Raw genomic sequence first — 144,179 nt, 5'->3', positions numbered from 1 at the left:
TTGAAATTATTAAGTGAGATTGAAATTGATTAAGGTGATTTTAAATGACACCTAAAAGTATGCGCGCCGGAAGAAGTTTAGCCTGTTTTGGAAAAGTATCACCAAAGATAACTTTTACCTTGAACGAATCAGATTTTGCAGAGATCAGGTTCGGCAGACGAACTTGAAGTTTCGATCACAGCCCCTGAACAAAAACAACTTGTGGGTGTTGGTAACGCGGGATAGCATTCGTACTTCTTCCTTCCCGTCCGTCCTGCCTCTTTTCTTGGGCTGTGCCCTCTACTGCACGTGGCGGTATAGTTTTCTGAAAAATAAATAATGTGAGAGGCACAGCCAAGGGCAGAGGCACAGCCAACCATGAAACAAAGCCACCTATATTGGCAGAACGTTAGGTACCATATATAGGAAAAGGGCTAAGTGGAAAGTGGTGTTCCGCATCTTGATGATTGACACGTTGTTGCGCCGGTTCCCACCATGGGTACAAGTGATCGTCTTCGCAGGAAGGTGAAAGCGTGCAATGTATCGTTTTCCCCAAATGATCTGACGTATAATAATCAAGCCATAGAGTTTTATTCAGTGGGTTGCGAGTTCACGGTACGAATATGTATGAACATTGTTTTGAAGTAACTATTCATCATGTGCCGGCCGTCTTCACTTTAGCGATGGGTTGCCTTTCGTAACTGGCTGGCACTTGGTTTTAATTTCGGAAAGAAAAGCAAGCACTGTTGGTGGGCCATCATCAGCATCATCGTCATCGTAAATTTATATCAGTGTATTGCATGGACACAGGCATCTCCCTGCGATCTTCAATTACCCCTGTATTGGCTGGGCAAGGTGATCCGAACTTGCACCTGAAAAAGTCCTAATTTGATCACCCAAGCTAATTTTCGGCCGTCATCGAATGCGCTTTCCTTCCCATGACACCAATTGCCTAACTGAAATGGTTACATATGCGACTCGTGTAAAAAGCGGACTCTCAAAGATGAGCACTACACGCCCGCAACCAAGACAAGAATAGTCAAACGCTGCCTAATTAAGCTAAGAAAAGCAAAAGGCAATGGTTACTCATCGACGATTAGCGCATGCGAAAAATGCTCTGCGCCGGGGCTTCGCGGGAGTTATAATTTTGTTAATGTGACTGAGAAGCGCCCAGGCCGGTCTCAACACCTTACAGCTTGCTCACCAGCTCTTGTGTGTCGCCGTTAATAAGCGAAGCGCATTTACTTCTCTTTGTGTTTCGCTGTAATTACAGAACAGGTGATTCCCCCAAGAGCGAGTCTGCTTCGCAAGTCTGCTGCAGACAGCAGTTCTATGCTGTCGCTTGCAAGCTGCGCAATTGTAAAGATTGCGGGACAACCTCTTAGTGCATATTCGAGTGTCTCTAAAATTTTGTAAATGTTTTTGACGTGTACCCGAGTGTTCCTTTAAAGGTCACGGGTAGTGTTTAAACGTATATTGTTGTCAACGGCTCATAGCTGCCGTTTAAGCGATCGAGTTGAAGAAATAGAGCAATGCATGTAGCATGGGAATAAGTTTTAATCAGCAGTAGGGAGACAGCGAAAAAATAAAGCAAACGTAGTGAGATCAACGAGCCGGACATCTGGTCTGGTACCCTGTGCAGAGTGAAGGGTGCTAAAGCATGAAAAGAAAAAGAAAGGACAACTGCTGAAGTTACCAACTTAACGAGAAGTTTCACGTCAGAATAACAGTCGCTTGCTGAGGTATGTCGAATTAAGAATTTACACTATTGCACGCCCTGGGCTCCTCTCTGACACGACTATGGCCTAAGTACGTCAATCCGCCGGAATTATTCAGCTTACGGGTTTTCTGCCATGATGTGGAGCAGAAGACGCTGGTAATTATAGCGCGGACAGATGCAGTGTAGATGGTTGATAGGCTCTACATATTCCCAACAGTCCCCAAGAGTGTGTGGTACGACTCACTGAGGAATGAATTGGCCTTCGAGATTAGCATGCCTACCTACAAGCGGTGCAATAACGTTGCATTGCAGCGTTGGCGGGGCCATCATGGAATGGTCAAGAATTCCCCATGTCTAAGTGCAATGACGTAAGAAATTTCGGATCATGCCTGTTACAGTCGCACTAGCAACTCCCACATTACTCGGAGTGTCGCTGGTGAATTTTCAGAAATAACTTAGTACATAAGATGTTGGTTAGGGTGTGTGGTTTTTGACAAGACTCGCACTCTGACATAGCATTAACTCCGTGTACGAGTTCATGAGGAGGTGCAGCTTCAAAGACGGAAAATTTCAACGAATGACTAATTATAACGACCACTTCATATGTGGCTGGCGAGTTTCATACGTGTTTTATCCATGCTGATAATCGCAAGTACGATTCGTCATGTTTGCCACACCAGCAGCCCTCTCAGTAGACAATCAGTGGAGTTTAGAATCTTATGTCGTTGTAATAGATCCCATAGGCGGTGGCGCATTCTGCCTTTAGATTATAGATGACCATTTCTGCCACAGACAACGAAGCCTTGCCTACTAACCTTTAAGAATCTTGTTTGTTTGTTGGTATCCAATTAAAGGCCGAAACAGACGGATAAGGAAAATCATACGTTACTACACAATACGTTAAGAATATTAAAGATTGATCCTTGAGGAGCCCCACGTAATATATTGAAAACACGCGTTGGATTCGTAAGTGGACTTAAATGTTTCTCACAAATCTTGAAAACTTGCTAATTATGTGTGCTAAACCTCACACACCTTATTACAGCCGTTTACCAAACAATGCATGGTCTTCAACTGAATCAAACGCCTTTCTGAAATACAGGAAATACTCAGCGTACAAGTATATTTCTTACTATTTAGGATTATCTGATCTTTCCCTCAACATAGGTGCCTGCTCAGATGACTAGTGATCTCGGAAACGAAATTCATCTAGTACTACGGTGTTTGTTACAGTTAAATGTTAAAGCAGTCTTTTAATCATTATTCCCTCATCAATTTCCTAAATACAGAAAGGACCAACTATGTACCATAACATTTCAAGCTGTCTGCAGAGCGACTTTGCCTGCGATTGAAATATTTGCAAGTATCATAAGATCAGGAAATTCAGTTGTCAAAAGAATACGAAAGCAGCTAGAAAATCACTTGGAATTCACGCTTTAAAAGCTTAAATTCTATTCCGTTTGGTCCATAACCACCTGTATTTTTCTAAATTTAGTTTTTTTTAGATTTTTATTCGCGACCATTAGTTCCAGGTGTCTCAGCTTCAAAAACTACCCAAATAATAGTTTCTTTTGTCAATTGCTTTATGTAAGTTATATCTTCTCCACCTTTGCCGAAAATTATGTGTGCGTTTTTCATTGATTACGGGGCAACATTCCTTGTATAACTCCTTCAACCAATTTAGAAAAAATACTGCATACAACGTTTTCAGGTTCTCATTTTTCTATGAAGCGCCAACTAGTACTAGACACAACACCATGGTACGTTCAGATAACTGAATTGCTTCTCTGCTTGGACATCTGGGTTTTATATTTACCTTTCTTCTAAGTTTGTGCACATGGTTACTCGGACCCAAGTATAAAATACAAGAGCCTAATGATTCAGGACTGTTATTTATGATATGTTCAAACAAAGACGTCGTCTCAAGTGTACTTCTAGATGAAGATTCTAAACAATTTTTATAACTGTAAGCTTCGAATATAACCTTAAGGTCAGCACTAAGTTGACTGTCTGCCGTAAACTAACGTTGAAGTCACCAATAAAATTATGACCATTGGAACGCATAAAAATAAATCCACTTTTAAAACGTTAGCAGTATCTGCAGAAAATTGCTTCAATACTACACAATGGCAAGCTGCCGAAACAAGGAATCAGCAATATATCACACTGCAACGTCAGCAAGTTGCGGTCAACAGCGACCTTGATATTCCTTTTGACACTACATTCTTGAGGTGCGTGTTAGCACCACAATCTATGCGATTGGAGCGCGAAAAAACAGACATTTATAACTATGAAACTGAGCTACAACACAGCCTTGTTTAAGCCACGTTTCTGTAAATGCAAATAATATAATTGTAAATTATAAAGAGTCGACGGAGTTATTCTGTTTGTACCGTTATATTCATTCATTCATTCATTCATTCATTCATTCATTCATTCATTCATTCATTCAATAATTCATTCATTAATACTACAAATCAGGGTCGCTCACACAATCAGGAGCGGCAAAATAAACGAAGTTATTTATCACGCTCCATATTACGCAAACAAAAATAAAACAAATTATTCAAAAACTAGCAGACATAAGCCAGATATTTAATAAATACATGTCTTTGGTGCTAGAACACATTGCATATATCTACATTTGCTAGGTTTTTCCGGACATTTCATGTGGTGAGTCAACAAAAATGTTACAGAGGGTGTATCGCCTGTTTCTGCAGTTGTAATGACTAGGTTGACCTCTTGTACAAACCAGACTGGTGTTTGATATGGCAGCATTAGTCGAAAGGAAAATAGGGAACAGACTAGACAAATGATCAGCATCAAATTGCTAAACGCCAGGCGTAGTACAACTACAAACTTGTGCTTGAGCCGTCATCGTAGTCGCACCTGGTAGCTTCTCTATTCGTTTAAGATAATAAATCCGTTAAATATATCGATGCGACAACCCTGTATTTGGAATCATTTTGGACCAATACGCGTCTTCCATCTGTGTGCGCACCAAGTATAGCTATCCGATATGTAAATTTCAAAACCCCTCCTGCTCCGTTGGTACACATGACCGCCCCACATTACACATTTGTTAGTTTTTCATCCTCAACTTCACTTTTATTGTAATCTTAGTTCTATTTACGCACCGGGCGAATTTTTGCCGTCCCTCTCGCCATGATGTCCAGTCTAAGGGACAAGTGTGATATGCATTAATCGCGCACTGCATCCCGTATGCCGTGGTGGCGATTGCAAGCGGGCGAGAGTCCGTCGAAAATTATGCTCGCTCGAAGGTTCGCGTACGCGCTGAATTTAACGGTGATTGATCACGCTCGTCCAGTTAGATCATTTCGTGTTAGCCTGTGTAGGCGTGACAGCCTGTTTACGGTAAATTATTCTCAAGAAAACTACAAACTTTACTGTCTGTTGTTTTCCCTACTTGCTATCGCTAACAATATTTTGCCTTCACAACGAAACGGGGACTCATTTAAGCGTAAGCTGTAAGGGGCTCATTGCAACGGCCGCTTCAGCTGGCGATGTTATCTGCCGCCGCCACCGCTGAAGGTGTACTTATAGCTAGCTCCGAGCTCCTACTCTGTGCTGGGGTGAGGGGACTGTGAAGATACGAAGTTCAGAAAATAATCATCACAAGAAGGTCCACGTACAAGTGAGGCCTCTACGTTGAAGAATACCTAAAGCAGTGTGTCAAGTCCGGTTGCTTGGAAGTTGAGCAATCAGAATAGTAGGAGAAGTAAGTAGAAATTTGTCGTAAGTTCGAACGTAGCTCCTAAAGCGCTCAATAAAAACGTGGTTCCATCAATATTCTACTGCAAAGCCTGGGGAGAAGAGTTGGAAGGTCAAAGACTATGTGCATCTACAAATACTTGTTGTAATTCTGATATTAATATTTGCGTCAAGCTTCCTAAAATCAGTAGAATACAGCGAAATAGTTATAAAAATTAGTAGTGGCGAAAAGAGCATAACGATCTGAATATGTCTTTAACACATCTGGTTTGTCAGAAGTGAATGAAGGGTAAAGTATCACAATGTTTTTGGCTCTTGCACATTACACGTTGGTTCGATCGAGTCTCAGTTCAATTTTCGCAGGGCGCGGCTCTCACATTACGGGCTAAAGATCGTTGTTTGTTATAGTTTTGGGGGTTTAGAATGTCTCGTTGGTGCAGTCTGTAGCCTGCTCTGAGTGTTTATTGTGTGTAGACGAATGTGAACCGTCATTCGTGGTTTTTGTCCAGGAGGCGCGCATGGTGCATCCACGAAGCGGCAAGAAAAATTAAACTATAAATAAAGCCATAGGAGAGGCTACAGTCCCGGCGTTCTCTTTCCCACCGACATTTTCTTTTTCCCGCGGTAACGCGCCTCTTCATGGCGCGACTTACTAGAGATCTGACATGTTGTTTCATCTCGCTCACTGCTCTTTGTGTTGTACTATTTTATGCCTGAGAATGTTGACGTTTTAGCGGAAGAAAAAATAGTCGACCCTTGCAAGTTTGCGCGAAGGATGGCGGTGTGTGCGAACCCTCCCTCACACACACACACTCACCATTCATTCTTTCAGTCTTTGCACTCACTCACCTTCACATTCATCCATTTGAAACGTGTATCTGTGAGTGTGGGTAATTGTACTGATGAGTTAGTGCGCCGACAATAGTTAACACAATTTAAGCGCTCATATGGAAAGCGTATGTGAAGGGTAATTCTGTGAGGCAATAGTTGCAACATCAATGAATTGGATCCGCATATTTATTAGGCTTGCCTATGAAATGTGGCAGTCAGAAATTTTTCAAACATGGGCGTGCTTTATGGAACGTCAAGCTTTATTTATGCACCGAAATCCTTACCATTAAGTCTTCAGTTGAAAACGCACTCGTCAATTTACGTAATTGGGAAGATAATGATTTTTTATGGTAGAATTTTGATTTTTGCGGTTATATAAATGTAAATAAAACCACCGTTCACGCTGGCAAAATCCTTTGAATAAATATTTTTCGCGTAGCCCAACCTGCCTTGTAATGTTTCATGTTTTCCATCTACATCGTGCATGTCAAGGATCTATGCGCTCAACAACGGGCTGTGCACGATACATCCAAGTAGGGAGCCCGCAAGACGGCGAAACTCTGTGGAGAAATGTGTTTGCTCCTCCGAATAGCGCAGGGGGGTGTGGCAAACGTGACCACGATCTGATGTTTTTCTTCGAAGACTAGCGAACCTGGCGGGCAGTGTCTCTGAAACTGAATGTACACCGCCTCCAATGAACGTGCATATTAGCTTTTTCAAAAATACACAGGAATGAAAGGAGGTGGGCGCGTTGTCTACTGTGCCACCAAGGTGAAGCGATGATTCACATTTTTTGTCAATTCTGCGTATACTGCCGGTGGTGTGGCGAGCATGTAAACTATCAATCGATGTCGTTTCAGTGAATATTGGTGAATGACAGTATACGAGCAGGCTTCCGTAATTGTCTTAGAACGCGTTCAAGTGTGCGCTGGAGACGCCACGGGCGCTGTAGATACCCATGACAGGTTTTGTACGAGCAAAATAGTTTCATGAGCAACATATATAAGATATCGCGATGCGTTCCTCAACTTCATAATGGATTGAGAAGCTACGTTTCTGTCTCCGCACCAGCCTCCTAAATCAAGATGGAAGTGAAGATTGATGGAAATAAATATCATCGTTCATTGTTTCAACGTAGCGGCCAATCTTATTTTAATCGGTTTCCTCAGAAAGACCAGGGTAATGGACAGCGCATGAACACGCCAACTCTGAGTCATGGCTGTCAACTATATGTAAGGGTGCACATCATACATGCTTCATCTTCGTACTGAAGTTAAGCCGGGCACTCCTACGAACAAAGCCATCGATCAAAACCATCCCGGTCGTTGCCATATTTGTATCCACTTTCCACGCAAATCAGTACCACTGGATGCATAAAGGGAGGTGTCTCTGCTCGTGATTTGACCAGTCATGCACAATGCACGGCTATACGCGCTTACAGGACTCGATTACATCCGCTTTGTTGATGTGGAAGGATTCAAGCAGACCACCCGTTTCATCAAGCCCAATGCCAATCTTTCGAATTCGTCCCAGACTGCAAGACTCATGACCGTGCATATTACTCATACAACTGTAATTCAAGGCTCGTAAGCCACAATTTTGCACCACGAATAAGAGGCAGCACTTGACTGTTTAATTTCGGCATTCTGCCCTGCATTGCACGATAGACGGGTCGGGGGCGTCGACATAGATGTATCGTTGCTGGTTGACAGCAGACGCAGATCGCTTTTCTGAGTGGATATCGAACCCTTTTGAAGTCACCACAAACGAGCACCCGAAGTTGTTCATTGTTTTTGGCGTAAACTAATGTGAAATATGCGGTGAGTAGTTGCGCGGTGAGAGAGGAGGACATCAAGGCACCCTAGTTAACTGCACTGTCGCACGACAAAATTAAAGTTAGATGTTTTTCCCGAAAGGCGAAGCGTTGATATTGATGCCAAGGTTTACCGCTGCTATCTCTGCCGTAATCACTGGGGTCAACACAAAACAATGTGGTCAGCAGGGGCACCGGCGGTCGTTTGACTCTTTCACAAAAATAAAGTTTCACTTAAAGCAGATCCGAACACGTGTGTTTTATACGCATAACTGCCGGAGAATGTAACTAAACCGTGAGAGCGAATATGCGCAACCCTTGGAGTCGTCACGCTACCTGACGTCAATGGAGCCGCCCTTGTTGCCACTGTTAACATGGATATCCTTAGAAGCCTCCATACTCGCTCTGGGTAGTCCCTAAATTTGGTCTGCATTTCTCAATAGCTCTTTAGGCAAATCTGCACTTTTAAATTTTATAATGCATTCTTTTGAAATTTCTTAATATTTTTTAAATTGCTGTCTGTATGGATAGAATATGTGCGCCTCGATTCGCGGTTAATTTTTAGTAATAATTGATAATCACCTAAGCATATTGTAGTGGCTCGAGGAGCCGTTTAGGACAAGAATTCACCAGGTACATTGATGAGTACGTCCCGTAGTATGAATGAACGAAAAAGGGTTGATTTTACATTTTTTACGCTGCCTCCAGGTACCACAGTCAATAAATGTCTGAGTTGCCACCAGCACACGAATACACAGGCCCCATTGCGCCAAAGGTCTTCACTTTTAAAACAATCGTCTTCCCAAGGAGACTAGAACAGGAAATCTTATTACTGTATCTCGGGCCAATCACATACGGTGAATCGGTCGCAATATCCTTCCCATGACGCCGCACCTATCCACCAGACTCTCTCTGCTAAGTTGCACCCTCGCCCCACCAAGTGGCGCTAGCGTGTAGGAATCTGGGAATCCTAGGTCGACGCTGTTCCCTCGGTTGCCTTTGTCTCTGGCCCCTTTCATCAATTCGGCTTGTCAGGGTCAAGTTTACGCATATTAATATTCGCGGTAGTTGTTCCTTCTACGGAGGGCGACAGTTGTAGCCTGCAAGTGAGCTCCTTTGTTTGCTTATCTCAGTCTATATCGGACCTCGTCTCCGTCTGGGCCCGCGCTGATGAAATCATGGCGGGAATAATGTTCAAGGAATGCTCATAGCCATATTCAGACGCTATAATATGCAAATAGCAAAATGAAAGGAGGACTAGCAATTGTCTCCTCAAAGAAACACCATGCCTACCTACTTGCAAAGGAACAAGAAGAGAATACACAAAAGGAACCGAAAAAGGTAGGACAAAAATGAAGGGAAGGAACAACACAGCCACACGCAAAATTCGTGCATTAGAGACGAGAGTCTAGCCCCATGATTGAAGTAGCTGGAACTTCCTCGGCATCGCAAACATGACTGTGCAAAGCTTGACATTCTAGCAACAAAGGCACAAGTGTTTCGCTGTAGTGTCCACCTGAGAGGCACGAAGGGCTCAGCGCACATTTTTGTTTGTCAAGTCCGTGTTTGACATATTGACATGACATTTGACATGACCCGGTGCGCGGCTTGAGCAGCAGATATCAACTACGGTGTGTTAAAGGCCTGCCAGGGATTTGTGTAGAGCAGGACACATCGATTGCGAAATGTTCATTGGGGTTTGAACGCTCCAGGGGCTAGTGCAAATGTAGTCTAGCGTCGTCGAATTGTTATAAGTTAGCATAGTCAAGATGTCGCACTGATGTTGTCAGCTGACATCACCTGCCTCCTTTTCTGGGTTGCCAATGTGTTATGGTATAGACATTCCGTTTTTTCATACGGTGTGATTCAGTGGGCCATGCAAAGTTCTTCTCGCCAAAGGGGTGAGTGTGGGTTGGCGCTCGACGAGAAGTTAAAGGAAGAGGGCTAGGGTCTAATGTCCCTGTTTTATTATGCAATTCAAGTAGGCGATGGATATGCTAAATTTGGAGCTCTCTCTAGCAGATTAAAATGCTTTTCTTTCGGCGAGAGAGCTGCCATCGGTGGCAGAAAGCACCGTATTATGTATTGCCACGACTGAGTGATATGTGCTGGATCAACAGTGGAAAGTATTCAAAGTTCAGCACGTTTCTAAATCTGAGAAAGAGCAAATCTTTCGTTCAGACTCCACTCTGAAATTCTGGAGGCAACGTCGCAATGTAAGGTGACCGCCCAGATCCTCTGGGGCTACTCCTACTCCTCACAAACTCCTCTCCCATGCACTACTGAACTCACCGCGCACCAGATCACTCAGTAAGTAACGACAGTGGCAAACGTCTTGTTAACGAGCAGCTTTATGTATTCGGCCTCACATCAAGTGCGTATGTTTAGGAATCTACTGCACTGAACGCCTTTCAACGGTTGTTTTTTTCCATCGCACTTCATATTATTGTTTTTTGTTAGTCGTATACGAAAAGAAATGTGATGTTGTCTTCACCGATTATTCGCTTATAAGGGGGCAGAGAGAGGGAGAAGTAACCAAGGACGTTATTCGATGCAGCGAACCTTGTGTTCTACGTGTATATTAAATTTATTGAAGGGAAACAAAATTTTAATGTCAAGCACAAAACAAACTGGAGGTCACGCACCGTTGCCGACTGAACAATAGAGGAGGATTTGTGCTGTGTTTTCTCCACAACGATCTGTTCATTCGTATAGAGCGATCGCGATGAATATTTCTGCGCGTACAAGGGAGCAAAATCTCGTATAGCCTCGCATAATGACAGTGTGCGATATTATTCTCATTGCATACAGCCTGCGGTTCTCGGCGAGAATTCCTGTTTGACTTTTGTGAATATTGAAGCCTACAAGCTCAGTGTGTTCCGTAACCCAACTTCGATATTTTTTGTTATTTTTTCAGAGGATTGCGCCGTTATAGTGCAGGATAAATCTGAGGCGTCACTCCACCTGCTGTGTAATAAGGTAAGTTGTAATCTATGACAAGAACGTGCAAGGTATTGTAATATACCTGTATTCTCATAAACATATCACAATCATATGGAAACAACGATAATATTGTTCGCCGAGATGGGCACCTTTATTTTTCGTTTTTTAATCGGAGGTATGAAATGGATGTTCCTGATGCATAGCTTTACCCATGCACCTTTATGTCTACTTTAAATCGGATGCCTCAACTACTATCTTTTTGCTTTTCGAAAGTTAGTGTTTCTTGCTTTTCAGATAAATATAGCGATGGGGGATTGCAACGTAAAAAGAAAGAGAAACTAGCGAGAGAATTATAAAAATTGCAAAAAAAAAGTTGCTACCTGTTTTATTGTTTGTTTGCCTTGCTCTTCCTTGTGTTTTATTCTTCGCTTACACCTGCTCATTCTCCCCTCGTAGACTGAGTAAGAGTGCAGGTCATTTTTGGCGTCTTATCGACATAATAAACAACATTACATAAAATACCAGCCTAATCAAAAAACGAACTTAAAATAACAGTACCAGCATACATCGACAGCTGGTTGCGGCTGGTGCGAATGAACGAGCTATTTGATGCCAGTGAGAATAATGTCACGCCTCAGTTCATGTATTCGCTATTTACCTCTGTAAGCTATGGCTTACATACTTCTACTTATCTGCAATAAAATATACCTTCGAGGTCTGAAATTGTAGCATTGGGGAAGGAGAGCCATAGACAGAAAATTAATACAAAATGCATAAAATATATGACATCGGTGAAACCGTACCAGTTTACATACTACAACCGTAACTACAACCAAGGTCAAAAAGGATTGCTTAGATTACAATTCACTAGTAAAAACATAATACGAAGAAATGAATCAAACAGAGTATCTTTAATCTTGTCGTGTAATTAACAAGAGCAGGTGTTAAACAACAAGATCAGAGTGTTAAACAGTATTAAAGAGAAAGAAAGTCACCAACCTGACATTCTGACAGAACAGAAAACATAGCGATATAACGGTGCTCTTTTACAAAAATGACTTTAGAGTGTCTATAGAAAGTGTATAGACTTTTTATAGACGACCTTGCCTTTCTATAGAATTGGCGTTTTGTTGATACAAAGTCTATAGACTGTATATAGACGAAAGTCGATAAAGTTTCTATTTCTTTTTGTCTATTCGCAGTCTATAGACCGTCTATAGAAAAAAGTCGACGAGGTCCTCCATAGACTACCTACAGACGAGAGTCGATGAAGTCTCTATTTTTGTCCATTATTGTCCATAGACGAAAGTCGATAAAGTGATTTGTTTCTTTTTTGCCTACTTCTGCTCTATAGACTACCTATACACAAAAGACCTTACAGTCTCTATTTAGTGTTGTTCATTCTACGTCTTCAGACTGTCTGTAGACGTGTACACATGTACACACACACACCCACCCATGGATATATATATATATATATATATATATATATATATATATATATATATATATATATATATATATATAAATTCCTGCGCGACCGGCCGCTCGAGTCACAATGCATGTAATCACGGGCTTCTTCACGCTCGGAACAACACTTCTATGGAGGACGTGTTGAGCAACAGAAAGCTGTATAGGGAGTTTCCGCTGTTGCTCTACCATTTTATCATTGAAAATTTTCATCTAATTAAAATATCTGAGAATTAAATTTACACTAATTATCTAATCAGTGGAATGTAAAAAAAATATTCTGAGCATCATCAAGCGATGACAAACAACATTACCTTGATTCTCTACAGCTGCGTAGCATTTGCATATGTTAAAGTCTGGCTCAAATTAAGTGAAACACCCCGTATACTTCTTTGCAATTCGAATTATTTTCCACGGTTTACTATATCATTGCTGGTGAAGGCGATAGGGTAGCACGTCACCAATGATCATCTTAACTGGTGCGAACAATCCGTATACTGATTGTGGTAAGGCGTGAGATGAAGTATAAAAGAGCCGACACAGTAAAATTCTTATTGCTTCAGGTTTACATGCCGTCCATCGATTGACAATAGACAAACATTGTTAATCTGGGTCCAGCCTGTGTACGATGCAATGAAGCGCAGGTACCAGTGGATACTATGGAGCTGCGTTTGATATAAGCCACTGAAGTTGTATACTGCTGAGATTGCTGTAGAACCTATTTGTAGACTTTAGTGTACACATAGTGTATACGTCCGCATTTCTTTGCCACATGATATGATCTACGTGGTCACTCTCGGCAATCCCAAGACAGTCTTCACTGTTGTCATAGCATGACTTTTGCGGCAGTAGAGTAAAGAAAACAAAACGCAGATCCAATTGTGATAATAGATGTTATTAACGCCAACTTTAGCTACAAGTGGATTCCAAACAGGCATCAAGCTAACAGCCCAGATACTCGTAATGTTTGTAGCTGACAACGTGGACTCTGTGAGTGTGCGATGAACCGATGTCGCGCATGTGGTGTGCGCGTTGTGTGTCGTCCGATTCTCCGATACTTTTCACATTGTCTTGATATCTCGGCTGCATAACTAACATCCGGTGGTTTTTTTATTGATTGATATCCTGCACCATAAACTCATCAAAGTGTCTGATTCACTTAAAATATGTGCCAAATTCTCTGAGCCCACCCAGTATTTCGCAGGTGGTATGCCTGGGCGGCCACGCATATGAGTACCTCGCTGCTGTACTGATTGCTTTGACCTATCATCGGAAAGGAAAATTTGCACTAACATACGTGCGGGCATCACATTTGGCGGTACGCTGGAAGATATGCTACAAATGCGCTGTATTACTCATTCTCGCTGACGATAATGCAAGGGCCTGAAGGGCCCTGTTACGGCTTTTACGAACAGCGCATTCATCAATGCGTGCGTTCCAGTCTCATACGATAGCCCACAGCATTTGTAATACAACCTGCCAGCGCATTTCCTTCGTTGACAAAAAAAGCTTAAAAATTGAAAAGAAAAGCAACCCGACCCGGCGCGCATGGTGCGCAGAGAGAGGGAGAGAAAGAGACAAAAAAAGAAAAGAAAAAGGCACACAGACATCTCGGAGCGCGCGTGCCCTGGCTCGCGGAGCTCCTACGCCTGCGCAATGAGCGCCATCCGTCCTCGTTAATTTGAATTCTCAACGAGTGCGCCAGGCACGTGAATGCTTGTAGCGGTGTGCGGTGTCTGCCTGAACGTTGGTGTCTGTGTATGCGTGCCTTCTTTGTAGCATCACACGTCAACTACACTAAACTGCGCGCTTTAGCAAAGATGTTTTGCGTCAATAGCTCACGATTAGGTAAGATCATATCGTAGCGCGAACCGTCTGCATGTAGCGCAGGCGACTCGGGCATAGTATCGGTTTATCATTTTCATGATTTGATAAGGTGCTCTCGTTTTCACTTTTACTATTCGGAATGTTTTACGGCAAACGATCGCTCACGCTTGTTGATTTTAGCGTCATAGTTGATGTGCGCAACAAAGGAAGTACACCATGTTTTAACTGATACTGAGCTGGCACTCACCGGATTGTGTGTGTTGAGCAGCCTGTGTGGTAGATCTCATTTCGCGGTGCTCGATCCGGCCGCGATGAATGCTGCGTCGCATGTGAAGTGAAATTCTCGTGACACGCTTTACGTATATACATCAAAATTGTGTTGGCATGAAGAATTTTCAAACAGAGACGTATAGTTGAATAACTGCTAGCGTACTCGGACGAAAGGCCATGTTTGCGGAACATGCATCAGCAGTGCGTGCGCTGCCGTTTTCATATAGTTTAAAAGTAGCAGTATTTTTAAGGTTCCTGGCAACCAATCTAAAATTTTGGGAAGTTACCACCAGCAAAACACGAGACTTGAAGAAATATCTAGATTCACCCAATGTAAATATGTGCGGCCACAAACGCTTTTGGAGCATGAAAACTGCGATAACCTCAGTCACTCGCAGCTTCGGAACTTAGCCGAAAAGACTTGAGAACAATAAATTAGTCGCTACGGGAAGCACCTTTCCGCGTTTCAAACTGAAGACATTGCGTTTGACGGTAGTTGGAATATTTCTTTTTGGTTTCGTTTATAAACAGTTTAGCAAGAGGAGTTATCTTTCGGGCTATTTGAAAAGCGTTAAGCACCTTTCGTTGCTTCCGTGTTATGCAGTTTACGTGCTGTTAATCACTAGGCAGCTGCTGGCGCACATTCCCATTGTGCCAATCGGGCATAGTATGAAGCCCTTGTCGTGCGTAATAAGTATTCCGGTTTTCATTACTGTTTCATTTAGTGCCGTCGTCTAGGACAGACTGTATATTCTATGCGCTGTTCAAAAAAAAGAGCCAGATTATCCATTTGGTGGCCTTTTCTTAGCAGATAACGTGCAGATTATTCAAATAATTTAGTGGAAATTACACTTATTCAACGCTTAGCAACACACCTAAGAGATCGTAACATGTTTTAGTTCATAAGTAGCGTTATCGATACGCCCCCCATTCATGTGCATTCTACTGAAAGTGTGGCAAATGTGTTCATCTCGAAGTATGAGAAAAGGGACCTTGCAGACTGTTCTAAGCGGAAATAAATTACAATTCTTAACGCGATTGTTCAAAACTGCAGTCACTATGCTGAGCAAGTTCGTTCAGGGCGGGCATATTGCATTAACACTTGCAAAATTGTCACAGTCCAGCCAGGTATTTGTTTCCATTATTATAGGAATCGTTCGGCATTCTGGCATTTCTTTTATTTTTATAAGTACACTGTGTGTCACATGAGCCTGTCTTGAAACGAAACGTATCGTTGCTGGCACCGGCGACCATTACGGTTGTCTAACTGCTAATCATACTGCAATATTATGAACAATCATAACGGTACTGATTCATATTGCCATGTAGTCTTTAGTCAGAGGTAAACAAAGTTACCCAGAGGCATAAGTGTTGAGAGCAAATTATATAGAAAACTACTATTGAACTCTAAAAATAACCAATTGAATAGTTGTCCCTCAAACTGTTGCATTTGTTTTACGTGTGTGTCTCTGTGGCCTTGTCTTCCGTGCTGCACTCGTGTGGCCATCAATTACGAACTTGCCCAAGCCCTTGTCAGCTTTATTAAACAAGGGATTCAATTCAGTTGAATCCAATACTGCATCTCAAGTGACTGACATGTTCTTCGTTTTATCTAAACATTGTGGACTGGCACAGAAATAAATCAAAATATTTTTTGTTGCACCTAGCATGTGGATGTAATAGATTGCCAGAAAATTTTCATTAAAACAGGAAAAGATCGGTAAATTTTAATTTGACCTCATAGGTATGCTGTCATGTTATATGTCATGAGAAGTTTCCAGAGAATATCTCTGTTAAATATATTGTTAAAACGTCTAACTTCATAAAAATTTGAGGGAAATTGGTGCCATTTATTGAAAAAATAATGAAAGTCAAGCATATTGACATGGCATTTCTTACTCTATTTGTATTTTTTGCGTTAACTAAAAGTCCTGAACCTCGAAACTCTACAAAAATTTTTCATCTTTGAGAGCACCTTAAATAATTTACTGTGATAGCATTCATTCGAACTATAGTATCAGTTTTGTTTCCTAGGAGGTGCGTATCTGTTGTCCCATGACACAAAGTGCTCGCGTGGTATTTCGGGTGCTCATGTGATATACCTAACTTGGAAACCTGTTAGCATGTCCAAGAGGCCTCATTACCTGTAAGAAACTAAATGGCCATATCAATACAATCAATCCATCTGCCTTCAAGTTATGGCCAATGACCATTTAGGAGTATGAGAAAGACATTTAAATGCGTATTAAGCAAAATAAATTACAATATTTCGCATGATACTGTGAATACTCCAGGCAGGTCTTCTGAGCATATCCCTCTGCACGGGCATATTTAACTACCAGCCAAAAATGTAGAGACAGTCCAACTGCGTAACGTTTCAGCAATAAATGTAGAGATAATTTGGGATAAGTACATTAATGCATCATATATGAACCTGTCATAGAAGGGAACACACTGTTGCTGGCACGAGCAGCAGATGTGCTGTTTAATTCTTCACGATACCATAAAGTAAGACATTCTATAAAGGTACTGATTTGTATTGACAAGCAGCCATTAGTCATAGCTAAACCGCATTAAGTATTGACTTAGATAGTTTGAGCTAATATATTAATCTGTCTAATGAACATACAAAGAATACACACTTGATATTTTTGCCTCATATTGCTGCATCTACTTATTTGCAGCATACACCTGCAACACCTTTGGGTCTAACGACACAAAGGTCAAGGCCAGCCTGGCGACCATGCTTGCCAAGGGGAATGTATTCCCCTTGGCAAGCATGTAGCAAGTAATGTATTCCGCCAAGGCGTCAAGGAATGAATTCTAGTTGGACAGGCATGCAATGCAATCAGTAAGAGAATTCCAAATTCTGACAGCACACGAAAGAGCAGACTCCTTGAATGCATGTGCAGAACCGGAAATGCGGGCATAGCTGAAATTATTATAAAGCCATGGGGTGTGGAATGGGGTCGCTTCAAGCGTGCCGAAGTTCTAATGGAGTCAATGAATTTGTGAAACAGTGTTACAAGGGCAATGTTTAGGCGAGTGGTCAAGGACTGTAATGAAAGTTTTATTTGTCCTACACTCAACTGGCAGGTGGAATTGTTGAAGATGAAGGGGATCGCCCTGTTTTCAGTCGGTTGTAGCACTTCAACTATATATTTCTCGTAACGGGCCCAAGTGGGAGACTAGTTGTCGAGCTTGGGACGACCGATAGTTAGATAAGCTAGCTTGCGAACGTTAGAGTGTACATTTCTTAAGTTGCGTCGCAAGTACCGCGAAGATTAGGAGGCGTTACCTGAATTGGACGTGATGTGTTCTGGCCAAAAAAGATTCGATGTGAATTGAACTCCTACATACTCTTATTGTGTAGCCATTACAACAGTTTAATTATTTATATATTAAAAATAAAGTGAGGTTGTCGACTTCCGGGTAAACGACATTACTTTGCATTTTGAAGTATTTGAAGTTATTAGCCATTTAATGCAGCAATTGATAATTGGTTCAAGGTCTTGCTGAAGAACGGGATGATCATCTGATCTTTTAATTTGGCGATAGCTTATGTAGTCGTCGGCGAATGTTCCTATAGTGGAGGACACATTGCATATTAGGTCCACAATAAAAATTAGAAAAAGCAAGAGCCCGAGGACGTAACCCTATGGTACATCAGAAGACGCGTTTGTTACGGAGTAAGAGTAGTTATTTGCAATAGTAAACTGCTGACGATTATACAGAAAGTTACGGATCCATGTCAAGGTAAGACAGTCCAATTTGAGTGGGGAGAGCTTCGATATTGCCCGACAATGTGGGAAACGGTTGAATGCCTTTGAAAAAAATTACCGACGATTACGTTACTTCCTAATGCGAAATTTGAGCGCAGCAAATAAGCTGTTTCACCTTTTCGATAGATTGAGGCAAAGAAATCGAGCAACACATGTATGCGCTATCACAGAATTTTTTTTTATTTTTCACACGTATTCCTTTAACAAAGACTCCACTAGGTAAGCTTCTGCTTCGGCGGCACGCACCTCTGGATTCTGACGGCGACGGCGCTGGGTCTCTGCTCTGGCAGCTCGTTTAGCAGCAGCAGCAGCAGCAGCAGACGGAGGACTTCCATCGGTCGTCTCGCTCATGGCTCAGAAAGAACTGGCAGATAATTTCGCAGTGGCGAACGGCAGCGGCAATTTCGGTTTGGGCGGTGCACATATACAGATCCGCCGCCACCGATCTGGCTCTCTGATTGCCGCCGCACAGGGCGAACGGCAGCGGCAATTTCGGCTCGGGCGGTGCACATATACAGATCCGCCGCCACCGATCTGGCTCTCTGATTGCCACCGCACAGGGGTTGCATTGGAGGAGGAGCGAAGAAAGGAATTAAGTTCGAGCCGGCGCATTGACAACCGGAGACTCGCAGGAAGAGGGGGGAGGGGGGCGGCGTGTACACCCAGCGGCAAACGATGGGGGCAGAAGCGCGCGCAGCAAGCGGACAACACGATAAAGGGAGGAGGGAGAGATAGCAGCGACTGACTGATGCCGCTGACGCCGATAGTGAGTCAACCCCAGCTGCGGAGTTGGTTTCAGGGACAACGCCGCCGATGCCGACACAAACAATATGATACCCTCGCTTCCGCAGCGCTAAGAACCAGGTCTAGCCGTGGGAAGGTGGTCACGTATTCGTCGACGTGCCGGGGCCTACGTGAAATAACCGGCGCGTCGGCAACTGAAGAGCACCCTATCCGCCACACAAGAACAGGGGGGGGGGACCCTTTCCTCCTCTTTCTGCATGGCGGCGACGGTGTTCTATGCAGTCACGTTATCTTGACTCTCTAGCGGCGTCAGCGGCATCCAGCGGTATCAGTCGGTCGCTGCTAGCGCTGGGGGGATGAAAGGGGGGCGGAGCTGGTTACGAGGCCGACGACAACGCCGACGACGACGCGAAACCCAGGAACGGACGCCAAAGAGCTGCGCTCTAAAATGAAGAAGTAATAGATTTGTAAGTTATAATTCAAGTTAGGGTGTAGATATGTTGTTATTGGAAGTAACCGTGTCTCGCACCAGATGCCCTTCCTGAAACCATGCTGATTATGAACACACACTTTGTTAGACTCAAGAGGTCTGTAAATCTGTGATGCGAAAATATGTTCGAGCAACTTCCAGGGAATGTATGTCAAGGAGATGGGACGATGATTGTCGCAGGAGTTACTGCTGCAACTTTTAAATCCCGGTACATCTTTCACCATCTTCCAATCTGTGGCAAGGTGGCCAGTCGCAAGTGATTGTCTGAATATGTGAAGGAGAGTTTTGCTTGAGATTGCTGGCGGTATTCTTTAAAATCTTTCAGTTTATGTCATCTACGTCAGATGAAGAAGACATCTTAAGGTTATTTATGAGAGAAGAAAGGCCCTCCAAAGTGGCTGGAATAGGTTCCATGTATCGGTGGTTTAATTCTGAAAGACGCGGTATATTTTAAGTGCCCTCTTGTAAAAATAAAGAGCTGAAGAAAGAAACAAAAGCTGATGAACATTCGCTGTCTGTAATAGGAGTATTGCTGTTGTTTTATAATGAACCCATGATCGGATTCGTTTTTAGGCTTAAATATTTTCCAGAACTTGTCTAGACATTTCTTAAGTAACTCAGGGAGATCAATAGAAAAATATTTGTCCTTAGCTTCACCTAAAAGAGAGCATTCCGACTTAGGAGAAGTTTCGTAACTCTACCGCGCCGCTGATGTGCGATCTCGCTTTGCAATATTATAGAAGCGTCTTTTCTTATTTCTCATGCGTTGAACTTTTCAGTTAACCGGTAGTTCAACATTTCGTTCGTTATATTAAAGAGTGTAACATGTTTGTCCACTAATGCGCACAGTGTAATATTAAACATTAACCACTTTTCTTCTAGGGATCTATCGCAAAGTGATAGCCACATCATGTTTACGAAGAAAGCTTCAAGTTCTGGGATAATTGTTTTATAATTACCCTTATTGTAATCACGAATTTGTTTTCTCGTCACACCAGTAACCGGTGGCATTGTGTTTATTGTATTTCGAGGAAATGGTGGTCCCTGAAGCAATCCAAGTATTCTATGTGACGTATTGTTTCCGGTGCAATACTAAGAAGCTCAAGAACATAGGCACCACGTGTAGATTTCGTGACAGCATGAAATCTTGAAAGCTAACAATATGTTGATGAATTCGGACAGTATATGATGAGGGGATGATAAATTCGTCCTATCACTTCGCGGGTGATTGAAATCCCTTAGAAAATAACATATATCATCCGGAAAGAGTTCCATAGCTTTGTTGATTGTGTCGCGCAGAGCGTTGACGAATGAACTTTTAAAATTCGATGAATCATAGCACTTACCTAATAGTATCCTAAAAAGATAAGAACGTGAAGGACACCCAAATAATCCTGACATCAAAATTAGGGTTGACTAAAGATGATGTAATTGCTTACTTTGCACGATTCCAGACACTGCCCCCTGTTTCAGAGAGCGGTCACACCCATATATGTCCTCCACGTTTGAAGACAAATAGATTTCGTCAACCTTTATTGCAGAATGCAACCGCGAAAGTGGTAATGTCGGGTTTAATATCTTCCAAGAAGGAACAGATAAGATATTGCTTTGATAGCATGCTTCGTATGTTGGCATACAAAAAGCGATAGCGTGTGTGAAGTCGGGGAGAGCTTTAGTGCTTGGTGACTATCGTCGCATGCTCCTAACCGTACCTATCTATTCGGTAGGACAACTGCGCTTACACAACCATCTTAGATATAAATTCTTGAATGAACACCCAGCTTGTCCACTGAAAGCTAAAAAAGCTTTATTATGGGTTTTCGCAAGTTAAATTAGCTTTTTTATAGCATGTCGACTTTCCGATGAAAAAATCTTCGCCAATGGAATATGACGTTCCTTTCACATTGCAGTATAGTTTTCTGAAAAAATAATAACGTGAGAGGCAGGGCCAACGTTAGCGGCCAGCAACCATGAAACAGTCACCTATTTTGGCATAATCTGAAGTACAATGTATAACAATACGACCAAGTGGAAAGTGGTGTTCCGCATCTGGATGATTCACACGTTGTGGCGTCGATTCCCATCATGGGTCCCATATGCTAATCTTTTTTGCAGGAAGGTGAAAGTGGGCAATGTATCGTCTTTCGCGAAAATTCTGACGTATAATAATCAAACTATAGATTTTTATTAAGTGGTTTGCGAGTTCACGGTACGAATATGTAAAAGCATTGCATTGAAAGCATTGCCATTTGCCCGCGGTCTTCCCTTTAGCGATGGGTTGCCTTTCGCAATTGGCTGGCACTTGTCTTTATAATTCGCAAAAAAGCAAGCATTGTTGGTGCGTCATAATCATCATCATCATTGTCGTCATCATCATCATCATTGTAATTTTATATCGGTGTATTGCAGGACAAAGTCCTCTATCGGCGATCCTCAATTACCCGTGCATTGGCCGGGCAAGGTGATTCCAACTTGCACCTGCATATGTCCTAGTTTGATCACCCTACCTGATTTTGAGCCATCATCCAATGCTGTTCCTTTCCCATGACACCTATTATTTTACTCTAATGCTTACATATGCGGCTCGTGTAAAAAGTAGTCTCTTAAGAATGAGTGCTACACGCCTACAACCAAAAAAAGAAGAGTCAAACACTGCCTAATTAAACTAAGAAAAACAAAAAGCAATGGTTACGCAGGGACGATAAACGATTGTGAAAATTCTCACCGCCGTGGCTGATTACGAGTTATTATAATTTTGTAAATGTGACTTAGAAGCGCGCAGACCGGTCTCCACACTTTGGAGCTTTCGCACCTGGTCTTGTGTGTGGCCGTTAATGAGCCAAGCACATTTACTTCTCTCTGTGTTTCACTAAAATTGCACAACAGATGCTTCCCACAAGAGCGCGTCTGCTTCGCAAGCCAGCTGAAGACAGCAGTTCTGTGCTGTCGCATGCAAGTTGCACGCTCCTTAAGAATGCGAGAGAAGTTAGTACTTCTTCGGGTGTCTATAAAGTTTTGTAAAGGTTTAAATGTTTTTTAAGTGTACCTAAATGTTCTGTTAAAGATCACGGGAACTGTGTAAGCGTATGTTGGTATCAACAGCTGCGGTTTAAGCGATCGAGTTGAAGAAATAAAGCAATCTATGTAGCGTGCAAATCAGTTTTAATTTGACTTCAGACAATTCTGTCCGAACCTGTACTTCTGGCACTCAATTGAGAGCAAGAAGCAATGTTGCCACCTTTGCTGCAGCGGCGTGTATATATGAAATGCAGAAATTACTTTTAAAGTCCGAAGGTGATATGTTCTTCGTAGTAGCATTACACTTCATTAATTATAAAGGTAGTAATCACAGAGGATACCGTTATATGGGTGCACACACTAAGAAATGTGATCACAAACTCATTAGAAACTCTTATTAGAAACACACAAGGCATCAATGTTTCTGTAGAATTGATTAGCTGTGGACGTACAATAACCGTTTATCCTTTATTGATTCAAAGATGCACAAGAATCGATGCAACTGGCAAGCTTCACTGCACAGTTTTGATTTACTTTTCGTTAACGTGTCATTTTCCACCGTTTCCTCTCCACAAGAACAGGCTGTTTCTCTGCTTTTCGCATTGTCAAGCGAGTTTTACATGACGGAGCAGGGAGTGGGTAATACCTGTGCCACTCTAGAAAGCAAATAATTTACTTACTGTAGAGGTAATTACCGTTTAGAGCAAACTGTACAGGTGTTGTAAGGATGCAAGGTCCGCAGCATTTTGAACAACATATTGGCTTCGGTGCAGGAAAAAAAACACTCCATCAGAGACGAGATGCAACTTAACGTGCATCAAATGCTCGAAGAGAAATCCAAACCACGGACTTACTGCTATCGTAGAAAATTCATTATGATAGCCTGCACGTTTACCATATCAAATTTCGTAGGTCAAGTAAGATAACATGTCAAGGTGCATCGAAAAATTCGCGCTTTAAAAGCGACAAGAAAAGAATGCAAGTAAACGGAACCCCATTCAACACAACGTTGAAACTTCGGGTAATTTGCTCTCTTCTCACTTGCCCTTGCCGAGATTGAAATTACTTAAATTTATTCGTACGCATATTTTTTCTATACTACTCCACAAAAAAAAAATTCTCACGACCCCAAAAGGCCATGTCATCTCGTGGGGACCGAACACCGCGTAGTATCGACAGCTCGCAAAAGTGCACGACGCAAACAAGAAAGTGCACTTCATTTGCTGCGTAGCGTGTCAACGAACGCATGGAAATGGGAGTATGGAATCTGCAGTACAAGTTTCTTTATTATCCCTTCGCGTGCGTAACGAATTTGGCAATCCACGTCTGTGCGCTTTACACTTTTTGAGCGAGACGCCATTTCCCAAAACAAACCGCTCAATAGCTCTCGGCGCATTTCGAACGGAAAATCGCAGCGATAGCTGTGACTGTGCGACTGTGCAACCAACTAGTGCAACCGGTGTCCGGTGAAAATTGGATTTATGTCAACCAGGCTTAAGAAAATGTCTACTTCGTCGACGAGCCTACAGCATAAAATAAACGCATGAGTAGAAAGAGCCGTCCCTAGCGTTAGTGCTGAAATAACGTAATAGTAACGAAAGTTGTAATAGCGCAATCGCAGAGGCGGTAACAAGGAAGCGATTTCAAGAGAGGGTTTTTGGATATTCTTTTTTACATGCGCAGAAAGAATGTTCTTTTTTGTGAAAAAGATTGAAAAAGTTAGAACTTCATCTGTTCTTCTATTTTTTCTGCTAAGGTGTACTAGCAACCAGCTCATTGCCCGTGTTCATTTCAGCCTCGTACAGAATGCTTTGGTCCATGTAATGCGTAATGGTCCCGTTTGCTCGAAGGCACGACTTAGGCCCATTAGTGAGCGGGCCCGAGTGAGTCCCGGGACCGCCGAAAAACACTTTGGACGCCAGGGCACGGCCCATAGGCCAGGCCGTGGCCGGGCGTACGGCTTGGCCCGGACCCGTGCAATGCTCTTGTGCTGTCGCTCTTTTGGCGAGCTACCGGTCATCTTAATAAATATGTACAAGCAAACTATAGCTAATGTAGTATACATACTACGTTGATGCTGCAATTTTTATGTTATCACTTTACTCGCCAACTACTGGTGTACTACACGACCTTTTTTTTTTTTAATGGATCCTCAATTAGAATATCGGCTATCGCCATTTGGTCTCCGATACGCACATATTTCGCCGGCACTGATAATTTATCTAACAATTATGCCTAACATTTTCCATGACACTGCTCTGTGCGCGGCCCTTAACTTGCTCTCGGACTTCATTGTTAACGTCCACGTTTCTGCCCGGAGGTTAGCACCGGTAGATTGCAAAGACTGTACTTTCTTTTTCTTTTAGCGACAATGGTAAGTTTCCAGTCAGGATTTAGTACTGCCTGCCCCAATGCAGTCTATCCCATATTTATTCTGTAAATTTCATTGTCAAGATCAAGGTAACCTTAGGCGGAATTGTTCTAGGTAGTCGTGCTCCGGCACATACTCTAGAGGCTGAGCGGCAATCATGAATTTTATTCCCTTGCAAGTTATTGAACATTACCTCGGTCACATGCATAATAAACTTCAACATTATTTTTACGCTTTCTCGCTTAGGGTCCTCAACCCTTCTTTTGCAATTTGACCTCAGTTTTGCTGAACAGGGGAATGTCATCTGCAATCTGAAGGTCATGAGATATTTGGCGTTGATCATCACTCCTAAGCCTCTGCAGTCTCATAGCTTGAATATGTCTTCTAGCATACAGTGAACAGCTTTGAAGAGATTGTGTCTCCTCATCTGGCCCTTTCCTGAAAGGTAATTTTGAACTTGTATGGAAGCAATGTAGCTGTGGAATCTTCGTAGATATTTCCCAGGATATTTACGTATGCATCCTGTACTCTTTGATTACGCAATATCATCATTACTACTGGTATGTGTACTGATTAGAATGATTATTTTCGTAATCTATGAAAGCCATATATAGTTTGAATGTACTGCGCAGATTTCTCAACCAGATGATTGATGGCGTGGACGTGATCCGTTGTAGAATCTGCCTGTCTGGAGCTAGCCCCTTCCCTTAGTTGATTGAAGTCAAGTGTTGCCCTAATGCAATTGGAAAATATCCTGACGAAAATTTTATGCAACGATAAAAACAAGCTAAAGAGCCTATAATTCTTCAATACTTTAATGTCTGCTTTCTTATGCATTAGTATATTGTTGGGATTCTTCCACCTCTCTGGTACACTTGTAGTCGTGAGGCATTGCGCATAAAAGGCCGCGAGCATTTCAATCACAATAGCTCCTCCATCTTTGAATTAAATGAGTGTTATTCCATCTTCTCGTTTAGATTTTCCCCGGGACATTAAACAATAAAATTTTACTCATTAAAGTATGATCAGCAGAATTACAGAGCGAGCGGGGTATAAGTAGGCTTTAACAAAACATTTAACGCATACTTGTACGTTAATAATTCCAACTGCTCTGTGGGAAGGGATAGGAATCGAGGTGCATTGTAACGTAGTAGCGTGAAAGGTGGTGAGGCAAACGCCACATCCTGGGCAAGCGTCGAGGTAGCGCGTGTGGTATGGGATGTGCAGGAAGCGGAGATTCGGAAATGTGTGGGGCTGCAGTTGGCGAAGTGCGATCGCCTGCTCCCGAGTGAAAGACGCCGGTGGAGGTTGGTACAGCCGACGCTGTCGTGGGTAGCGCTGTTGAACAGATACACAGTGACAGCGCTTTCTTTGTGTTTCTGCTTCTTTCTATCTCCTTGTTCAGCCGTGCTTACAGATAGTCTCTTGGATTCAAACCAACTAGCCTGCCAAGGTGTTTTAACTAAATTAAGCAGGGCGGTGTCACGCGCGCGCAGGTAAACATGAACACATGTCACTGTCGAAACCCACTGTCAAAATTGTGGAGTGAAGCATCGCGGCCCGAGCAAGTGAACTAACCTTCATACATCTCTCGCTTCACCGCGAACGAAACGTCGAAAGCGCAGCGCATACGAAGCTACCAGCACTACGTGCGATATGCAAACATCGTGCATCGCTTTGAATATGAGGCCCGCGCGAGCGCTCACTTTGGCCACGTCGCAGATCGCTTTCCAGACACACGAGGGCCGGCTACGCGTCCCTACAGAGCCCACCAAAGGGGTCTGCTATGGCGTCCGCAATTCGTGTGGCCAACGCCGTAGTAGCACCGCGGTTGGAAAATTATTTATAGAGAGGTAGGCGAGGAGGACATCGCGGTACCCCAGCTACTGGCGGAGAAAAATGGCCCTCCTCCCTTGCCGGATCCATTTGCCTCGCACACGACAGTAGAGGGTGAGCATCCGTGCTGCGCTCCTTTCTCTGCAAGTGAGATTGAACCATGCTCGCCGACTCACCCACAAATAATTTTACTCGCACATACAGCATAACGTTAGCGGCGACGGTTTTATCGCCGTTGTACTTTATACGGAACCTCACAGTGACGCCGACGGTGGTGGCATAAATACGCCTGGAGGGTCCTTATAGTTTCTATCGCAATAAAAAAAAGAATCATAATACCAATGTACACAAAGCAACCTCTCAATATGAATAAAGTGAAAGAGGAAAATTTGCTTACGAGAAACCAAAGAACTGTAGCTAGCTCCGACCTTCTACTCTGCGCTGTTGTAACGGGACGGTGAAGAAAGCGAGTTGTGAGGATGGTGATGACAACAATGTCCACGTACCGAGAAGGCCTGTACCTTGCGGCATCTCTAAAGCAGTGTGTCATGTCCGGTGGCTTGTACGTTGAGCAGTCGAAATACTACGAAAGTTAAATAGAAATTTATCGTAAGTTCGAACATGGTACCACAAGTACATAATAAAAACGTGGTGAAATCAGTATTCTAGCGCTGAGCCTTGGAGAAAAGCTGCGATAAAGAAATCGTCAATAAGTCACCAAGACTGTGTGTCTATATATATTTGGTGTAAGGCTCACATTATAACTGGGCGTTAAGTTTATTAAAATCAATAGAATACCGCGAAATAGTTATTAAGTTTAGTTCTTGCGAAAAGAGCATGACAATCTCAATATGACTTTAACACATCTGGTTTGTCAGAATTGAATGAAGGGCTAAGTATCACAAGATTCGTTTGCTCTTGTGTATGACACGTTGGCTCGATCGAGTCTCAGTACGATTTTCACACGGCGAGGCTCTCAAATTATGGGCACATCGTTTGCTATCGTTTTGTGGGTTTAGAACGGCCCCTCGGTGTAGTCAGCAGCCACTTTTTAGCATTTATTGTGTGTAGACGAATGTAACCCTTGTCATTCGTGGTTGTCGTCCAGGAGGCGCCCACGGTGCCTCCACGAAGCGGCAATAAAGCATCAATAATAAATAAATAAAGCCACAGGAGAGACTGTAGTCCCGGCGTTCTCTTTCCGCCAACATTTCCTTTCCTACAGTAACGCGCCTATTCATGGCGCGACTTAATATAGATCTGACCTGTTGTTTCACCTCGCTCACTGTTCTGTGCATTGCACTACTTTATGCTTTAGAATGATGATGTTTTAGCGGAAAGCAAAACAGTCGACCCTTGAAAGTTTGCGCAAAGGTCGGCAGTGGATGCGAACCCTCGCTCCGGCACACTCTCGCCATTACCTCTTTCGGTGTTTGCACTCACTCACGTTCACATTCATCCATTTGAAACGTGTATCTGTGAGCGTGGGTAACTGTACTGATGAGTTAGGGCGCCGACAATAGGTAACACAATTTAAGTGTTCACATGTGAAGCTTTTCGAGTGACTTAGTAACAGTCCATGGGAAGGTAAATTCTGTTAGGCAATCATTGCAGTATCGATGAAATTCGATCCGCAGATCTAATACGCTTGCCTATGAAATGTGGCAGTCGGAGTTTTTGCAAACACGGGCGTGCTTTATGGACCATCAGTCTCTACTTCTGCACCGAAAACCTTAGCGGTAATTGTTCGGTTGAACGCGTATTCGTAAATTTACGTAATCGGTAGGATAATGATTTCTTATAGCAGAATTATGAATTCTGCGGTGATATAAATATAAATAAAGCCACTGTTCGCGCTTGCCAATTCCTTTGTATAATGATGCTTCGCGTAGCATTACACGCCTTGTAATGTTTCCTGTTTTCCAACAACTAACGTGTGCGTCAAGGATCTATGCGCTTAACAACGGGCTGCACACGCGACATCCAAGTAGGGAGCCCTCAAAAGGGCGAAGCTCTGCGCAGAATAAGCTGCTCCGAATACCACGGGGTGGGGGTTGCATACGTGACTACAAGAGAGGAATGCACGATTTCGACGTTTTTCTTCAAAGCTTAGCAGACTTGGTAGGCAGCGTCTCTGAAGCAGGGTGTGCACCACCGCCAATGTGCGGGCATCCAACCTTTTTCAAAAAACAAAAATATACAACGGGATGAAAGGAGGTCGGCGCGTTGTCTACTGTACCACCAAGGTGAAGCGATGATTGACATTTTTGTCAGTTCCGCGTATACTACCGATGGTGTGGAAAGGATGTAAACTATGGATCGATGTCGTTTCAGTGCATATTGGTGTATGACAGTATACCAGCAGGCTTCCGCAATTTTCGTAGCACACTTTCAAGTGTGCGCTGGAGATGCCACGGACATCGGAGATGGCCGTGACCCGTTTTGAACGAACAAAATACTTTCATGAGCAACATATATAAGATATCACGATTTGTTCTTTAACTTCATGATGGCTTGAGAAGCCGCATTTCTGTCTTCGCGGCAGCCTCTGAATTCAATACGGAAATCAAGATAGATGAAAACAAATATCACTGTGCATTGTTTCAATGTAGCGGCCTATATTACATTAATCGGATTTCTAAGAAAGACTATGCATGGCTGTCAACTATGTAAGGGTGCACATCATGAATGCTTTATCTGCGTCCTGAAGTTAAGCCGGGCACTTCTACGAGCAAAGCCATGAATCAAAGCCATCCCAGCCGTTGCCATATTTGTATCCACTTTTCACGCGAATCAGTACCACTCGATGCATAAAGGGAGATTAAATGTTACTGCTAGGAATTTGACCAGTCATGCACAATGGACGACTATACGCGCTTACAGGAGTCCTGCTAAGTTGATGTGGCAAGGATTCAAGCAGACCACCCGTTTTATCATGCGCAATGCCAATCATCCGAATTCATCAGTGACTACAAGACTCATGACCGTCCATATTGCTCATTGAACTGCAATTCAATGCTCGTGAGGCACAAGTTTTGTTACGCGATAAGGAGGCAGCACTTGACTCCTTACTTTCGACATTCTGCCCCACATTTCACGAGAGACGAGTCGCGAGCGTCGGCCTAGATGTATCGTTTCTGGTTGATAACAGACGCAGACAATTTTTCTGCCTGGATATCGAACCCTTGTGAAGTCACCACAAACGAGCGCGCGAAGTTGTTCATTGTTTTTGGAGCAAACTACTGTGAACTATGCTGCGAGTTAACTACCTGCATTGTCGCGCGACAAAATTCAAGGTAGCAGTATAGCCTGAAAGGCGAAGCATTGATATTGATGGCGAGGTTTACCGTTGCTATCTCTGCTGTAATCACTGCTGTCAACGCACAACGATGCGGTCGGCAAAGCCACCCACGCTAAAGTGGCTCTTCCACAAAAATAAAGGATCACTTAACACAGATACGAATACGTCCGTTCTATAAGCATAACTGCCGGAGAATGTAACTAGACCACGGCGGACGTTCCATCTATGGAGCCAGGGTTGTTGCCTCTGCTAACATGGATATTCCTAAAGGTCTCCATAGTTGCTCTGGATTGTCCGAAATGCTAGTCCCGTTTTCTCAAAAGCTCTTTAAACAAATGTGAACTTTTCAATTTGCTAATTTATGCTTTTGAAATTTCTTCATATTCTTTAAACTGCTGTTTGTATGGATAGAAAATATGCGCCTTGATTCGAGGTCAATTTTCATAATTATTGATAATCACCTGAAGCACCTTGCAGCGGCTCGAGGAGGCGTTTAGAACAGCAATTCACCATTACATTGATGAGAACGTCCGGTAGTAGGAATGAACGAAGAAGGTTGATTTCACATTTTTTTACGTTGCCTGCAGATACCACACTCATTAAACGTCTCAATTCACACCAGGAAATGAATGGACACCTCCCCCTGCGCCATGGGTCTCTACTTTTAAAACAGTCGTGTTCCCTTGGAGAATAGGAAATCTTATTACTGTATTTCAGGCCAATCACAAACGTCAAATCGGTCGAAAAAATTGACTGGGGCTTAGCTAAGGTTAAGCCTGGATATTCAAATTCAAATTCTTTATTTTTTTCCATCTCGCAGCGAAAAGGTTCAGTGATGCTTATAGGTTAGCTAATGGTTATGCTTTATGATTTAGCCTATAGTTATGCTTACGGTCTAACTTATGGATATGTTCATGGTTTAACTAATGTATACGCTTACGGTTTAACTTATGGTTATGCTTTATGATTATGTTCTTCACACACATCACATGGGAAGACAAAGGAATTGTTCACAAAGTCTGTCGTGAAGGTTCTGATCGCACATGCACTTTCACCAAGTTTCAACACGTAGTCTGTGTAACAGCGAGCCTTTACCTCCTCTTCCGTCGTTGTGTCGTCACTCTGATGGCTGCTGACACTGGTGGCTAGAAGGCGCTTTTGAGCATCTTGTCGTCGTCGCTTAGCGAGACGCTCATCTCATTGCTCGGGTGTTTCACTAGCTGGTTTGGCTCTGGCTTTTTCATTCTTCCTTCGCAACTGCTCAGCAACTCCCGAACTTTCACCATCTTGGCTACTCTCAGCTGACATGGCTGAATGTCGATGTTTGCTTCCTTTTAACGCCGTTTAGCGACACATGCCCGTCGTACTTCTGGCGTTTCAGACTCGGCTTTGCTGCGTCATTTAGAGACATTCTTCTCGTTTTTCGTGTGTCTCCGACACTCCTTCAGCTTTCAGCCTTCCTTTTCTTCGCTCCTTTTCAGCCAACTCCCGTGCTAGCACTTCTGTATCAGTAGCATCACTCTCTTCTCCTTCCATGTTGAATGCGCATGCCTATTCTCTGGCAAGCGGTTATATTGTCGGCCTCCGCGATAAACACGTGCTTGCGGCAAACGCCACACCATGACGCATAGCGCGCGGCAGTGGCCACCTGCGCCGCGCGTGACGTCACGCGCGGCAGCGGCGAAACGTCAGGCGACGGAGTCGGCGGCGGCCACCTGCGCCGTGCGTGACGTCACTCGTGCTCTGACATACGCCGGCTCGCGCGAACCGCGGTGTTGATTAACGTAGTGAAGCTTTTCGCTTCAATATCCTTCCCATGATGTCGCACCCATCCACCGGACTCGGCCTACTATGTTGCACCTCCGCCCCACCAAGTGGCACAAGCGTGTAGCAATCTGGGAATCCTAGGTCCGCGCAGTTCCCTCGGTAGCCTTTGACGTTGTCCCTTGTCATGAATTCGGCTTGTCATTGTCAAATTCAGGGAGACTAATATTCGCGGTACCCGCCGTGGTTGCTCAGTGGCTATGGTGTTGGGCTGCTGAGCACGAGGTCGCGGGATCGAATCCCGGCCACGGCGGCCGAATTTCGATGGGGGCGAAATGCGAAAACAGCCGTGTGCTTAGATTTAGGTGCACGTTAAAGAACCCCAGGTGGTCAAAATTTCCGGAGTCCTCCACTACGGCGTGCCTCATAAGCAGAAAGTGGTTTTCGCACGTAAAACCCCAAATATTATTATTAATATTCGCGGTAGTTACCCGCAACACGGTGGGTGGCAGCTGTAGCCTGCAAGAGAGCTCTTTTATTTGATTATCACAGCCTACATTGGGCCTCGTCACCGTCAGGACGGGCGCTGATGAAATGATGGCGGGCGGAACGTCCAAGGAATGTTCATCGCCGTATTCAGATGTAATAATATGCAAATACTGAATTAATGGAGCAGTAGCAATTGTTTCCTAAAAGAGACATCATGCCTGCCTACTTGCAAAGGAGCAATAAGAAGATACACAGAAGGAACCGAAAAAGGAGAATGAAAGGAAGGAACAACACAGCCACACGCACAGTGGGTGCATTAAAGACGAGAGTCTAGCCCGGTGATTGAAATAGCTAGAACTTGCTCGGCATCGCAAACATCACTGTCCAGAGCTTCACATTCTAACAGCAAGGGCACAAGTGTTTCACTGAAGTGTTCACCTGAGAGGCGCGAAGGGCTCAGCGCACATTTTTATTTGTAAAGTTGATGTGGAACGTAACACACCCGATGCGCGAATTGAACAGTAGAAACCAACTTCGTCGTCTTAAAGCACTGCCATCGACTGGCGTAGCGCACGACACATTGAGTGCGACACGTTCATTGGGGTTCGAACGCTGCAGGAGCTAGTGCGAAAGCAGTCTTGAGTCCTCGAATTGGTGTAAGTTAACGTAGTCAAGGTGTCGCACTGATGTTGCCAGTTGACGTCAGCTGCCTCGCTTTCTGTTTACCAATGTGTCATGGAATCCACTGTCCGTGTTTTCACGCGGTGTGATTCAGTGGGCCATGCAAAGTTGTTCTCGCCTAAGCCGTGAGTGAGGGTGGGCGCTCCACCAGAAGGTAAAGCAAGAGGGCTAGTGTCTTGCTGTCACTATTTTATTATGCAATTCTAGGAGGCGATGGGAATGATTAGTCTAGAACTCCCTGTAGGTAGACGAAAATGCTTTTCTTTCGACAACAGTTCTGCTATTGGTGGCAGCAAGCGCGGTATTATGTAATACCACGACTCAGACGTACGGGCTGGATCAACAGTGGGAAGTATTCGGAGTTCAGCGGGTTCCTAAATCTCAGAAAGAGCGCATCTTTCGTTCACACTTTCGTTCACTTTCCCATGCACTACTGAACTCGCCGCGCCCCAGATCACCCAGTGGGTAACGACAGTGGCAAACAGTGCTTACGAACGAGTAGCTTTATGTATTCGTCCGCACATCAGTGGCGTACGTGTACTTGAATATCTACGGCACTGAACCCCTTCCAACGGTAACTTTTTTCCATCGCACTTCATTTTAATGTTTTTTTTTGTTAGCCGCATAGGAAAAGAAATCTTATGTTGTCTTCACCGATTATTGGCTGGAAAAGGTGGCAGAGAAAGGGAGGAGTGAGCTAGTACATCATTTGCAGGAGGAAAACCTGTGCTGTACGTGTGTAATAAATTTATTGAAGAGAATCAAAAATTTCATGTCGAGCACGAAGCAAATCGTGTGTCACGCACCGTTGCCGAGTGAGCAAGAGAACAGGATTTGCAATGTGCTTTCTCCACATCGATCTGTTCATTCGTACGCAGCGATCGCGATTAATATTTCTGCGCGTAGAAGGGAACAGCATTTCGTATAGCCTCACAGAATGATAGTGTGCGTTATCGTTCTCATTGCTTACAGCGAGCGATTCTGGGCGAGAATTTCTGTGACACTTGAAAGCCTACAACCTCGGAATGTTCGGCAACCGAGCGTTCATATTTTTTATTTCTTCATAGGAGCGCACCAATATAGTACAGGAGAAATTTGAGGCGTGAGTCCATCTGCTATGTAATAAGGTAAGGTGTAATATATAGAAAGAATGTGCAAGGTAGTCTAATATACCTGTATACTTATAAACATATCACAACCTTGCGGAATAAACGTTAATATTGACGTAGTAGTTCTGCGGAAACCCGCAAGGTGGAGAGAAGTAATGAATAAAGGGAAAATGAGACATCCACCCGTTCGTAGCAATTGCTACAAAGGAAACCCATACGGGTTCCTCGAAAGAAAAGCCTCATAGTTGAAGAAAAATTCGTCCTGGTCCGGGACTCGAACCCGGGACCACCGCCTTTCCGGGGCAGCCGCTCTACCATCTGAGCTAACCAGGCGGCTAGCAGATGGCAGAACGAAGTCGAATTTGTCGACAACACGAAGCAAATGCAAGAGTTTGACGTAGTAGTTCTGCGGAAACCCGCAAGGTGGAGAGAAGTAATGAATAAAGGGAAAATGAGACATCCACCCGTTCGTAGCAATTGCTAGGAACGGGTGGATGTCTCATTTTCCCTAACATTTGCTTCGTGTTGTCGACAAATTCGACTTCGTTCTGCCATCTGCTAGCCGCCTGGTTAGCTCAGATGGTAGAGCGGCTGCCCCGGAAGGCGGTGGTCCCGGGTTCGAGTCCCGGACTAGGACGAATTTTTCTTCAACTATGAGGCTTTTCTTTCGAGGAACTCGTATGGGTTTCCTTTGTAGCAATTGCTAGGAACGGGTGGATGTCTCATTTTCCCTTTATTCAAACGTTAATATTGTTCGTCGACATGTGTACCTGTTTATTTTCAGTTATCTGGCTGGAGTCATGAAATAAACGTTTCTGATGCAAAGGACTACCCGTGCAGCTTTACGTCCAGTTTAAATCTGATGCCTCAACTGCCGTCTTTATTTCTTTTCGAAACTTGTCATTTCTTCTTTTTCAGATAAATACAGCCGAGGGTAATCGGAACGCAAAAAAAGAAGAGAGCAACGAACGAGAGAATGCTACAAATTGCTAAGCGAAAAGAAAAGAACGGTTGCTACCCGCTTTTTTTTTTTTCGGTTTGCCTTGCTCTTCCTTGTGTTTTCCTGTTTGTTTACGCTGGTTCATTCTCCCCACGTAAACAGAGTAGGAGAGTGGCTTATTTTTGGCGTGGCATCTACTTAAAAAAACGATGCATAAAATACCAGCCCATTAAAAAAAAAACCTTAAAACAACAATACAAGGTTAGGTTGACAGCTGGTTGCGGCTGGGGCGAAAGAACGATCTATGTGATGCTATTGGGGAATATGTGGCGCCTGAGTTCATGTATTCGCAATTTACCTCTATAAGTTATGGCTTACATATTATTCCATATGAATATTATCTATTACATTATTTAAAGAACCCCAGGTGGTCGAAATTTACGGGGTCCTCCCCTACCGCGTGCCTCATAATCAAAATGTTGTTTTGGCACGTAAAACCCCATAATTTAATTTTTTTTCATACCATAACTGGTTGTCTGTTTCGACGAAAGAAAAAAAGGAAAAGAAGTACTGGCATAAGGGAAGGTAAACTAAAATTCATCATCATCCTCATCAGCCCTGTTACGCCCACTGCAGGGCAGAGACCTCTCCCATACTTCTCCAACTACCCCGGTCATCTACTAATTGCGGCCATGTTGTCCCTGCAAACTTTTTATTCTAAAATTAAAAACTAAACTAAAATTAAACGACCGCAATTCTTGTGAGTGCGCTGAACTGCGCTCATTTTACTTGCTCTACAGATATTTCAATGTGAGCTGTGTTTACACGTGTTGAGGGGTCGGGATATCACTTTCTTGAAAGTAGCCCTCGTCAGAGCATTGTTGCGGGGTTCTCCAGCTTCGATATTTCAAGGCCAACGATTCGTCGCGTTTGCATCTGTCTTTCTGCCAAATATAAGGGGAAGCCTGGGCTCAACCAAACTGTTAGCCATGTCAGCCAAGGATCGAGTGAAAAAACCACCGGCCATTACGGGCAACCTCATAAATATCTGCTGCTACCAGTTCTTCTTGTACGAGCTTCTGTCTGAACTATCACAGGACCTGTTCTCAATGCTTGTGAATGCAGAACCAGTAAGGGTTACGAGAGGGAGCTACATATTATCGACAATATTAAGAAAGGAGATCAGCCCTCTGACATATCTGGACACTTCTTTCGCGGACGGCTCGAGCAGGAAATGTAAAAACGCATCGAAGGGAAGCAGTACCACAGATAGGGGAAAGAAACTTGTGTGGTACCATACATTCATTGCATTTCACATAATCTCAGAAGAATAGCCGCAAAGTCGGGGGCGGACGTAGTTTTCTCTGCCTCCGAGCGTCTACAGAACATTTGAAAACAGGTTAATTCAGAGAACAACAAAAGGCACGCATGTTCTACTCAACATCGAAAACAATTTGTAATTGGCACCTGCAACGTTGTCTATGCCATTCCGCTTTCGTGAGGAAGAACGTATGTTGGTCAAACTGGCAGGTGCATCAATGAGAGACTAAAAGAGCATCGATGTGACGTCATAGGGCAATCTCGGCTCATTTGGGTATTCACTGCCGAGATTGATCCTGCAAAGCCATGCTTTCAAGTACTTCTGTATAGGGCTCGTAGCAGAATGACAAGGGACATTGTGGAGGACTATAAAACAGCAAAATTACAGGAAAGGTGGGTGAGCAAACCATCAGTGTCGCTATCTGAAAAGGAGATGCAATTCCTTAGTTTAGCATTGTAACCATTGCAGTATATGCTTTCCCCATGCCTGGAACACGAGTACGGTTCATCAACGTGCAGTAGGGAATGTTGTTTTTTTTTCTGTCACGTTTGTTTCGGCTCGTACGGCATATCTTTATCAATGCGTGCGAAAAGAAAATCTATAGCTGAACGTAGCGCTCTATCTGTGTATGTTTCTTTCGACGCCCTCGTTCAGTCACGCTTGCAGACTCTATCATGGATTCAAACCAACTAGCCCGCCAACGTGTTCTAACCAAGTTAAATAATACCACCTACCTACCTTCTTCGCGCCCTGTCTCTGTTGTTCACGCAAATCTCTTCCCCAGTGTGGGGTAGCAGTTTAGAGCCACTTCGCTAAAGCCAGGCTCTCCCCCTTTCTCCTATTAAACTTCCTCTCTGTCTCTCTCTCTCGCTTTTAAAAAATACGTGTCTGGGCCCTAGACTATCGTTTGACCGGCCCATCACGTGCTTTGCCTCTTGCCGCTGTCGTCATCACCACCCATCTTGTTCCTCTTTCATACTCTCTTCCACATCCCCAGTGCAGAATAGCTGGCTAGAAGAATGTGGCCTCGTAGCGACCTCTCTGCTTTTTTTATCATTGAGGTTTTCTGTTTCTAGGGCTACTCAGCGGTGAGCTCGACGCTAGCATTCCGCGATCGCGCCGTGCCCGCTGTGTTGGTGGCCGTGCACCAGTAGAGTCCAGCGTCCTGTTGTCGGCGGCTGTGCTGCGCTCGCAGGAATAAGAGCTGTCCTTCTGGAAGGATCATGAGTGTCGCCGAACCGCTCAAGATTTTCCCGTCGTGGTACCACGTGATGGGCCGAGGAGGGTAGCAGTCCGCGCTACGCCGGAGCGTAACCGGCTCCTGCTTCCTGACCACCACCTGCACCGGCTGCTCCGTGATGCGCGGCGCGCGGCGACGGCCTCCTCCCCCTCCTTCCCCTCTTAGGCTGGACGCGGCATGGAGACACCAGGCATAAACCAAGGGTGAGCAAAGAAAAGTGCAACGCCGATAAGAGGTGCTCTCCTTTTGCGTGCATGCGAAACAGTAGGAAAGCGCGAACAAAAGGAAATGTGGGGAGACCCCCTTGACGAGGGTCCGGTTTGCTATATGCTACGCGGGATAAAAGCTATAGATGGAGAACAAGAGGGAGAGAGAGAACACGTTGTGCACGCAAGAGGACGCACAACGGTGGAACACTTGTGATGGTCGCTCAGGCCGGTGGACGGTGAAGCTTCACTAGCGCATTAACAGCTTCTTGGACGAGCGATGGTCGTGGTCGCAATTTCGTCAGAATTTTCGACAGTGGGAACGTTCTGAAATGCCGTAGGTTTAACCTAATGGACATGATATCGAGGACGGGTGTCCGATTTGCACTCGATAGTTTTGTATAGCATCCACAAAAGTCGAATTCTGATATATCGTCCATTCCAATGCGTAATAATGAGCGTGTATGCAAACACACGACTGCATTTTACGCGGGCACATCGTGTAAGATTCGTGTAAACTGCCTTTAGCACATACAACGGATGATAAGCATGTGCAACGAACAATAAGCTTTGAAAAATTTAAATAAACGATATTTTATATTCAGAGTGAATAGTACGACAATTTAACATCGATTTAAATATTGTTGCTGAAGTGCACTACTTGCTCTCCCACTTTACCTATCGCCAGGGCCAAATGTTCAGTTTCAACCTGCTGTGAGCGCTTACGCGGCTTACCGGGACTGGGGGATGAAAGGACGAATTCTCAAGTGCACTGCCGTGTATACGTGAGAACATAAAATATTTTCCTATCCACAGCATCACTGACAGGCATTGGTAATTACCGCTTGTCGTCAGCGAGAGGCTACAAAGTCTTTCTAGCCCTATAAGTATATATAGAATCTTCTGATAGTGACGTGCTTCCATATATCTGGCCCTCTGAATGTAAGCCTAGGTGTCGATCGCTAGCTTTTCGTACCATTCATCCTGCGCCAAAGACGTTGGGCAAAAAACAAAAGCTGATTGGCAGCTGGTGGCACAATATACACCGGAGGGGCTTACCCGAAAAAAGTCGTAACTTGGAATGTTCTTTTCTTGGCGATTCAATCGCACGGTCGAATCGGTACCTGTACTGGCGCAAATGGGTGCAACCGAGCGCTCTGTTGAAATCGCGAACCTTTATTTGTTTCCGAAGCTCTCGCGGAAATACTCAATCCCGCTTCGTTGTGGCGAGGTTCTCGTAAGCGCAAGGAGCAGTTTCTTTTTACAAAAGTGGTGCCGGCGTCACGCGCCTTAGAGTGAATGTGTTTCCTTTTTTTTATTGATATGATATAAGGAGATGTTGGCGCGCAATCTAAGGCGCCGGCTACTCCTTATCTCTTGGGTGGTTCCGTCACACATCATTCAGGGTTCCCGGTTACATACCAAATAATCTTTTCACACAAGCACCAGGACTTATAAAGCAACGTTTCCACAGGAAGACTATGGCAAATGTCTCCACACCTATGTAGTCGAAAGTCTCAAAAGTACAAGCGATACTGTCGCCGAATAACACATTTTCTAGTGAGCGGGTCAGCGGGTACATACAATATACATGGCAAATGTCTCCACACTTATGTAGTCGAAAGTCTCAAAAGTACAAATGATACTGTCGCCTAATAACACATTTTCTAGTCAGCGGGTGGTATATACATCGTGTAAATATATTAGCACATACAGTCACAACAGAGCAGTTTCCTTGATGGGCGCTTGTAGGTGTTGCTACGAAGAAGCCGGTGAGTATACCTGATGGAGATGGCCGTGATGGGACGGCGCAGTTTTGCGCGCAATATCTGGCGGCCTGAGGCTCGCTCGCGTCTTCGAAGGCTCCGGATGTGTTTAGTCGGCAATATATCGAAAATGGACTGAGAACTTCAGTAGCACTTGCCAATTGGCAACATGACAGCTTCGCTTGCGTTTCTTTATTGTTTTTATTCTTATATTGCATTGGCTGCTCGTTCATCATCATCATCATCATCATCATCATCATCAGCCTGGTTACGCCCACTGCAGGGCAAAGGCCTCTCCCATACTTCTCCAACAACCCCGGTCATGTACTAATTGTGGCCATGCCGTCCCTGCAAACTTCTTAATCTCATCCGCCCACCTAACTTTCTGCCGCCCCCTGCTACGCTTCCCTTCCCTTGGGATCCAGTCCGTAACCCTTAATGACCATCGGTTATCTTCCCTCCTCATTACATGTCCTGCCCATGCCCATTTCTTTTTCTTGATTTCAACTAAGATGTCATTAACTCGCGTTTGTTCCCTCACCCAATCTGCTCTTTTCTTATCCCTTAACGTTACACCTATCATTCTTCTTTCCATAGCTCGTTGTGTCGTCCTCAATTTGAGTAGAACCCTTTTAGTAAGCCTCCAGGTTTCTGCCCCGTAGGTGAGTACTGGTAAGACACAGCTATTATATACTTTTCTCTTGAGGGATAATGGCAACCTGCTGTTCATGATTTGGGAATGCCTGCCAAACGCACCCCAGCCCATTCTTATTCTTCGGATTATTTCCGTCTCATGATCCGGATCCGCCGTCACTACCTGCCCTAAGTAGATGTATTCCCTTACGACTTCCAGTGCCTCGCTGCCTATTGTAAATTGCTGTTCTCTCCCGAGACTGTTAAGCATTACTTTAGTTTTCTGCAGATTAATTTTTAGACCCACTCTTCTGCTTTGCCTCTCCAGGTCAGTGAGCATGCATTGCAATTGGTCCCCTGAGTTACTAAGCAAGGCAATATCATCAGCGAATCGCAAGTTACTAAGGTATTCTCCATTAACTTTTATCCCCAATTCTTCCCAATCCAGGTCTCTGAATACCTCCTGTAAACACGCTGTGAATAGCATTGGAGATATCGTATCTCCCTGCCTGCCGCCTTTCTTTATTGGGATTTTGTTGCTTGCTGCTCGTTCACTTTTCGCTTGTTCCCCCCGTGACTTAAACCCTTCTGCTTCATCCTCGGAACCTCATTGTCATCGACACAGCTCCTCGAGCAAAGAACATTGCGAAGGTAAGACGCTGGAAGTGCTATATCTTCTCCATTGGTAGGAAACACGAGGGACCTGTAGGTTTCAAAGCGATGCTACTGTGCAGATGCGGCAGCAGCAGCAGACTTTGTGCGATTTCTCGAAGCCTTCGTGTTGATATATAGCGGAAAATGGGAAGGGGTCCAGCGTGAGGGCACGTCCATCTAGATAGGGTGGTTCTGCTAATGAAGACGGACTGCAGCGGATGCTGATTCGTAGTGCGCTCTTTTTCCCCTGGGGTGCTATTAACGCGAAACTCCAGTTAAAAGCCGGCTCGCGGTCGGCATGTTGCAAAAAAAGTGTTTTCCATCTGAAGGTTTTGATTAAATATTTCCCACTCGGGTGCATACTGCTTCCCCATGATTCGAAATGCGGCTAAGCGAAAATAAAGTTACACGTGTGATTGCGCATCAGCTCTCGCTGATTTGCATGTCATCGTTGTAAATCGAGATCCGAGACCAATTTATCAGTTCCTAGCATGTTTAAGAAGTGGATAAGCAAAGGTGCCTCGTGTAACTCTCAAGTAACGATGCGCAGAAATATATCATCCAGTTTTCTTCGCACGGAAGCTTACTATATTAATACGAGCCACGCGCAGGAGATAAAGTAAGCGTGGCTGTCAGATACTGCTGAAGCATATGCAATAGGAATAAAAACCGAGAGTAGCGACCGTTCGTGCCTATGGCATGTAATTGAACGCGTACATCTAAACAGGAGAGTCAATTCTGAGTCATGATAAAACGTTAGAGCGGTAAAAACACGAAGGATGTAGAAAAAAAAAACACACACTAAATGTGCTCAAGAGCGCGTGTGGGTGTTATAGCGCTGTAAGTTTTTATTATTGTGCGTTACCAACTCGCCCACCTAGCCATCCTTCTGAGCCATGACCGTGTTTCTTGAGGCCACCTAAGTTTACTACGGCTTTCTCTCGGTGCAGGGAGAACACCCAGCAGTGCAAAACAAGAAAAAAGTGGCAGCAGGGGTGCTGACTAATCCACCACATCCTCTGTCCTCGCTTTTGTGCCAGTGGCATCGAGCACCGTGGTGTGTCTGTAACAAGGAAATGGACAGCTCCGGCGCAACCCTTATACTGAGTGAAACCGATGGAGGAAACTGGGAGGAGGGGATTGAGTCAGCGAGTAGGTCTGATCCGTTGATGTTCATTTGAGGGCTCGCCTTGCCCTCCAGGGCAGCGGCATTCCTCTTGAAAGTAAGCAGAGCGAACAACAGACAGAAAACAGTCGCCCCTCTCCCCGCTATCTCTCTTTCCCTTTCTATTTTTACCCACGAAATGGTGGGAAAACTGGCCCGGGGGTAATGAAAACGTCTGCTTTGTTGATCCGTACACCGTCATGTATAGTACGCTGGGCTCTGTGCGCGATGCTATACGAACGTGGTGATTTCGCTCCCTCTGCGCATCTCGTGAACAGCGAGGCGCAGAGGCACTCTGAACACAAGGAAGACCCGAAGAGCTCGCCAATTAAGCAGGCTTTACGTGCTTTGTGGTAGAGCCTTGTGCTATCTTTGCAATGCGAGCATTGGGGACGCGGGGCGTATAGGGATAGCGCCGAACGTCGGAGAGGCACTCTGTGGACGAACGGAAGTCGAACAAAGCGAAACCGCTGCTTTAGGGAGGCAACTCCATCCCCGCTTGAGATGCGAATGCGAAGTAGAAGCCGGTGCACGGCAGGAACCTCGAGCCCCGAATGCAGATGTAATGAAGGGAGCACATTTGCAAAACGCGTAGTCTACCAGACTTTCGCGATGGTGCTCCTTCGCGTGGATAGTTTCTTGCTTTTCTTTTTCCCGCTTTCAAGTGCGTGCGCTCGTAAGGGAAAACTACGTCTATTAAGCTGCCGGTTTTGCAATGGAATATTGCGGTGGTCGACGCGCTCAGTGGGCGGAAACGTAATATAAGCAGCACGAAACACCGAGTTAGTATGGAACGAAACGCCAAATAAGGACATCGAAACAGAATACGTGTCCGATAGAGAGAGACTCTCTAGCGAATCAGTTGTTTGTAGAAGTAAGGCAATACTATGCAAAGCAGGAGAGATTTACATTGGCGTGAAACTCGATTTCAAGGAAATGACAGTGTAGGTTTCCCAAACAGACACCCGGCATGTACAGCATAGGATGGGTTATCACGTCTGATACCACCCACTGAAATTCCAGCAATTCTACTCTTCATCTTTCCAACGCCAACTTCCTTACCAAGAGTGCGCAAATGCGTGCTACCCGCACACATGCGCAAAGCGACAGCACTTGGCTTAAAGCGAGCAAACGAACGAGCGAATGTAAAAGAAAGCGAGCGAGAGGGAGACCGAGAGATGGAGGCTTTCCTTACCGAGTCCGAGTACCGACCAACGACCAGCTAAAAAAAAATACTCAAAGGAGCCAAAGTAACACATTGTCTTAAAAAAAAGCACACATATACAATCAGGAAAATTTCACCCTTAAGGGTGTTTTCTCTTCTCTATAACTCACCCTTCTACGCGGGTTGTACAATATTTCCTTCTTCTTTCTTTCATCTATTAGTGGAACACACGCGGAGTTTTTATTGTTAGTACGCTGCGATGGTCCGCACTTGGGCAAAAGCAGGGCACATTGCGACAGAATGTACGAGCCCGCTTCCTGAATAGATGCTTTATTGATGCACAAAATTTAACTTTAATAATCTTTTCTCAGCTCCAGCAGCACGAAAGAAGACAAATCATGTATTAAAGAAGACTTAGCGTAAACACCCAGAATAACCACATGAACGTGACATTATCAAATATTCGAAACCACCCTTAAGAGCGTTTCCCCCCAAATATGCCTTCCCCGTAGCTTACAGCAGCCATTAACCAAATAACTTCTCTGCGGTTCTTAGCAGATAACGGTGGCGTATCGAGGGCACAGTGCGAAGATTAATGCGCTGAGATGTTGTGCTCTTATATGTAAGGCGCAGTGCTTTCTGCGGTGGCACACACACCTTGGTAATCTGCAAGAAGAGGATGACATGACTGACTCGCGCCCTAGACAACACACACGAACACACGCTCTCAAAGCTAGATCCAGCGCCCGGCGCATATTTGCGCCCAGAAGGAGAATTTCGTGCGCTGTCATGGGTTCGTTTGAAACATGGGAATCATAGCCGCAAAGCCACAGCTGGTCTCCGTTCACTAGCAGACTTGAGCGTACGCCGGCGACATTACGAAGGCGCACTTACACAATATTTAAGAGGTTTATGGTTTATTGTGGAATGAGCTTAACGCTGTCGGCGCCAACATCTTACATATAGTTGCATACTAAATCAAGAATGCACTCGGTTGATTTTATTTTATTTTTTAGTTTTTGATAATCGTGATCGCAACACATACCGCCTACGCACGGTGCGTACTCTATACACACCGTATCTATAGCAATGTGTATGCACGTGAGCGTGCCGTTTCAACCATTGCGCTGTAGCGGGAGCGAAATATGGAGTTATAGCTCAGCGGAATTACGGGCCAGCGGGGCCAGCGGGCGAACGGAGACGCCACTGCAAATGTGCGTTGCGCTGGGGCGGCCAGCGTTTACGCGGAGCGAGCGGCTCGCTCACTCACTGGTGTCCATTCTCCAGCGTAGCGCGTGCAGCAAACCACTATTATTTTTTTCGAAACAAACATGGCGACCACCTACACTGAGAGCGGCACGTCACCGGCATCGTCTTCAAACGCTGCGCTGGCTCGCCTGCAGGCGATGAAAACCTCGGCCGGTGTTTCACCAATGAAGAGTACCTCTCTACCCCGCGAGAGGTTTCAGCAACGAGGCCACTTGGAGACGATTTGAAGTGGATGACCGCTATCGAGAAACTGAAGCGAGCGTACTGATATCACGCTTGTTCGACAGGAGGCACAGCAAAGCGCTCCGCTCTAACTCCGCTCGACCGAGCGACAGACCGCGAGCTAAATCTCCTTTCGTGCAACGCCTCGCTGACGTCTCCGCTCGCCCGCTTGCCCGTAAACCCGCTGAGGTATAACACCGGTGGCGATCACTGGTCTTTTTTTTTTTCGTTCACCACGATGGCGCGTCTACTCGCTTCGACGCAGCCAGAGAGCGGTAGTAATTAAGAGACCGACTCGTGGCTGCCTTGCGCCATGAGTCGAACAGCGGGACCGCTTTCGGGCAGCGAAACCGCAAAACGCGTACCCATATTCCACCCTGTCCTGCAGAGCACCGATGTAGGCCGCAAAAACGCTGACATAACAAAGTCGGGCCGCCGATACGTACACCGTTATCTGCCGAGCGCGCAAGATGATCGCATTGCACGATTGTGATTTGACCAACGCAGTAACTAAGAGCGAGCAGCATCTGTGTAGCCAACCGAATGCAGCGCAACCGCAAAACCTCTTTTGGCCGGCGCGCAAGGTTGTGACGTCACTGCTTCCCTGCAGCCGCAATTTGTGGCGCTGTGGCACGCGGCGGCAGCACGATAGTGCCCGGCACTTATTGCTTCACTTGCTGTGTGCGTTGGCTTTAAAGGTTGCTACTGTCGCTTCTTTTACGTGTTACGGATGTGTAGCCCTAACGTGCGATGCCGAACAAATGTGTGCTTGCCTGTTCTGCGAGATACAAATGTGGAAGAAGATACTGGCCTTTTCATTCCTGAAAGGCCAAAACACTTGGAAGAAATGCACCCATGGTATTCCTCGGAAAGATATTGCGCCGACGTCGTAGACACAGGTACAGTTCTCTCTGCGGTGTAATATATTTGTGCCCTGCCATCGTTATACATGCTCGTGTTATTACTCTAACCTATCCTGTGTTTAGCGGGGCGCATGTAAGAGCAAGAGTAACATAACGCAGCGGCGATGGTAGTGGTATCAATTGGCGGATAATGATTTAGAAAAGTGGTTCTAAGGCGAGGGTAGGGAGTGTTCTGCAGGTCATTTGATGCTCTTAAACTGTGTGTGTTGATGACTTTGCGATGGCGCTTAAAGAGTGGCGAAGTGTGACAGTACATAACAATATGTTTCGTTGTAGATGAACTTGAGACTGCACCGCACGACGACGCTCACTCACTCTGTAATAACACAGTGAGGTTATCGTGGCCCTAAAAGCTGCTGTCAGAAATTTTGTTTCACATTAGAGCTGCGACTGTTTCCTAAACGCGTGGGGGTAAAGAAAGCTGTGAGGTGTCTGATATGTCTCCAGATTCCACGCTGCTGTATTGACAAACTCCACACGAACACTTTACTTCAGCGCAAATACGCAAGCTTGTGTGTTTTGCGTGAGATGCAAATGAGGAAAGCAGGAACAAGCATACGTGTTGAAAAATAATCCCTGTTGTTCCCATGTTCAACCTCGTGATACGCGGAATTTACGGGATATCTGCAGTACTGCATAATGTTTGCCTTAATACGGCCACGCTTTCATCGGGACACTGAATATATTATACTGAATTAGACGCGGAATATATATATATATATATATATATATATATATATATATATATATATATATATATATATATATATATATATATATATATAAAATCATTATCACAAATATTGATTGTATGTGCTTTGAATTTACGTGTTTGGATTCAGTAGAACGTTACAGCATTACATTGGTCGCCTACACTAGTAAAGGTACAAAATGTGAACATCTGGCTGCGTGATTCATGCTCGGTAAAAATCTTTTTCTCAGATCCCGCCCCTTAAACGTTTGGTGCCTACTGTGTTTGTCTGTACTATCGCGTTCAGTAGGCGTGAAGTGCGCGGCCTAATCGCGCTTTCTATGTCGAGCTTGTCGCGCTGAGGTGCGACACGTTTAAGCAGCGCACATCGGCACATTAATCCCTATGCTTTCGGTCTTCCGTTTTCTTCAGACGCGGGCACCAACATGCGCATACCCTATAGTATATAGTGAAACGATAATAAATCGACCCGCTGAGCAGAAGCTCCTCTCCATGACGAAGCATGCTGCGCTAAACACGGGAAGTCGCTCTTTCTGCGGGGCCTATATTGCATGATCGCTTCATGTTAGAGGCACACCACATCCAAAGAAAGCGTACGATGAAAAAACACGGGGCTTGATGTGCATTGCTTGAATGGTTATGCCCTCCACATTTTTTACGAGAGCATTAGGCTGCATCGCATGTCGGATCGCATCGTCTAAAGCACATCGGATGTTTGCGACACCGCAGAAAGCCCTCCGGCCACGGTTCACGTACGGAAATCATAGTTAAAGCACCACAACGGCGTATTTATTAAATTTCGTTGAATTTTGTTTTGCATTGCGGAAATACGTTTAAATGTTTATTGGTAATAATCTTCCGTATTGCTGCAACCAACTTCTAATTTATGCCAGTAAAATAAGTAACTGCTCACGTGGCTTTTCTGCCGAAAAAAGAAACACCTGGAGCTAAGCGAAGCATATCGGAGGATCTGTCCACGTTACCTCGCCGATAATCGGTTCTAAAAGTCATTGTAACACCATTAACAAAATATCAGAAAGCCGCGCCTGGAAAAGCTTGGAAGCACAAGTGAAAGTCTCTTGGTTGGAGGCGCAACGACGTGACTGATGTCATGTTACATGACCCGCAGGCCTGAAATCTGTTGGCTTCTTATGATATGACTAATAAAAATCGGGCCCCTCGCTTAACCCCCTTTCTTATCGTTTATTACATAACGAGGGTCTCGAATCCGGCTACATTGATGCCTTCAGGTAGCATACGTGGGTTTATTGACCAGTTGCTTTCACCCAAAAAGATCACGTTCTCGTGACGCCTGCGGCAAAAAAGGACGTTCCACGTCCGCCGCCAAGGTCTGTGAGTGGTGGCGCTGGCTAACGCTCCCAGGGTTCTACTAGGACACATAAATACCCAAGAAAGTGGATGGGGAAACAGCGCCTCCGTAGCTCAATTGGTAGAGCATCGCACGCGTAATGCGAAGGTTGTGGGTTCGGTTCCCACCTGCGGCAAGTTGTTTTTTCATCCACTTTAATTCCCATTAATTTATCGTTTCATTATTTCATTTATTAAGCGCAAGTGATTTCCCTTATGTTGTCCTTGGTGTCAGTGTTTATGGGATTCTTATGATATGACTAATAAAAATCGGGCCACTTGGTCAACCCCCTTTCTTCTTGTTTTCTGCAAACCAGGTGACGCAAATGCTGGCGGCATGATAACAAAGCTAAAATTGCCAGAGAAAGCCATATAAAAATGCCGTAATGGAGCTGCACAGTGTAGCTCAGCTAGATATTTACTCTTGCAGCATTCTTGGTCGGAGTGCTGGTTTTGGGGAGGTGTTTATAGTCTCCTCAATTTGTCAATTATAATCTCTCAATTTGATTTATCACGTTTGTGGCGGTATACTAACCACTTAACTCGGCTGTTTCGGCTAAGTATCTAGCTGCATATTGTCGGGGGCTAAAATTCAAGTGTGGCCTAAAGAAAAGCTCTTCATTCCTTTTTATTTAGCTTTATTCTGGCATTTTGTATTTCGTTCTGACGAGAACGACCTTAGCCAGAGCGCAATTCCTGTAATAGCAGAATAAAAGTCGCACAAACCCTCTAACGTTGAAACGCCCAAAGAGTAACAAGTTTCTGTCACTTTGAAGCGAAGTATGCACCCATAAAGTTCAACCCAGTAGGAAGGGTAGGAAAAAAGGAGGGAAAGACAAGAATGTTAGTCAGTGTAAATGCCGCTTCGCTGCCCTGTGTCGGGGGAAGAGATAAAATAACTAAAACATGACAGAAGTAGAGAGAAAGAAAAGAGAGAGACATCGTGTTATTGGCACGGAAAGCAACGTGCTGCAACTCGCCACAACTTTTAGAGCTCAGAAAGAAAGGCAACATGACTGTCGTTTAAGAAACATCGAATTCAGATCAGCCTTCTCATTCTCACCTATTAGGGTAACAAACCCAACCTCCCTCTACTTAACATGTCTCCCTTCCGTTTTGTCGTCTTTTTTTATGTAAATGCCATGAAACGCTAGCCGAATGACAGCTCCAAATGACGCACGCATGCATGCTCGAACGAACACAGCGCGTTTTCCACATGGATAGAGCATTTAGGAAATTTTTTTCTTGCTCCTGCTTTTGTCCTGCTCTCGTCCGGCGCCGCTTCTTGAGCGGATCTTCTGCGACGGACAATTGCAGAAGCGCGTTGCTTTGGCGGAAAGGCAGCGGCAAGGCAAACTCGTTTACGTACACCATGCCGCGTTCTTCGATCCACTTTGTCCCATCTGGCACTGGAACTCTTGCGAACACGCGAACGACCATCCCTTCTTTGATCCCTCACCTGGCTCTGATGCACCCATTTCTCTTGATCTCCCGAGAACTCCTGAGGCATGCTAAAAGGAAGCCAAAAAACTTGAGGCAGAGCAAAGCTTTCATTTCGAGTACCTTAGGCAGTAGCGCACCACCGTTTGTTACTGCCGCCCATTTCCTGTTCCCTCGCTGTACAAAATCTTCTTTGGCTCCTGTTGGAGTAGTGCATCCCTAAGTCAGCTTACACAGCAACGAAAGGGCTTGCTCAGAGCCTCAAATCAACACAGGCAGCCAGTCAAACAATTATAAAGAACGATAGAAAGAAAAAGAGAGAGAGGAATGCGGGCGAAGCCCGAACCGGCAACTCGTGATAGAATGCTACCGCGGCCAGTCGCCTCTCCCCCAGCAAACATTTATCTCGCACCCGTTTCCCGAAAAGCAGCCGCAGCGCACGTAAGCTACAGTGTGAGCTTCTCGGTGAGCATGCGATTTAGGCCACTTGTTCTTCAAACATCTTTCTACTTTGCTGTCCCTGCAATGGCTGTTCGACTGCCGACGGGAGGTCTCTTTTTTCTTTACCTCTTTCTCGCGGATAATAACGATCAGCTTTAGTGCCGTTTTCAGACGTGTTTAAGTCCACGTTAATCTTTATTCTTACCGCGTTTATAAAAATTGGAGGACGCTTAAGCTTCGCCTTCAAGAGTGGAACGCGACAGCGTTCCCATCGACCCGCCAATGGGTGTAAGACAATGCGCTACGGCGCAGGGATCACTTACGAGGCGCCCCGCATCGGACTTTGCGGCCACCTATCACACGGAGAGCGTCGAGCAACGCAGCGTTCGGCGCGGCAACGAAACGTGCGCCCGAGCAAACGGAACGAGCCAAAGAACTCGTATCTCGGAGGGGGAAACGATCTACGCCAGCCAAACGTCGTGATCGGCACGGGCAGAGAGATAGATAGATAGTGATCTAAAGAAAGGAACGGCGCTTCATTCTGCAACCCGCGTGGGAGCACGGCGAAGCGTCGTCAGGGGAGAGGGAGTCGGAGCCGCGACGCGCCTGGCACCGGTCCGCGCACAGCCCCAATGCGCGCATGGCGCGCCACCTGTCGGGGCAGCGCCGTACATTGAGAGGAGGGGGTCTTCTGTGTTTGCCGCAAGATGGCTCTGCGTGTGCGGTAAGCGCAGAAGAAATGTAGCGGAAACTTACTTCGCTACTCGTGTAAATGCGACTTCTGTAAGTTACATGCTCATAATTACCGATATACACCGCAGTATAACTTTGTACGGCACTTTTTTAAGGCAACACCGCGTTCACTAGAAGCGCGTTTGTACCGCTTTCAAGCGTCGAGCTCGTGGCTGAGTGGTAGCGTCTCCGTCTCACACTCCGGAGACCCTGGTTCGATTCCCACCCAGCCCATCTTGGAAGTTGCTTTTTATTTATGAAGTGCCTGCCGTGATTTATCGCTCACGGCCAACGCCGCGGACGCCGACGCCGACACCGACGCCGACGACACCGGCTTTTCTGCGACACGAGCTCCTTAACGCTATCGCGTTAAAACGAAATGCGCGAGAGAGTTCGCGGACTGGGTGCGCCCCTCCTCTCTGCTTCGTTGCCATTCGCCTGTCCCTCACCCGATAGCTGAAGGAAGGACAGAGACGTCGGGTGGCATGAGGCGCTCGTTTGACGGCCATTATATCGCAAAACACGTGGCGGATGGACGGAACGGGGCCCGCCCATGACCCACGGGACACACTTCTCGTTCCTCGTCGCATAAAGGGTGTCCGTGCGACAGAATATCTGAATACGTTGTTTCGGTTCCCGAGGTCTACGCGACCGCGTGATACACTTTGACATGAGTGCGTGCTGCTTTTGATCGTGCTTGTCGCCTTTCTCTTGAAAAGGAAATTCTTTGTCTACCACAGCATGGTTTTGCCTGTCTCTGTCGGTTGGTTGGATTCCCCCCTAGTAGATTCCGGATCACTCTTAGAAAAATAAAGCAATTGCGCCTCTGACTGTCCACCCATGGAGAAGTTGACACGTCGACCCCGAGCGTAGGCAAGCGCTGTAAACACTGATGAAAATTCACCTAATACCTCCCTGATTTGTGCGTTGCCACTGGCAGCCTGGTGTGACTGCCAGAGCCGTACGAACCAGATCGGCTACTCGCTTTTGTATCGCCGATTATCTCAAGAAAGCGTTTACCATTGACGCGTGTTATTAAAATCGCAGCTGCGTCAGTTCTATGACATGTACAGCAAATAGGAGATCACGAAAACACCAAATAAGTAGACGCTGTGTCGACTGTTGTGCATACACATGTAAGGGCGGCTACCAAGAGTTTACGCATTTCTGTGACTATACGGTAAGGCCCAGTGGCGTGAAGTGCCACATACGACATTCAGACCACATTAAACGCGAGGGCCTTGCTCAAAATTATTTTTCTTTAGTCGAGTCGAATCAATATTAAAATGCTTTGAACGCGCTACAGCCGTTTTTAGGACGTTGCCGGGGATCTGCAAACGTAACGATCCTCCTCCATTTCAAGAGCTCTTCACATATCGGGCACGAAAATGGCTTGTGTGTGTCAAGGTGTCGTGTTGTGATCGTTGGTCTTTCACAATTAGGGTTATATTTGTTTAGGAGCTGGTTAGAAGGAAATAATAACTGATTTTACTGGAAAATTAAAAGCTGCAATGCCGGAATTATCCTAGCCCTTGCTCCTTCACTTCAGAACAAGTACTAAAATCATCGCAGAGTTCTGTTCTCCAACACAAGCTACCAACAGAAGACTGGAGACACGAGCGACCGACAAATCGATTGCACTACCGCCGCCGCCATGCTTAAGGAATTCGGCTAGATAAGGCCGGATTCCCAACCATGCTTTCCGACGCTTTTGGGTGTGGCTACCCCCGTGCCTTTATTTCACGTCCTACTCTCCCGCATCTGTCACTTCCACCATCAACGGGTCGATGAAAAATCCCCGGGTGCCGCAGGGCGGGACGTTCGGGAAAGAACGGAAGCGAATTTCCGGCTGCCTCTCTGCCTCCAATTCAACCTGGCGTGATGCAAACGGCCATGAGCCGGCGGCAACCGAGGAACCAGCCAACGAAGCAACTGCCCAAGCAAGTGGCCCGTGTTCAAGTGGCACGCCCCAGATTCCACCTTGATGACAACCGACTGACCATGCGTTCCTCCCGTGTACAGGCGCGCACCCTAAGGAATCTTCCAATGAGTGGTTTCATTGCGCCTCTTTGACTCTGCACACTTGTAATAGCTTAGCGCTCCTGGAAGGACTTCTGCGATGTTACGAGAGGTCGGAACACAATCGTTTTTCCTTCTGCGTAATGCTAGTTTGCAAGCCTTTCCGGTGTTCCCGCTTCAGATCTTTTTACCCTGCGCGTCCTGGCGAGAAGCATGCGAGATTGAGGCATTAGCGTTCCACATTATATGACCGCGTGGATGGCATGACGGCGAGGAGGTAGCAAAACGAAAAGTTAGGGGAGGAAGCAGAATTAAGGAAGCCATTTCCCCGTGAATGCGGTGGGTCAGCGTTGTGGTCATAATGTTGAATCCGAGTTGAGAGGTCTGTCCGCTTCTCCTAATCAGAGAGTTCGCGCAGCAGAACCCGCGTCGCTGTTCGTCGCGAAGTTCGGGTACTGAAGAAAAAATGAAGGGAATAAACGCACAAAACCGAACTCCTTACGCAGCTCTCTTATTCCTCTTTACCCGCTCTACCATACCGCCTGTGTCACAATGGACCAGCTCTCTAGGCGGCGCTAAGGTAAAGACCGGCAAGACGGGCAGTCTTTATGCCTTATCTTGTTTATTTCGTTTCAGTTTAGCTCTTGCGCCGAAGCTTTTATCCCCATCTCCGGTAATTACCCGGGATTGAATTATTGAGAAACCGTTTCACTTCTCCGTTTCCTCTTTTGAGCTCCGTACGTACGAATGTCTCACTTCGGCTTCCGTCTTTAGTGTTTCGTTCCCTGGTTCGTTCTTTCTATTTCTGCTCTGAACCACAGGTGTCTTCAGAGAATTAGTGTCGTGCCCGGCTCATCCGGTAATTGCAGCACTCTCTGCAAATGATCGTTTTGTTCTGCAATTGTGGGGCTACAATTTTTATCCTACTCGTCTTGGGGTTGAGCAGAATAGCAGCGAAGTTGATGTCTCTCTATTTTGTGTGTGGATTCAATTTCTTGAAATCCCGCGGCACACAGATGTTAACACTAACTGAAGGACATGTGGATATGATAGAGCAGAATGGTATTCGCTAGAGCTAGGCTGATCCTGTAAGCTTTCGGACTTTCGATCTCTGTGTTATAACGAGAAGGAACAAGCCGCTGCAGATCAGAATGCTGTAAAGTACTAATTGCACAACATTAGTACATGAGTGGAATGTAGCATTGCGAACGGTGTGCCTACTACGTAAAAGGTGTCAAACTTTCGCCAAACTGTTCGACAAAAATAAAATATTAAATAAACACGGTGCAAGATACAATTACAAGACCTTCGGTATTCAGCGACACCATAGGTCTTAGAATGGTGTCGCGGGCCGGCTTTTTCAATGTTTCCTTTGTCTTTTTCTCATTGAACGATGTGGCTATATGTTTGCCTGAATGAAGCGAACGTAAAATACAGGCTCCCCTATTTACAGCACTCTTGCCCATGGATTCGCCGTTTACAACTAAAACAAAATAACGTCGACACACTTTTAAAATGTTTCCAAAGTGTGATGTTAAAAAAATAATTTATAAGCTAATTGTTTTCCTTCTCGTCGTTCGATGAACGAAAGTGAATGCTGCTTTAATTACCTTATGCCATCCGCAAAATCTGCCGTGTCGTATTAATGAAGTCCTGTCAATCATTAATCATAGCAGTACCCTGCACAGAAAACCACCGTGGTTGTTTAGTAGCTTTGGCGTTGCACTACTAAGAACAAGGTCGCGGGATCAAATGCTGACCGGGGCGGCCGCACTTTAATGGGAGTAAAATGCAAAAATGCTCGTGTATCATGCATCGGGTGCACGTTAAAGAACCTGAATTGGTCAAAATTAATCCAGAGTCCCTCACTACAGCTAGCCTCATAATTAAATAGTGGTTTCGGCACTCAAAACCCTAGAACTGTTTTAACCCTAGAGTGCTTTCAGTTCCCAAACAACCAAGGTTGTTGCCTGTTTGCGCGTATGGAATGTCTCATCGGCGCAAATGTCGTAGTTCTAGTGCTTGGGCTTAAATATGAAATTGTACGCCAAGGCTGATATCTTAAGCTAGTCTGCATGAAATGACAGTAAAAAATAGTGTACCTCTAATTTACAACAAAATATTCGCCTCAGGTTCAGAGAGCTGTATCTACTCAGAGAGAGGCATCCGCTGACACAGAAGCACTGTGCGCATGACACTAAAGCTTGTGAACATCTGTCCTGCTGTCTTCGATACGCCTCATGCTGTGAGACTCTGCGCATGCAGATAATAAAGGCGACCTGCAAAACGTTTACCGAGACGCAAAGATAGAAGCAGAAGCTATTGCGGCATCATTAGCAACCTCCGCACAAACCGAATACCGCTAGAAGGCCCGATATGCGGCACTACTTGCACGTCTGTCACATGTGTGACGAAACACGAACAAATGATGGAGTAAGTGCGAACGAATAATGCAATGCATGCACTCACAGCAACCCAAAACCGTGCCCAGGGCAATATCTTAAACTCCCCGTCGTTATCTTCGCGCATGGCTGAGCGCTGCTTGTTAGCGCAATTGCATCGCGCGAACGAAAATAATTGAACTGACAAAACCTTTGCGTAATCGAGGCATGTCTTCTTTCTTTCTTTCTTCCTTTCTTTCTTTCTTACTCGTGCTCGTTGCGGTGAACATAACAGCGGTACGCGCTCGGAGGTTATCCGGCCCCACTTAGCAGATCGAGCCATGAGTCACCATCACCCCACAGCATTGTGTTTATGCGAAGGTAAAAAAAAGCTGCGCGCAGAATACACGCGGTTGAGGAGGGCGTGGCCGCATATGAAGCGCTGAAGGAAAGTGCTGTATTTATTCGAATGTAAGCCGACCTGGATGAGTTTGCCCTTCTACATCTTGGAAAAGGAAATTGTCTTCTTAGACGAGAACAAACACGATAGACACGCGCGCGAGGTGACGAGAATGCGAGGCAAAAAAAAAAGAAACGAAATAATTTAACAGCAGCGCTCTTTCAGTTCAATGCGTCTTACTTACGTAAATGAAGCTCATTTCGGTTTTTATGAGTATTTAGCCAATAAATGAAGAGCAGGACCTATTACAACGTAATAGCTTGACATCTAACGTTATGACATGTCCGGCGTTGCCAAATAAAAATAGGTGGTGTATAACCGGTCGTCGCTGAAACAAGTCAAAAGCTACCATTAAATAAATAAATAAATAAATAAATAAATAAATAAATAAATAGTGGCAATGTATCAGAAAAGGAAGAAAGCTATCTATGCCACCATATATATAAGGAAAGTCCCTCCTATAGAAGACTGAAAAACGAGAGCGCTTTTTTGCAGTGCGTGGCATCGACAGCTTCCACCCTATTTCAACGGCTCGCCGGCACTAATAGGTAGAGAAATCTTGTTCCCGCAGAAAGCTGGGAAAGTAACGTAATTAGTGTATGAAATCACTTTCGTTCTCGCGATTCTACAACACTGTAAGGCACCTTCATTCCCATACACCTCGAAAAACGGTTAAGCACGGCAGGCGAACCAGAACGAAGGCCTAGGGTTGGGAGGTATAGAGCTGTGAAAGAAGCCAGAAGGTGACGCAACGATCGGAGACTGTGAGCAACGGGATGGAGGGAAACTTGCCGAAAGTGGGCGGTGGTGCGGCCTCTTATTAGTGAAGTACCTGCTAGTGCGGACACCAGACCCCTATTTTTATAACAGGGTAGCATGGGACCCAGCGCAGGCTTGTGTCCCCAGGTTGGCCACTGTACCATCGGTCTGCACACGTGTGGTGCATTCGGCAAGATTCAACACTCATACAGAAAAAGAAGAAAAAAAAACATGCGATAGAATTCGATGAGCAGATAAAGAAAGGTGTAGGTACATCGAAAGACAGAATAGCCTCATCGTGACAATATTTTTATTCCCACCAAGACACCCTGGTGGCCGTTCTGAGCGTTGCTCACAAGGTACTTGCACTTTTTTTTTAACTTCATTTAAACCAGCAGCTGTAACAGACACGTTACAGATATATAACAGAGAACAGGCGCAGCGCATTGAGTGGTAGTGGTGAACGCGTGAGTTAGTGCTTGTCGTGTCTCGAGCACTCCTCATAGAGTTCACGCTCATGCGGTGCGTAGACGAGGTACGGCCTACGCTGAAGGCGTGCTCTTGGTCTCGAGCGTGGGCGCGGCAGCACGTCCGATAAAATCAGCCGCCCTTGTATAAAGTACATACAAACTACATGGAAGCGTAAGTGTGATCTGAAGTAGGCTAAAGGTCCGAGGCTTTTAATGCGTAGGCATTATTCGGCGAGCACCACGGAGAAACGGTGTCTGTCGCGTAACGCCTTGTAACTGGGAAATAAGTACGTAATTGGTCATGTTAAGTGATTTCTTTGTTGTAATATTGTAACTCTAGATGATAGCTTCAAAATGGGTTTAAAAAAAAGACTGGTCACATTGCCGTTGTCTCGACAAAGTCATTTGATGCAATAAAAGAAGTATAAAATGATAAGAATAAGTGACTGGTAGATGTGGCTTGAGGAAAAAAAAACGCATTCTATTAGCGGTCAGGCTCAGTTTCTACGATGGCCTTGAGCGGGTCAGATATGCCGAGACGATGACAATGGCACCAAAGAAACGTAAGCTTGGTGAAACTGAGAAGCGGCCGTTGGAGCGCTGAATGACAACGGGAATCTCGTGGTCGCAGAAGGAACAACGTGAAGAGTGCCAGGAACTAGAAGATAATCAGCAGCAAGAAGAGCGAAAGAGGTGCTCAGAAGCGGATCGCAAACGACGTTATAGTGCCCCCGACGCTCGCTAAAAAAATACGCTACAGAAATTTTGAGAATTGTCTACTAATGCACAAGCATTCTTCGATACAGCAAAAGGCGATGGGTAGACATTCAAAAGGGAAGCAACATGAGTGAGCAAAAGCGAAGTAACAGCCGAGCCGAAGAATGCTTACGCATCAGTAGACAATTCTCAGAATTTTTATTGAATTTTTCGATACTAGCTGGGAATCTCCTTTTGAGGTGATTAAGATGTCCCAGCGTCTGTGGGGTGCAGCCGGGCTTCCCTCCAGATTGCTACGCACGCATAATCGCGGACTGCGTGCCACTATTTTATGTGCATCTTCAACGACAGCGTCGTGCGGGGCACTGTCGTAATCTACGTAGGACCTTTGCGAGTGTTAATAGGCACACAAGAAAGTGCCAAAGGACCCGCGCATTCCGCACATTTTCTTACTACAGTCCGCGAAGAGCGAGTTCCGATGTCAGAATGTCAACAAGCAGCGACAACACGTGTAGACGGCGAGAAAATTTGCGTTCTCGGGGTTCCGTATCCCCCCAAAATTAATCGAACGGTCGCAATAAAAATTATTTGCTGCTGTTACGGAAACTAAAGGAATCGGAAATATGCACCACCTCTGAACATCGGCTAGCACGGGGATATGGGGGAAAATTGGACTGTATATATATATATATATATATATATATATATATATATATATATATATATATACAGAGAGAGAGAGAGAGAGGAACAACGAGCAGCAAGCAGATGAGAAGCAGTTATGGGTTATTTACAAAATTTACACTATACACAATATTTACAAGAGCAGTGGAAACTTCGGCAATCGTGGCACTGGCTGCGACTCGAGCTCACTTGCAGACGGCGAACTAAGGCTGACTTTCCACGCATAAGGCTAACCGAGCAAATACGCGTCTAATGCGACGCACCAGCTGAGCCACTAAAAGGGCAACGCACTCGTCCCCGAATGTGCTTACCACAGCTAGCGGTCGATCACAGCCACGTCATTTTAAATGGTGCATTCAATGTAAAATAACTAAAGAAATGTGAAGAAGAACAGAAAGCGGTGTCTGTCTCGCAGGAGAACAGATCCGAGGAAACAAATACGAGCTTGGTCAAGACGGCGTCAAATAGTGGTAGTGGAACGTTCCGCGTGCAATACCTGTTTGCTTCTTTCTTTTCTCATACCATGCAAATGATTAGGGCCGTTTGCGAAACTGTACAGGAGCGGCCGCAGCACGTCTACCTAGAGTGACTTTCCTGTACGTGGCGATGGTCCGGGAGGCTTAAACATGCAGATTCCGAACGATTCACATGCAAATTTCGCAATGTTGGCGCGTGGTCTGATCAGATTGGGTGTGCTGCCGTGGCCGGCTAGATCCCTTAGAACGTCGAGATTGATTGTGCCTTCTCTGTTCGCTGCTGGGATATAGAGAGTTCCTCTTGTAACCTCCGTATAGAGATGGATGAAGGGGAGGAGCTGCTCGAAGTTGACAAATGAAAACCTGTACAAAACACTTTGCGGGCCTGTCAAAAAAAAAAAAAAGCAGCTGGAAACCGTTTTTTTTTTTCGCTAGAAGGTTTGTCGCGAAAAGAGCTGCTGCAAAAGATTGGTCTGATATACCGTGTGTTTCTGCGAAAACTGAAGGTAATTCCTTAAAAAAATCATGTGTGACAGATAGCACATTTCCCATCTTTGCGCTGTGTGCTAAAACAGGCAGACATTATTTGCACTAGATATAATAATAATAATAATATTTGGGGTTTTACGTGCCAAAACCACTTTCTGATTATGAGGCACGCCGTAGTGGAGGACTCCGGAAATTTGGACCACCTGGGGTTCTTTAACGTGCGCCTAAATCTAAGCACACGGGTGTTTTCGCATTTCGCCCCCATCGAAATGCGGCCGCCGTGGCCGGGATTCGATCCCGCGACCTCGTGCTCAGCAGCCCAACACCATAGCCACTGAGCAACCAGGGCGGGTTTGCACTAGATATCAAAATGCATAATCAACCAATTACCAGAAATTAACTAATTAGGTTTTTAATTTGCCTGAGGACGCATATTGAAAATTTAAAAAAAATTAGCCATAGAGATTGCAAGACATTTACATGGAACGAGTTCTCAAGATGGCACCAAATTCAAGATATATATTCCCTAACTTTGCGAAGAAATACATTGGTGGTCTGGGTACTTTCGGGCTTCACACATAAAGCAGTGTTCAGGTAAAATGAGTGGAACGACCGTGCATGTTTACTGCTAGTTTGATTGTGCATATCTTGAAAACGGCGTCACCTACGGAATGCTTTTCAAGTGTGTATTCCTTGCAGTCTCCCCAGCTCCAATTTGTAAATTGCAATATGTGCCGTAAGGTCTTTAGATTAAAACCTGATTAGTGAATTGTTGATAATCAGTTGATTTTGCATTTCCGTTTCTCGTACATGTAATTCCTGCGTCCTTGAGTGGACCAATTCAAGATTTAGAATTGTGCTATCAGCCACAGTAAATTTTTGCCATATTTATTAAACAATCATCTGCTATCGTTTCCGTGAGCACACCTCTCTGCAAATAGTTTATTATGCTTCTCTACTACACAAGCACATAATGAGGTGCTAGCTTGCCTGTGAAAGAAAAGCGGACTCAAAAATGAGCGGCTTCTGCGACAGAAAGGTACGTGCCGAGTGTAGTGTTTCCGAAAGCTCGTTTCTTTTTAAAAGAACGTGCTCAGTGATTAGAAAATTCCTATATGGTCAACGGGTTATTTTTGTCTTACGCAGTGACTGAAGTTCAGGTGCCTGAATGTATCAATCATTTGTGGACCGTATGAAATTAACTTCTTGGCAGGTATAAATGTAACCTGTATAAGGTACAGCCAGAAATAATCTAATGTTTTATAGTGGATGAGCCTGAGGCTTGTGTGAGTTGTGTCAGCGTATTTCTTGTGATGAACGCCTAATTTTATAAGAATGTTCTAATTCCTGGCTATAAATTTGGTTATTTTAGGAACTACAATAATAAATACAGCAGCACATTCGAAAATGCGCATAGTTCAATTCCAAGCTAATGAAATTTTGTGCATATTTTTGGGACATTTAATACGTTTTCACAGTTACTCGATTGTGTAGACGGAGTAAGGAAGTGCTAAGTATGTGGCAATGCAATCATGTGGCATTGAAATCGTATATTACCACCCTTCGCAACAAAATGATGGCACTATCCTTTATTTTGACGTACAAGGTCTTTTTATAGATGTTTTGGCCTGGACAAAATTCGCCAGTCAGTACATACTGTTCCGGTCGATCGTTGTCGAATCTCGACATGGTTCTCCTCGTAGTTCCACCTTGCTTTATCTTACCGTAAATATTAAGCAAGGTTAAGTGGCTCAATTGTTTTGCAAACCATGGTCGACCATCTAAAATGGTGCTCCTTTTGTGCGTATGTAACCATGAAGGTTGTATTCTTTTCCAAGCGGCCAACACATTCGTGAAGGCTGTCTACAGTACGAAGCCTCTCTCCGGTTACTATAACTATTTCGTTTAGGGCAGGACTTCTTTCTGTGGAGGCTATAAATAATACCGTACTTTTTGTTTCTTGAAATTCGAGCAGGTTTTTCATGCAGCAACCTGAAGGAAAGCCTACAGGCTCCTTCCATTGCAAAAAAAAATCTAAAAGTGGCAAATCAAACTTAATGCCCATGTGCCAATGCCCATTACTTTACTGCCACTTTAATCAGCCTTTGCACTGGCGGATCTTAGAACCTTCTCTCACGAAGTTTTCATTTCCGGGCACAGCCACGGCAGGTAATGTTCACTTGTTAGAAACTCGAAACTTTCGCTTGTCACTTTTGAAGGACTTGCTCTGTAGCACCTGACTCGTGCCTACTCTGCCTAGAAGGCCTGGGATTAACCCAAAGGAAGGCGCAGTATTGCTGTCAGATGTGCTTTTGGACATTGTAGTCCTATCCTGTTTTAACCTAATGATAAATGTCTCCACAAAGGTGCACGGGCTTGTGCACAACTTGTGCTGTTCTAGCTGCCGTTGAAGTTGTTTTGATAGATCAAACTGCGCCTAGGGCTCTCTATTGGCCCTCGAGGCCCGTAAGCTAGCCTGAGGGATGTGAAGGCAGCGAACGTGGGACGCTGTTGCTGGAATTGTTGCAATGTGTTGCTGTCTGTTCTTATTTGACTTGGGGCACGTTTTTTTTGTGTGTGGGTAAGTATGATCCACGTTTTAAAATAATCGGCTGAAGTCATTAGAAGCTCGACCGCAACTTCGGTTTTAAGCATGGCAGATGAGAAATAACGGCAACATCAGCTGTGCTTATGGAATGAAGTACACTCGCTGCAAAACGCGCTGTTTGTGGAAAGGAGTCCTAAGAATGGTTGACCGGGGCAAGCAACAGCTGAAGATAGCGTCAATGCAACAAAAACGCAATATGAGGCAAGCGAAAGTACTTTACTTAAGGCATGGTTTGTGGATACCGACACTGTCGGAGTTAAGAGCATGCAGTTCTACGTGGTCTGATAGACAGAACAGCTGCATTGGCTTAAATGTAGCGGACTTGCGACTGTAATATAAAGACTGCAGTAGGACTGCATTCGGCGGAGGGGTTCTTACGTATCTTTGCGAAGTCTGTGTTACGTTAATCTAAATAAATAGACGGCTTCAATGAAAGTCAGCCACTGAACGAAAAAGCGCCAGTTCGCTCTACGAAACTATATACTTCCTAGAAGAAATGGCCTATACCTTATACTTTTGGTAAATAGCGATATGCTTGGCGACCTTTATTCGGAGTCGGTAAGCTGTAATTCCCCCGTACGCCCATTTTGGAACCCCATCGAGAACGCGTTTGTGAAGTGGGTACGTAATTCTCGCCTAGCACTCGAGTCGTCTTTACTGAACTCGGATCATCGCCTTACAAGCTTACGGAATGGAAGAGAGATAAGTGACGCCGCGCGGCAGGCCTCCATCAGAAGACTCATTTTTCATTCTTATTTTGTCCTCTTCTCAAAGCACCGAGCACTCTATGGGGTGGCACAGTCTACCGCGCCTCAAAGTGACAGCTCCTGTTTCGCGTGCTTAAAATGACTGCCTGCTGCGCCGCGTGCCTCGTGGATCTGAGCACTTACCGTTGACGTGCAGGGCACACGCTGGTATAATGCTTGCCGGTAAAGCCGCCCACGCGTCCAGCCGGCGCCTGTATGCACAGCGTTGAGTTAAGCGGGCCTTGACCTTTTGGGGCACAGGCACCTTTGCGCATCTCTTCGTCATTCCTTCCTCGCACATCAGCGTGTGCCGACTCCCACGATCGCGTCGGCTATAGGTTACCACGACTCTCCAGTATTCTCGGCTGTCAGCGACTACCTGCGTTAGTTTTGTACGTAGGACTTAAAGAAGGGTTTGTGGGAAAGTGGTTCTGGGAACGCCAATGTATTTTCGCCAGACCTATGGGGACAGACGTCTTGAAACTGACGCCAGAGTATCAAGTCAGTCTTGATTACAGACCGGTATCAAATTACTGCAGTATGTTTGTAAATGGTATTAGTTTGGAAGTTAATTACTCCAATGCACCAAATAAAGAGCGTATTAGTGACTATCACAACGATGTTACACGTCTGTAAAAGCTAGTTCTCTATAGAGCCACGGTCATAAGTTTCCGCCTGCTGAAATTATTGTTTTGCCTTAAATTCTCCATATTGATTTGTTGAGAGACTGTAGCCGGTTAAGCACAGCTGTGTATAGTTTCGTGTACGAATGAGACATGAACGGGAGGTTATCAAAGAGATTAATTTTTTCGACCAAATAACAATTCAGAGAGCGTGGTTTCGTACTAATGATATCCAGCCGTCAAAAATCTGTTAGGCAATAAACTAAGCGCACTATAATTATGCCGCCACATCATTAGAAACAGTGACAGCGGAATCTAAATAACGCGCTCTAGTAATCTCTCTTTAAATCTGTCCAGGATAGCATATGCAGGGCATAAAAAGCCTCTACAGTTCCGCAGTCTGCTCGGTATTGGTCGGTTTGCTTCAATGAGGACCAAATGTAGATGTATAGCCTTCATCATGCTAAACGTGAGCACATCTTAATCACCTGTTTTTTTCTTCACTGATGGAACTGGAGATTTCTGCTCGAGGTGCCTCGAAACTGCAAAGCTAAGATGTCTTCAATTCAAGGCTTTCGATATTCATTCCTTAAACACAGCCTGCACTTCTTAGAATTAGGCCGATAAAGATGTGTCGTGGTTGTTCAGGTTAAGGGGAGAGTGTGGCTTTACATCAAGAATAAGATGTGCATGCTAGTCCAGTCTCAGAAGCAAGAATTCATTGGCATTTTATTCTGTACATCATCACGTAGTAGGGGATGGCTGTGTATATTACTGATATACCCATTTCATATCTTTCTTCGTCGGATAATGTTTGTGGTGGTACCATACTTCTATATATGCATTGTAGTACAATGCAAAGTAGTACTCGAATGAGGAAAGAGTTAAGCTGAACACGCAATTATCTGATGCTAGCGCACTTCCGAACGATGTAGTCTTTGTTGACATATTTGACGTACGTTTGCTAACTCTTGTCAAGACATCACGAAGCGACATTATTGAGTCATCATAAGATATGTCGACACTATAGGCTTGAATACTTCAAATTTGTAAATTTAAACTAATTCTTGTGGATTTTTGCCATTGTATCTATGACATGTAAGTAAAAGCCCATGCGCTGCGCTTTACCAATGCACAGAGCGATGAAAGTCATTTTGTTTTTCCTTAACTGAATGCATATTTTAATACTTTGAAAGAATACTTAAAATAGTACCACTTCGCGCAAGTCACAAGGACAGGATGTAGATTTCGAAGCTCAGCTGGGGCAACTTGTGTCGTTGGAAGTACAATAGCTAAATTACTGGAGGACTTTGAGTGCCCTGTTAATATACACGCTGCCCCTTGTCGAGCGCTCTCTATCAATACGAGAGTCCCTCTCTCTTCTCTCATTATTACTCTCCCCTGTCCCTACCCACGTGTGCAGTGTAGGGTAGGCAATGGACGAAATCTAGTCCTGTGCCTCTCCTTAGGCAAGGAACTAGAAAGGATCTGGCCTTTTCCATATTACCTCTCTCCTCTTGGAAAACTTTCTAGGTTCTCAGGCAGAGTACACGCCCTTTCTCAGCTCATTGCACCTTCGGCGATGATTTCATGGAATCGCCATTTTCATGGGCATCTCCAAGACTATTACGACGAAACACTATCGCACCAAGTACCGCGTATATAAGGAGACCGTCATAAGTAAACCGCCGTCACAACTCGGGTCTGAAAATAAGCATTCTAACATGTGCTACGCAGTAGTGCAGCGCGCGGTTGAACCGAAGGGTTGAGCTCAAAAATCGTATAGGACGGCAGCACGGCTCAACTCTGCAGTGCTCATGCTGCAAACGCATCGACGGCGAGTTTCTTCGCCCCGCCGAAGAATTCGCCCTGCTCCACCCCTGCGCTAGGCGGATCTGCTTTCTTTAATTAAAGTCTCGGCTGGCAGACCGTCCACTTGAGCATGAAGCTCAGCGACGATCCCCCACCCCCATGATGAAAGTGACTTCAGGGTTACACTCGCTTAGGAGGGGGCAACACGGTAGATTTCACTTTCCCTCATCCGTCGTGTGCGGCGCGTTTTAGTTATTTGTTAAACTACATTTCTGCAGGGTTACATTTTTGCTAAGTTGCGGCATTCGCGCAAAGCACGAGCCTCGCGCACAGGTGCTCGTGCCGTGGCTTTCGCTCGCGAAGGTGATCCTCTCCCAGCAACACGTCGTTTGTTTTGTTCTGTTTGAATTATCACAGAGCGAGCTTCCGGTAATTTTGCTGGGCGTTTGGCATTCCTGGAGAGACACAGCCTTCCAAGTGCCTTCCTGGGATCGATGTGACCGCCGACAGCAAAAATTGATTTTACCATCGGCGTAAACGTGCACAGAAACGCGGAACGCAGACAGCTACTGACTTCTCGAGCTACACTTAAACCATTCTCCAACATCAACAGTTCCAGCAATTTCCTCTTTAATTACAATTAAAACAAAAAAAACAATTTTTGTTAATCTCGCAGCCTCGTGTGCTATATCGCGGACGCTGATTTTGTCTCGCTCCATGATCGGGCATGGAACTTTGAGCACAGTGGTATTAAATATGTTTCGCCAGTTTCTCCATGTGAGGGTAGGCGGCAACGTAGCTTCTACAAGTTGTTTCAGCGACTACTTTCATTTAAAAGAAAATGCCTGTGGCCAAATAGCACAATTCCAGTCCGTGAGCTGGTCTACTCGAAGTGTGTGGACTGAACCGTTTATGAGATATGTGCCGTCAAACTTGCGGTGAAAAATGCGCTCCACTTACTTTCATAAGAAAACGTCGTTTTATGCATTGAAGCACAAGCGTAAGTGGAACGCCAATGCATTTCTCCGAAAAGTTCGGCAACTACTATCTCTAAACTGCTGTCATCCTGGGTATTCGTTCCGAGTGAATCCGCCTTGAGAACTCCCCGGCTAGAATTTTTAAATTGCAATATGTGCCGTGGGTAATTCACTACTTCACAAAGTAGTGAATTTTTGTCGATTGGTTGGTTATGCATTTAAATTTTTTGTGCGTGTCCGCCTCTTCTAGTAGACCAGGTCATGAACTATATAGAATTGTGTTATCCGCCACAGGCAACTTTCAAAAACGTTTAAAATTGTTCGCTCAAACACTTGCTATAAGCAGTTGAATACGGTCTGCCTTTTATTTTGACGCACCATCTGCCGGACACAGATATGCCAAGCGAGGAAACCACGTTCACAAAAATGCTAGCTGCGTTCAGTTACCTCAATGAATGAGGCCGCTGCTCCGATGCTTACGCCAGCAGAAACACTAGTTCCCTGGAAGGCTGGAAGCAACAAATTATTGACGCTTTTTGCTTGGGGCCAAGAGGAGGAGAGAGAAAAGATAGACAAGAGGCAAGCACATAAACTATAAAAGTGTCTGGTTCGCTAGCCTACACTGGGGGAGGGGAATAGAAATACGAGAAAGATAGAAAGAGAGAGGCGGAAGGACAGGCTCAAAACACGCGATTGGCGCCGCAGCTCGATATGACATGTGCTGCAAGCATGAGCTCACACATGAACAAGTAGGCACCAACTGCACAACGGTGCTGCCATTTGAGGTTCAGCAGCATTTATAAGAGCAGCTTAATTCATGCGTACAGTCAGCCACAAAAATTCACCGGACATGCTTTTCACGGCATGCATGAATTTCTTGCTCCGTTAAGGCATGGTGGTTCTAAATTAAATGGAACATTGCGTAGGCCTAAAAAAACATACTATAAATTGAGGCTTTGAATTGGACAACTAAATACGTGGCCTAGGTTCCGCGGGAGCTAAAGCGTTCTTTTTTTCAATTTTTTTTTCAACCGCCACGCCTTCTGTTAGTTCGTGGGGCGAACTGTCGAATTACATCGTACTAAGGATCCCGCCGTAGAACTATTGCGTGTCTCCCTTTTGTAACCGCAGGAGTAACGGGCATTTTGAGGAGTTTTTTTTTAATCGCATATCAATTTATGCTGACAGGACGCCCGATTTCCTGTATTGTTCAGCGCGCTGATTGCAATCAAGATGACGACGAGAGCCGAGTGCAGAGGGTCATGCCCCGTTCACACTGCGACATTCGGCGTCTGGAGCGGCGCCCAGTTCGGCGGAACCCAGTTCGGCGGCGGCGAGATCCGCCGGAATAGCCCCTTCCGCGCCGATCGCTCCCGTACCGATTTTTGCGGCAGCTGCCGCCGGATTGCCTCGCCGCCGCACGGCGCTGACCAATCGGGGAGCGCGAAACAGAACTTCCAAAGATGGCGGCCGAGTCTCACGTCATGTCGCAGTCGTCGCAGTCATCAAAGTCCGCCGCGACATACACATCCGAAATGCTCATCGAACTGGTGCGCAACCACCAAGTCCTCTACGATAAGCGCCACTTGAAGCACAAAGACAACGTGCTGAAGGACGACTTGTGGCACAAGATCGGTCGCGAGCTTCGGCGAATGCTTCTGCGCGTCATGCATCGCCAGAAAGTTGCTTGACAACAGGCCGAGCGGTACTGCCTCTTCTTGCTCGGGGTTCATCATTGTCTTTCCAAGTAATGGTGCAGACGCGTAACATAAACACACGAACTCGACGCGAGCGGAGACAACTGCGCAATTTCGAGCCGCGCGAACATCCGGGATATACCGCGCTTGATTGGAGGTTAGCACTTTATGGGGCAGATGGCGCTGTATGTCTTTCCGGTGGCGCGGTCCGCAAGCAGTGTGAACTACGCAATTTTTGGCGGCAGGAGAATTCCATTCGCTGTAGACGCCGGATTCCTCAGTGTGAACGTACCATCAGGCCGGCGGAAAAACATCTAAGCGAATGAAGCAAAAGCTTTCACACTCCCTACAATCGCTGGCTGGACTATGAAAACCAACTGAGGTGCAGAGGAGATGTAACAGCAACGCTGTAAGATTTTTTTATCGTGTTTATCTTTTTTCCCTTAGAGAGAGAGAGTCGACACAAGGGGCGAGAAAAGAGCAGAGACTTGCAGGCAGCTAGCAGAAGCCCGATGAAAGGCATTCATCTTTTCGTCTTTTTTTTTTTCTGTCATCCTTCGTTCGCTCACTACGTAAGCAGAAGCGAAGATGTAGACGTTGGGAGCTGACGCATTGAGCGGAAACCTAAACTAACACGCGTATGGGGCGCGGATCCTCAAGTCGTGAGTGCCTCGCTTTTACAGCCTGTTGCGGGCGTCCATAAAACGAATATAAAGAAGTGGATTGGTGACGTTAACGGGGCGACGACATCCGTTATTAAGCATTTTGTATTTCCCTTATACGCCACGGTCACGTTCTCTTGGAAATGCCGGTGTTCACTGGCTTGATAGCGTCAAACCGTAGACTTGGTGGACTCACAAGGCATAGCGAATTCGGAGAAAGCTTTAATGATTAGATGGTGCTAACATTATTACGTTTCACCTTAACTACTTGGCTCCACGGAATGGCATCGCATGATGTTTCAAAGTTTAGCGCTGCCGTACTGATCTCTCAGTATCGAAATTAAGGCTAGACTTTAGCAGAAAGTATTTTAGTTTATTGTATTACGGTAATGTGCTGTATTGTACATGCTACATTCTGAACAAAGGAAAGCTTTTTCGTGGGGCAAATCTGATTTACGCAGCGGTATAATAATAAAGCTCGTACACTCAGTTCACTAATAATCAAAGATGCTACATATGAAACCATGCATGTTAAGTGAGATTTATTTTATAATTCTTAACTATTCAGAAATATCACAAAATTTTGGTACCGGGCGTACCGTACACGGAGAAGCCCCTGGCCACATACAGTAAGCCTTTACGTTCAGCAACACGCAGTAGATCCCGCACTTACCCTACGCAGCTGTTCAATTAAACTACCGCATTGCGTGCAATAAAAGGCAACGTGCCAGTGCTCATGCTCTCTACCGAATTACCGATTTCAAGGCAATAAATGATTACAAGCGTAATCTCAAAACAAACCAGGGATTCCAAGGCAATGTTTCCTTGTAATGGCACGCCTTCTGGCGGGTAACGAACCCACCAGTGAGAGATATAATAAGTTATTTAAATGATGGTTTCAGGTCTATTTGGGGAATTCGGTAAAGGGAAAGGTGCAAAACGTGGCTAACTACAGCAGGTTGGCACGCGAGGCTCCATAGTGAATGGCATGAGTTTGTAGCGGAAGAATAACAAAAACATTGGCAGCGACCGACAGCGCAGAAACAAACAAGACGCTACAGTAACAAATGTTTACTGAGGCACCGCGAAAACAGCGCGCATCTTTCTGTGCATTGCAGATCGTGCTGCTTGTAAGCCATGCTTTTCTGAGGTGAGGATCCTGGACAGGACCATAGATAAAACAGCGCGGGAACTGCTAGATGTATGTCATATTCATTTCTGTGGTCAAGCTTGTGTTAGTCAAACATTTGTTTCGCTAAACAATGCGGAAATGAAATTGCTAAGTACGGCGCATGGAAAATGACTCGTTCGTTTCTCTTTGCCGTTCCATGGTGTCGAGTGTGCGCGGGCGATATACATGTTGCAGGATTTGTGCATACTAAGCAAGCGCTATCTTTCTTACTGCTCTTTCTGTCACGGCTAATCTTTCCTTTCTGGCAGTTTCGCGTTACAATATTGGCATTCAGCAAGCACCAGTTCGACCAAAAAAACGTTATTGTGTTCTGTAGTGAGTTGGATGTCTCTTTGATGTTAGCCCTTGGTCATATCCGGTCCTGAAACGATCACAGGTCCTTAGCCTGGTACATATCCTGGAATAACTAGACTCTGTCCCATTCCTACACTTATAACAAAGTTGCCACACACTCTGTTGCATTGCACACGAAAGTCACGCTCCAAAAGACACTTGAATTATCGTACGCAAATGCCACCCAATTTTATCACTTCACTTCGCCTAACAAACATCCACTTAACGGAAACCATCGCTTGATTTTCGCTTGCAGAGAAAGTGGCTTTTGCCTCTTCAACCACAAGGCGTTATAAGCGTTACCTTCGAAAGACTAAATCTGACGGCGCCTGCGAGATTGAGAAATACTGCATCCGAGCTCTGAATCCCTGTAGCAAGCTGGCAAACAAATTCCGCGTGCATTTATTTCGAATGCAAGCATTGCTTGAAGACGTCTTCATTGCTTGAAGAATGTCTATTCAAAATGACTGCTAGCATGCGACGCTGAAGAAGGGGAAGCTTCTGTGGGAAAGTGCAAAAGCCGAGAAACTGCAGGGTAAAAAAGTACACATATACTTCATGACAAAATAAAGGTTGATAAGATATTTTCCTCTGGGATGATGCATAAAACGTGCGCGTCAATATAAGGAACCAACACTCGCAGGAGCTTGAAACATGACACCATTCACAAGAATGTGACAAGCACTTGCGTATAATCGGCTGAAACGCTCGTAGCGTATTAAACAAAACATAACTTCTTGAGATTTCCCTACTAGAACAAGACCCACACATTTGTGTCATAACTGAGACGCGGCTTCGGAATAAAATAGCTGGCGAGGATGTTTCCCCACACCGTTATCAAGTTTTCCGTGACGATTGGTCTTCCAGGTTAGGTGGCGTGGCAGTCCTTAATAAAGAGCACATAAATGCTGTTCTCATGGAAAACATTCCCGGCATCGAATGTTTATGCATAATGCTCTCGTGCTAGGGCCATAACTTTTTCTTCTGTGCCATTCACAAACCTATTCATGCCGATTCTGAGTATCTAGCCAAGCTGGAAAAGCACATATCTCAATTCCAGAGAAACAAACTGCTACTAATAGGGCACCTTAACCTGTCAGGCGTTAATGGGCAGCGCTTTGAATCACTTCCCCACGACAGCAATCATTTAAACAGTACAATTAAGATATCTATAACGCATTACCTAATCCAAATAGCACAAGGGAATTCCAAAGCTATTCTGGATTTGGTATTTTTGCCGACACTATTACTTGGATAAACTATCCAAGTTGTGGAAGGGATTTCTGACCAATTGCTTGTCAGTGTTTGCATATCCGTTGTTACATTTACCAAACTGAAAAACCTTGTCAAGCATTCTTTCAATGTCTACTCACGCGCATACGATGAATCCATTATATAACATGCGGAAACATGCCTTACTGATTTTACTAACAATGACGTGAACACACTTTGGCGTCGTTTCAAGTGTGTGTCATTACTTTATAAATAAATTTGTGGCAAGCAAACGTAAACTATAGTTCGTAGATAGACGCCTTGAATAACCCGTGAAATAATCCAGCTGATGCGAAAGATAAAAAGGTTAAAAAAACAGCGCATGCATATCGGTCATCTAAAGGAACTAATAGAAAATGTTGTACATGCGGTACAGTCTTCGAAAGAACATTGCTTTACTACAGTGCTGCCGAATTTCATTCTAGGGGAGCTAAAAAGTTTTGGAATGATTTAATCGAAAAAAGAAACCAGTATTACAAATTTCTATTAATGGCTCCATAGTTACCGGTCATGGTGACATTGCGTGTCATTTCAATGACTGCCTTAACGGCGTGTTTATAGCTGTCGTATTTGGCCATTCAGTGACACGGTACTACATTGTTTTGATGTGGATTTTATTTCACACCCTGAGAAGTTTCTATGCTCCTAAATTTATAAACTAAATCATCACTTATTCCTTGGAACCTTCCTGGCGTGTTTCCGAAGCGATGTGATATTATTTTATTATAGTTTCTTGCTATCATATTGGGCAGGCCAGCAGCAATATCGGCAACATGTTCGGCAATCACTTCTGCTTTGCTCTGCAGATTTTGGTGGCCCTTCTGAGGGGACCGCTTTCACTGCGTGGCTGCGACTCAGCGGCAACGTGCATGGTGGACCAGACCTACGAGCTATGCATCACGGAAATCATCGGTGGCCCTGCGGTTGCGCATCAACGAAACTGGACGTGGATGTTTTCAATGAACTGACTGTAGAAACTCTGGCACGTGCCAGATGTCCGGTGATTAATGTGCCCTACGTTCCACAAGTAAGAGCGTATTGCTCTTTCTCGACAACTGTGACGTCACATCACGTGGCTTGCCGAGCTCCTTTAAAAGACCGAGCAACATCGCCTTTCGTCAGTGGGCAGGCCTGCAGCAGTATCGGCAACATGTTCAGCAATCACTTCTGCTTTGCTCTACAGATTTTGGCGGCCCCTCTGAGCGGACCGCTTTCACTGCATGGCTGTGACTCCGCGGCAACGTGCGTGAACCAGACCTACGAGCCTATGCATCACGGGAATCATCAGTGGCCCTGCGACTGCGCATCAACGACAATCAACGTGGATGTTTTCAATGAACTGATTGCAGAAACTCTGGCACGTGCCAGATGTCGGGTTATTAAGGTGCCCTACGTTCCACAAGTAGGAGCGTATTGCTCTTTCTCGACAACTGTGAAGTCAAGTGGCTTGCCAAGCTCCTTTAAAAGACCGAGCAACATCGCCTTTCGTCATTGGGCAGGCCAGCAGCAGTACCGGCAACATGACCAGCAATCACTTCTGCTTTGCTCTACAGGTTAGTAAAAACATTCCTATGTACCGTAGCGATGACCGGTTTTTGTTGCTGCTGCCCTGCCCACAGTGTATCAAATGTATATTGACAAATATGGCCTTACTGCCTACTAACCTATTTCTTTCGGGCGACATTGAGACAAACCCAGGACCTTCTGAAAAGAAGGTGCTATCAGAACTACTTGATGGCCAAAAGAAGGTCAAGGGAACTAGTGAAGGAACTGTGGTTACACAGAATGAAATCAAAGAGCAAGTCTCGACACTAAGCAATAGAATAGATGACGTTGAGCAACAATATCTAGTTTGGACTCACTGCCCAAAAAAGTAACCGAAATAAAAAACAATTAGAGTTTGCCAGTCAATTATCATTTCTCACAAATAAGGTGGATGAATTAGAAAAGCGAAGCCGTCGGAATAACCTTATTGTATATGGATTTGAAGAGTCGGGAAACGAGACATTTGAAGAAGTGAAGAAGATAAAGGACGACCTAATAACAAAGAAGATAGGTATAACGCCTACAGTTATTGAAAGATTTCATAGGCTTGGCCGCAAATCTAATGGGAAATCTAGGCCAGTGTTTATAAAATTTCTTGACTATAGCGACAAGGCGCCCATTTTACTTGCATCCCACAAACTAAAAGGCTCGTCGTTGTCTTTGTCCGAAGACTTTTCAAGGCGCGTTCGTGAGGTGCGTAAACTTTTGTAGGACCGTGCAACGGAAAAAAAAAAGCAAACGGCTCTTAAGTAAAGCTGGTCTTCGATAAAAGCATAGATCCAGATGGTGTTCTGTATGCCTGGGATGCAGAAAAAAGGGAGCGTATCGGATTGACCAAAAGGAAAAATAATTTACAGAAAGAACACGATACTACGTCCTTGGTAGTCCTGTACGTTAACTGCAGAAGTTTAATCAATAAGGCAACAGTGCTTGAGGGGCTTCTTTCTAACGATTCTGACGTTGATCTGCTGACTGAAATTTGGTTACATGATGACATTTTTGACAGCAAATTTATGCCTGCTGGGTACAATGCACTCAGGAAAGACCGCATTGGTAGAGGTGGTGGCGTCTGTATTATCTACAAAATATCATTACGAGTTTTCAGGATGTCTGATGTGTTAAACGTTGAGTGCATTTTTAGTAAAGCATATTGTGGTGGAATCAGGTGCATCATTGGCGTGATGTACAGGCCCCCTTCCTCTTCGCTGTCACTTTTGGATGACTTAAAAATTTACATGCAAACGTATATAAAATCTGGCGATCGGATAATTCTTGCTGGCGATTTCAACCTACCTAATATTGACTGGTCCACAATGTCCCACGTAAAGCATAACAACAAAACAGGTGATGCTATGTTGGATATAGCATTTGCTTTTGATTTAACTCAAGTTGTTGGCGAGCGCACTAGGATGCACGCCAGTTCTAAATCTATACTAGACCTTTTATTCGTGAGCGGATCTATTACTACTAAATCAAAATGCACAATTGTCACGGGAATCTCCGATCACCAGGCCGTACTCCTTACCTTATCTGACTCTGCCATCGACAGAAATCGAAAACACTTTTGTTTTCCTTACTTATCACGTGCAGATGACACATCGATAATCCATGTCTTATCCTCTCATGTTGATAGTTTTTCAATTTCAACAGCAAATGTGGATGATTTATGGATTTCCTTCAAGAATTTCGTATTGATGGGTATCGAACGTTTTGTGCCAAGCATTATCAAAAAAGGTGAAACGTACGAATCCCTGGATTACTTGTACTTCAATACCAAGGCGCAGAAAATTAAAACGATTGAAAAAGAGAACGCAAGTAGTTAACCGTCCTAAGTGTCTGCAAGAAAAAAATTCCTTTCTTTCTGTTCAATGTAAAAGTCAGATAGCACTAGATAAAGACAATTATTTTGGCAACTTGTTGCGTAACTTCATTTCAACTTCACCAGAGAAATTCTGACTCACAATCGCTCCAGTATTCAGAGATTCTCATGCGTTTGAAGTCAACGGAACTCCAACCCATGACGAAAATGAAATATCATCTGCTTTTAATGATTACTTAAAATCTGTGTTCCGTAATGATAATGGCATACTGCCCGCTTTCGAAACATGTTTACCTCCGATGCCAGATCTTGTCATCAGCGAGCAAGGTATTATTAAAATGCTTTTGAATCTCGATACCAAGAAGTCCCCTGGGCGCAATAACATACCAAATGCATTCCTAACTAGGTATGCAGAATGAGTAGCCAAGTACTTGTTTATATTATTTTCAAGATCTCTAAACGAAGGACAGGTTCTGAACGACTGGAGGATGGCCGGAGTTCAACCAGTACATAAATATGGTAAAAAAGAGTGCATCAATAATTATAGACCAATGTCACTAACATCGACAACTTGTAAAATTATGGAGCACATAATATATACCCACATCTCTGATTTTCTTGAAAAACATAATTGTATTACAAATCTTCAGCACGGATTTCGGAAAGGTTATTCCACTTGCGCTCAATTAGACCAACCTGTACATGACATTGCTAACTCTATTAATAATGGGAACCAAACAGATGCCATATTTATTGATTTCGCAAAAGCATTGCATAAAGTTTCTCACAAAAAGCTGCTTTCTAAAATTAATAGCAGAATAAAAAAATAAGATTACTAATTGGATTTCAGCATACTTGTGTAACCGTCTACAGTATGTCACTTTTCGTTATAATTCATCAGTCTCTTTCTGTTGACTCTGGCGTCCCTCAAGGTTTGGTGCTTGGGCTACTTCTATTCATCATTTATATAAACGACATCTTAAAAGACATTCCAGTTCTTATTAAATTATACGCGGTGACTGCGTGCTCTACTCAGAAATTAAAACCATAGCAGATCAAACAACACTGAACGAGGCCTTCCAAAAGATCACTGAATGGTGTGATGCCTGGCAGATGCCGGTAAATAAAAAAAAACGTTTACACGAGAATAACCTGCAAGAAAAATCCCCTCATATTCCAATATTCTTTTGCTAACAATATCCTTTCCGAAGTTGCATAATGCAAATATATAGGATGATGGATTACTAACGACCTTGACTGGACTAAACACATTCATCAGGTTATAAGCAATGCTAACCGTAAACTTTTTTTTCTTAGGCGAGCGCTAAAACTCTCTACACCCAGAGTCCGGCTCCTAGCTTACAAATCGGTCGTCCTTCCAATGTTAGATGATGCGGCGATAATTTGGGATCCATTTACTAAAACTAACATTAATAAAATTTAAACAGTACAAATGAAAGCAGTTCGTTTTGTTTACAATAACTATGGACGCACACCAGTAACTTATCTGTTAAATAGGGCTGGTTTGATATCTGTATCCGAAAGAAATCGCGTTTCCCGACTTAAGTTCCCATACCAATTAATCAAAGGTCATTTTAAGATTAATATTGACGGACTAATATCCTTCTTTTCAGGTTACACTACTAGACAACGTCATAATCTCAAAATCACCCCTTCTCGTCTGCGTAATAACTGCTTTATGTACTCAATTTTTGCATGAACAGTAACGGAATGTAATCGGCTTACTAACAATCAAGTACTACAGCAATCTCTGACGTCATTCACCAGAAGCCTAAGTGTCCATTTACATCTATTTTCTGTTGTATTCATTCCTTGCTGTCCATATAGTTACTAATTTCTTATTTTTATCAACTTTATGCCCCTTCATTTTGTATTACCGTATTACTCAAGATTTTATATGTTCCTGAATAATTGAGATATGCCAAAAACCTTGCTGTGCTGCTATGTCTACTCCGATGTTGCACTGTCATCATTGAACTTTGTCCTCTCAAATGCTGATCCTTCTTGTTTGTTTGTTAATCATTTGCTGCCTTTCTTTTTTTCTGGCTTCTCATTAAATATTTGACCAGTGCTTGTATCTCTACGCCCATCTTGCGAAAATGCCTTCCTGGGATTGCAGTATCACTAAATAAAATATAAAAAAAAATATTCCATTACTTCATGAAAAATTACTGGATGACTGGAAGACAGCCACAGTTGTGCCTGTACACAAGAAAGGTGATCGGGCCCTATTACAAAATTACCGACCTCTATCGCTTACATCATCACGTTGAAAGCTAATCGTACATATTGCCAATCAGATAAATGAATTTTTAAACGAACCCCCAGTACTCTCTAAATAGTAACATAGGTTTAGAAAAGGTGACTGAGCAGTTACACAATTAGTTACTGTAATACATTCGCTAGCTTCATGCCTTGATCAGAATGGTCAGATTGACGCAATATTTCTAGATTTCAGCAAACCTTTTGATAGCGTTCCCCATGACAAACTAATACTTAAACTCAGACACATTGAACTTCCGGCAATTATGATTATATCGATAACGAACTATTTAACCAGTTGCTACCGATTCGCAGCAGTTAATGAGTGCCTGTCAGGCTGTATTTCGGTCGGCTGCGGAGTCCCTCAAGGGAGTGTGCTAGGATCATTGTTTTTACTGTATATTATTGATACAACCACTGTAACTGAACCTAGCGTGCAAAACAGATTGTTTGCAGATGATTTCGTACTTTTTCAAGAAATCACATTAACTAATGATCAGAACCACCTTAACTCCGCTCTTGCTTACATTCTTCGATAGTGGGAAACATGGGGTATGCAGCTTAACACTAACAGGTCCATCTTTCTTCGTCTTTCTTGCCAAAAAGCTCGCTCTCTTTTACGTACAGGCTGGTTTCGTCACCACTGCAGGAAGAGACTCAATGCAAGTACTTAGGTGTTGCACTTACTAATACTATCTCCTGGGATTTACATCTAGATAACATTTGCTCTTCTGCATTATGTAAAGTACATTTTTTAAGGCATAAGCTTAAAAATTGACCCCCGAGTGTAAACCTACTTGCGTATAACACAATAACCAGCTTAAATTTGAACATGGATGCGTTATTCGGCACCCATTTAGTAAACTCTACAATACACGTCGCGAAAAAGTACAGAGGAAAGCTGTAAGGTTCATTTACTCAAACGTTTCTCCGTATTACTCGCTCTCTGAAAAAAAATGCAGGCTAATGGCATTCATTGTCTAGAACAAAGAAGGAAAACTTTACGTTTGCAATTTATTTTCTTGCTTAGAATCGGAACCTATCACCCTATCTATCTACTTGAACATCAAGGCATACTCGCCACCGTTATTGTATTTAGCTGACGCCGTATTTTTCACGAACAGGCTTATTCAAGTTTTCATTTTTTCCTCGTACTGTAACCAATTGAAATGATTCTTTATTGTTTTTCGTAACACTTTGGTACTTATCCACGCACGTTTGCTTATATTTGCTTTATTTTTTACTCACGCTGATTGGGACCTGTAGAAGGCTTGTAGTATTAAATAAATAAATAAATAAATAAATAAATAGGTGGTCATACTGAAGACACACATACACACACAATAATTTTGATCGGCGGCATACGAACACACACCGATTCTTCATCGGCAGCACACGAACACATACATTTTTTTTATTGGCGACACACACATTTAATCAAGATCGGTGGCACACGAACACAAACACACACACACACACATTTTCTTCATCACTGTGCCTTAGTCAGCGGTTTTAGTAGGTGTACTTAGTCGGTGGACTTAATGCTCCGATTTGGTGCCCATCATTTTCTTGTGATGGCGTTGACGATTCCCTTGTAGTCGCTATGGTATGCACTGATCGACTCGGGCACAGCCTTAGAAAGATTCTTTGCCAGAGTGAGATCTATGCACCACCGGTGGAGAGTGGTTGGAGTCGCACGATTTGTGTGGCAGTCCAAGCCAATGTGTTCGAGCACAAATTTTTGAAACAACTTCTTTTCCGGCCTCGATATATTATTGTTTAAGTCGCCTACAACAGTGACGGGCAAGTTGTGCAATGTAGCCGCGTGGCACCTACGTCACTGTGATGCGTTCTCCGCCTCGCGACGTCGGGCGTCTTGCCTGACTGGCCGCATGCGCTTGGTGTTTCTCGCACGCTCTTCATCGGTGGTGTTCGCCGCCCGCCACCGTCGATCACATTGTCGTCTTTGTTGTCGTCGTGGCTCTTCGTAGGTGCACTGCTCCTTGGGAGTGCGCACCATACGCGGCCTCGCCCTTACAACGAGAGCAGAGAAGCGAAATGAAAAATGGAGAACGGCAGCTCGTCATTGTGGTTTGATTTATATAGACGCGCGATGAGAACGGCCACCGGCGCAAAGTAGGCACGGCACGCATGACGGTGCCGCCGCTCCGGAAGATGGGAAGGAAACGAGCTGCACGTGAGCTTAGAACGATGGCAAAGAGAAGGTGCTGTCAGCGTAGGCGTAGCCGACGCGGGTGGGATAACGGTAAATATTTGAGAAACATTATCTGCCTGAGTCTAGTGATCATGAAAACTGCTCTTTGATAACTAATGTAGTCAACATGCATATGCAAGTTATGAGACATATAAGGTTTTGCGTAGAATGAAGTCATCTTACTTCAATTTTGAGACCGGCATTGTTGCTCGCACACATGAAAATTTTACGGAAGGTTATCCGTAAACAGCTTTATTGCAGAACGATTTTAATGACATATATCATGAGGAGACGCTTACTTTGTCCACACACATGAAGGTGTTCGCATCCAACCAGGCCTGTAAATAAAGGAAAAAAAAATGTTCGAGTTCCTTATTAACGATTTGTCAGTAGGAACAAACTTGAAAAGTAATTACGTCCCTTAGCGCTATTCAAGTTTTTTATTACTAATATAGGGGTGGCTAGCAGCAGAAGTTTGGTAGTGTGCGCGCGTCTGTTCGGAATGATTCTGGGGAGATCTAGTATCATGTGTACTCGCAGAAGAAAAAAAAAAACAGGCGTCGCTACGACGCTCCATTCGGATTATTCCGATGTCGATTCACTTACTCTTCCTGGTTTCGCGAAGTGAAGCTGGTTGGGAGAATGTTAAATTAGAATTAATGGTAAAAACGTGTGCGATCTCTCCTCACTTTTTTTTTTTCGTCCGAGTGCGTGCGCGGACTGTGCGTCTACGCATGGTGTGGCAAAGGCGAGGAGTGGCGTGGAGAGCTTCTCCGGGAGCACTACGTCGTCTTACGGTAAGCACGGAGGTCAAAAGAAATAGACGTCCAGCAGGGATTTCGGGCGTCACGGTGACGACCAGTGGGCTGCGTCACGCTCCGTAATAGGGCGGGAAGCTTCAAAAGAAAGCGAGCCTCTGAACGCTCACGATCTCGTCGGCTGCTGCCCTCGTCGCGACCGCGAGGGCGCCGAAATTGCTGCGCACTTGCTAGTGCTGCCAGTGCATGCCCTGCCGCCGTTGATGTACTGCCGCTTAGCTGACCCACTGTGCGGTGTCCCTCTCGCCTAGCTCTTTCTTCCTGGACTGAGCAAGCAGACGCGAGTTTTCGCTCTCAGTTAATGTGCGTTGCGTTGATGGCCATTATGGCGAAAGCCCTCAGCTCCTGCGCACGCTGGAATCGCGTAGCATGCTGCCGTTCTTTCCTGAGTCGTCGAGCTGCTGAGTGTGGCAGAGCCCGCTTTTAAGTGTTTTTCTGCACGTATTTCTGTGAGCGATGACACGGGTGGCGAAGGAGCGTTGAGAGAGCTGTGGCGCGGTGTCACCGAGATGGGTTCGACCTCAATTGGGGTGCCCTGGTTGGGTGCCCCAAGAGAAGCGTTTGCTCTGTATAGTTGCTCATCCTGTTCTCACCGTGCTGAAGGGCTGTTATGGCAGTACAGCTAGTGCGTAACGTTGGCAAAAGGGAGATTAACGCGAATTCGCTAGACAGGTTCTCAAACTCCCATACCCGCTAGCTCTTTGGCACTATAAAATTCAACAGTGTAATGAATGCTGCGTATTTAACGTATATATAACATTGTGTATTCGTTTTCAAAACTGGGCTGTCTCCACGCGCAGGTACAAATAAATTGTTACACATCAATGACGCCTGTAGTTACGTCCGTACCGATGTTCACGCCTATTCTGTGTGTTTTTGAAGTGCTACATTTTAACGGCGATAGCTGCTATGTTACCTTGCTCATATAGCTTGAAAAACAAGAACGATGATTCAGCGTGTGAGCTTCGTCACCTTTGTCATCTTGATGCGCCATATTCTATTGTTAATTATGTTAAAGTGAAGCGAACATCAAAATTTGCCTTCCGCGCCCTGATAGTCCCATGCTTGGCGCTGAAGAATTAGAATATTGAATCATAAGAAAATGGCTGAAAGTAAATTAAAGACAGAAAGCTCATGCTTGTTTTTTTTAAGCTGTAACCGAAGGGCAACAAAGGAACCAACGCAACCACTAAGAACAAAAACTGCATAATCAACACAAAAGCACCAACACAAGAAAAAATTCATAGGTTCTATGTTGAAATCAGGAACTTGTGGTAAGTTGGATGAAAAGTATATTTCGCTAAGTTTAAAGACACGAAAAGTTGTGCGTGTGTGTGTCGGAAAACGAGAGACAACACGGCAAAGATCATCCTCACCTAAGAACAGTTACAAAGAGGTCAGCAAACATTCAGACAGCATTCGGTTTCCTAAAGAGACAGAAAAACTGAGGCTTTACTGTGGTTTATGCACATATATATGAAGGAAATTCGGCGCACGGGCTAAACACAATCTTGGAATACCAAAGTTATTTCTTAAGTTAACAGTAATCTAATCGGTTATTGCGCTCAGCGAAAAGCAGTAGTCCTTAAATTTTTCGCGCGAACTCTTTCTTTTTAGTGGCTCATTGACCGTCTTCACAAGCTCCTTGTTGACCGACAGAAGGTCACGTTACAATGAATGTGCAACACAAGTGAGGAATGAGGCGCTAAGAAAACTTTTCCAGCTTCGGCTATGGTTTCAGGAAGGAGCAATTATACTCCTCAAAGACCATTCACACCACCATGACTTCAGCCCACATAATTGGGTTCCTCCACGCGAAAAACGTTATCTGGCGTTGTATGAATGGCGTCTACGCTCATAACACCACCTGGCGAACCATATTCCCTGCCGAGGTGACAGCGTGCGGCGATTAGAGGATAATCAGCGGCTGCGCAAACCCTCCAGCCATCGCGTGGCAGCAATCACGGGAGCGAGCTTGCGAGGCGGCCAATTACCGAGCCGGCGTAAGGAGTGGCCTCAGGTCGCTCTTAATTGCGTTTCCTTTCAAGCAGCGCGGAGTTCGCGAGGATGCGGTACGATGGTTCTCCGACGAGGCTTGAGACACCGCATGCTCGCATGCTCACGCACGCGGTCGATTCACATCCCACTAGTGCCGAAAGCTTTGTGGCTGCCAAAGCGACCGAATTAACGAAGCCTTTCGTTCGTAAGAACTGTTCTTAATTGGTCGGCTGCGCTGGGTAATAAAATATGTTATGCTGCGATTGGCTGGCAGCTGTCCTGGAGGCCTCTCCCGCACTAAGTGCTTTGTAAATGTTCTTGTCGGCTGATGGAAGTAGCATTCCGATGCTATCTGTGAGCTACAGCGGACACTGACGCGGGTTACCTTATCATGTTGGCCGTCCTATTTAAACCCCATTTCCATTTCGCAGGGCCTGCGGGCTGCTCCTACTAACGAATAAACACCAACACCACTGCCTTGCTGAAAGGCTGCGAATTTGTTTTGACTGCAGCCTTGACACTTGACACTGAAACTAAACTAAAGTAATGTTTAACAGTTTCGGAAGAGAACAGCAGTTTACACTATAGGTAGTGAGGCACTGGAAGTGGTAAGGGAATACATCTACTTAGGACAGGTAGTGACTGCAGATCCGGATCATGAGACTGAAATAATCAGAAGAATAAGAATGGGCTGGGGTGCGTTTGGCAGGCATTCTCAGATCATGAACAGCAGGTTGCCATTATCCCTCAAGAGAAAAGTTTATAACAGCTGTGTCTTACCAGTACTCACGTACCGGGCGGAAACCTGGAGGCTTACGAAAAGGCTTCTACTTAAATTGAGGACGACGCAACGAGCTATGGAAAGAAGAATGATAGGTGTAACGTTAAGGGATAAGAAAAGAGCAGATTGGGTGAGGGAACAAACGCGAGTTAATGATATCTTAGTTGAAATCAAGAAAACGAAATGGGGCATGGGCAGGACACGTAATGAGGAGCGAAGATAACCGATGGTCATTTAGAGTTACGGAATGGATCCCAAGGGAAGGGAAGCATAGCAGAGGGCGGCAGAAAGTTCGGTGGGCGGATGAGATAAAGAAGTTGCAGAGACAACATGGCCACAATTAGTACATGACCGGGGTAGTTGGAGAAGTATGGGAGAGGCCTTTGCCTTGCAGTGAGCATAACCAGGCTGATGATGATGACACTCAACCGTGCTCCGGGGCCTCTGAACGCGTTTGTATTGAGTCCCGTGTGAAATCATTATGAAAATCAATAATGTGGTATGCTTAGCAACATTACATTTGATCATACTTTGCGAGTATTATCACTACATCTCCATCTTCTTCTTTAGTTTTTGTGCGTTACTAAAAACTTCACAGATACGTTTGTTGTGCGTGGTAGGTACAGCAGATAGTGATGTCCATTGAACTGTAAAGATTATCAGCTTGTCAATTAGCTACTGTACTGTCTCACTGTTACCAAGTGCGGCAACGGCCCCAAGAAAAGTCGTCACAAGGAAGCTTCTGTGCATAAACGTTACAGGGAACTTATGGGCTCATGCAACAGTTTCACAAACATTTATTAGCCTCTCCTGAGAGCTTGTGACGTAAAGAAATTCATGTTGGCCATTCCGCGCACCAGCCTTTAACAAGAGTTTTTTTGTGGACGCTAAGTACGTGCGTTGCGTACAATGCTCGCTTTTCTTTGAAAAGAATTGGAGGTCGTGCTAATTTACCTTCAACCATCTTCAAACAGCTTTTCGGCGCATGAAACGGCATAGACGGCAAAAAATAACACTAGAACAGCGCTGACTCTCAACTGAATGTTTGTTACGCAAGACGCGAATGTTAATGGAATGCGCAGATCCATTCCCTGTCTCACAAATGTAATCAATCAGGCACATTTTTCCTGCAGGAGTAGCTTAGAGACCATCCATGGCCTATCTTGCGCTGAAAAAGCTGTTTGGACATTAAGGCTCTTCTTTATTTATCCCTTTACAAAATGTGAAATTGTGCATGCAGCCACACAATCAATCAGGCATTGCTTTAAGTATCTCTGGCGCTTTTACAGTATCATGTCAAGAATGACCTTTTGACCGTAACGTGGAACGTCTAGGAGGTACAACGCCATTAAAGCGCTTCTTCATTTGTTGATATGTACTAGCCTACAGGACGTAACCGCTTGTGGCAGACTGAACGATCAACGCTGCAGCGGGTTTGTACGTTGGGTACTACGTATGTGAACTTCTCTTCTCCCCTTCTCATAATACGTCAGTAAATTCGTCAGCTTCCTTGGTGCAGTGCAGCCATACAGACTCTGTCATGGTTAAGCTCCCTGCCTTTACGTTATCACGTCTCTCCCTCATTCTCTCTCTCCTTTTCTTTCAATTTCGGTGATTTAAGTATATTTCAACTTGTAGGATAACGCATAACTTTACCTTTCAAAGAATACTCATTTTTTTCATTCTGTCTTGCAACAGCTGTGTTATCCCGCTGAATTTAGGCCTGGACCTTTCCTGCAACCACACTGCGCTACATGGCAGCATTGTAATAACGGATAATCGTGGCTGTTCGGAGTAGGGCGCTTTGCGCGGATCACAGCTTCGTCCGGCGGCACCAATTTAGCGTGTGCCATTTGTCCCTGAGGCAGCTTCATGGAATCACCCGCGTGCTGGCTGTTTCTCAATTCACAACTCCGTCCCCAATCATTGACAGTGTGCCTGTGTATACTCGGGCATGCGTTTGAGAGAAAAAATACTGTGACTGCTTAATAAAGCACACACTGGAATCAATGTGGTAAACGCTTTTTATGACATAATCGCCCCCTATCTGGTTATTATATTTGAGAAATCGTTAAATACTTTTTGCTTACCTAAGGAGTGTAAAGTTGCAAACGTGGTACCAATCCATAAAAATGGCCAAAAAAATATTGTCTCCGACTACACTCCAATTTCTATAACGAGTGTGTGTAGGAAAACACTGGAGCACATAGTATACAGGGGCCTTACTAAGACACCTAGAAAACAATGTTTTTTTAGCTTATATCAGCATGGTTCTAGCTCTGGTCGTTCTTGCTCGGCACAGCTCCTAGAATTCAGCCATGATCTTTTTTATTGATTCGATCTCTGTGTACAGACTGATTGTATATTTCTTTTTCTCCTTTTCTTTCTTTTTTTTCTCCCCACCTTCCCACTTTACCGCTGTTGTCCCCTCACCTTGGGAACGAAGCTCACAGACGTCAGGCGACAGCGCTCATTACCTCTGAAGTCTCTCCCTTTAAAACCATCCGCCAGCGACAACACCCGCACGTGACGTCACTGCACTAACCATTTAAAACTAACATGCCGAGGATGACGAGGCCGCCTTTGACAAAGATAGTTCCACCTATCAAAACGTTGGCCAGCCTTTCTGAGGTACCTTATCCCTGTTTACAAACTTCATATCACAGTGCGCTATTCCATCTGTCAGCCCCTTTTTTTTGATTTTAGATTTTAGAAAGGCATTTGATTCGGTTCCCCATATTTTGCTGCGACATAAGCTATCATCCCTAGGTATCTCTCCTTCATTGCTTCATTGGATTAAGTGTTATCTACAAGAACACATGTAACGTGTTGTAATTAACGGCTCACAATCTGATTATATTGTTGTTACTTCAGGAGTTCCCCAGGGATCTGTTTTGGGGTCATTGCTGTTATTGGTCTACATCAATGACATTGCTCAGGTTGTGTCATATAAAGTGCGTATGTATGCAGATGATTGTGTGATTTATCACTGCATTAGGTTTGCCAATGACCACGTGTACATGCAACGCAATTTGGAATGTATAATACGCTGGTGTGTTAGGTGGCAAATGTCTTTGTACCCCAGTAAGTGTCAGTACGTCTCCTTTACACGTCAACAAGATCCATATCCGTTTCATTATACAGTAGACAACGTCCAGCTATCGCCAGTAACTCAGTATAAGAAGTGTCTCGGTGTTTATCTCTCATCGAATTTAACTTGGACTAAGCACGTTGAATATATGTTACAGCGAAAGCCTGTAAAATGCTAAATTTTGTTAAACGCAACTTCCGATTAGCTCCTCCCAAAATTAAAGAACTACTTTACTTTTCGAACGTAAGACTCATATTATAGTATGCCTGTAATGGCCTAGACCCGCAAACCAAAACTCTAATGGGCTCGAGCATGTACAAAACCGCGCCGACCGCTTTGTCTGCAATTATTATGACTTTACTTCTAGTATTATTGAACTTAAGGATAACTTGGGGTGGGAATTATTAAGCACGCGCAGACAAAATATGAGATTAGAAAGGTTCTTTAAAATTTATTTCAGTATCGCTAAAATAGATAAAGAAACTTACCTTTTACCCCCCTCACTTCTTATCTCACAGAAGTGACCCCTCTTTAAGAATAAGAGAGATTATTTGTAGAACAAACGTCTTCAAGCACTCGTTTTTTCCACACACTATTATCACAGTGGAATCGGCTACCGCAGGAAATTGCTGATTGACGCACTGAAGCATCGTTCAGAGCATTTCTGTTGAATTTATAGCGGCGTGAACTTTTCTATTGCTGTGTTATTTTTGGTTGATCAGTTCTGTATTTTATCGAGCTTATGTAACACTGTGTATTCCCCCCTGTAACAATGCCTTCGAGTGCTGCAGGTACTTGAAATAAATAAAAAATAAATAAATCTCTTTGGTTTGACCGTGAGCACTCATGAAGGACGTTCAAACACGCCACCAACTGCAACTGGCGCACAGTTCAATGGTTCCATGATCGATGAAGTGTCTCTTGGAATGATTAAGAGAAACAGAAGAACATGCACACAAAGGGACAGATGGAAACGGCTAATTATTGAATTAGTGCAGTGGGGTAACACATAATTGGATTGCGAATTCCATGACTCGGTGCATTTCCGCGCCAGTCATTAATGTTTCGCCGTGTCCGTTCTTCACACGGACAAGAATGGTGCTCGCATTTTTACTGCGTAGCTGTGTGTGGCTAGATCTCGGGATTTTTTTCACGTACGTTAAGTCGGCAGAAAACCCACTGGACCGATCCCGGCGGCAGTGCAGGGCCAGCTTCAGTTTCACTTGGAAACGCACAACAAGAAAGAGCCGTCAAACCCCATGATTGATAACGAGGCGCGCACACTTGTGAGTTGATCAACGTGTATACGCTTTGCCGCCAATCCCTCACCGGTGGTCGTTGTCGGAAACTTTAGCGTGGACATCTGAAAACCGGAAACAAGGCAGTGTTTCACTTAATTCGTGTAAGACTTTCCAATTCAACCAACTACCGTACACGCATCATGCATCGATGTAACTTTGGTCAAAAACATCTCTCAAATAAGAACGCAGAACAGCTGTGTGTCATATATCGACCACAAAGCAGTCATAGTAGTAACGTTAAAGTAATCAATAAAACAAATGTATCTTCAACTCCATTGAAAGGTGTTTGTGTCATATATAACTTTGAAGAGCAATGTGCATAACAGGCCCACATCAAGGGCCTGTTATGACAGGCTGCCTTGCATTAGGGTGCTTCATATCTACAGCTTCGTTGACCAACCACCTTCGCAGGAGTGAATTGGCGGAGATTTTTTCTTTTCCATTGATTCTCATATATTTACACTAATTCGAGGACAGGATGTAATGTTCCTCTAGCCATCATTCCTTCGACTGAGCAGTAGGATAAGAGAATGCGTGTAATCACGGCGCACAGAAGTATTTTCTCTGTAGATTAGGCGGAGCCAATTCTATGGTACCCTGTGGCTCACAATCGGGCATCCAACAGACAATGAGGCCAAGAAAAGCATCGTGGAAATTGAGTGTGGTTGAAATTGAAATATAGAAAATAACGAAGGAAAGGGAAAGGAAAGTGGACGAAAAGATAACGTTTGCGAGTGGATAAAGCTTTGCGAGTGGAAAGCGATGAAGGAAGTAGCTTGTTTATTCGTCTTACTCTTACGCGAGACCTGCGCGAAGAAGAGTACGTGGAAGCTGGGCCAACTGCTGTAGTGCAAATAAGAGACAAAGAACAGAAGCCAGAGCAGCACGGTGTTGACGAAGTGCTGCAAAATATTAGGCAACTTGTTCAACAACCAGTATCTTTGGCGAGCTCTCCTTCCCCTTCACGCGAAAAGTGTAATGCCTTGTATGTGCACAAATATGAGTAATTCGCAAAGTTAAGACATTTAATCATTGTGATAGTGTAAATGTAGATGATTGGTAGCTTTTAAGGGATAAGGAACAATTTAAAACTAATAAAGTAAGGAAGGATACCCATAGAGATACGTAAGGCTCCTTAGAAAATGCCTAGGGAAAGCTGATCGTACAGGTGGGCCAAATAAATTTTGGGAATGGGTGAACATGAGATTTAGAGGTTGGCCAACATGAAATTTTGGGTGGGTCAACTTATATTTGTGGTAGGCTCAACTGAAATTTGGGAGCTGGCCAACTTAAACTAGGGGGTGGGTCAGCTTGAGATATGAGGGTTGCCCAACATAACTTTGCGAGTGGGCCAACTGAAATTTAGTAGTGGGCTCACTTAAATTTCAGGGTGGGCCTACTTGAAATTTAGGTTGGCTCAAATGAACTGGAGGTTCGGCCAACTTAAAAGTTGGGGGTTTTACCTACTTAAATTTGAGGTGGGCTAACTTAAAATTTGGGTGAGGGCCAACTTTAGATTTTGTAGTGGAATAATCTACAATTGAACGCTGGTGAGCGTCCTTCGAATCATGGACACCTCGCGGGCAAGCGAGCGCGTAGAGACGCTTGGTGTGCTTCCGTTTGGCCTCACCAAGGTGCAGACGGAATGCAGGTGAGGTGGACATAGAACTAGCACAGGCTTGCGACAGCGAGGGTGATTTGAATCGCGGCGATGCGCTCTCCCGTCCCGCAACGCCCCACGCCCTACTGCGGCAGCCGCTGTTCGCTTTCGACCGCTCTGCTCCGTCGAGGCGCGCTCACGCCCGGCGTTCAGTCTCAATTTGTACGATTGCATTCGTACAAATTGCAGGCCGGATGCAGCGAGAAAATCGGACAATTATCTATTAAACCCTAAGAATTATTTTCCACCCGAAAGGCCATGGATAGACGCACACAAGCTAGGAAAATCAAGCAAGCAAAACTAAGCAGGAACGAATTCACAACTGCCCCAAACAATTCTTACGCATTATGAGACAATTCTCAGAAACTCTTTTTTTTTCCCTTTCAGGTGTGCACGAGCTTGCATTTTCACACAGCACGCACCCTCATTATGCTTATAGTTCACACTGACTTTCCAAGCTTTGCGCAACGGGTCTACGTTCGTGCTGTGCGCTCCTTGTGTTGGACTTCGCAAAGTCATCTCGTTACTCTCTTGAAAGCCACTGTCACACTCCCACGACTGGTACGCACCCTGCTATGGCTGGTAACTCCAGCTGAAGTTTCTTCCTCGATCCCCTCATTGCCTTCTCCAAGACGTTTTTGCATAGTATCTGTACACTTACCGCAACATGTATCAGAACAACGCAGTTGTAATACTACAGCCACCTGAATACTCGCTGGTTCAGGAGGTTTAGGAGGTTCGCAGGTTCCGCTTGATGTGGCACACGTCCGGCCGAAGCACGCCAAGTTTCTCTCTTGAGTTCAGTTATAAATTAATATCCAATAACTTTCCTTCCCTACTTCCTGCTGCTCTGTTTCTGTATCTTAAATATCTGTTCTGCATGCTCGTAAACTTTTTCTGCGAAGTTGCGTTCCTTTTTCAACTTTCTGTGCTACAGCTCTCCTTTTGGAAGACCGTGAAGGCTTACGAAGCTCGCACATAAGAAAAGACTGCTCAATACACGCCCTCCCCCTCCCCTCCTCCCCGCCCCCTCTACCAGTTGCAGGAAACAGACTTGCTATCTCACACAAAAGAAGAAAGTTCTTCTCTTGAAGCGGGACATGTCGGCCATAACGAGTCCTGACTTTTGCTTTGCAGGTCAACACTACAGTGCGTCATGGATCTGACCGGGTATCTGATCCGCGAGCCACCTTAAATTTTTGTTTTCGACATTGCTCTCGACCCGCTTTCACCTACTCTGTCTCCGCTGTAACTTCTTCTATGGCTGCCTGTACAGGCGTCGTTGCTTTGCTCGCTCTATGTCCACCGGCGAGAGTTCATGACCCGTTCCTTTAATGAAGACAGTTTCTTTCCACCGTTACATTACTCGAGGCGCCGGGACAACCTCCCGTCTTGACAGCAGCTAGATTGCGACTTCTTGCTGGCGTCTGGAGATCTCGCTACGTCTCAGCGAAACGTCTTACTTTTTGGCGAGGATGTGGTTTGGCGTTATTTATAAAATGTTGTGCGAACCCTATGAAGGTCAGCGACTACTATATCTTATGCAAAATAAATGCACAACTAAATACATACGTCAATCTCCTATTGGACTGCACTTATCGCAGTGCGCAATGACGTTGTCAGGCCTGAGCACAGCAAGGCACAGGATGAAATAAATGCCACACGAATGCATTCGCGCGCATAGAAAGTACATGGAGCAGCAGGAAGCGAGAACTTGTAACAATTCCTTAACCTCCGACTAAACCTAACTGAATATATGTCTTTACAAGTAAAGCTCGGTGACAAATTTTATTATTACTTTCCTCGATGTCATATCCTGATTCGCTTCTCGGTTGGTTCGCGTGTTTATGCTTGTAAAGAACGGCGTGGTGACGGCGGCGGCTGACGTGGAGTGCCGACGTCCTTGCATTTATTAGGGAAGACGAAGCGCGGCGGTGGCGACCAGTTCAGTCGAGAGCGCGTTCTTCGATGCCTGCAGCACGTGACTCAAGCCAAGTGAGATGCAGAAGGGCAGCGGATTGGGCGAGTTCGTGTTGCATGGTAACAATAAAAGTCAAACAGCGCTAAACAACAGGACCAGAATGAGGAGCAGACAAACACGGTTGTAAGTTTAGCGCCGTGTTTGTCTCCTCCTCATTCTGGTCCTGTCGTTTAGCGCTGTTTGAATTTTATTGTTACCAAGTGAGATGCGCGACGCTACGATGTCAAATTATGGATGCGTTGTCATGACCATGACGCTACACGCTCACGCATGCATGCATCCGCATGAGCGTGTAGCGTCATGGTCATGACCACGTTTGCAAGATAGCAGGTGTATGCTGGCGTTTAGACGGTCCCCTATTTCGGGCGAAAGGGAAGTAGAATTCTAGCCATTCGTTTTGAATTGCCTTCATACGCTTCCTGGAGATAGCAGCAATGATAACAGACTGTTTCTTTAGAATAGGGTCTCCGAGGATAAGGGGCCCCAAATCATTAGCGTGTCGCCGCAGCGCGAGCGACGAAACCTACAGATATCTTTGGGCTCGGGTTTTCGTACACTCCTAGCGCTAAATTTCAAAGAAAAGAGTGCGGGTGCCCCAAACGCCCCAAACGTGATTTGCGTCTTTTCGACGAACATCTCAGAAACGCGTCAATGCTTCCCCATTTAAAATAATGATCTCTCAGGTATGCTTTTCATCCTGTAGAATATGAATGATTGCATTATTGCATTCTTTTCTCGAGTATTTTGTTTTAATTTTCCTTGCACGTGCAGGAAGGGCGCTGCAATCGCGGAACGCTAACGGAAGCCGTGAACGCTATTATGCAAAAGCACCTTCCTGGCCGGGCAGTGCGCGAACTCAAATCGGTCGCTTGTGGGGGCACCTTCAGATCCACATTTATATTCTAAACCTCCCTAACAGCAAAAAAAAAAGGCACGATGGATTGGGGTGCGTTCCAATGAAGGTCTCTTTTGTTATTTCTTTCGGGATCTGAAAAACAAAAGGAACAGATCCTCCTCAGAACGCTACTGACGTAGTAGAGGTTTTGCGAGGAAAATGAGCAGTTAAGGTCCGTCCTACCAGCGTAACTGCGCATGCTCTTCGCTTAATATTAATCTTCATTTGTCAGGGCTTGAAAAGTCTTTTACCATGTCAAGAAAAATACCTGTACGAAAATACGTCTGCTGCGTAGTTCATGGAAGTGGTCCTTTCCTACGAATTACGGCGTGTGTAGGTAAAGGGAAGCTGCACTGTGGAATTAGTTTTTCCTTTAAAGGCACGCCGCACCTCCCTTTTAAATACCTCCATTTATAATGTGACAGGCTAAAAAGCAAAAGAAAAACGCCAGGATCGTTCTATTTCGTAATTATGACTGATGCCATGTGTAAGCGTAGCTGTAATATTTGAGTCGAATGAGCAGCAAAATGTGCATCGAACAATAAGTTGTAAGTCCTACAAGTATATAGCGAGGTTGCAGGAGACCGCAAAGTGGCGAAGAAAGCAGCTTCGCGCTAAACGTTTACGTTTCTGCACGTTCTCCGTGCAGGAATAGCCACGTAAAAACGTACATCACTACTCTATTAGGTTTTTTTCTCGTGGGCTAAGAAGCATGCCAGAACTTAACCACTGAGCAACAACTTTATGAGCCGCGCCTATTTCTACCCCGCAAGTGGAACACGAGACCGCAGATAGCAAGCGAGGAGGTGGCCACGAATGCGTGAGAGAGTGTTTCGATGCCAGAAATCGCCGCTGGACAAAATAGAGGAGGCGGGTCAAAGGCAGGAGCCGGGCGCCGATTACTTCTTCGCCGTGACCGCGGTTACCACGGCTGCAGAGCGGCACAACGTCAGCATAATGGCGCTGCGATTTCCTGGTGCAGACAGCGCGAGGATGATCGAACAGCTTAGCGTATGTGCTTGTTTTCACGGAGACATTGACGTCGGCACTATGTTCGAATAACGAAGTTGTGTTGAATACCAGACTATGCCATTAATGTGCTACAGAATGGACCGACTTGGATGTGTGGATGGATGGATGGATGGATGGATGGATGGATGGATGGATGGATGGATGGATGGATGGATGGACGGACGGACGGACGGACGGACGGACGGACGGACGGACGGACGGACGGACGGACGGACGGATGGACGGATGGACGGATGGACGGACGGACGGACGGACGGACGGACGGACGGACGGACGGACGGACGGATGGATGGACGGACGGACGGACGGACGGACGGACGGACGGACGGACGGACGGACGGACGGACGGACGGACGGACGGACGGACGGACGGACGGACGGATGGATGGATGGATGGATGGACGGACGGACGGACGGACGGACGGACGGACGGACGGATGGATGGACGGATGGATGGATGGATGGATGGATGGATGGATGGATTCAGAGGCACCCTCCGCTGTAGCCCAGTGGCTATATCATGGTGTTGGTGATCTCAAGGTCACGTGTGCAGACCCGAGTGTGGCAGCCGCATTCGGATGGATGCTAGGGTGTGAAATGCTCGTATACCACGCACTGTGTGCACGGTACAGAATTCCAGGTGGTGAAAATTAACATGGAGCCCCTGTCTTTGGCGTGCCTTATAATCATATCGTGATTTTGGAACGTAAAACTCCAGAATTTATTTTTAATTATATGTTACAGATCCTAGTAACATTTTCTAGGTGCTTTTCAGGTGCTCAACCTAAGCAACCGAACTAAACTTCAAGCCAAAGTAAACACAGTCAACAAAGCAACTATTGTGAAGATCAAAATATGCTTCTACCAACTTGGTGTGTGTTCTCCTTGTTGTCCATCGTCTATATATATATATATATATATATTGTGGTCTTCACTAGCAACGCTCACGGCGCGCACGCTCCGATTCCGCGCGCGCCGGACGACCACCGCGGGTTCGAGCACTCCGAGCCGCCATGCGTGCAGGGCACCGCGCGTCCGCGCCTGCTCCGGCCCGCTCCGTGTGCCGACGCGCAGCTGCGCGCGTACGCGCCCCGCCGGCCCCACAGCTTAGGGGAAGGCGAGACCGCGCGCGCAGCAAGGGAGACCCTAGGCAAAGCTCTCGAGAAGAAACAAAGAACATTTATTGAGCTGGGAGTCAATACAAACACGCGTTTTAACGTCACGTCCGAATATGAATCTAATTACACAAAACATGGCCGAATGGTCGCCGGTGGCCGCTAATGGCGCACCGCGACAAAGAGAGAATAGAGAAACGAGGAACAAAGAACAAAGAACCCGAGCAGTAAGAATTTGCCTATCCTTCGGTCAGCGCCTGCCATCGTGCACCCCACAGCAGAGAAAAGGGAAATGGAGAGAAACGACAGACGAACAGACGGGGGCACGATCGGCAGACGCTGCCTCAGGACATCGAGACGACGGAAGAGTCCGCGCGCGCCCGCCGAGGCTGGGACCCCGACGAGCCGAAGTAACCATCGGCCGGCGGCGGACAAGGGGGGCCGCCGCCGGCAGAGAGGAACACGTACGCACCCTCCGACGCCCCGATGTGGTCTCCCCGGGCGCCCGTTTTGCGCGCGCTTACCCGGAGTGCACGCAAGCAGGGCCCGAATCCCGCCAAAATGTTAGCCAATGGCGAAAGTCTGTTGACTTTCGCGTGGGCGGGATGACAGCAGAGCGACAGTGTTTTATGACCCGCTGCCACCCCGTCCAGGCAAGGAGGAGAGGGACACGGAGCCCCCGGCAACACAACGCAACGGCTTTACACAACCCCCGCGATAACCGGAAACCCCACAATATATATATATATATATATATATATATACACCCACACTATGTGTGTGTGCGCTCTTGTAGAGTGCGACCGACTGTTAAAAAAAACATTAGTACAGCACAAGTCCGGAGTATTCAATTTGGCAATCGTACTATATTTGAAGGGGCAAAAAACTCGAGTTGGTAGTTGGGGCACCTTTTTACGCACCGGCACAGCGCACTGTCATTGCTTCCGCAGGCACTTCTCGCTAGGGCACGAACCACGTGAAAGCAGCACATTTGAGTGTTTCTTGCAACAATGGACCGTACTGTAAATCCTACCGCGCCGTATGCCTGCAGAAAAAACACTCTAGGATGCTCGAGAATAACATGAAATCCGTGGCATGATACTGCCTTCTTAAGCGACATGGTCTTTAGAGTAAAATTCAACGAGAAAAGGTTGGGCTTTCATTTTTTCCACGCCTATGGTCCACTACTGTGTACCAAAAATAAATGAAGATAGAGCTTTTAAAGGATAATATCCACATCTATAAACTAGTTTTACGTGTCTCATAAATGGCCCTTCGAGAAGAAATGTCAGAAATCAATAACGACATCGGTTCCTATTACCGTCTGTAGGAAAATTATCTTACCATCTCCGCATAAAAATCTATTTTCGAACATGCCCAGTTATTTATGAAGAAAACACCGCTAGACTCTTGCGCGACAACATCAACAACGTAGGTCGGTTGTAAAGCGACCCGTTTCACCTACGTGCGAGGTAAATGTGGCAGGTTGGTTTGTGCGCCTTACTGTAAACGCAAGGAAAACATAGTTAAATGATCGATTCCTGTTGAAGGGCGCGTATCGGCCATAAAGTAGGTTGTCGGCTGTCGCATCTGAAACGTGAGATCTGAGGAAAGTGGTCGCGCAGACAAGTATCGAAACAGACGTACTGATACCATCCTGCTCGATGGGCAAGTTGTTCCTCAAGGAAAAATAATCACACACACACACGTGCGCACGCACACTCACATACATACATACATACATACATACATACATACATACATACATACATACATACATACATACATACATACGTAGATACTTACGTACTTACATACATACATGCATACGTACTTACATACATACATGCGTACGTGCGTACTTACATACATACATACATACGTGCTTACATACATACGTACTTACATACATGCGTACGTACGTACTTACATACATGCGTACGTACTTGCATACATGCGTACGTACTTGCATACATGCGTACGTACGCACTTACATACGTGCGCACTTACATACATGCGTACGTACGTACTTACATACGTAGGTACTTACATACATACGTACGTAGTTACATACATACGTACTTACATACGTACATGCATACATACGTACATGCATACATGCATACATTGAGCTGAAGCGACGGACTACGGTGCCATCCTTTGTGCTTGAATAGTTTCAATATTCAATATATAAGGAGTGAAAGGAAACCCTTGTGTTTCTGTATTTATTTTTGCTGATTAGTCCGCAAATAATCCTGTCCCGGTTTCATTCTCTCACGCTATCTGCGGGATGAAAATAACTGTTCAGCATTAGCGGCTTCCTTATAGTAGTATACGTTACATGAAAAAACTGCGTCTTTCCTACACACTAAACATTTTTACGCCCTTATGGGTGTTAAGAGGGGTGCTTTCTGCATTTACACCCCTGTCCACACCCTTTTAGCACCCTGTTCGGTCAAAACACCCTATCACTAGGGTGTACACTACACATAGGTGCGACTTTGCTAGAAGAAGGGTGTTAAATCGACGACTGAAGGGTGTTGAACGCATTGATGCATAAATCTAAGTAACGTGTACACGTCCACGCATTGAGCAATGTGTGTAGGTATTGCATTTTTAATGATAAAGCATTTTATGGCCTTTCAGGTAGGAAAGATGGCGTTCTCCGCAACAACAATCCATACGGGACCCTGCTCATGTCAATCTTGTCATTTCCCTTGAAAGCATTCAGAAAGCATTCAGAACCGCGCCGCCCATTTATTCTCTCTAATTATTCACGTCATTTTAGCGTCACGTCCATGAAAAGAACACTAGGTCAACCTGACCTTTGGTTACGTCGTAGGTACCTTCGTCTGTGTATTTTTCATAGAATATGGTACTTTAACCCTTCTCTTAAAGAAAATATTTCCCCACACCAAGTTGTATCTCGTCTCGCATCGACCATCAACAGAAAATTGATGTGCCATTCTTCCTTTTTGCCAAGAACAGCCACTAAATGGAACCGCCTTCCCGCCTCCACAGTCTCAATTTGTGATACCACTAATTCAACATCGCTGTTCAAAGTGTCTTACAGTTTAATTTTCTATTCTTGCCCTGCACTGCAAATATTGTATACTTTCACCCCTTCTTTCTCTTGTGTATACTAGGCCTTGAAAGTATATTATACGTACTTTCAAGGCCCAGTAGACACATCAGAAAGAAGGGGTGAAATTGCGGCATTATTGCATTATTTACGCATAATTGCTCATAATTAACGTTGTTCTATTTACTGCCTTCTGTATCCCTACTGACGTCATACAAGACGCTGATGACGTCACATTTTATTGCTTTATTATACAAAGCTATAAAATGTGACGTCATCAGCGTCTTGTATGACGTCAGTAGTGATACAGAAGGTAGTAAATAGAACAACGTTAATTATGAGCAATTATGGGTAAATGATGTGAATTAGGGTGGAATAAATTCGGTTAAGGTTCGTACAAACTGTAGCAAGGTGGATTACGGCAGATGAAGGTAGAATTGTGAAGACATGTGACAATGTATGACGTATCACGGTCACGTGATAATTGCAAGTGTACATCCATGAAGTGATTAAGTTTTCGCATTCCTAAGTGACTGTCGATCTTTTTCTAGGATTCTGATGTTACTGGCATGACGGCCACTCCAAAATGTATCATCAAGAAAATGTACGCACTTTCACTTACAATTTAATTATCACTATATTTTGTGCTCACAATTATATTATCATGCAATTAGACACTTCTAAGACTAACTGCAGTAGCAGAATGAAAACGCGCGAGCAACTTGCACAATTCTGCACGAATATTTCGGTGCCCTTAAAAGCCCAACAAGAAGTGGCGAAATTAAAGAAGCTGTCTGGATACATTGCTGAACAAACAGGGACGTGCTATTAGACGAGCCTCTGATGTACAATGGCATCAACGTACAATTTGCTTGGTGAAGCCATAACGAAGACATTTATAGCGGCGAGATCACGCTGGAAGTTCTCAAATCCTAACCTCCACGTACCTTGCCTAAGTTATTCAGAGTTTTACTAAGCTACTGGTCTGCCTTCTAAGCGCATCCTCGGACAGAGTTTGTAAGGCTCAGCCTATATATTAGGGGCTGGCGTCGTCAAAGCTGTGATTGCTTATCCACAGCATACGCTCTTACAAACGCATTCTTCAGTCGCCTCATGAATGCTTACGCGTCGCTGTCGCACGACCAAGATGTGAGGGTCTTTATCGAGCCAGGATATCGCTGTAACTACGCTGTGACCTCGCAAGGTTGCTTCGTTTGGACGCAGCGAATAATATAATCGCACCAGCATAAGAGCGCCGATCGTCTCGCTCACGGTCCCGATTTGTGTACTGTACCCTCAGTCATGCAGCGCAGACTGCGCCCCCCCCCCCAAAAAAAAATGCTCGGCACGAACCGTAGTAGCAACTACCCGCCTCACCGCTCTTGTTGGAGACCACAACGAAGCAGCAGCTAACAGGCGGCCACTCGAGCAAGCAAACCTGCCAGAATAAACGTTCAATTTGCGCGCCCGCCCCCTGCCCAATGAAAAGCGACCAGAAGTGACGGAACGACGCTGTACAGTCACTTCGGCGCGCGGCACGATGGGAAGGCGGAAGCTACGCCATTATTGCATTCTTTAGCTACGTGAAATGCGTTCGCGTCTCGCGCTGTGCGACATAATTTTAAACGTGTGATTAGTTTTGTGCGCGGTGTAGAAAAAGGTGTGGCCCGTGCTTTGTGTATTACTCGTGCTCCACTTCAAAGCAAAGCGTTCGTACGCACTGGAAGATGGATCCGCGGACGCTGAGACGAGCAGTTGCAACGTGCCCTGTGTCGGCGGTCGGTAGTACTGCCATAATGGAAATTTTCAGGCAAGTGCCCATTTATTTGGTATTTCTTTGGTTTGTTACGTGTTTTTGTTCGCTCTAGAAGTATCTTACTGTGATCTCGTAGCATAATTCACTAATGTAAGAGCAAGAGCAGCTTCACTCCTAGTAGGGCAAGTTAACTACCTCGATCGCGCCCCGTCTTACATCGGGCGTGATGCGCCTGCATAGTTACGCTTTTCTCAGCGCTTCAACGTTCATAGATGTGCTTCTTTTGTGCGTTCAGCGCGGCTTGTATTACGGTCGCTCGCACTTAAGTTAAATGTGGTTCGACCACTTTTGCGTCGCGTAGAAAAAGGACGACTGACTTTGCCACCTTTCGAAAGAACTGGCGCGGTACTGGTTCTCCCTGATGCAGTCGCGTGCTGCTGTTGCTGCTTGCCGGGCGCCTGTAACATGTTTTCGGCTCGATTCGTGTGTGTGCGTGCGCTCAGCTCAGCTCGTTTTGTGAGTGAGTGTGTGTGTGTGTGTGTGTGCGTGCGTGCGTGCGTGCGTGCGTCTTGCGTGCGCATACATGCCGGTTTGTATGGGCCGGCGTGCTTGTGTGTGTCTAGTGCGTACGTGTTTTGTGAGCGTGTTTCTGTGTGGGTCACTGTGTGTGCGTGCAAGTGTTAGCGTGTCTGCCTGCATGTATGTGTGATTGTTTGTGTTTATCAATGTGCGCGTGCGTGCCTTTGTGTCTGCGCTTTGAGAGTGCGTATGTTTGTGTGCGCGCGAGTGCGTTTTGTGTGCGTGCGTATGTATTGCATAAGGCCGCTAGAGTTTTACTCGCAATAAAACTCTTCCAATTTGGTGCAGCGAGTGTTGCCGCCTGAAAGCCGAGTTTGGTTTCAAGCCAACCTGGACAACTGCTGTATGAGGCGCTGTTTCTCAGGAGGATCAGTGGGAAGGCGTCAGGTATACGCTTCCTCCTTTTTCCCGCCTCTGCCCTGATGAATCGATATACTTGATTGTTATTCTAAAAGAGACGTTACATCCAGAGCACAAATAAATGATTAAGAAATCTGGTAGTGTGTTTCGCCATTACACTAATTCTGATCTTAAAGACATGAATTTCCCATTAGCCCACATTTCCGTTGATGCATACAACCGCTGAAATTGTGAACAGCAGATTATTCAAGACCTCCCGTCCTACGTATATAGCAATTGTCTTCAGGAGCTTGAATGAATTTTGAAAATTTGAAGTGTTGTCGTTGCGCTTTAGAGGTATCATATGCAAGCTTTAGGTCCCTCCGGGTAGTTTGCATGCTCTTCGAGAGCTGTCGCCTATAGCCCTATTGAAATTCGTAACTACAGTTTGGAGCACTAGAGAAGCTAGAAGGCTTGTCCTGGATCTCGAGAAAGTGTTTAAGCTGGAAGTGTAGGTTGAGGAGTTTAGGGTTGGTCACACGAAGGCTTTTGATGCCTTAGCAGTAGGAGTGTCAAAGGATACAAAAAGCAGTGTGTCAAGCGTGGGAAGCTGCTTATGTGGTAGAGGCTTGTGCGTGTGTGTGTGTGTGCGCGCGTGCATGCATGCGTGCGTGTGTGAATTCGCTCCTCACAAGGGAGTGTGTGTGTGTAAGTGAGCTACTTCTTTGCTGGTGCTATTTGCCAAAAATTGACAAGAAAACACAATAATCAATATAACTTGAAATAATAAGCTATGCAAAGCATGCTGGCACAGTAGCGACAGCAGCATATGAGCATAAAAACATGCAGCTGTGTGACAATCTTAATGCATGACTGCAACATCTGGAAGGAAGCTTGCTTCTTTTTGAGTAAGCAGCGCAAAGTCCATATTTTTTGCTTTTCTCGTGCAAACCAAAACGAGGCTCATTACCAGTGATCTTGTCTTTCATTCTAATAGCATTTGTTTATCTTAGAGTGTTGTTTTTCGCAGGTCATGCAGATGATAGCATCAATTTCACAATGCCCAGCCTTGGTGCCCTCCATTAAGAGCAAGCCACTTGCGTTCGCCTTCAGGCAGATGGTTGATGTCTTCGAGGAAGCAGTTGGGAAGACTACATTGTAAGTAGATATAGGTGTGTAGTTTAATATAGTAAGTCAAGTTATAATTTAAAACTCTGAGGCTCTTTGGCGGCCTAAGCTTGATATATGCAGTTGTGTGTGTTATTAAATATTGCCGATTGTAGTGCATACTGCAGGTATGACTGTTGATCCAAAGCATACACTTGCATTTTCTTGATGGCCTTTCATAATGAGGATTTTCTTTGCGCAAGAATATTCACAGATGGGGGCATTCCAGCATGATATTCTTTATTGTGCATTCAGTGCTAATTTCGTATGACCTTCCTGCTACCAATGTTTTTGCAGGAAAGGAATATTTCCTTACTCTATGCAATGAGCTTGTTATTTGCTCGTTGCATTACTTGTCTACCTTTAATTTAATCCAGTATAATTCTCAAAACCTTAATATTTGAGCTGTTTTTATTTCAAATACAATATTAACATGCGCCGGATTGCAATCTAGACTGCAAGGGATTTGAAGAAATTACAAGAAACTAGGACCTCTCATGGGTGTTAAAAAACATTTTCGCAGGCATTGCACCTGTTTCTTGTACTGAGCTAGCTGCTCATGAAAATTGCAAGCATATGTCATTTCATACAGTTTTGCAGGATATCGCAGGCCTATCATTGTCACTAAGCACAACCTTTCCTCATTTGCATCATGGAAGTCTGCCTCATGCTCAATTTGGGACAAGTCTTGAAAAATGAATGCTTCATAATTTTGAAACTAGACAAAGTATTGGTTGACCATGTTGAACCTAGCCATTACAAGACGAGAAAAAAAACATGCACAGGAGGACTCATTCAATCAAATGCAATGCTGTGGTCATTTTCCATGTGGCAAAATGTACTTTTAGGCGGGGGAGGGCGGGTAGCCAATTTACAACCATTGCGACTCATGCGGGTAGTGGCAACACAGGATGAGAAATGGTTGTGGCTCTGAGGTTCATTGAATATGTGAACACTTATATACAATCCCTCCCCACCGCCCAAGTGAAGGGTAACCGTGCAATATATTTTGGGCGGTAAAGATGATTTTTTTAGGAGACAAAAAATTTCAGGCTCTAGTTGAGATGCTACACAAAGGAGGACCATGTATGTATTCACAGAATAACATAAACTGCTTAGGAGGGGTATCACAGTTTAGAGCATGAAGTAGAAAGTGGGAGCATGACGAAGGATCATAAGTTTATTTAACTTATGATCTTTGAGAATACTACTTGTCACCGTTTGCCAAGCTAACCTATTGAAAGAAAGGGGCCTGCTCTAAAAAAATAGTTAACACATGCTAAATTTTCAAGGAAAGTATGCCGAACTGTCAATTCTTACTAAATTAGTAAATAAGAAATACACAATAAATTTTAGGATACAGAAAGGGTCTAATAAACTGCGGTGGGGAGTTGGAGATTGTTGGGCTGGATGCATGTATTGCAGGGCAAATGATAATGCCAGTGGGGGTTCCCTCATTTTCATTTTGTGTGCACTCTCTGTAAAATTACTCTTTGTCTCCTAGTGTTATAATGTTGTGTAAAAACAGCCATTTTTTAATGTCTTGTGCATGTCAGTCTTAATATGCCATATCCCGTAAGGTTCTCAGCTGCAGTACTTATAAAGTGTAATGCAGAGATATATTCCACATTTTATGTCAATTTTATATTAAGGTCACATGCACACTCTTGGACAAATTTCTGTTGTTGAGAGATGTCATTGGTAGTGTCCTTAAATTTTATTCACTCTTATTTTCTATGGTGAAAAAGCTACTGTAAATTTATTTGCTTTTGCTGCTGTATGTGCCTTGTATTCACAGTGACATAGTGGTTTAGTGTTCACAGTAAATGCAATTCCTAAATTTGCAAAATAAAAATTTCTCCTACCTTTCACCTGTCTTGCCCAGTTGCCTGAGCTGTTCATTGTTCCCAGTCACATTAATTAAGTTTGTTACTTTCAGGAGCTTGTTGCCTTATCAAATTTTCCACAGTGCACATGTGTATATGCACAGACTGAACTCTCATGATTCTCTTCTTATTTTGCTAATGCAGGATGCAAGATTCCAGCAATGCCATGCGCTGCATTTATTGGTCAAGATGCTCAGAGAATGGAGTCCCTGCACCTCGTGGTGAAACGTAAACATTTTCTTTCTTTTGGAAAGCTAAACGTCATTTGCTGTATCAATTGCATTCTTGCAGCTCAGATGTGTACTATATTTTTTCTAATTTTGAATCAATTAATATTCACTGTTCAGTATAAAAATGACGTACAGTGTGAAGGACAAGGACTGCGAGAGATGACATACACTGCGCTGACTTCCAACAATATTTTATTGCGTTGCCACATCGTGTGTTTATACACAAGAAGGGCCATGCGCAGAAAATGAAAGGCAGTCACAAGGGGTGTTCTAACAGCAAGTCGTACTAAGACCATGGTCACTAAAAAAAATCACAATTTCTATCTGTGGAGATACAAGACTTCACTAGGGGGCACTAACGTACACACTACCCATTTTTCTGGGGAAATAAGCATCAATAATGTACCGGGTGAGCTGTGTTTCGCTAGAACTTGCGTATCTTCAAAGAGGGGCATGCAGTGGCAGTCCCGGCAATGAATGCCCAAGTGGCCTTGAACAGTGTTATGGACGTTATAGTGCACTTTTAAACGATCATGTAGGCACCTGCCTGTCCGTCCAACATATTTACTGCCTCAAAATGGGAATATGGTAAACCACATTCGTTACACATATCGCAAAACGTTTTCTGTGCCCGACAGAGCAAGAACTCTGACACGATTTAGGCGCGTTTACACGCTTACAGAGCTTTGCCAGCTTTTCCGGGGCTGAGAAAAGGACTGGGATTCCTGGAGGTTGCCAAATCTTTTTTTACCCTATCGGAGACATCATGCACATACGGTAGCACTGCGAACCAGTCTTTCAACCGGCTGGTTCCTTGAATGAGTGTGCTCATCACGTTTTGTGCCCTTCAGAAGCTGTTCCGCTATGGCTGAAATTAAGGCCAAAGGGTAGCCAACCCAAGAAAGGCGATCAACCTGTGCAGCAAGACTATCTTGCATTTCATGTGAGCAAGATTTATTGAGGCTGTTAACGAGGCAAAGCTTTACAATACCTTGTTTAACAAGCTTTGAATGTGCAGAGTTAAAGGGCAAGAGTGACTTCTTACTTCTCGGTTCAAAGCACTAGCCCACCTGTTTATTTGTAAGGCACTGCTTGAGATCAAGAAAGCGCAAAGAATCATCAGTGGGGACCTCATTTGTTAGTTCTAGAGGCTGCAGCTCTTAAAGTTCTCCAAGTCTCCCAACCAGCAGGCTCAAAAGCATGATCAGTGCAATCAATAAATACCAGGTAGTCGTCCACAAACTTGTACACTTTGACAACGAGAGACACATCTAGGCGACCTTGAATATTTCAATCATGATTAGCTAGATAAATATCACTCAGTGGCGGCGCCAGGCATGATCCTGCACAATATACAAATAAATGGTATTTGTATAGGATCATGCCTGGCGCCGCCACTGTTATATTTATCTCGCTCACCATGATTGCAATATTGAAGGTCACCTAGATGCGTCTCCTGTCAAAGTGTGCAGGTTTGTGAATGACCACGTGGTATTCATTGATTGCGCTGATCACGCTTTCGAGCCTGTTGCTTCGGGAGTCTTGGAGATGTTTAAGAAAGCCTCTACAACTAACGCATGAGGTCCCCATTGATGATTCCTCGCGCTTTGTAGATCTCAGGCTGGTGCTTCGATTTGAGAAGTAAGAAGTCACTCTTGCCCTTTAACTCTGCACACTCAAAGCTCGTTAAATGAGGTATTCAAAGTTTTCCCTCGTTAACAGCCTCAATAAATCTTGTTCACACAAGATGCAACATAGTCTTGCTGCACAGGTTCATCACCTTTCTAGGGTTGACTACCCTTTGGCCTTAATTTCAGCCATAGTGGAACAGCTTCTGAGGGGCACAAACCGTGATGAGCCCGCTCAGTCAAGGAACCAACCGGTTGAAAGACATTGGTTCGCAGTGCCACCGGTGGGTATGTGCATGATGTCTCTGATAGGCTAAAAAAGATTCGGCAACCTCCAGGAATCACAGGCCCTTTTTCAACCCCAGAAAAGCTGGCAAAGCTCTGTAAGTGTGTAAACGCGCCCAAATCACGTCAGAGTTCTTGCTCTGTCGGGCACAGAAAACGTTTTGCGATATGTGCAACGAATTTGGTTTACCATATTCCCCTATTTTGAGGCAGTAAATATGTTGAACGGACAGGCAGGTGCCTAAATGATCGTTTAAGAGAGCACTATAACGTCCATAACACTGTTCAAGGCCACTTGGGCATCCATTGCCCCGGGACTGTGAGTGCGAGCCCCTCTTGGAATATACGGAAGTTCTAGTGAGACACAGCTAACAGGTCATCCGGGAAACTATAGAAGCAAATTTCACCAGAAAACTGGGTAGTGTGTGCATTAGTGCCCCCTCTATCACGCTGACCCTAGTGAAGTCTTGTATCTCGAAAGATAGAAATTGCAATGTTTTTTTTTTTCACTTGACCACGTCCTTAGTACAATCACTTCCTGTTAGACGCCCCTTGTGACTCATTTTCTGCGCATGCCCGCTCTTGCATACATACACACAATGTGGCAACGCAATAAAATATTATTCGAAGTCAGCGCAGTCTATGTCGTCTCTCGTAGTCCTTGTAATTCACGCTGTACGTAATTTTTTCGCATTAATTGCCAACTATCCCAAGAAAGCACCTTTTTCAGTATATGTATAATGTTTGATACGACCATTTGCTGGCAAATGTTAACAGTGTGATATTTAACTTGAACTTTTACATGACTGCCTGTGTTCTTTTAGTAACCAGAGTATGGCTAATTTATTAAACCATATTTGCTAATTTGTATACTCACATGCTACAGCAAGCCCTAATCTTGTATTACTGCATCTAAGTGCAAATAATTTAGAAATTTACTATGTATTTTAAAACACTGTCCACCTTTCGTGTTCAGCAAAATTGTTTAATCAACAGTGGTTTGCTTTTATCAGGCCTTTTACTGCACCTTGCACCCACACAATAGTAAATGTGGAATACTCACTCTTGATTTATGGTAAGAAAAGAACCTATTTTCAAACTGCATATTGTATATGTACCAGTGCCTTCGGGTTACAAGACAGAAATTTATAGAAACTGCAATTGTAGTTAGAAAATCTCCTACACAGCACTTTTAGCACAGAGAACTCTTGTTTCACAAAAGAGGACAAACTATGTAGGCACTAAAAAATTCTACAGATTTTTCGTGCTCAAGTAATCTTGTTGGAAAGAGAAAATTAGCAATAATACTGCTGGCTTAAACCTCACTTAAAGCACGCCTATGCTTGGAAAGTATTGTTTCAGTCCGAAAAATGTTGGCCAGTTATGCTTACATCGACTTTCCAAACTTTTCATAATGCTTTGCGATTACGTTAGTGAACAAAGTAACAGGTGTCTTGTGCATTTGCTCTGCATTTCAATTACTCCCCTAATTCACCTTTGCAATGTCCCCTTGTTTTTTCAAGGCATCAAAACTTGAATTTTCGTTCATTGAGCCTTACACTGAAAATTTATTCCTTTATGTGGCCCAAAACACTGCGAGGTCAACTCAGGCTCTTTCAGTGCTGCTATACATAGTTTCTTCTTTAATAACAGATTTGATCAATACTTATATTTTAGATACCTTTGTGGGAAATGTACATGTTCTTGTACTTACCGATGTGTTTGGTGATTGTGCATGTTTATATTTCATGTGATTTATGTATATATTGTACTCTGTATTGCAGCATGCAATAAATATATTTACATTTTTCTTGAAAATGTCATATATCGTACCAGTCTGTGTTGCATTTTATGTGGATCTGGAAATCGTGATAACCGTTGGTGTTGATAGACATGCTCAAAAGTGATATTTGCTAGGTTGTATATGTGCAGTGAAGACAGGTTTTGCAATATACACCGTGAATTACTAATATGTAATGTGATCCACACGTATACGTGCGTGTGTGCCCATCGAAGCTTCAAGGCCGGCTGTTCGACGGTGTGTTTGGTAGCCGAACTTGAACCTTCTGGCACACGCGAGAGTTACGCGTGGATCGCTTTACATAGTAGTAATTGAAGGCGTGTACTGCCGAACCTGCCTTCCATACACACTAGCAATAAAAGTGTGTACACCCTTCCAACACCCACATAGATGGGTGTTAATATGGACTTGCACCCCTACACCCTAAATTTATTTTGCTGGACACCCTTCGTCTAGGGTGGTATAACTGCACCCCAACTGTAGGGTGTAGACAACAGCACCCTTAGGGTGTTCGTCTGGCGACAAACTGATTTACACCCTTAAGGGTGTTAAAATGTTTAGTGTGTATTCCATATGCGCTAGTGCTATGTGACGTACTTCTCTCTTTCCCTCTCCTTTTGTTAAAACTGACGCATAGGTGAAGACATTTACGCATTCGTTCAGCGGCTGATTATCGCCTGTTTTAGTCTCTTTTCACTGCTGATGGTTACAAGATGAGAGAGAGGAAGGTTTATTAGGAAATACGCCGTTAATGAAGCTTTATAACTTTCAAACACGTTCAAGCAAAACAATTTGTAATATATGGAGGTTCTTGGTTTCTTCTGTTCGTGTATAGGCTTGCTTCAAGTTACAACTGGCAGGACTGGATGAGTTCGAACTTTATCCACTCTTCTTAACCAAAAAAAAAAAGTGACCTCGTGTGATTGCGCTCCCTCCAATACTCATTTTACATTTTATTTTTTTTGTATTTTGAGAAAGCCTATTGTAACCTGTTGCTTTATTTTTCTCTCAATATTTTTTGCTCACACAAGAAGAACAAGCAAGTAGCCGGAAGAAAGTGTTTTCAATCTCTCCACTTTGTCGCCCAGCTAACCATACATAAAGTCGTTCTTCCTTGTTTGTTTGTTTAATGTCGTGCGATTTTCATATTACCTCTTGGTTCGTTGAAATGGATTTCTGTGTTCGGTGCGGAATCACGTCACGCTCGTCGAACACAAGGACACGACGGAAGGAACAGGCGCGCGTGTAACCCGACGCACATGAAAACACAGATGACACATATATGGGCTGGCGATCTGTCAGAACAGCAATGAATGGAAGTCCAGGATTGCCCATTCCGAAAAAAAAAAAAAGATGCGATGAAATCTCGCCGTTAATATCACCGGTACTACTGAACGGACGTCCCATTACTAGCGCATAACTGCAAACAGCCGCCGACAACAGCCATGGCTACAGGAGCGGTTATTCGAGTGCGCGGACGTAAGATTTCGAAAGCTTTATTTTGGCGACGGGATAAGTGACTCCGAACTTTGTGTGTTGTGACCGTGCGCTTTACGCTGTCGCATTTGGACCTCTGCTGCGCTGAATTCCTTCGACGAAGCTCTCCAACCTGTTGCGTTTTCACGGGCCCGTCACTCGGCGTGCGTTTCCTGCAGACAGGTTATTGCCGAGAGCCGAAATTGAACTGTCCGATCAAGGAGGCCGCGTTTCAAGCGAAGGACTTCGAATATGTCAGACAGGACGGCCTTGGAATAATTCCGGATACATCCGGTGCGAACGTACCTGCACGCGACAGCACGCACCTTCATAAAGCGCCATGATTAGTTTTATCAGATAAGCGGCTGACTCGATAACTAGTTTTGGCTGCGTAAGTAAATGAATTTTGTAGTTTCTTGCTGCGGTAGAACTGTCTCTGAAAGAAAAAAAATGATTATAACACGTATGCAATGGACTGAAATTATACCCATTTTAATAATTTTTCATTTGTTTTAATAATTTGTGTAAGTATAGGACAAAACAATTAGGGTCTTGCAACAAGAACATTTCTTGCAATTATACCTTTATTCTCTGCGTATATATATAGGCTGTCCCAGCAAACTTTACCCAAGCCCTTCAATGAAAAAATTTATAGGAAGGAACATAAGCCAAGACACGACTTTACGACCTATGTGAACACCGTAGGTCTTATAATTGTGTCTTGCACCGCGTTCTTTCATTCTTTTTTTTTCATTGAATAGCTTGGATAAAGTTAGGTGGGACACTCTGTATATAGATAAAGCTGCCAGGACTGTCAACTTTCCACTTGTCAGATGGCTCATAAACACAAAGACGGCGCTGACTGCTGTAGAAATAATGAGTTTCTCACTCCGCCCGTTCTCTCGTTCTCTGCAATAAAGAAAGTAAAGGTGGGTGACGTGGAGAGAGAACAACCTGCATTTCAGTGTGACGCGACCATGATCCACGAAGGTTCACCTACTCAGTGGACCCTTCTGCCGTGATGTCGAACATTTATTTTTAGTGACACAGGGGCTGGGTCAGTCTGCGACTCAATATCCACCTGTGACTCGATGCGGCGCAATTTGTAGGGGTGCTAGGGCCTGCAGTCCGAAGTTAACGAAGATGAAAGATATCATTTGAACTAGCTTCTTCTTTCATACAGCTTGCAACGCCCCTCGTTTTGTCGCATACGTTGCGGGCTCAAGTCGTCGTGCGGGGCGCATCTCAGAAACGGACAACACGGCACCTTCAGTCATGCAGCTGTGGCACGCTTCTTGTATGTTTCCTTGCTGTTGTTGAGGACTCTCGGCACTGTTGCGCTGCTGGTACCGACAAGTTGTCCAGCTCATGTAGTTGTCCAGCTAGAGGCCTCGGGGCGGCGCCGCCGTGCTCGGTATACGTGCCGTCAAACCGTGATCGTGTCGCTACGGCACCTGGCCACCAACAACATCCTCGCAACGTGGCTGTCTTGTCTCTTCGCAGAGCCTCACTGTGGCGCTGCAAATAGTTTAGATAAAGGCGCAGCCGAATCGGCACTCACCATGCTTGGCCGCGGCAATAGTTCTTGTATAGATGGGAAATGAAACAAAGCGGGAAACGGTGCTACAATGTGATCGGGTCCGTATGTAGACAAGTCCGGTAAGCACTACACCGGCCGAGGTATACGTATGAAGGACTGCGAAAGACACCGTGCATCGAAGCGATGAAAGATAGAGACTGAGAGAGAGAGAGAGAGAATACGGGAGCAGTACGGTTAGCACGTTGAGAAGCAACATTATGTTATACGATAATACTTCTTTTCGCTGAAAACACCTTCAATAAAAGTGCCCCGGCAACGCACGCGAAATATGTAATCGCTCGACCTTTTCTCTTCTTTTTTGAGAGGGCGTAGACTTTTGAACAGGTTTTACATTGTAATTTTCGAGGCTAAGCGTTAGCAGATTCGGCACACCCGCCTTTAGCTATGCCGTTATTTATTTTTTTCCTCGTTCAGTATACGATCCGAGACGTTTGGTCACGTTGCTCCAAGCAGGTTCATATCATCGCATTGGTCGTGGTTGCGCTCTACATCGATGTGGCTTGCTTACACGGATGTGACGCTCTAAGGTCGGGTCTCGCTATCTCCAGACCTCACTGTTGCCGTCAGCAGCGAAAACATTGTTGCGCTGCTCCTCATCAAAGAAAAGGGAGGAGAGGTGAATGGTCAGCTTATTTTACTACGAACAATATTATGCGATGTCTTGTTCTCGAAAGCATTTTATTATAAATTTAAGAAAAAGGCCCTATCCTGTCTGCCTGTCCGTTTATCATGCTGGTTCCGTTACAGCATAAAAAAAGACGCATACATCAACAACGCACTTAGCAGGACGACAACGACTACATGAGAACTATGACGACACTTCGTTGGCTGCCATCTCCAACAGCGATGGAGGCATCTGAACACAACATAGAATACTCTACATCTTTCTGGGGGTACATGTGATCACAACTGGTGTTCGCAGTTTATTGCTTGGGAATTACGATCCCAGTTTCGTATGACCAACTGTCCCATGCTGCGACACGATGTCTGCAGAGTGCTTGAACGCGCGACATGCGCATGCACTTCAAGGAAAGGTCCTCATTTAGTCGCCCACGACAACCAGTGCGAAAAAGCGCGAAGGGCCACGCATTTTCCATGATTCTGCAACGAAGCACTATCATTTGCTGCATTTGTAGGGTATACCAAGCGTGGACTTGAAAGTTGGGCGAAGGCAAAGGTCGTTTTTGAACGATACCTGTATCCTTCATTTTTTTTTGTGCTCACTAGTTTCAGCATGAGTATCAAGCGTTTCCTTTACTTACGACACATTCGTGGGATTATAACCCCCCTCCAACTCGGTTCTCAGCGTGCGAAACACACTCGCCATTGGAGTGAGAGAAAGCCTCTCTCATAGGAACGTTCAGCTGTTTTCCGAGAAATCGGAGGAGCTATATGATAGGGATCTTGTGAGACCTCGGTAGCCCCATCTCGGTCAGCTCGAAGATGAAAGCGCCTCCAAGCGCGCTGACGTGGTGCAGGTCGCTTTGAACGAACATGCCGAATATGTTCCGTGCGTTAGATTTCGACTATTCGGATGTAAATTGCCTAGCAAAGAGCGCTATTAAAGGGATTGAAGGTGACCAGTCGAATGTGTCATTAGATTGTTTTTCTTGCTAGGTGCGTTCTGCTTTGTTTCGCCAATCCTTCTTTTCTCCAAGGCGATCGTGATTCGTCTTCTGAAAAACCAAGGTACACCTCGGAATGGTCTTTCGACATCAAACCATTCGTGTACTACGATTCGCTTTCGTTGCAGCAAGCGAAAGCCTAGTAGCCTTAATACAAGCATGTTCAAATTTTCGTTGCTTCATTTTCTGTCGGCGTACGCAGTAAAGAACCGAAAAATTTGATCTGGGAGTCGTGAACAAGGAAGAAGAGAAACAAATGGCGATTTTTCAACACCAGATAGGTTGAAAGCAGTTTAACTTGATCGTCAAGCGCAGTCGCTGAAGTGAGGCCGTATTCACTTGTCGTTGAGCGCGCGCGTCTGCTGCCTAGGCAACACGGCAAGATGTCATTTCCGAACTCGCAGTACGCAGGTGCCGCACCGCGAACGAGGGGGGCATTTTATTACCTTTGAAGCGGGAGAAATTGCGAGGGAGGCCATACAGGAATTGTAGGGGCATAAGAACATTGGAAAAAGCATTCGACAGCTTTAATGATAGCTGTAATGCACGGCAAGATGAAGCCGCTGTGAATATTTATCAGAAGAACAGATAAGAATAACTTAAGCAATGAACTTCCTTCTCTCTTTTTATGAGGATGTAGGGAATGGGCAAGCTTCCTTTATTAGAATTAACGTTCATTTTACGTGTGCGACATTATTTGCGTCCTCCGTGAGCCGGAGTAATAAGCATTTTAAACAATAGCACATGAATGTCGAACCGATAATTTCTCCAATCTAATCAGGGGAAATGGGTAATTCGCTCATAAGTATCTGCATGTAAAATCGCACAGTAACGCCTTATTCGTTTGGATTTGTGAAAAATGCAGCAATTACATGAGAAATCGCAATGTCCGTGTAACTAATTAAAAAGAATGAAAAGAAAATTAAAAAGAATATTTCTTTAAAGTATTAGCAATCCTGGGGTACTTCATGGACGTTCTGGAGTCTCTCTGTCACACTCTCGCTGTCAGTCGGTCGGTCCGTCCGTTCATCCGTTTTACTGCCAGTCTGACCCAGGTCAGTGGGTAGTCCATGGTCGAATAGTGCGAGTATCGGGCTGCTGTGCTAAGGGAACAAGGTTAGAAACCAACTGTCGGGCCAGCTTCAGTGACTGAGTATGTGGCAACGCGCACATACGTGACACTCTTCAACCAATCTCTTTCCGGCCGACATCCGTCACTGTAGATTCGTGACGCGGTACGTACCGCTCTTCAATGAAACTCTCTTACGACAACTTCTATCACTGGGTATGTGCCAATGGGTCTGTGCTAGTCTTCAATGAACCTCTTCGATGTCGATTGGGGTGACTGCGTATGTACCAGTTGGTAAACACCACTCTACAACGACGCACACAAAAAAGATCCTTTAAATTTATTCGATATTGAGTAGAATTAAAGTCATGTCACACGGGCATCTCAAGGACAGCGAACCATCGGTTTAGCAGGCTACGCCGTTCAGCGGCGGTAGCAGTCGCCACGAAACGCTTTCTCCTCCATAAGCGCACTTTGAATGGCCTGAGCATGCTACCGTCTACCTGTCAGGACTATAATTAACGCAATGAACGCGGCGGCGGTAAGCGTCGCTGGACGCCAGGCGGCTGCCACCGGCAGCCCCTGACAGTTCAGCCTTCACCTATGGCAGACATCATGGTTCTGCTTTATTCCTGCTTTCTAACGCTTGTGTAGTATGTTGCCGGCTGTTCCTAATTGAGCAGGTCCACCACCCGCGAGAGAACGCAAATTTGCACTCGCACCCGTGTGCTAAAGCGTAAACGGCGGCGAACGTGAAACGCGTGCGATGAAAAGCGGAGGAGAATCCCCTGCTGCTGGCACTCTGATGAAATGCGGTTGGTTCTGTCTCTCTCATACAATACAAAGCAGGTGAGTCGACATGCGTCTTTTTTTTTTTTTTGGACCCGTGCGGGAGTTCCTAGTATAATTATTTCTTCAGTCATCACCAGGCCGCTCTGAATGCTGTAACAGTGCGAGCTTCAACCTTTAAAGAGTGGCACGTCCACACGGCTAGCGTGTCTTTGCATGGCCACTAAGCGCGGTGTTTATTCAAGCAAGCGAAACGTGCTTGCTTGCCTCCGCGGGTACATCAGCTCTGAAGCGTAGAAACACCCAGGCTGGTCGTGAAAGCAGCTGCGTCCGACAAGCAGTCACTGCGGGGCTTCCGCAGTGACTGCTTTGAAAGGCACAATACAAAGCATAGGGAGGTCTCATGATGTAATATATAAAGGGAAGCCAACATCGCCAGAAAGTTGTTTTCTTGAAGATGGCGATGTCCGCTGTAAGAGTCTGCATGCTGCCGCACTAAACGAAATGAGAGCCGGAAAGTTTGGTAAGTAGTGTTGTCTTATTTTATTATTTATTTGCCTATGCCATCTGTTCGGTCCTTCTTTACGGAATTTCGTGTCCACCGCGAGGGTGCCCCTTGAAGAGATTTACTGTACGCCATCAATTTTGTGCACAGATACATTCATTTTTTTTTGTTATGTTAGGGTGATTGGAATACCAGGTAATGTCCACAAGGTAACTGAAACGTAGCTATGTTAATGCCTAGAAATCGAGGCTACAGCCCTGTCTCGATATAAGGCGACACACATACCACAAACACATAGGCATGCTAATTCCAGAAAGCAAAACAAAAACAAAACGTAAATTGAAACACTAACAAAAAATTAAACTAACCAGAAGAAGCGTCCCGTATGCTCTCACGGTAAATATTACACGTTTATGTCAGCTGTACAATTGCAAAAAACAAAGCACCTTTATCCGCGTACACATGAATGTCATTGTTGCCGCACTTCTGAAAAAAGAAGTAGTGCTTCTGAACGCAGACTCTCAATATAAGAAGAGTTCTCTGATTCTCTGAAGTTGGGAGAGACACGTTACTCATATGGTCTTGTAAATAAATAAATGCTTCACGCTAGAGCAAACTACTTGTGTCTCAATAAAGGCACTTAAAAAAGGCTAACTTCCCAGCGGAAAGCCGCCGCACAAGTTCTTGCGTTAATTCATTTTCCGGTGGCAAAATGAAGCGCCTCTTCATTTCCGTACGGCATTGTGTTACGCCACGCTCGCCCGAACGACTTCCCACCTCAATTATGGTTAATCCTTTCATTAAACTAAAAGGGGGCAATCGAGTCCGTTGAGGGAAACTTCTTGCAGAACTTCGTGAGAACGCATAGAGAAAGGTGACATAACAGGGAGAAAAATATGAATCTAAGACTAAGATATCAAATCGCTAACTGCTCAAAAAACACAGCGAGAAAGGACATTAACCGCGTGAAGTGCGAACTGAATTATGCATAGTTTCATTTTCTTTGTGAGAGTGGTTGATGGCAGACGCTGAGCTTACAAAAAAAAATGCACAGCAACCGCAGAATGAAAGGAAGCAGACACAATAAAGTATAAAACGAGAGCTCACGAATCAGAGACGCACATACACACTCATTTCTTTTGGGAATGTACACTTCGCTCGGAGCACGATGTGGAGAATTCAAAGCGAGCATCGCAAAATAGAAAATTAAGCTTCACACGCGAAGGCAGAGGGGCCGCAGCTATGTGTCGATTCCCAGGGGTGCCTAAACGTTACTTGAATGACCCGTTGCTTGGGGATAGAATGTCACTATAGAGTGTCGCAATGTAGAATGTCACTTCAATGGTATAACTTACAAAAGTTCACGCAGTAACTCCACTGGGAGTTGTCTAAGTATGCGTAAGCACTGCGCCACTTGCCTATCTCCGTGTAACCCGGTGTCATTATCAAACTCATAAAACGTGATCCGACCAGTATAAACCCATATAGGTCGTTATGAACTTCATCGCCTGGATCTGACCCTTATCGACCTTTATCGCTTGGAATCAACTTTACCGAACTCGATCTGTGCCTTATCAATCTTTGTTGGTTGGTGGCAATGTTATAGCAATCGATTCGATCCTTATCAACATTTATCTGTCCTTATCAACCTTATCGAACACGACCCGACCCTTATCAACTCTTATGGGTCCTTATCAACCTTACTGAACTTCATCCGAGCCTTATCAACCTTGATGTCAAAATTCTCCAAGTCTTCTCTACATGTGGTCCTAGAGATGGCTTTTATTCCACCATCACCATATCTTTCCATAAGGCCTTCACCGATACTGTTCTCCTTTGACGTTTGTTTTCTGCTGCCGGTACAATACATTCGCATGGTTCAGACATATTCACTTTCTGCAAACGGGGGTGTTTATTGCAGTGGATAAAACAATCAGCCTTGATCGTGGGGTCGTAGGTTCGAAACACCATCACCATCGCTCTCCATAAGGCCTTCACCGATACTGTTCTCCTTTGACGTTTGTTTTCTGCTGCCGGTACAATACATTCGCATGGTTCAGACATATTCACTTTCTGCAAACGGGGGTGTTTATCCCAGTGGATAAAACAATCAGCCTTGACCGTGGGGTCGTAGGTTCAAAACACCATCGCCATCGCTCCGCGTTGTGAATTTATTTCGTTCGATACATTAATTTCTTTGCAGCGATCACGTACGTGACAAGACGGACGTATGCGCTTTCTTGTTGGGCGGGAATAGAAATGCATACACTCTTCAAAATTATGCGGATCCCACGCACTGTAGGAATACTTTTGCTGGTTACGTTGATTGATGGTAATTGGCCGTGATGTTAAGTTCTTCAGCGCTTATCGCAATACGAAGGTGGTGAGCTGATCCTAAATGTTGGCTTGCGAGCACCACTTGTGTTTGTCTAAATGGCACACAACACACATCGAGACGTCTTTGTTTGAGGCGTCGTTGTGCGCCATTGTTCATAACGGGCGACAAGGCTAGCGCATTGCGCAGCGCATCTTCGCGGAAGCGTTATACTTTAGCAAAATCATAGGGCTTTACGCATGCAAAGCCCACGATCTGATTATGAGGCACGCGACAGTGCGGGACTCTGATTTCGTCCCCGCAGAAATGCGTCGGCCGTGGTCGTGATCAAACCCGCGACCTCGAGCAACTACATTGCCATAAAACTACCACGTCAGGCACAGTATTCATCTGATGGGCGGCAGCTTTTGTAATGTCGTCTAGATGCTGCGGTGATTTAATGCGGCTTTCCACCTGCAAGCCCAGCGTCAGTTGTCTGCTTAAAAATTTTCCCTGGGTTTTATTTTTCAGAAATAGTAAAAATTACCGTGGCTGTACCTCAAATTTATGTTTGTCTAGCTTACCCGCACCTTCTGCCGTCTATAACAGTAGTGCATCTGCTTCCATGTTTAGTAGTAGCGCAGTAGTCTTTATAGGAGTAATGTCGTGTATAGTAGTAGTGTCCGCAGGCAGGCACACCTTCGGACGTCTGCCTAAATGCGAATCCTAAAATACGGGATGAGCAACACGGATTCAATGAAACGAGTCAGCTCCTATGAAGTGCGCATATGCCGTGAGCTGGGGGAGAGACAGGTGAGTAACATCACACATCAGCTTTTTTGTTTTTTTTTACGCATCAAGCGCCGGCCCACCATGAAACGCAAATCTCGGAGTTCCTTTGTGAGCGAGACTGCCGGCGCTATGGTGCCAGCATTTACAACGTTCGCACTGTTTGAGCATTGGCGACGTCCCTGTGTTGACGGAAATGCTGCACAATTTTCTCCTGAAAAAGATAGCGCAGAAGCGTATCTAATTATGGGTGAACGACGTTCTATAAGCGTGCAGCAGGTGTTTCGCTGAGAAACGACAACGTGCTGGGCGAGTGGTCAGCGCTGTTTCAAAGAAACGAGTCCACGCCGGTCCAAATTTTGCTTTCCTTATCCGTCATGGGCAACGTTTTCATTAGATTCACGTTCTCTCTGTTCGCGAAAAAGAAGAAATTTTGGAAATACTGGACCGAGAGCGTAGTGGACGCTTTCGTTACTGTGTAAAAACAGCCAAGGCGAGCTTGGGTTCACCCATTTGCAGTTCCACTGACGCTGCTTTTTGGCTGCGCTCAGCTGTTTGTGTTACCAATATCCGGAACTTGCCAATGAGGTGGCTATGAGAGAGAGAGGGAAGACAGGGAGGTTAACTAGAGGTTGTGAAGGTTGTTTACCTACCCTGCGCAGGGGAAGGAGTTAGGGATTAAGACGAGAAAGAGGAGCGCAAGGGCGTGAGAGAGAGAGAGAGAGAGAGAGCAGGAGAGGCGAGTGCAAACAAATCGCTTATACGATACAGTGGTAGAGGGCGGCGTTATTAAAGACTGTCCTGAAGCCCCGTAGACCACAAGAAACTTAGTAGCGCGAATAAGGCCTTATGCACGGATGTTCTTTGGGAGCACTGGCCTAGAGCTTTCGGTTCATATAGTGGACGATTGTCACATTAGTCCATCACTCTGCACATCTCTTACCCCTCGGCACTATAGTGTGGGCAGACACAGATAACGTGTGCGAGCGTCTCCTCAAAGGTGCACGTGCCGCACGAGGGGCTGTTGGCCATTCCAGTAAGGAAGGCACAATAATTTGTAAATGCTACCCCTAGCCACAGACGGTACATCGTGGTCTGTTCAGGTCGTGGCAACCCAGGCGTATATGAATTTGCATATCCGGAGACAACGAACGCAAACGAGGCATGGTGAAAACATTCGAGCCCAACAGGGGGAAAGTACATTCGAGTGCAGCGAGTGTCGTCTATTCCTGCTTGTCTCCACTGTGTCTGTGTTTGTGCGCTGCTTCACCAGCAAGGTACTATGATCACTCACCAACTAGCCCAACTTTCCACGTTACTGAACTTCATTTCCATTACAACGGGCCCTTTTATCTGTTCGAACAACTTCAAGCAATATGACCCTAGCACCCTGGCTACAGTTATGGCGATATGCGTTTGCAAGGCAAGAGTGGCATCTTGGCATGTAAGGTACAACGTATGCCCCCAGGAACTCGAAACCATGTGCGGTTTCCTTCAGCCATCTTCAACACACTCAAAACGCATTTGTAGGATTGTGAAAGCCGAATTATGGAGACAAGCAAGACATTTCAAGGATTCCCTGAGAGTAACGTGCGCCTTGCTTCACGGTCGAGAGCACAACAGACGCTTCAGGGAATGGTGTAGGACGTCCGACAGTTTGGCGGAGTGGTTGTGGGCGACCACGAGACCACACCTACCTAGACCAAAGAAGCACAGACCACCTGAGCGCAGGGTGGTCACCTTGGGAGACGCCACCGTTTCCGAGAACTACAAAAGGATTCTTGGACTCGGTCCGAAGTTCTCCTTCGAGCCGGCTTTCACTCCACCAGAAAAAGTAGCACTGACCAAGACCATGGCGCGTCGTGTGGCCGAAGAAGAACGTCCACGTTTCATTACAGAGTGTATGGATGTGCTATCCAGGACAATGACCGTCGACAGAAAAGAGCAACACGTAAGGAATCTAGTGAACTTTGGCGTGAAGAACGATTTACGGTTTCTGACTTCTGACAAGGAAGGTTGTTTTGTAGTTGTGCCTGAAGGTCTCTTCCAAGAGAAGGCGATGACAGCGGTCAGAAAGAATTTCGTACGTGTCGACGTAAAAGCTAAAAAGGTGAGGGATAAAGCAGTCACATTACTCGCAAGCAACAATTTTGAGCGACTTGCTTCTGTAGTTAAGCGCTCGTGCAACCTACATCTCGAATTGTTTTTCGTGGCAAAAACACATAAGGTTGACGTTCCGTTCAGAGCCATAGTATCAGAAAGGGACTCGTGGCAGTTGGTTGTATCTTCATTCCTTCAAAACCACCTTAATGGCTTGATAGTTACCGATCCGTTCGTTTTACCAAACTCTGAAACGTTAGTAACGTACTTAAGCACGTCTAACCCTGGACGATGTGAATTCTTCAGCATAGATGTACAGGATTTGTATTACAATATTCCGCATGGTCCCTTATTATCGAGTGTTAGGCACTGTATAACGGAAGACAACGACGAGATGGAATTTGTCAGCAAATGTGGCGTATCAGTTAATACATTTCTTGAACTATTAACATTTTACCTTGAGTCCACCTTTGTAATGTGGAATGATGTTATGTACAGACAAAAGTCCGGTATATGTATAGGCTCAAAAGTAGCTCCGGTACTCAGCACAATTTTTTTAGGTAGTATAGACAAAGCGATAGTTGCAAACCTTAAAGACTTAGCGGTAAAAGTGTTCCGCTTTGTGGACGATTTTTTGGTTATAATCGAACATGGTGTTTTGGACGTAAGAATGAATGAAGTCTTAAAAGTGTTCAAGGACAACAGCCAAGGACTGGCTTTCACTGCTGAGTTGCCGCAGAATGGCAAGCTACAATTTTTAGATTTGGCGTTAACTTCCACACCGGACCACGTTTGCTGGTCATACAATCCGCGATCAGAAAAACCCTTGCTTAGTTATAACTCGGGACACTCTAAAATCGTAAAAAGTGGCATAGCTTTCTCGTGCCTGAGGGCTGCCTTAACTAAGTCTTGCCCGGAAAAAATAAAAGAAACATTCAGCCAACAGGTTATCAGACTAAAGAATGCAGGGTATGAAAAACATGTACTCTGTACATCAGCGTATAAGTTGATCCGTTATGTGCGCAATGGCTATCAGAAAGAGCGCAACAGACTAGAGATTGACAGCAAAAAAATTGCGTCACTACCATATGCACACAAAATTGCGCATAACTTAAAAAACGTAGGTGGCAGATACGGTCTACGAGTAGTTTTTTCAGCGCCTAACAAACTCGGAAAAATATGTGCCGGACTGGATCGTAGAGTTTCAACAAAAGTAAAAGAAAATGGACGTAAGTGCACAGTCAAGCACAAAAAAAACTTGTCGAGTGCAGGTCTTCTGTAGTCTACTGTTTGCCCATATCGTGTGGGAAAGTATACATCGGCCAAACAGGCCGTTGTGTAAACACGAGACTTTTAGAGCACAAAAGGTCACTGGGGGGAAACATTCATTCCCATATTAAGGGGCACTGCTCGCAACATGGGTGCTGGCCGCTTTACAATGATGCCACAGTTTTATCACACCATAAGGATCAACTAACCAGGGAAATAATCGAAGCATTTCATATTCACAAGAGGGGAGAGGGTTGTATCAGTCAGCCATCTGTCCATCTAAGCCATGGTGAGGTTGCGTTTTTGGAAGTACACTAAAAAGAAGAGAAAAGAAAATGTGTAATACAAATGGTTGTTAGGGTTGCAACAAATTACGATAGGATTGCACACCATGATAGATAAGTGCAATGCCTTTGACGCCCGAGTATGAGCGGGCAAACGATATATATATATATAAAAAAAGCCTCTAATCTTGCCATGATTTGCGTTGACACCTGAGGGTGCGCAGGTATATAAACTTGAAGTATGTGTTCTGAAATAAAATAGTTGCGAGTACAGCGAGTGTCGTCTATTCCTGCTTGTCTCCACTGTGTCCGTGTTTGTGCGCTGCTTCACCAGCAAGGTACTATGAGTACATTCAAGGCACATCAAATGGAAGCCAGCAGCACTGTCTGTTCGCCAAAGCGGAATCAAGACACATTGGCCCCTTTCATGTGCAAGCGGGAGGCTTCGTTGGCATGGTCATTCCCGCTGATGTCGCAACGCCCTAGAAACCATTGGCAGATTGTGTTATGTTGCCGGAAAGCTTTGCACGTGTCTATGGTCACACATGAAGTTTTTCTTTATTTCTTCAGATTTTGCCGGGATGATGATTGCAGCAGCCGAGCTGTTCAGTTTTACCGATCCATATGTGTAGACATTTTGCCGGAATCAGTGAACGTTGTATATGTATTGAAAGGTGACTTGCTTCAAAGCTTAAAATAGTGCTCAAGGTCTAGTTTTAATGCCCATAACTGAAAATTGTACTTGCGGTAGGTGCAGTCACCACATTTGGGCTGGTAATCATGTAGTTGATGTGAATCGTGCTGGCATGTAGGACTGATGTCTTACAATACTTTCGGCAAATGTTAAATGTAGCCTCTTTGCTAGCAAGCAAACACGATTTTCCAAGGGAATCCTAGTCAGATGTCGGATGTGTGCTCTCAGGACATCTGTAGCAATGTAGACTGTCATACGGGAATCTCTGGCAATGGCCACTGGCGCAATCAATCATGCATTTTTTTCAGAGATCAATACAATTTGAGTGCTTGGTCTAGCGCAGTCTGAAGTCTGCGAACACTTGTAGTGCATGTACTTCCTAGTACATGCGATCTGAACCGCAGAAAGCCTAGAATAGCGTTCACATAGTTGCAACATTGATAGTACTGTAGCGCCCCAGGAATTTCCGGCGAGAAATACGAGAAGATCCACATTGGTGGCCAAACACTTTGTCACATACATTACGTGAGGGCTCTAAGAGAAACCTCTATCAATGATGACGAACAAGAAAGTGGTGCGTTAGCCTGTATGATACATTTCGGCCATTAATCCGCAAAGCATTCGGGGCCATCGCTTTGTGAGTAAAAGCAAGGAAAACACTCTTTGCAGGTGAAAGCTCCGGGCCTTGCGTTCTCAGGTACGTTCACACTACCGTTGAAGCCTTCTGAAATCATTCGGTGACTTGTACACGTGTCGCTCCTGAAGCCCATATGCAAATGTCGTCCGCATGTAGGGAGCGCTGTACGATTTCTGGCAACGAATCGGCTCGACTAACGAGCACCAGGTTGAACAGGGTAGGGTTTAGTACACCGCCATGCGGTACACCATGCCTGGCACGCGGCTATGAGAGAAAGGACTAAATTAAAAGGCCTGCAGCGCAGTTGTTTCTGGGCTTCTGCAACCTAAAGGAGAGCACCGTTACTCCGTGGTAGTTCTTACAGGCTTCATTGGAAAATTAATCTTTCCGTTGCGCGCGGTCTAGCGACGCTCGAACATCCAGCACGGTTCTCGTGCTCGTCTGTTGTGCCTCCCCCAGGATTGGCGAATTCGTTGATATTTTTTTTGCGGGTTTTCGCCGCCGGTACATAATGACTGACTGCGAGATTGCTTTTGACAAGACCATAAGTTACATAAGCGAAATGCACAAACTTTCCTCATACTTCGGCTGCTAGAAGAAAGCTTATTTCGAAGGCAAAACATTTGTCAAGCTGTGCTCGAAAACGAATTCGAACGGGTTCTTGCGCGGAAAGTGGGGCGGCCTTTAGTTAGAGAGCGTGCATTGCGAGGCAATTCATGTACGAGTCAGTCCCGAGCTCGTGTTCTCCGGCATTTCTTCTACCACTTGTCTGGCAACCGAAAACTTCTGAACTCGAAATACCGATGTCTCGGCTAGAACGTACTCAAGCTGGCGGCATTTAAAGAAATAAAAACATAAATGGTTTCCAAGGGCACGCTCAGGACAGTTCCTATTCGCTGCCAAGAAAGTTTATAAGTATGTCATTATTCACGGCCGTCGTTAGTACCTTAGCACATGAACTCCAGAGAACAAGCTAAACTTTTTTCTTTAAGTTGGCTGCGACGATGTTTGTGACAGCGTGCGTGGAGTTCCACTGCGTTAGACGACAAAGGACGATACATCATATTAAGGCTGAACTAGACTTATGATACATTCTCCTTGTTATTCCAGGCCACTCCTTTGAAACAAGAGTTGGTATTTGCAAAGTCTTTCGTAGGAAAGAGGCCGCGGATCGTAAAAGTTGGCGTCGAACAACATCCACTGCAAGTGAAGGGACTGTGAACGAACTCTTTCCACGAATAATAATTTGTGTGAACGCAACTCCCTTTCAGTGCACAGACGAAACATGAGAAAAAGATAGTTTGGAGTCAAATGAACTAAACGTATACAGTTGGCTACCTTACACGTCACGCGAAACGTGCCTGACGTAGAAAATACGTACTGGTTCGGAATGCGACTCAGAACTTCAAAGTATGGAGCCTCTCGAATGGCGAATCGAGGGATTCCTCCACGCTACGCGCCGGCCAGAAACCATACGGGTTAGGCGACCACATTTACTACAAAGCGCATCCCACGATGGCAGCAGCGCGGTTACAAGGTGCGCAGGTTCATCCGAGCATAATAGGTTTGCCCACGCCACGGGCGGTGCACAAAGATATCGTTTGTGGACATTGTCACCTGAAGGCCGGTTTGTTCACCACCTGAGCCAGCCACCGTTGCGTGGCCCGATTGACGGAAAATAGGTAGTTACCCTGACTAAACGACTCGCTAAACGAGTCGGCTGTTGGGGGGTGACGGTCGTGTGTGGCGCCGGCATGCCTTTAGTCCCTTTTGTCTCTGCCTCCCTCGCCCTACTCCGCCAAGGCCGCTTTGTGGGTTCAATTATTCTGCTAGCTGCTTGTAGGCACCAATCACGACCGACTGGTGCACGTGACGTCCTGCATGCTATATATACGCGCGAAGATGAGGCTCAAATTCAGCCTGAGGCGGGCAGATGGCGTCGTAGAGAAGGCTTGTCTTCTGGCCACTCTATAGCGTTGAGTGATGAGCGCGGAAGGTCGCGGACGCGAACAACCGCTGCTTTGAGTGAAACTTGCATTCTCGATACCTCCAAGGCCATAAAGTTAGTATACCTACGCTGCAGGAAAATCTGGGCGAAAAATGTCGCAAACACAAAGGCGCCGCCATGTTTCTATCTCTCATTTTTGTAGCGCTAGAAACATTTAAAATACTATGCAAAAACAAGCACTTACACGTAGCGTGAACGCACGGGCAGTGTGTAAAGTTCAGTCGAGATATTTTTCAGAAAGATCGAGTGGATATTCATGAAATATTGATGTGAAATTTACAAGGCGAGAAAAAACGCCTTTGCAGGCGTGTGAACTTTATGGCGACACCGTACTGAGTTGGGCTCGGGATCGCGTTGCTTGTGCGCCTTGTCTGAAACAAATCTCGACGTCAGCGCACATGTGCCTGCAATCTGTAGCAACTTGGCAGCGTCCTTGCTGTTCCTGATTTCAGCGTATGGGCGCTATGGCAAGCTTTTCCTCTAGAGTTGGTTATATTAACTGCGCGATCACGTGCGATCACGTGATCGCGGAGAACAATGTGCGGGATACTCATTCCGCCCGCTTATCCGCGTGCTTATGCCCACCGTAACACCTTGGTCGTACAAGTAATGTAGAATTGAGTGCTTTAGACTATGAATAACAACAATATAACTGAATGTGAAGAAGTGCAAAAAGATTACGCATGGTAATAAGGCATTAATTGAAAAGTGAGTCTTTGAGGGTCGTGTTGCAGAGAAAGAGGAAATAGCCTTTCGGACTCTGAAAGCTTGTTGTTTCAAAAGATCGGAATACATTCTTTCGCAACGTTGAACAAAACGTCACTGGCTCAATTAGCCTAAAGGGTTATTTTGCTGGTGGTGACTATATAAGCGAGAGTATGTTACCACCTACAAGAATATTATGCTGCATTTTTTATATATTTATTGGAAGATTTATGGCGTTCAATTGGGCCTACCTGCGCAACGTATTACCTAAATATCCACCGTTTCTATTGCCACCATACACTATTTATCACATTCATTCAATAAGTAACGTAGTATCTAAATATGGCGGTCGCATACCTCTTCTTACGGCGTTAGTTTATTCTATAGCACATGCATTTTGCAAGTACAACACGTACGCACGAGAGCGCATTGCACTTACAGAGAGAACAGGCATACGCGAATAAAACTCGCACAACCACGCGGGCGCGCAGGGCGCGAAAAAAAGAGCCCTACACAGCGCAGCTTGCGTGCATCGGTGCCGTATGAGGTGCAGGCTAGGAAGATGAGAATGCCGAGAATAATTCGAAAATACTTTGTCCAGCAGAGAAGCCACCTCGGGATGTGATCACGGTAGCGTACCATGGCTCAGTGATCATGCTACAGTTCCGACAAGCAACACCAGCGAACAATTATTCCCCGCGCATTGTAATCCAGCAGCGTTCAGCCGGCGCTGCTGGTAGCGGTCCCCTCGTAGTGCTGCCGACCGGCGGAAACGAGCAGAAGCGTCGTCGTCGCTCGAGACAAGACGACCACGTGAGAGCCCGCATGCACCACGTACACCATGCACTGTTCCGACGCCCGACACACGCGGAGGAGGAAGAGCGATGTTTACGCGCACGCATGCCGCGCTCGTAAGCACCACACGGAGTTAACCTCATTTGCGATGCAAATACGCGGTCTGCGCCGAAGAACGGAGCGGGTCAGGAGCAGGGCGCTCGTTTGGTGCTGCTGCTGCCACCGTATGGACGCCGGCACCGCCGTGAGCAGCGTGGCTGTTGTCGTCGTTTTTGTGCAGCAGCAAGGATGGAAGCACTGAAGTGAACGTTCATGTGGTTCTCGCGCGAATAGATCAGGTTACGTGTACACCTTGTAACGTCTGCAGGCTCATCAGTGACAGAAGGTTGGAAGGTTGCGCCAGTTGGTGCAGCATGATCTTGCCTTCTTTTATGCGAAGCATATTACTAGAGCTCAACCCAGCTCCTCAGGCGCGGCGGTGCCGCCTTCAATACCACGTGACACCGTGACGTCACGACAGAGGAGAAACGGGGCTCCAACTCGCGCCGTCGCTCGCGGCATCGCCTTCAAGGCTGACCACGTGACACCGTGACGTCTCGACAGAGGAGAAACGGGGCTCCAACTCGCGCCGTCGCTCGCGGCGTCGCGGCGGTAGCCTCTGCTAGACACTGACGAGGTGAGATGCCTCCTGGAGACAGAGCTGCTCGTTGGAATGAGAAGCGAAGTTTTCGGCGTGCTACAGAGACTGTTTCTAGGTGGCTTTGCTACGGCGCAGCGACTACGCGCCCCGCATCGGATGCGGTGAGCGTCGAGCAACGCAGCGTTCGGCGCGACAAGGAAATGTGCGCCTGAGCAAGCGCCGCACGCATGAGCCGACGCCGACGACACCGGCTTTTCTGCGACACGAGCTCCTTAATGCTGTCGCGTTAAAATATAGGCTAGTATGCTTCGCATCCTGGGCTTAACCTTAGCTAAGCCACAGCCATTTTTTATAACGCTATTCAGGTTGAGCGTACTTGAAGATAAGTAAGAGAAAAATATCACACTTTCGCCATATGAAAGAAGCAGTGGATGCAGTACCGACATGTTACAATATTAGCCGAAGTTTAAGACTCGTCGCTGTAGTGGCAGTATGAATTGAAGTAAACGTAAGCGGGCTAAGTGAAAACGAGCTGTTGTGCTAGGGGTCTTCTGTTTGAATCCTGCCATCGAAAAATGTCATTTATGTTTATTAATTAAAGCCAACGTTTTTCTTAGTGACTTTACCGGTCACCACTTTTTCTTATCTGGTATATTTTAAACCTCTCTCCTGGGCCAATCCCAGAGGTAGACGAAGAAGATTATTTTATTGTACTACAAAGATATACAAAATGACTGTGACGCTATGTGTACCTATAGCTGATATAGTTAGCTGAGGATCGATTACAAAATGATTGTGTAAGTACAGCGTTCGCGAGTACAATGTTAAGGGGAAAGTAACATCAGTGTGACATATAATATGAGCAGTACTTTGTGAGCACAATATTAATATGGCGACTGGTAGTCCCCAAAAGAAAGCGTCTCTTGAGTGACGGTGAAATATTTGGCAGACATGTAATCAAGCTGCGTATATTGTTCCAAATTCTTGCGCCAGCAATGGACATTGTTCGATGGCAATTAGCATTGTGGATTATCGAAGATTAAGATATTTTTGTTCCATCTGTCGAGTGTTACACCTGCGTTTTATAAAACTGGTGAGTGATAGGGTACATTCTTGTAAAATATTCTGTGCGCTAATGACGCGTTTTTATATTGCCTATCGATGTTAAATGGTATTACGTTGAGATTTCTGAAAGGTTCTGTGGTGCGTTCTTGGGCGCTGAAGCAATCGTTCGCACAGTACTTTTTTGCAGGACGCTACTTGCCGAACTATATGAAGCCTACGTGTAGCCCCATAATTCTATACAACGTATCAGGTGAGAGTAAAATACGTTAAAGTAGGATATACGGAGTGTCTGTAAATCGAGATATTTTGAAGTCTTAAATAACGTGAAGCATCCAAAGCTTAGTTTATGCATAGGTGATTAATACGAGTTGCGCAATGGAAAATGAGTCGAGAGTCACGCCAAGGTAAGTTTGTGCATTCATCTTCTCAATAACAGTTCCCACAATGTACAGCTCCCAGGTTTTAGGTATCACTTTTTGGTTAGAGGCGAAAACAATGTACTTAGTTTTCTTTGTATTTAAAACTAATTTGATTCTTTGAAACCGTTGAGGAGTTACTTGCAGTTGTTTATTAGTGAGTAATCCTACATCTTGACGAGAGCGCTGTGCTACAGGCAAGGTAGTGCCATTTGCATATAGAGCTGCTTCCGTGTGGGTCAAAGAAAGGGGATAATCATTGATGAAGATTGGAAACAAGTTCGGTCCGAGAACCGAATTTTGTGGTGCTGTCGTTTCAGTGAGTTTCCTGTCAGATTTGTTGCCAAGTATTTCGAGGAACTGAGTCTGCTGAGTCAAATAGCTGTGAAAAAGTTTTGAAGTTATCCCTATGAATCCATAGCATTCGAGCTTGTACTGCAAAATATTGTGGTACACTGAGCCGAAAGCCTTTCCTTATATCTAGGAAGATACCTCTGACAATTTTTTTCTTGTTCGAAGCCCGCTTTATTGTTTCTGCCGCTAAATTTACTTCAGTGCACGTCCGCACCAATAAACTTGCCTCATTTTCAGGATTGAGCTCTGTTGTTGTCTCGCGCTTATGATATTTAAGTCTGAGAAGATTTAAGATAAAAGGCATGTGCTGTCGGATTGTTAGTTTCATGACATTGGTTTATGACTGACCATTCTCAAAATTCTGAGGAATAAATTTGTCAAGAATGTAAGACATGACATGAGCAACTTTAGTGATAGAATAGTGTGGCAATAAAACACGCATATACAGCATGTCGTATAGCACGTAGTGGTTAGTTTGGCTAGGGCAAATCATTGAGACGTGTCGTTTTCAGTGTAACTTGACCAAGTTTTATGGTCAACAATTTAAGAAAGTAAACAGAATCTAAAAACACCTTCCACTTTGCGCTGCCCTTCCTGCATGCTAGCAGTGATAACGCAAATATTTCGGGAAACGTACGATGTTCGCAGATAAATGCTCCACGAATACGTTGATAGTGATTTAAGTTTGAGTCCAGCGCGAACCACGACAATTGACGGAAATGGGCAGGAAGCCATTGAAGATAATTTCATTTTGTTTAGGAAAATTTTAGTCGTTGTAGCGGAGAACATAACAACGAAATCAAAAGCACGCAGTTCCGATTTAGGTGTGCAATATAGATATTAGGCTTAGAAAAATAGTTGACTTCGGACAACGTTTCAAGGGTGGTTGTGTTATTTCTAAGTGATTTATGCTGGTGCGATGAGTCTGTAGAGCACCTTCTGTGCCATTGCCCATCCTGTGACGCTCAACGACGTACTCTACGAACTAAAATCAGCCTATTAGATAACAGGGTGCTCTACGAGGAAAAGGTCCTGGGACCATGGCCTATGGATTCTTGCATGCAAAAGGCCACAAAAGCGCTCTTGCCATTCTTGAAGGCTACTGGACTGGGCGAGCGCTTGTGACAGTGGATATTCCTCTGCGACTGACTCTCTGAATGACCGACTCCATTATATTTCTTCTCCCACCTTCTGATCTAATCTTCCCCTTTCCTCATCCCGAAGTGTAGGGTAGCCAACTAGGTACGCCCTTGGTTAACCTCCCTAACTTTTGCTTTTCGTTTCTCTTTCTCTATCTTTAAGCATATTAGAGTTTTTGGTGCCTCTGAGAGAGACACGCACACCAGCGGGAAAAATTAGTACACAAAATGTTATAATTATACTTCACGTTTCAACTCCGGTTATGACGCGTACCAGTGGCCTATCCACTCGCCCCCTCACGATCGAACCGTTCGGGAAACGAGCAGGAGGGAGTGCCCTCTTTAGCTGCCGCGGAGAAGAGGAGAAATAGATTTATGGTCAGTCACTAATGAAATGGGCGAAGCCTCGTGACACCTCTCGGTCTTATACGCCACAAAGAGAGAGAGAGATAGAAGTGGTGGGAACAAAAACAGGGTCTGTCTCCGCTGCGAGGAGCAATGATCGTTCCGCGGGTGCGGGGTCCAAAACAAAGACCTGTCAGCGGACCCGGCGACTGAGGTTCAAAGCCGGATTGCGGCCATTCGTATTGCCCGTGGGGGCGAGCGAACCGCGTGCACGTGCCTGGTGGCACACATGGCTCATTTTGCTTGCTACCATTGTATTACGATTGCGCCAGCCGGACGGAACGTTGGTTCGTCGACCGAGGGGCTCTCTCCACTGATTCGTTCTTATTTCTCATCTTGCGACAATGGGTGTCCATTAGTGACTGCTGCTGCACAGAGCGACCAGCCTTTCCGAGTGCAATTTTGCTCGTCTGCTCGAAACACGCAAAAGGAGCGCCAAGAATAGTTTTCCAATCTCCGTACGTTTTCACGTGGCCTAGACAAGACATTATGACACTGTTAACCTCGGAGATTTGAGATTACCTAACTGCACAGAGAGTTACAAATGATGTGGGACACATATAGGTGATCGCTTTCTAATGTCGCGTATATATTGGCTGAGTTACTTTAGGTTGCTGCGTCCTAGTATCGCCGCTTCAGTGAGTGTTTATGACGCTCGGTTTTTAAGCTTGAAATCATGGGTTCGATTACCAACTGCTGAGGACACATTCCGACCTGTGCTGAACGCAAAGACATGCGTTTACTTGTATCTTTTAGGTGCATTCTAAAGAATCTCAGACAGTCCACATCAGTCCATTGGCCTCAAGTGTGATGGAGGATAAATGAGAATGGTAATTATGCTGTATACTTAACCAAAGTATAAGTTAAGGTGAAGTTTGTTACATAGACACATGATACCCAGGCAACAGCAATAACGGGTCGCTGACATGATTTTGTGTTACTTTCCTAAGAAACCATGAACTTGACTTAAACTGGCGGGTAAGATAACCAGAATTGAAGAACAGGACTAAAAAGAACGCATAACGTTTAATTATTACGCAGCATCAGAAACTAAGATTATCTTCATTTCAAGCTCGTTGTTTTGGTGTAATAGAGCTATATATTACTCTACATTGAAACTTCTTATGCTTTACAAACTCCATTTTGTCTTCCAATACATGTTCAGAGACAATTTCGTGACCGGCGCAGTACTTACGCTGCATGATTTTTATTTTTGCGATGACGTTCAAGAAAAGCATACATGTTATCAATTAGCTGCATACCAACCATCACATCTTTGGTTTCTAATAACTCTCCTCACTGCTGTATATGCAAGCGCATCTAAATTTATCTTGAATTTATTAAACAACAAACATTCGACGGCGACATTTTTCTTATAACTAATATACGAGCAAAAAACTGCTGGAAAAGACTCACTGCTTCTAAATGCATTCGAAGCACGCGGCGCAACTATTTTTGTGATCTCTTGAAGGATGCTGGCTTATGTGAACGCCTTTGACTTGGCGAGGCATTCCAAACGCGTCCGCGAACTCACCGAATTTTTCTTTCCCTCCTACTACTTGCTCTGCTTCATCTTTCCATTCCCCTTTCCTGTCCCTCAATGTTGAGCAGCCAATGAAACGCATTTCTGGCTAACTTGCCTGCCTTTTCTCTCCTACTCTTCCGCTTGTATAGACAAAACATTTGTAGAATCATTCGGCATGTTGCGTCTAATATCTCGCTTCTCTGTCTTGCCCTTGAGCTCCCAAATTTCCCTTTGCGCTTTGGAGCGTGGCACTCTAATCTCGGAAATAACTTCTAAGATTTGTGGTCCCACAGCCGTCACGCACCGGGCCCATTGATAAGCTCTTTCCCGTAATGTGCCAAAAGACACATTAAGAAAAGTGGGGAGACCCGTTCCTACTCCTGTGCAATAACGGATTTAAAGCCAGTTTAAAGTAAATGAATAGGGTTTTGAAATATTACCCAAGGCGCTGATTGAAAAATAAATGTGGGCACAGTAACTGCTAGTGTCCTGAGGTACGGTCAATAGGAGCAGAAGCTCCTCGCATAGAGCGTTTAATGAATTTGCATTCCAATGTTATGCGTGACATGGGTATGGCGCGTTTTATTTCCGGGGCCCATGCTATGAAGGGTTGTCGTGATGGAAACCTTGATCCTGGAATTAGCTGGCTACTGGAACTGTAGCAGCCATGGAGGAGTATCGGGAATGATATTTATATGCCCCGTGCCCAGTTGGCGAAGGTTGCTCAATGCCCGGCCTCATCGGTAGGATAGGAACAAGGACGGGAGCACCCGCCTGCTTAGGATGGGACCCTCACAGGACCTGTTTCCCAATGCAATGTTGGCGTCGGGGACTGTAATGGCCCAAGCTGCTGGCACGTTTCTTGTTGCAAGGTGCACGCAATCAGCATCAGAAGTAAGTGGTGTTATTTCCGGAGATGGTGAAAAGGAAAATTGGGAAGCGAAACCTAGGGATTGCCGGAAAACATGGAGTGAGTCACACTCGTGGCATTGCTGGAACCAGGGCGCAACATTCCTCCAGCAAACAGGTTAGCACAGGGCGGGCTAGAGGGAAATGTTGAAGATGGTACTAGTATTCTGACTCCTACTGAAAAAGAAGGAAAGTTGGATGAACTTTCTATCGCGCGTCCCTTCTTTCGATGCGCGCTGTCGATTTGGGAGTGCAAACACTCTTTCCTCGGCAACCGCCTCATTGCATGCGACCTTAAAGCGATTTCTTGAACTACTCTGCGAGTGTACTGCAAGGACGCCGCGTCGAAGAACTTCTTTGGCGGAACGTTCTGCTAAGGGTTATGTCGTGAAATTTTGTTTTGTTTCACTGTTAGGGGAGAATAGGGGGTGGGAGGGTGTACTGTGGCTCGCGAAAATTTCTCAAGAGCAACTGCCCCTATATGACTGGTGCGGCAGTGTGAGGACGGACTTTCTACTGCTCATTGTTAGGAAAGCGCGAACTGACAAAGATGACAGAACACAGGACGCCATTGTGCCTTCGCACATACCTAACACAGAATCCACACCAAATGATCCAATTCACCATTTTGTTGAGCTCCCCAATGTCTAGCGTTTTTAAAAGTAAAAATCGACATGCATGACGGGAGTACCAACCAGAGATTTCCCCAGTGTAGAGTAGCAGACTAGAGCGCCCGAGCTCAGGTCGACCTCTCTGTCTTTCCTATCAATAAATTCTACTCTCTCTCTCTACTCTTCCTAGGGATTGACACGCACATGAACGTCATGCTCCTTATAGGAGCTTTTAAGAGGTGTCTTCTCTGACCCTGCTTACGCATTCCCGTAAGAGGCTGAAATACTCTATTTTACCATACTCGGGAGATATGAGAGCTTCGTGATTGACACAAAGTGCTGTTATTATATTTCAAGCTAAGACATTGGCAGCTAACGGTAATTAAGGTATTTCAGATCTGCTTCTCAGCCATCATGGCTACGACCTCTGCTCCTGGGCGAATACGCAGACAGTGGGCGATTACTATAGTAACGTGAATTAAACTTATCACGGTTGCGCGTCTTAAATAGCACGCAGACCGGCAGGGTTAGCCACTCTTACTTAGAATGTCTCTCTCCGAGTCGTGAGTGTGTCACCACGATTCCATCAATTCAGTCTATGCTACCAATGCGAGTACAATGCACGGCACATCTTCGCCCCATATACCATTTGTCCTTATAGAAGAGCGAACGGTTATAGACGCTCATGAATAATACTACTTCCCATGCTGTCTGGAAGCCTCCTCTTTTCAGTTCAAATGTACTTGCAAGACCAGATGTCAAGGTCTTATCACCCACTTGGTTTCACCCAGTGGAACATGGAGAGGCAGCCCTCGCGGCTTTAAGGGACCATGCTGGATTATATTGTGCAATCCTGTTGTTACGCCTTAAAAGAAGGTGCCTTCCATTTGGCTAAGACCTTTTAAAACACAAGGACGATGAGCTGAAGTTCAGAAATGAAATGGCGAAAAGTTTTGTCTTTAGGATGTTCGCGATTCACAGGAGCTCTCCCTGTTGACTGCCCTAAAAACGCTTCTGTGGCAGAATCATCTGCTATGTTGTTATCAGTGAGACAAAAGTACGCATCAGCCATTGAAACGAGGTACGGAAATCCCACTGTCTTGTGGAAAGTCCTATGTAGAACAAACTGGCTACTGCGCCAATAACCGAATGAAGGAGCACGCTAATGGCTTCAATGCGCATCTTTGAGTGCACTGTAGAACCTGCTCTTGTCAGCCGAGATGTTATGATGTGAAGTTCCCGGGCAAAAGTAAAGACACAAAGGCACGCCAGGTATTGGAAGCGCTTATTTACGTAGAAGAAAAAAAAAACGTAGTGCTTTTGCACGTTTGAATTCTTCTCTTTTGTACAACGTGGAGCATATCTTCTTTACGTCAATAAAATCATGTTGATAGTTCCGATAATTGACCTCGGTATTCTGTCCGAGGTGGCTGCAGTGCACCTGCGTGTTGGGAACAATAAATATACTGTATTTCGATGCATTTTGAATAGATTTCTCGTAGCTCCTCTGAGATGCCTGCGTGACGTCCTTGTGATTGTGCCTTCGCATTACAATTATGTTGTTAAACGAACGCAATTTCAATGAATTTATCCTAGGCTGTATTGACATTAGAATAAAGTAAAAGCAACGCGTTGTGTGTGCACACATTTATGTCGAATACGTGTTCTAACGTTTTTAGCTTGCAAATACTATAGACACAGACGGGATAAGTCAAACATCAGCGCCGCTCTTATTTTTCCCGTGTCAGTGACTTCTGCGCGTTAGGTCGTTTGATCATGAGATACCAGTTAGCCCGAACTTTCGCGTTGTTGATCAACATGAAATGGCATTGCAACATCATATGGCATTGCAAAAGATTTTGCAGTATCTTCCATGCTTGTGAATGTGCAAGTGTAATTGCATGTATGTTCAGGAACGAAGAGATTAGTTCTGGTGTTAAGCTTCTGTGATGATTAGGCCCATGGCCAAACCAAAACTTCCTAATTGGTACCTTGACTAAATGGACACTCGCTCACGCCACGAAAGGTGCGAACGACCATTCGCAGAGAAAGCAATTATGCGATGAGCCGTGCCCGTGTTTCCGCGTACCATCCCATACTGGACGCAAATTGAAGAGATTCATCTGGCTGTCAAAAACGTACCGCACTAAGAAAGGGTCGGAGTCATAAGGGGTGGCGTGGACGCTGGCCGTTATGCTCCACAAGTTGCTTGGGTCTGCATCACGGCTGTCAGCAAATTGATTACAGGCACGCCCCGTATGCAGTTTCCTATTATCGCGTGTACATACGAAACGGCACGGGAATTACAGGGATGGTACTGATTTTGGTAAGCAAGTTTTCGGCAACAGGGAACAATACGACTCATATGGAAGGTTCCATTTAGAGAGTTTGCAATTATTACTGTGTTCGTAGGGAGAAACATTTGGGGCGATCATTTTTGGAGGCGCTCGAACCGTACCCGCCGAGTATTGGGTCGAAAGCATTTCTTTTTCGGTGAAAAACTCGCTATCGGATGTTGTCCGAGCACCGACCTGTTGTCCGTAGCACCGACTGTCTATCCGACAGTATGCAAATTCCTGAAAACTTATTGAAACAGGTCACGAGCGTTTATTTCTGCCTGAAGGAGAGACCAACCTTCTCAAAAGTTTCCTTTTTTTCATTTTTGTACAGCTCCAGAGAAGCGTGCTCAACGGAGGTGTCGATAATGGATCTCACCCCCACGGACTTCGAATCACCACGGACTTCTAACGACAGTCCCTCGAGCAGGAGCAACTTGGTGCGCGTTCCGCCGCACAGCCGCTGACCCAGGCTTGAGTGGTCCAGCTCGAACGCCAGGTCTCTAAGCAACCTCAGAGCAGCCAAATTTATCGTCACGGCGACGTGGCCATTGGCACCCTTGCCCACATTTCAGCCAAAGGCGTGGTTTCGCACACACAAGAACAACAAGACTGGAATCAGCTGTGGCCAGACGACGATGACGACGTGCAATGCCGATGTGTGCACGACAACTCACACATCACGTGCCACGAGTTGAACTAATTATAGGTGTTGGTAGGGAATATTCGGCACAGCCTAAGGACAGTTGGAGGGAGGGCGGGTCATCGATACCTAGCACTGATTAGACGAAGGCTTACTTTGTTATAAAGTTGCTAAAAGCAGAGGAAGGATAAGGAGTGGATGTTGTTGGAGGTGATGAAAAGCTGAAAGCACAGAAAACCACGAGTTGCGCGCGACTGCAAAATTTAGCAGAAATATTCACGGCAGCGTACGTTACTCGTGTACTGTGTTTTTACCAAGCTACCAAGGTGGTTCAGGACCCTTTTAATCCTGTAATACATAACGCACCATCTCTATACTGCTGCGCTTGCGGCTTCAAAATTCAAATTTGCGCGCGTGAAACACAAGTAGCGATATTAATAGGCTGGAGCCAAATGCGGTTGTGAGCAGCTTATTAATAGGATTGCTAACGGCGGTGCTAATTAGCTTTATTGATAAATTTTATTGCTTTAAGCACAAATGTGCCCTCCATGGCGAGAAATAAAGGTGAAGTTTTGAAAATTTTCTGTGATGTAGAACTGTGCTTGAGCACTGCATAGTTAAACATTCCCCAATACTGTTGGCTTCTATGTTGTTGGACGCTTTGAAGAGCAAACTCTGCAAGGTAAGTATTTGAAAGCTCTAGCAACCAGCGGCCTCATAAGCGTACAACGAAGACTGAAGTGGCACGAGACTTCTACTGCAATATTCAACATGCACCTTGAAGACATACCACAGGTAGGGCCCATTAAATACATCTGGATTACTTATGACGAGTCTTTCAACTGGCGCTTGCATATTGATTAAGTAGTCGGAAGAGGTACACCTGTCATTGGCATATTGCGTAGGCTGTGCAATCAACCTATAAGAAAGAAGAACCAACCAAATATATATCACATGTACATTCGTGTTGCTTTGTAGCTTGGTTGCGCACTCTCCTCGATTGCTCCACCCTCGTCTTCACTTGAAGTGCTGTGCGCTTGGGCTTAGCATAGGGCTTCCTTAAAGCTGTTGCAAATATTCTACATCTACAATCGAGAGTTCCTTCTCTGTTTTGCAGCTACCGCCTTTCCGCTCTACAGACGTTCTTGAGAACTTACAAGTCAGCGCCAAGACGTTCGGAAACTATTTACAGTTCCGTCCCAGCGTAATTTTTGATGCGCGTATTTCGGATATACTTCTGTCCCGGCAGCTCTTATTCTATTAATAATGAATTCAATGCAATTTTTTCTTATGATCCAAAATACTTCCACATAGCATTTTCGTCATCATTGCGACATGTGCGTACCTGTGGACTACATAAACTAAAAGCTGAGAAAGTTCAGTTAAGCTATCGGCACAACCTCCGCATGATTTCATTTATGGGTATCTTCTCTGATACGCCCAGTGAAATATTTTGCCTCGTGTAAGAATGTTTAGGAGCTTCGAAATAAACTTGCCGTTAGTTAACGCCGTGCGCGTGTACTCTCACGCTGCTTTCCTCATTAACAGTGTGGTGGTCCCTAAACTCCCTTTATGAGCTAGCTAAGTAGCGAAAACATTTGCGGCGCTCCCGGCGCACTTTATTGGAAAGCGCCCACTTCAAGCTAGGAGCTGCTATGTTCGTCCGCCATGTTCTTCCTCGGCCAGTCCAGCTGCGGAGTTCGATGGCGCTAGCACACTTGTTTTCTTGCTTGTGCAGTTCTATTGGCTACATATTTTCAGCGAAAGTAACTTTTGTAATCTGTCGTTGTTTGCGGGAGGTCATCGCACCTTTCCGAACGCTTCTTGTGGCCTGCTGCTGCAATGTTTCATTGTTTGCCTCAAGACAAAGATTAACGTATATTAAAGGCACAGATGGCACAACAATAGGCACAATTCACGTTTCGAAAAGCCCAGCATCCGTCGGAGTAGCGATTCCGCACCAGATTTGTCTATGAACAGCAAATTTGGCTTAGGGGTCGCATTGAGTTTGTACCTGAGCGTGAATGATGCGTAACTGCGAAGTGCGACATCCTATTTAAAATCTTTGTTGAGCTATGGTTGAATACTTAAACAGCAATGTACAGGAGACTAGGTAGGAGTTTTATTACAGTAGAAAACGAAAGTAAAATACACTGGCGGCCGCGCCAGTTGCTATCTGAGGTTTTGGGCATACTAGCTACGGCCGGCAGAAATAATAACGGTAGGAAGAAGATGGCTAGTGGATCGACTGATAATGGCGGGCAAGTACAGGGAAGAGGTATGCGCACTGTTTAATACGCACGAAAATAAGTTTGGACCATTTGTACGCGAGTGTCCAGACACACTTCTGAATTCTACGATGGCCGAGTGACCATTGCAACCATATGCAATAATACACTTCATATACTAAGCTGCAGGCACAGTTCTCAATTCTGCAACATACGAGCGACTGATCGAAACATCTGCCATAACACTCTGCATATAGAAACGCGCGCGCGTGCACTGCTCTCCAGTGAACTAAGCAGCCGCAGTACGACTACTCAGTTTCATCGTTTTTTGCCGCAATTGAACACCCACAAAAGGAAGACACATAAGGACAACGCGGGCCTTTTGTGTTTGTTCAATTCCGGCAAAAAAGATGTCGTTTAGCAAGCACCAACTAGGCCAACAAGCTGTCCTGTTGAAATCAGTTTCATCGCTCGCACCGTCTACGACAAAACAGCACGTAAATAACAGCTGGAACGCCCTACTGGCACGTTTTCCTTCTTGTCAGCACCTAACTCATTTGCCACGTTTCTTTACTGCATCTCGCAGCAAAGCCGTGACAACAAATTCACACCGTCCATGTGCATACAGCGCGTACAACCGCACCGCCGGAGCGCGTTAGGAACTTGGCGGTCGAAGCGAGCCGCAAGGGAAAGCATGGTAGGAGAGGAGGAACTTATCGCTGTTTGGCAAAAGGCGATCTAAGGGCTTTAGTTGCCATATGCGAAGGACACGTTCACAACCTACGAAAAAGCGCATTCGCACTTGCGTTGCCGTGTAGATGAGTATTCTACGAGCATCGACAGCGACAGAAACTCGCGAATCAACCAGCGAGGCCAACTAACTGAATTCCCTTTATAAACGGACTCAGCTATCCCTTTGACAGAGCAACTAAACCGCGTCCTCTCAACGCACATCGCTCATGCTCGTAGCGCAATACCAATCCAGGTCATGGATGTCTGAATTAAAATATATTTCAAACTTGTAAAACGATCGCACGATGCATTTCGCTTTAAGAACTCCTGCGCCACTACAGGCGCGAAACGCGGGCACACGTCAACCGCAGCGCAGATGCGTAGGCCGCGCCAAAATGCACGCTCTAGATTTCAGCGGGAACGCGTAGATAGCGTGACTCGCGCGCGAATAGAACACGTCCCATCTCGTCGGCAGAACAGCCTGAGAGAATGTATGCAGCTATAACGGCTTACCTGGCCAAGGTACTGGTCGACGAAACAATGGCTGTACCTGTGTCATTCCAGTAGCCGAGAGGGTGAAGTGTTCAGCTTGTACCCTTAAGGACGGTGGTTCGAATCGCAGTGCCCCAATAGTTCAAAAATTCACACATAGATGGGGGTGCTCAGGATCGCACAGCGACTTCGAGATCTGGATCCTAGGGTCGGCGTCGGCATTGCCAATGCGCGGACTAACGGCTGTCTGGGTGTCCGTACTGGGATCGGAGTAGCTCCGCATGATTAGGGTATCGGGCAGTGCGGTAGTCCATCGGAATATAGTGCAAAAGAGAAATTCCCGTGCCATATTTTTAAGATATAGAGCTTTCGAGAGACGTTTCGCAAAGCTAAGGCGATATTTTCACGGCCTATAGAACTACCGCTCTTCATCTGCGCCAATCCATTTGTTTAGCGCGTAAATAAATGTAAGGGCGCGCTAGGGGCCCTTTATAAGCGAAGATCCAGTTCATTCGGGGAAACTTAAACTTCGTGACTGAGGCGGTATTTTCATGGTTATAGGCTTCCCATTCTTTTCATTCTGTGGAGAAAATTATTAATGGCTTATTTATTCATTTATCGCATAAATCGACGTCGTGGCGCGCGTCTGGGCCTATACGCGAAGGTACAGCTCTTTTGGGGCAACTTAAACTTCGTGGCAAAGGTGGCATTTTCATGGGCTATGGGCTTACCCTTTTCTCATCTTTTGAGAAAATTAATGTGTGATAATTCATACATTTTTCGCATTAACCAACATCTGGGCGTGCGTCAGGACCTATATATATGAACATCCAGTTCTGTCGGGGCAACCTATATTTCAAGGCATAGGCGGTATATTGATGGGCTATACCGCCTCATGTCTACGTCTATGTCTATGTCTACGTCTATGTCTTACCATAGTTTCATTTTTGGAGGAAATAAAATCTGCAATAATTCATTTATTTATCGCATAAATCGATGTCTGGGCGCGTGTAAGGGCCTATATACGCGAAGGTACAGCTCTTCCGGGGCAAATTATACTTCGTGGCAGAGGCGGTATTTCTATGCGCTATAGGCTTACCGTTTTCTCATTTTTGGGAGTAAGTTACTCTGTGCTATTTCAGTCATTTATCGCAAAAATCAAGGTCTGGGCGCATGTCTGGGCCTATATTTGCGAAGATACAGCTCATATGGGGCACCATATACTTCGTGGCAGAGGCGGCTTTTGCATGGTCTATAGGCTTACCATTTTTTTCATTTTTGGATAAAACAATTCTCTGATAATTCGTTTATTTATCGCATAAATCGACGTGTGGGCTGGCGTCTGGGCCTATATATCTGAGGTTGTAGCTCTTTCGGGGCGACTTATACTTCGTGGCAAAGCCGGTATTTTCATGGGCATTAGGCTTATCATTTTTTTTTATTTCTTGAAGAAAATTTTTCTGTGCTGATTCATTCATTTATCGCATAAATGGACGTCTGTGCGAAGTCTAGGCCTATATATGCCAAGTTACAGCTCTTCAAGGACAAATTATACTTCGTGGCATAGGCGGTACTTCCATGGTCTATGATCTTACCGTTTTATCATTTTTTGGATAAAACTAATCTGCGCTTATTCATTCATTTATCGCACAAATCGACGCCTGGGCGCATGTATGGGCCTATATTTGCGAAGATACAGCTCTTCTGGGGCTACATATATATCGGCGCCGAGGCGGCATTTCCATGGGCTATAGGCTTACCATTTTTTTATTTCTTGGAGAAAATTTTTCTGTGCTAATTCATTCATTTATTGCATAAATCGACGTCTGGGCGCGTGTCTGGGCCTGTATTTGTGAAAATACATCTCTTCTGGGTCAACATATACTTCGTGGCACAGGCGGTATTATCATGGGCTATAGGCTTACCATATTTTCATTTTTGGAGAAAATTAATTTTGTGATAATTCATTTTTTATCGCGCAAATAGACGTCTGCGCGAAGGTCTAGGCCTAGGTATGAGAAGTTACACCTCTTTCGAGGCAACTTATACTTCGTGGCAGAGGCCGTATTATCATGGGCTATAGGCTTACCATTTTTTCATTTCATGGAGAAAATTTTTCTGTGCTAATTCATTCATATATCGCATAAATATATGTCTAGGCGAAAGTCTAGGCTTATATATTCCAAGGTACAGCTCTTCCGGGGCAAATTATACTTCGTGGCAGAGGCGGTATTTCCATGGGCTATAGGCTTGCCGTTTCCTCATTTTTTGGAGTAAATTACTCTGTGCTAATCCATTTATTTACCGCATAAATCAACGTCTGGGCGCGTGTATGGGCCTATATTGGCGAAGATACAGCTCATCTGGGACACCATATACTTCGTGGCAGAGGCGGTTTTTCCATGGGCTATAGGCTTGCCATTTTTTCATTTCTGGAGAAAATAAATTCTGTGATAATTCGCTTATTTATCGCATAAATCGACGTCTGGGTGCGCGTCTCGGCCTATATAAGCGAGGTTATAGCTCTTTCGGGGCAACTTATACGTCGTGGCAAAGGCGGTATTTCCATGGGCTATAGGCTTACCATTTTTTGATTTCTTGAAGAAAATTTTTGTGTACTAATTCATTTATTTATCGCATAAATCGACGTCTGTGCGAAAGTCTAGGCCTATATATCCCAAGGTACAGCTCTTCCGGGGAAAACTATACTTCTTGGCAGAGGCGGTATTTCCATAGGCTATAGGCTTACCGTTTTCTCAATTTTCGGAGAAAATTACTCTGTGATAATTCATTAATTTATTGCATAAATCGACGTCTGGGCGCGTGTCTGGGCCTGTATTTATGAAAATACATCTCTTCTGGGTCAACATATACTTCGTGGCACAAGCGGTATTATCATGGGCTATAGGCTTACCATATTTTTTTCATTTTTGGAAAAAATTATTTCTGTAATAATTCATTTTTTTTTCGCGCAAATAGACGTCTGCGCGATGGTCTAGGCCTATGTATGCGAAGCTACAGCTCTTTCGAGGCTACTTATACTTCGTGGCAGAGGCCGTATTATCATGGGCTATAGGCTTACCATTTTTTTGATTTCTTGAAGAAAATTTTTCTGTGCTAATTCATTCATATATCGCATAAATGGATGTCTGCGCGAAAGTCTAAGCCTATATATGCCAAGTTACAGCTTTTCCGGGGCAAATTATACTTCGTGGCAGAGGCGGTATTTCTATGGGCTAGAGGCTTACCGTTTTCTCATTTTTGGGAGTAAATTACTCTGTGCTAATTCATATGTTTACCGCATAAATCAACGTCTGGGCGCGTGTCCGGGCCTATACATCCCAAGTTACAGCTCTTCCGGGGCAAATTATACTTCGTGGCAGAGACGGTATTTCCATGGGCTATAGGCTTACCGTTTTCTCATTTGGGGGAGTAAGTTACTCTCCGCTAATTCATTCATTGAGCACATAAATCGACGTCTGGGCCAGTGTCTGGGCCTATATATGCGAAGGTAATGCTCTTCCGGGGCAACTTATACTTCGGGGCAGAGGCGGTATTTCCATGGGCTATAGGCTTACCGTTTTCTCAATTTTCGGAGCAAATTTTTCTGTGCTAATTCATTCTTAGATGGCATAAATGGATGTCTGGGCGAAAATCTAGGCCTATATATGCCAAGTTACAGCTCTTCCGGGGCAAATTATACTTCGTGGCAGAGGCGGTATTTCCATGGGCTATAGGCTTACCGTTTTCTCAATTTTCGGAGAAAATTACTCTGTGATAATTCATTAATTTATTGCCTAAATCGACGTCTGGGCGAGTGTCTGGGCCTGTATTTGTGAAAATACATCTCTTCCGGGTCAACATATACTTCGTGGCACAGGCGGTATTATCATGGGCTATAGGCTTACCATTTTTTCATTTTTGGGGAAAATTAATTCTGTAATAATTCATTTCTTATCGCGCAAATAGACGTCTGCGCGATGGTCTAGGCCTATATATGCCAAGTTACAGCTCTTCCGGGGCAAATTATACTTCGTGGAAGAGGCGGTATTTCCATGGGCTATAGGCTTACCGTTTTTTTCAATTTTCGGAGAAAATTACTCTGTGATAATTCATTCATTTATTGCATAAATCTACGTCTGGGCGCGTGTCTGGGCCTGTATTTGTGAAAATACATCTCTTCTGGGTCAACATATACTTCGTGGCACAGGCGTTATTATCATGGGCTATAGGCTTACCATTTTTTCATTTCTTGGAGAAAATTTTTCAGTGCTAATTCATTCATATATCGCATAAATGGATGTCTGGGCGAAAGTCTAGGCCTATATATGCCAAGTTACAGCTCTTCCGGGGCAAATTATACTTCGTGGCAGAGGCGGTATTATCATGGGCTATAGGCTTACCATTTTTTTAATTTTTGGAAAAAAATAATTCTGTAATAATTCATTTTTGATCGCGCAAATAGACGTCTGTGCGATGGTCTAGGCCTATGTACGCGAAGCTACAGCTCTTTCGAGGCTAGTTATACTTCGTGGCAGAGGCCGTATTATCATGGGCTATAGGCTTACCGTTTTTTCATTTCTTGAAGAAAATTTTTCTGTGCTAATTCATTCATATATCGCATAAATGGATGTCTGCGCGAAAGTCTAAGCCTATATATGCCAAGTTACAGCTTTTCCGGGGCAAATTATACTTCGTGGCAGAGGCGGTATTTCTATGGGCCATAGGCTTACCGTTTTCTCATTTTTGGGAGTAAATTACTCTGTGCTAATTCATATATTTACCGCATAAATGAACGTCTGGGTGCGTGTCTGGGCCTATATATCCCAAGTTACAGCTCTTCAGGGGCAAATTATACTTCGTGGCAGAGACGGTATTTCCATGGGCTATAGGCTTACGGTTTTCTCATTTTGGGGAGTAAGTTACTCTCTGCTAATTCATTCATTGAGCGCATAAATCGACGTCTGGGCCCGTGTCTGAGTCTATATATGCGAAGGTAATGCTCTTCCGGGGCAACTTATACTTCGTGGCAGAGGCGGTATTTCCATGGGCTATAGGCTTACCGTTTTCTCAATTTTCGGAGAAAAATTTTCTGTGCTAATTCATTCATATATCGCATAAATGGATGTCTGGGCGAAAGTCTAGGCCTATATATGCCAAGTTACAGCTCTTCCGGGGCAAATTATACTTCGTGGAAGAGGCGGTATTTCCATGGGCTATAGGCTTACCATTTTTTCACTTTTCGGAGAAAATTACTCTGTGATAATTCATTCATTTATTGCATAAATCTACGTCTGGGCGCGTGTCTGGGCCTGTATTTGTGAAAATACATCTCTTCTGGGTCAACATATACTTCGTGGCACAGGCGTTATTATCATGGGCTATAGGCTTACCATTTTTTCATTTTTGGAGAAAATTAATTATGTGATAATTCATTTTTTATCGCGCAAATAGACGTCTGCGCGAAGGTGTAGGCCCATGTAGGTGAAGTTACAGCTCTTTTGAGGCAACTTATACATCGTGGCAGAGGCCGTATTATCATGGCCTATAGGCTTGCCATTTTTTCATTTCTTGGAGAAAATTTTTCTGTGCTAATTCATTCATATATGGCATAAATGGATGTCTGGGCGAAAATCTAGGCCTATATATGCCAAGTTACAGTTCTTCCGGGGCAAATTATACTTCGTGGCAGAGGCGGTATTTCCATGGGCTATATGCTTACCGTTTTCTCATTTTTCGGAGTAAGTTACCCTGTGCTAATTTATTTATTTACCGCATAAATCAACGTCTGGGCGCGTGTCTGGGCCTATATTTTCGAAATACAGCTAATCTGGGGCACCTTATACTTTAGGGCAGAGGAGGTATTATCATGGGCTAGAGGCTTACCATATTTTCGTTTTTGGAGAAAATAAATCCTGTGATAATTCATTTATTTATCGCATCAATCGACGTACGGGCGCGCGTCTGGGGCTATATATGCGAAGGTACAGCTGT

At 44.9% G+C, this 144,179-nt stretch overlaps 1 protein-coding gene and 1 non-coding gene across 2 annotated transcripts; both read left to right on the top strand.

Annotated features, from left to right (window-relative positions):
- Positions 1-45,382: 45,382 nt before the first annotated feature.
- LOC142581964 (uncharacterized) lies at positions 45,383-135,296 on the top strand. Its single transcript, XM_075691399.1, has 3 exons — positions 45,383-45,650; positions 71,551-72,297; positions 134,425-135,296. The coding sequence occupies exons 1-3, from the start codon at positions 45,482-45,484 to the stop codon at positions 134,457-134,459; spliced, it is 951 nt and encodes a 316-aa protein (XP_075547514.1). The 5' UTR covers positions 45,383-45,481; the 3' UTR covers positions 134,460-135,296.
- Positions 47,819-47,891, top strand: TRNAT-CGU (transfer RNA threonine (anticodon CGU)). Its single transcript has one exon. It is a non-coding gene; the product is annotated as a tRNA-Thr (tRNA).
- Positions 135,297-144,179: the final 8,883 nt, after the last annotated feature.

This window comes from Dermacentor variabilis, chromosome 5, assembly GCF_050947875.1.
Source record: "Dermacentor variabilis isolate Ectoservices chromosome 5, ASM5094787v1, whole genome shotgun sequence".
Classification (NCBI taxonomy): Eukaryota; Metazoa; Arthropoda; class Arachnida; order Ixodida; family Ixodidae; genus Dermacentor; species Dermacentor variabilis.
This window is presented reverse-complemented; position numbering and strand designations above follow the sequence as displayed.

Coding starts and splice junctions, on each gene's coding strand:
- LOC142581964 (XM_075691399.1), top strand. CDS start 45,482: ATGTGTAGCCCTAACGTGCGATGCCGAACAAATGTGTGCTTGCCTGTT. Junction 45,651..71,550: donor CGCCGACGTCGTAGACACAG/GTACAGTTCTCT, acceptor TTTGCTCTGCAG/ATTTTGGTGGCCCTTCTGAG. Junction 72,298..134,424: donor ACTTCTGCTTTGCTCTACAG/GTTAGTAAAAAC, acceptor ATTTTTGTACAG/CTCCAGAGAAGCGTGCTCAA.